Consider the following 144179-nt stretch of genomic DNA (forward strand, 5'->3'; position numbering starts at 1 on the left):
AATGAAATCATAGAATGGAGCAATCCAACTAGGAGGTGAATTGCTCTGTTCTTTGAGTTCATTTTGCAATAGTCACTCAAATAATAACATGAAAAGTAAATGTGTGTTGACTACTCTTAAACAACAAGATTATGTACCACAACACTTATCTACTATCTAGAATACAAAATTGTTTAAGTACAAATTCTTTAGTGTCCTCAATTTTTTGAGCACTAACCATCAAACAATATTACTTATTGATGAAAAGCGATATACAAGTTTTAAATGCAAAATTAAATTATATCAACTTACTAATTTACCCAACAAATACTGATAAATGTTGAAATGATTATATATTATTAGACTTCATTACAATTGAGTATATTATTATGAAATTTAAAATTAATCTTCAATTAAAATTAAATCCTAAAGCTGAGGATTTCATAATAACTTACTGAATTGTAATGAAATCTTATATTTTATATTTTTCTAAAAATAAGTTTTTTCATCATTTCACTTCGCTAATTTTGTATATTTATATTGACCCACCAAAAATGTTTTTTTCTTCAAACCATCTTGAACCAATAACTAACAAAGTTTATAAAAAAAAGGTTTTTTTCTACCAATTTAATAAATCAGTAGAAAAAAATCTTTATTATAAACTTTGTTAGACTTTATAACAACTTTATAAACTATATAAACTTTACAACTATAAAAATTGTTGCGTATGTGTCATGATTGAGATACTTATGTCATTAATGTGCTCAGGTAATTAATCCTAATAAGCTGCCGAAGGTCTAAAAAAAAATAGTCTGAAACTTAATAAGACAGTCCTGCTGCTCCAGAAGGTGCCGCTGTGGAAACAAAACAACAACAAAAAAAAGCCCGTTGCTAGAAAAAAGTTCTAAAAAAATTTAATTTTTGACAATTAAAAGTTTTTTTTGATACATTTATTTTTTTACTATAAATATATGCTACAGCCGTTATTCAAAACGCCTTAATATGCTTATTACGTACTTCGAGAAAAACGCAATTAAAAAAAAAATTATCAGAAGAAACTCTTTGTAAAACGTTTTTTGAAATGAATAGTTTTTATGAACTTTTTCAAAACTATTTGAAAATATGTATTCAATAATGTTTGGTGACATCTAAACTAACTTATTTTATAAAAAAGTCAAAATTGATTTTTTTTTTTACTTTAAGGCCTTTTGAAAAACGGCTGCAGAATGGACGATACAACGAATATGTTGAAATGAGATAATTAGACGGAAATTTTAAAAGCTCTTAACAAAAACCACTAAACCAAAAAAATTAACAGTAATTGCAGTTCAGATTTGCCCCACTCTTGATATTTTCTGATTGCTAAAATTATGTCATCTGCTTCTTAGACCGTTAAACGGTCGACGAGGCTTTTTCGTAAATCGTTTAAGCCACAATTTTTTTGCTTATGTGACGTCACTTCGTGGCAAAATAACCAGAAAAATAATCTTGAAATAAGATTTTATTTAACTTTTTTCAAAAGATTATTAAAGATATATGGAATATATTTTTATGGGATATATTCTAATAAAGAAAAAAATTGTTCATTTATTACTATTGTAATAATTACAATATCTTATCCGTGAAATGATATATCTGTACTAGCTTTGTATATTTTTATGCATATTTGTATGCAACATAATTAAAATTAATCAAAAAATGTTAGATAAATGCAAAAAGAAACTTAACTCACAAAGGTTTACTTTGCCACAAATCGACGGCAATGCAAAAAATTTTTTGGTTTAACTTTTAGATTAGCGTTTAATATTATTTTTTAGTTTTTAATCATAACCATAAGAATGAATTTTTTTTTATGACTATGTTTTAGTGGTCTAAGAGATCGTCCGTAAATTTCGTAACGCGAATTTAAAATATATAGACAAAAGGCTAAAGATTAAAAGTTTTCCCTCGCGGAGTCTTTAATTAAACTAAGTATATAAACAAGCTTTTAAGTCCCGCGAAAACCGCCGCGCAAAAGTGTAAAATGATCTCCTCTTTAAAATTTTTAAATAAGTTTAGCGTTGCGTGATTTATGGACGATCCCTTAGATCTTCTTAGTTCCATTTGTATAACGTTACGTACAAACGTCTGTAAGTGTAAACGTCTTTAGCATATGTTGAGTTTGCAGGCTTTACGTGGAGTAATCGCGTAAAATATGTCTATAAAATGAGAAAACTTTTAAATTATGTTTTAAATTTTATAAATCTTTTTTGCTGTATTTTTATTTTTTCGCTATAAATATACAACCAAGAAAAAATTTCAAAATTTGTTACGCCTAGGGGAGGTCTTAAACCCTCAAAACAAAACTGATGTCAGCGCACTTAACCACTGAGCTATCAATGAAATGCATTTACCAGAAAAACAAACCTAGTTATAAGTGTTTTATAAGCTCTACGTATTCGGAAAAGGTGCACATGTTTAGTTTTTTGCTCTTTAGTGTTTTTTTCAGAATAAATTGTTTTACTAAAAAATATTGAAGTAAATTAGGAGTAGGTATATATATAATTGGTGTGGAATAAATATGTATAAAAATGGTAGGTTTGGTAAAGACCCGTATTTAACGGATCCGGAAAGCTAGGATATATAAGGAAAAAATATAGAAAAGTTTGGTTTGGAATAGACTTACAAAGACCTGTATTTTTACGGGTCCGATCTTAGCTAGTATATAATAAATATATTATATATATATATATATATATATATATATATATATATATATATATATATATATATATATATATATATATATATATATATATATATATATATATATATATATATATATACATAATGCGGTAGTGGTGTAGTGGTAAGAACGCTCGCTTTGTAAGCGAGAGGTTCGAAGTCCGACTCCCACCACGTCTCTGGAAGTACCGCGCTCAACTTAGTTTCTCCGAGCAGCGGCCTTGCTCGGCAAGGTTCGTGTTTCGGAGTTAAAGAGTTGAGAGAGGGTTGCACCACGAATTACAACTAAAAAATAAAAAACACAAAAAAATGAGTAGTCTCCTCGACTGTAGTGGCCCCCCTCGGGCCTTGGGGAGGTAAATAAAAAAAATAAAAATAAAAATAAAAATGTATATATATAAAAACACAAAGAGGATTGCTAAGAGAGGGAACAATTAAAGTAGTTTACCCCCAGCATCACTGGGTATGGGGCTTCATATATTCTTAAAAAAAACAGGATGTAAAAAGTTGATAAAAATTTAAAACTCTCTATTTCGCAAACATTATTGAAACTGTTAGTTTTATGTAAAACTATTTTACGAGTAAAAAACTTGATAGTTACGAATTTTTCGTGTAATAATTTTATTCGCGTTTTATACTTTGTTTACATTTAAAATAACAATACTAATCATCATATTATCATCAGCATGTAATATATAGATCGGTGTAGTTAAGACAATTTAAAAATATTATAGCGTCTGTATGATATTTTGTTGACTACGACATATTTCCGTTAAATGATCAGGCCTGTGAATTATGAAAAGACGAAAAAAACTAAAATGATAAATTTTGCGGAATCATAAAGTATAAATGTTTGTAGCGAAAAAGACCGAAGATTCTTTTTTTTTTTAATAAAATGTTCTGAAAATCACAATCGCTTGTCCAAAATTTGAATAAGAATTTAAATAAATACTTTTTTTTTAGGTATATAAATCTAAACTTTGATTGAAATTTACGAGATTACTAAGAGTCTTTGATTTTTAAAGCCTATTTACCCTAAAAGTTTTTATTCTTATCAGTGATTGGTATATATTTTTTCTGTTGTTTTTTTCTTTTAGTTTTGATATGTCGTTTTCTTGTCAATTATAAGTAAAAATTAATAAGCAAGAGGGGTGGAGGTGTGTGTCTGTGTGTGTTTGTGTGTGTGTGTGTCGAAATAAGCACGGGGCAGGTTGCAAAAACTCTCGAACTTATTAAGCGCACTCTCCCGTGTATTAATAAAACCTAAGAGTACGTATGCGGAAAAAGTGCGTATGTTAATATTTTTTGCTCATAAAGCAATTTTTTTAATGAATTGTTCTTTTACCGTTGACTAAAAAATATTGAAGTATATAAGGAATAACTATAGAAATGATCGGTGTCGAATAGATAAGTAAAGAAATTTGGTCGATTTGGTGAAGACCCGCATTTTACGGATCCGGACAGCTAGGATATATATATATATATATGTATGTATATGTATATGTATATATATATATATATATATATATATATATATATATATATATATATATATATATATATATATATATATATATATATATTTAAAAATCAATCCTTATCTATTATGATCAATAATCTACAATTAAGAAACTTATAGTAATAAATTGTTGTGAAGTTATAAAGTTAAATATGTATTCGCTTTAATAAAATGAACATACTGAACAACATACCTGTGGTTAAAATAATAGAAACTGAAACTGTAGATACAAAGAAAAAAACATTTATTTTATTACAAAAACTGGAAAAAAAATTCAAGAAGTTGTATCTGTCAAATTTCAAGAAAGTTATAACTGTTAGCAAAAGTTATATCAATATATTAAGTTATAAAACCAGCGACGTTTTTGATTATTGGAAAACAGAGTTAAATTTCCAACAAAGTTTTAGGGTGGAATGCAAGAAGCGAACTTGAGTCAAGTTCGACTAAACTTTACATTGTAACCAATAGCTGCAGAGTATTTTTTTAGGGGAAAATCCATACTCTGCCATATTCGCTTCTTGCATTCCACCCTTAGATCACTGAATACAATGACGTTTTTCGTTAAATTTCCAGTGAACTTCCAGCGAAGTCGTAAAATTTGCGGAAAACCCAGCGAACTCGGTGAATTTCCAGTGATCTTTTACATTTTCAGCGAACTTTCACTGGAAGTTCGCAGGGTTTTTTTGTAAGGTTTATAAGGTATCCTTGGCTATTTATAAGGTATCCTTGGCTATTTAGTTTTACAATTTGCATCAATGATTGAATGGTGAGAAACTTATTTAGATTTTATGTTTTAACAAAATGATTTGTTGTTGTTAAGAAATATGTTTTAAATTATTTTTTTTGATGAAGTAACTAAAGTAGTACATATTATACATGCTTTTTTTAAATATTGTTTCAATCCACCTCCTCAAGGCCATGAAAATAACTACAGTCAAGAATGCTACTTTTAGTTCTCAACATTCTCTCAACTCTCTCAACTCTCTCAACTCTCAACCTTCTCTCAACTCTATAACTCCGAAACACAAATCTTGACAAACAAGATCGCTGCGCCAAGAAACAAGTTGATTGGTAGCATTTGCATTTGCATTACTTAACTTAAATATTTTAAATTTTCATTATAATTGGTAACAACCTTTATCATTTTATTTGTTTGATTTTCAGTATACTGTAATGTAGTTTTTTAACTACGTTAGTAATAAATAAATTAATACATTCTTTGAGAATTTTATACAAATTTTTTTGTTTGTTCTATGCATATATTCATCGTTTTCTCTATTACTATAAACAGAGATTGGTTGCAGAAAAAGTTTAACAGTATAGTAGATTGAGTTAACATCCATACCATTTCAGCTAGCAAAATGCATTGGGCCAACGTCGGAACCGTTGTTCCGCTATCACACTTAGTTAGCCTAACATGGTTTACAAGCTGGAATCTCTGCAACACGTTTCAATGATTTTTTTTTGCTAGCAACATAATTAGATTTTTTTAAATATCTTATCATATTTTAAACATATTGGGTTTAATGAGTTGAAACAGCTTGAACGCCTTTAAACCTCATTAACCCAATTTGTTTAATGCATTTTTTTTTTTTTTAAATAATATAAAGTTATGAATCCAGAAGCTGTTCTAAAATATCTAATTTTAATTTTTGTACACGTGTCAAAGAATCGCAAAAATAACTTAAATAAGGTCGATTGTACATCTCTTAGCGTTGCGGTTTTCATGAATCCGTGTATATCGTCAAGGATGCTTTTTATATACATTTGTAGCGTATTATTAAGTATATTAACGTATTTATAGTGTTTATCGCTTTTATAAGCTAATAACTATATTAAAAAATAATAAAGTTTTTCTGGTAAAATCTAAAGAACACCTTTACTAATATGAATCACCTTTTTATGTTGAACAGCAAAAAAGTTTTTGGCACTACAATAAAGTTCCTCTGTTTTCGGTTACTTAGACACAATGGCTGTCTATTTTAAATAAATTGGGTCTCGATTTTAAAAAAACCCGAAGCCTGGATTTGCTCGCTGTAAAAAGGTTTCGACGATTTGTAAATATCTTAAAAGTTGGTAGTGTGATGAAGTTAGTGGTTTGATGTACCTTTGATGTAGTTGATATTTGATATTTACTTTATTTGACATATTTATATTTCATTAAATTTATGTCAACGAAAACTTTTTTTTAAAACAAGAAGTCTTTCTTTATGTTATTAATCAAAGACTTTATTTTCAGAGTCTCTTTTTAAAATGTCTTTAAAGGCCTACAAATTGCGGAGCCCGTGGCTATCGATCTCCTTTGCCCCCTAACCTTAACCCTTCACTGCATCCCACAATGCTTTGCTGCTAAGATTGTACAGTACAATCTCTCTATTTTGAATCTCCTTAATTCGAAAAACTCCATAATTTAACTTTCTATGATTCGAATCTCCATAACTCAAAAACCTCCACAATTCGAATAGATTTTTCAGACCCATCAGTAAAATTCTCTCTGTAAATCAAACTTCTTATTTTCTGACCTGTAAAATGTTCGTTAAACCGTCGAATTCTCTTTTAAAATTTCAAATGTTTTGAGTTTTTGAAAAACAAATAGTATGAATTGTTTTCATCTGTTTAAAAAAGATCTTGGCATCAAAAAGACTGGATAAAGAAAACAACTTAAAGCGGAAATACGAAGCTCTACTGGAATTGGAGAAAGGAAAAAAACATACAAAAAGGTTTTTATAAGTTTTTGATATTCCACCAAACACTCTTTCAACCTGGAAAAAGAAACAAGATAAAATCTTTGACGCTTTTTGTCAAGGATATTTGGCGAAATGGGTGAATGTTGATTCGAATTACCAAGTAAACACAGCTGGTTAAAGGATTCGAACGAATGAGAGCTGATAATGTCCCAATTGGTGGCTTGCTGGTAAAATAAAAAACTTTATATCTTATTATAGATTATTGTTCTGCCCATCCAAACAATCCTGCCATCCTAACGTGCAGAAACTTGATCGAGTGGAGCTTATCTTACTTCCACCGAATACAACTTCGAGTTTTCTATTTTAACTGTTATGTTTATGCTAACAAAAGCATGGAATTCCATTACAGACCAGACCTTTATAAATTGTTTCAAGAAATCAAGAGTATTATTATATGCAGTAGAAAAGCATATAAATGTTTATAACAATCATTTCTGTGGCTTAGATGTAGAGGAGGCTTTAATAGAAAACTTAAATGATGATCTTGAATTGTTAAAAGCAAAATTTAACCTCACGGTCGACGAGTTAGTAAACATAGATGTGTTAGACATAGATGCCATCAAATCATCAGATGAGGATATCATTGCAGAAATTTCTGGACATAATGCTATTGAAACTGAAGAGGAATCCAATGATGAGCGCGTTGATGTTTCTGACGATTCTACAAACCAAGTTTGAACGAAGCAATGCATGCTATCACTGTGCTTGAAAATTACAGTCTTTTTCCTAATTTTAGAGATAATTTGACAAAGGCCCTTAAAGATATAAATTGTTTCATTGACATGCATTTACAAATTCTTAAAAGACAATCTACTATTACTGACTTTTTTTTGAAAATGTAAAAACACAGAGTATAATAATAATAATAATAATAATAATAATAATAATAATAATAATAATAATAATAATAATAATAATAATAATAATAATAATAATAACAATAATAATAATAACAATAATAATAATAGTAGTAATAATAATAATTTATCAATGCTGAAACAGATGATGTATCCCTGAAGAACCTATCATTAGGTTATTGCAGCCGTTACTATAAACATAACCATACAAACAAAGCCGTTTCTTGAATAGGACAACCACAAAACACCAAACAAGCATTTAATTTTTAACGTCGCTGGCTACAACACCATTGTGAATGTAAACGTTAGTAAACATATCTGGTCGATAAAATAGCCTTAAATGAGTTTAATGATATTGCATTAGTATCTTCGGTTTTTAAGCTATTCCACATTTTCCCAGCTTTGTTTGCAAAAAAATTAAATCTTGCTGGACAATTTTTTGTCAGTTCAATATTCAGTTTATGCCCTTGCCTACGTGTATGAATCCCAGGTTTATCAATAACTGGAAACATAAAATTTGAATATTGAATTTTCTCATACCCATGAACAGTTTTATACATTTGAATTAAGTCACCACGCTGTCGTCTTAAATCCAAACTGGTTAAAGTCTAATATTTAAGGCGTTCTTCGTTCGATAAATCTTGGGATTTTGTTACTTTGCGTTGAATTCTTTCCAGCCTTTCTATACCTCCTATCAGATAGGGACACCATATTACACTTGTATATTCTAAATGTGGTTGTATATATAATTTATAAAATTTTTTTATCACTTGTACGTTTGTTATGCTAAATGTTCTTTTTATCATCATCAATTATGGCATTTGCTTTATTACATGCGTTTAACACTTGCGGTTTCCATTTCAAATCCGATCTTATTGTGATTCCTAAATCTCTTTCTTCGCTTGACAATTTTAGGACTAGTTGTGTGCCATCTACTTTATTTATACTATAATGATACATTAAATTCTGTGGTACTGAGTCGAAGGTCTTAGCGAAATCTAAAAAGAATAAAATCCACAGACGAATTTTGCGATAAATAATATGCAATCAAGACCATAGTTTCTACTAAATTGGTGATACATGATTTGTATATTGCATTTAGGCCTTAGAATTCCTATTTGTTTGTTTGTTTGATTTCTATTCGTTACTTTGACGAGAATATTTGAAAAAAAATCAACTTTCTATAATTCGAAAATCTCTCTAATTCGACCTTATATTTTTCCTAATAAAATTCGAATTAGAGTGATTGTACTGTATTTATTTATTGGTAGTTAATGAAAAAGCGCACATGGGATATGCGTGAATTTTTTCCATTTGTAACCCATGTGGGGATTATTATTTTGTCCCATGTGGGTTTCATATGGTAAATCCCACATGGATTACATATGGTAAATCCCATATGGGATACGCGTGGGTTTTTACCATATGTAACCCATATGGGGATTATTATTTTATCTCATGTGGGTTTCATATGTTAAATCCCACATGGGTTTTATATGGTAAATCCTACATGGGATATAGGTGGAAAATACAACATGTTATAGATCTGAAATGCCACATATATTTTAATCCAAATGGTATAAAAGTAGACAATACCAGATAAATGAAAGTCCGAATGCTTCTATGATAATTTTTAAAAATCCTTTAATTTAAAAATTACTTAAATAGTAAATTTAAATTATTCATTGAAGCTTTCAGAGAGGCTTAACTTAATCTGGTATTTACTACTTTATCCCATTTTGGATTCAAAATGTGTAGCATTTTTGATCTTTTATTTGTGATGTTTTCCACCTATAACCTATGTGGGATTTACCACAAACCATTATAACGAAATTTTATAAAGTTAAAAAACGTGTTGCAAAATGAATTTATTTAAAAATAAATGCTATTAATAAATACATTCAAAATAAATATTGAAAATATTATTTTTTCTTTTGAGATTTACGATTGAATTAAGTAAATTGCTTCGGCTTGCATAATACCAAGGTTTTTAGTATCTTCTAACTTTCTTCAAACATTTTCATAAAAAAATATATATACATAAATATAAATATAGATATATGTGTATATATATATATATATATATATATATATATATATATACATATATATATATATATATATATATATATATATATATATATATATATATATATATATATATATATATATATATATATATATGTATATATATATATATATATACATATATATATATATATATATATATATATATATATATATATATATAGAGAGAGAGAGAGAGAGAGAGAGAGAGAGAGAGCGAGCGAGCGAGAGAGACAGAGAGAGAGAGAGCAATTTTAATAAGGAATCTTATTAGTCTTGCATATTTAATTATTACCCAGGTTGAAGTCATTAATTACTATAACTTGGCCTTTATTTCACAAATAATTATTTCCTAATTTATTACTTACAATGACTAACATATTATGGGTAATTGAACCCATATTATGGGTAATGAGCTTGAACCCATAAAGATAATCCTGAGAAAAAGTGATCAATTAGGATAAGTCGTTAAACAAAAGAACAAAAAATAAAAACAAAAATGTAAAAACCTACTTTACAATGATGTAGACATTAGGTGCAATAGACACTGGATGCAAAAGTATATTTACTTTTTGGCCACACATAATATAATATTCTGAAACTAACAAAAAAACATCTAAATTTCTATTAGTAAATTTTTTCTTTGATCAATTTTGAGCATTGTCATTAGTTCTTTTGCAATTCGCACGTCCACCTCTGTCTCTTTAATTTATAAAATAGGTGGTCAAAGCTTGCTCAATAGATAGGTTCTCAGCATAACAATTTTCTTACACTTTCTAAAGAGAAATATGACAAATTGATTATTTTTTTTACTTAAATCATAGAGTCATCTGTGCATAATGATATCAGATTATGACCCCGTTTATTGAATGCCATCCCCCTTTATCAAACTCGGTCAATTTTTTGCCACCTCCCATTGAAAATAATGTCAGTTTTTGTTATCATATTATGATGGTATATATCAATTTTTAATGTAATATTAGAAATGCATATACTATCAACTTTTTTCTGGTTTAATTATAAATTTATTCTCAATTGAAGTAAAAAAATAAATAGATTGTTCTTTCAGATAAGCAAGCTTATTTATGAACTCAAATTGTTTTTTCGATGATCCTATGCAGTTTTAAGCAGCAAAAGCCAAAAATTATATATATATATATATATATATATATATATATATATATATATATATATATATATATATATATATATATATATATATATATATAGTTTTTACTTTATTTACGACACCTTTTGATATACAACAAAACCTTACAAAGCTTGCAATAATTCAGTTTTGATTCAATCAGAGTTATTGAAACGTAATTAATTTAACATCAATAGAAAAGTAAAGCTGTCGTCATTTAAAATGTAAAAGGTGTTGTCAAAATATATTAAAAATAAAATTAAGTTACTAATAAAATCATGTTCAACAATGACAAACATTCTTACTGTAGTAAGAATTAGTACTAATTAACAAATTTGAATAAATGAACAAATAAATATAGAATAGTGTAAAAACAATGAATAAAAATAAAAACTTTAACTTGAACTTTAACTAAATCTTGAATTTGAATTAATTGGTACTAATTTGTTCAAGCATAACCTTAAAAAATAAGTTTATATAATAAATTATATGTATAACTAGTTATACAGGAGTTATATATATAACAGGGTGTTAGCTAGCCCAATGGTGCTGCGTATAACGTGGAATTCCCAATGGGCTTAAAATTCCCAAAAGTCAATGACTTTTTTTTTTAGAGTGTTTTTTTGAGTTATTTAGGACCTTTTCTAGAAAATTCCCAACGTTTTCTAGAACAACAACGATAAAAATTCCCAATACGGCAAAAACGCGGTATAAAATTTATTTCTGCCTAACGCCCTGTATAACTATATGCATTTTAAATCATCTTTTTTTATATATTACATATTTCATTTATATATTACTTTAGATCATATTACTTTGAAAACTGGACCCAGAGGCTTTATACTCAATAACACTGTGGTACTCCAGATTAAAAATTGAAAAGTTCCTGTAAATATCCTGTTTTTGTTCCTCAATGTAGTTCGTAAGTCCCTTAAGTCTTAAGGACCTTATTATATCTAAAGTTAAAAGTTTTAGAGCCTAAAATAGTTACAGAAACCCATCTACCCCCTATTTTTTTCTTTTTAATAAAGAAAATTGGGAATTCTTAGAATTTCAAACTTGCATTTCTTTGCATGCATGCATGCATGCTTGGTTTTTGACTACATTTGAACTTGCATCAGTTAAGTGTTTGCAGATAATATACTCAAGAACTATATAGTTCTTGAGTATATTATAGTATAATAGTTATTTGAATATATATTCAAATAACTATTATTATCCTAATAATATGTCTATTTGTATATTCAAATAACTACTATTATCCTAATAATGTCTATTTGCACAAATTTTAATTTTATTTCTATAAAGAAAGATAAACATTGTTCGTGGTACTTACATACTTGCTTGCCATTCTCTAAAATTATTACTGTATTTACTTGCCATTCTCTAAAATAATTACTGTAATTACTGTATTTAATAATATTATTATTAATATTATTGTTATTATTATTTATTATTATTACTTATTATTTTTATCATTATTATTATGCTATAATTTGTACCATCATAGGTCTTTCACGTCATCAGTTTATAACTGTTTGTAAATGTAACGCACGATTGTAAATATATACAGTTATTATTAAAGTGAAAATATATTGATTTGATTTGATTGATTTGTAAAATATATTTACACAATATAAATGTAGCCTCGCCGCAATGCAATGTCGATTTTAAAATTTATCGTGTTTTTAGTTTTCAGCTTTCAAATAAATTCCCATGTAAATCCCACAAAAAACCCACATGGGATTTCCCATGTAAGTATATACCATATGGTTCCCACATGTAACCCGTGTGGTAATCCCACATGGGTTTAAAGTGACAAATTTCCATACGGATACCACATGGGAAAATCCGTCCCACGTAAATACCATCAATCCCACACGGAACTCACGTGGAACCCATGTGGGACGCGGTTTTATTTTTCACTAGGTTAAATTGTTTTGTTTTTTATTCAAATTCAAAGAACTGTTATAATAAATATTTGTGATTAAAAATGCTGACCACTTTTTTTAACTGTTAAAACTAGGTTTAAATTAATCTTAAAGAAAAATATTTTGATTATTTGTTTAGTGTTATTCTTTGCATGTTATAATTACTTAAATTGATAATAAAATATATATATATATATTTTTAAAAAGATTTGGTCATGCAGATTTTTTTACAAAACGGATTAACTGCTAAAATTCTGGTAATTGGCAAATTTACAAATTTTACTACCAGAAATTTTTAAAAGACACCTCACATTTTTTACGTTTGGCGGGCGTCATTTTGGTTGGCAATTAAAATGCGTTGGCCTGAAGTCGTGCCAACGTTTGCTTACTATCTGGGATGTAAATATTGGTGCAACCTAAAAACTAATTTAGTTTTTGGAAAAAAGATACCTTTTTTACAAAATCTAAGTTAGTTGACAAAGATTTGGTTGTCATAGATATTTTCTGCTATTATTATAATTTTTCTTATTAATATAAATGTTATTATTGATGTTATTATAACTATTATTTTAAGTTGAGTTATTTTTATTGAAAATTAAACAACATCAAAACATTCAGGGTATTGTCCATATAAACTTATAAAAATGTTAAAATTGCAAAGTATTTCTATTAAAATAATGGAGAAATGCATATTTTAATTAAAGCCTTTAAGATCCTATGTTTTTAATCCTATGCATTTGTTAATCTCTCCTTTTTTAAATCGTTATATATAAGAAAAATTGATTCATAGAGATCTTTTCATGCCGTGCTTCCTTTTCTTACTCTTTTTATAAATAGATTTAAACTTTTCAAAGACTTAACAACTAAAAGCCTTGGTTAACGAATATTTCCTTATGAGACATATACAAAAGGATTATTTTTAACAAGATAACCAAGCTAAGATAACCAAGAACATTTTCTAAAAGTTTATAACTTGTTAATAGTTAAGAAAGATTGCTAAAAGGTCAAAACTTCAAACTGTTTGTAGCAAATATTTGCGAATAATTATTCATATTCTTACATACAAAACCAGAATTAAACTATCAAAGGTAATTTAAAATTATTTTTTTTTGTTACTATGCGCGTTTTTAATATTTTCGTGATTAATTTTTTTGAATTTTTTATTTAAAACAGTCAATTTGTTTTATTGGAAAACTGACTATAAAATCTACTGCAAGTTACTGCAGAAAAACTATAGTTTTATACGCCTTAAGGTCATTTTACGTCGAAACTTACTTTAAAAATTAGGTTAAACATATACAACGCTAAATACAACGCCAACCTTGTGAAACATGCCCTGCGTCAATAAATAAACATTCATATACCAAAGATGTTTCTTCTTTGACTAGGTGCCGCGTATGACTTAATTCTATAAATGACGCAACATTGTGCCAATGTATACAATATACGCGATGCCAACGTAAGCTTTCGACGTGTACAACATACGCAATGCCAATGTTAGCTTAATGGACAGCCAGACGTATTTGACTTAATAGTTTTTATTTAGTATTTTTATATTTCAATGGTCGTCAGTATTTTAATTACTAATTAAAATGGTAGGGGATAGAAAGACCTAATACAAAGATTAGAAAAATGTCTTCATATTCTGGTCTATCTTTCAGATTCAGATTTGAAGTTTAAATTTGGCGTTAGTAATAAAAATGTCACCACTGCAGATGGAAGTTTGAATATTGCAATTTGCATTTAGTTTTTTATATTTTGAAGTTTGAAAAGACACTCAGAAGTTTAATCAGCAGCATAAAACTAAAGTAAGATAATTTTAAATAAGAGATTATCGACATAACGTAGGTGTGATATTTTTATAAAATGATTTAATGCTGTTAATTACGGCTAAAAATTATTTTAGTAACATATTCCACAACTCACCTACGAAAGTTTAAAAAAAGAATCTATGCTATGAATTTTTTGGTTTGTACTTGCCAGATTACAAAAGTCTTTATTAAAAAATAATTACATTAAACATACTTAATGAGTATACTTAATCCATGACTGCGTGGGTATTTAGCATGTGCAACATAATTTGTACGTGCATTTAAATGAGCATGCGCTGATGCACAATACGAGTATAACTTAAGCTTAGTGTTGCAAATGATATTATGATAAATATTTAAATATGATTATAAATAATGTGTACATTTAAAGCAATACGAAGTTCTTCTTACGCATAGAACAAACTCGTAAAAAAAAAGCCGATAATTTTAAACATATCCGATTGGTTGTTAGTGGCAAACCGAACAACTTTTTATTTATTCATATTTAATTTATGCAAACAAAGAATTCGTAAATAATGGCAAAATATTTTTAACAAAAAAGTGTCTGTTATAACAGTTTTGCAGGATATTTATCAATATAACAATAAATTAAAAGTAACTTATTTTACTTTTAAATTATTGTTGTAAAAATAAAAAAAAACCAAATGTCAATTAAAGTTTATTACTGATATAAAAACAAAACGAGTTTGAAAATAAAAGTAATTTGTTTATAAAGTTTACCCCCTCCGTTTTTTTATTGTCTACGCATTCTGAATGGAATAAAATATTTTTTCAAGATGGCCGAATAAGTCCGAATAAGTATTTCAAAAAATGATACTAAATACTGAAAACAGTTTTATAAAGGGGGCTAAAAATTATAATTATTTATGCAAAAACGACTTTTTGTAGAAAAATTAACACTACCATAGTTTATTTGAATCTAACGTGACATTATTGTTAAACATACTCATTTAGGTGTGGTATTGAAAACTTCTATTTTCATAAAAAAATGGTTTTTTATGAATAATTTTCCCAAATAATGTCTGATTAGAAATGTCAAGTTACATTCATTGAAAACAAACACCAATACGTGCTTTTATGAAAAAATCAAATCCATAGACTTATCTGTAGTCAAGCTCCGAGGTACTTTAAGTTGAAAATGACATCTTTTCTAAATAAAACTACGCTTGACGATTTGTTATAATTTGTTATAATGATTAGATATAGTCGCATAACCAGATTATAATAGTGGTTAAAATAATCTTTCCATACATACCAAATATGTCATACTTTTTGATCAAAAAACTTACATTTTTTCAATTACATATCGTAATTGAAAAAACTTATATTTTTGTTTGGAAAAACGTGAACCATGCCTTAGTCGCATTGAGAAGTTTAATCCAAAATTTTTTAGAAAGCATAAATTTCAAATTTGTTTAAAATTGTTTTTAATCTTTTTAAAGTTACTTTTTTCTATATTAGTACTTGTATAAGGATTACACAAAGGAATCTTTATATACGCTTAGAAAAAAAAGTAAAAAATTGCAATTTGCGAAAATAAATACAACTTGCGAAAATAAATACAACTTGCGAAAATAAATACAATAAATACAATAAAATAAATACAACTTGCGAAAATAAATACAACTAAATTTGTAAAAACGAAACATCAATTTTATAAAGATATTCAAGCACACAAGGGTTGTTAAAAATTTACCAATTATGAAGTAACAAACTAAATAAGCAATAAACTAATTAAGATGCCAATTAGTAAAGCATTACTCCATCAAATAACCAAAACTTTTGATTGAATCGTTTACTTTTATTTGAGTCTAAATTTTTTCACTTATTGCGCTCTCATCAGTGGAAACTTTTTAAAGATAAAGGAATATTTATTGGCTTCACTATATACACCGTATATCTTGCCACAAGGGAGTGCCGCAACATCGACTGAGGGGTTGGTATGAGGCAGTAATTTTTTATTTCATTATTTCAATAGTGAAAAAAAAGATTGATGCCCCATGCCAAACCCTCAGTCAATTTAGCGCCACTCCCTGTAAGGTTGTCGATGTATATACTGAACCAAATCAATAAATATTCCTATATGTTTACATATTCTTCGCGGACAAGATCATAGAAATAAAATAAGCAAAAAATTAAAGTTACTTTATGCCGCTTAACTGCAGGATAACAAATCTAAACACATATGTTCACCGAATAATTCAATTTGCAACGATAGTAGACTGGAAACAATATTAAACCTAAAATTTGGGTCCTTGTGTCCCATATAAGGTTTCAATAACAAAAAAAAATTTTTTTTCATAATATCTTAAACTAGATTAAAATTAATCGACCGATTTAAAATTCATACAAAAATCTCTTCTCGTTGAAAAGTTGTTAATGCTTATAGTTTTTTATTCCCCAATTAACTCCAAAAAATAACTTTAAAAGATCACAACTTTTAAACGGCATATTGTTTTGAAATAATATTTAAAATTTGTCGATAAATTTTGATTCTAATAAATATGAAAAGAAAAAAAAGCTCAAAAACGTTTTAAGAGCGTTTCGTTTGGGGCGTGTTCTTAGAGTTTTAATATGATTGGGTCTGATCACTCGGACACAAATAAAAAGAAGATTTTAGTTTTTGTTGTTGTGGTTTTTAGTGATATTTAACATAACTAAGGTAATAATAACTGTTTCATATTTTACTAATTTTTTACAATAAATAAGATTTTTGGAAAAGAAAGTATGACGAGAGTTATATGTAACAATAGCTTTAGCAATCTTTTCGAATAATTTTTGTGACGTTTGAATACTTTATAACCGTTTTTCCAGAACTGTCTAAAATTGAACAGATTCAGAGGCTCGTTTGCTCCAATAGCCTAGACCTTTGTTTGGATAATCACTTGACATCATTTTAAAAAATTTTACTGTATGCTTTACTATAGCGTGTACTTTAAGTGATACTTTTAATCCAAGTTTACAGTAGGCTTCTTGATAATCTTTTATTTTTATTTCGTAGTCGGGTTCTAAATTCATTGCTAAACAAATAATTTTAACTTCTCTCGAGCATTTAAATGCCTGTAATATGAAAAAAAGATGATTATCATTATCTAGTGAAAAAGACTTGATCAAATTGTTCTGGCAAATCGATAAGTGGTTGGTCAACACAGTTATGATGGGGTACAACAGACAACTATGATTTTTGTAATTTTATTTCTGCAAGCGTTTTTGTAATTATTAGCTGATGATCTAATCATTCCAAGCGTTCTATGTTCACCTTGAAGTTTAAAATTTTGAAAACCATCTTTGCTAGCTGTACACTGAGGGCAAGAATGAGTTAAGACTGTAGTTTCAATTCCAAAACAAATATTGGCCAACTTCATATCGAAAGCACAAAAATATTTAATACTGTTTAAATTAATAAAATTGATTATTATTTTCAAGATTCTTGCAAATTTTCTACAAGTGCAATAATAATGAGTTTGTTAACCCCACCAACATTGTATTTTTCTGTACGTATGTCTTCGTCATAACTAAATTTTTTTACCTTTTCTTTAGATATCTCGCAACGATCTAAGATATTTCAAAAAATTTTCAAAAATCCAGCTCCTCCATCAATACCAACTTTAAAAATGTACTCACTTAAAATATATTTTTTTAACAATATTTTCCACCAGTCCTAGAATATCTTTGCAATAAGCCATCACCTCTTCACTCTCATTAAATTTAACAGATCTTACGTGAAAGTATTCATTTAAACTGGCGTTATCTTCAATCAGTTTGTTTCTTGCATTTTTTTCAAGTGATTTGCGACCTTTCCAACTTCTAAAAATACTTAAAACTCTAGCCCCTTGTGTGTTACTGAAACCACATCCATTTTTTAATTTGTTTACTTCACTTGTATGTATCGGTGAATCAGTAAACAAAGCTTTATAAGAAGTTTTTGATCTTTGTATACTTATTGAAGTTCTGCATGTCGTAACCTTAATTAAATTGCCTTGCTTTTCAAACTTTTGTTTAAGTGTTTTGGAACATTGCAATTCGGCACCTCTATAGTCTAAATAAAAATCTAGAGTATGAAATTTTTTATTACTTTGGATTTATTATTATAATTTAGTTTTAATAGGAACTTAATAATATAATTAATATTTTTTTACCTTCATCTAGTTGATTTATTAGGTTTTCCCTTCTCTTTGTAATGCAACAGGTGCGAGCTAATACTGGTCCAATAACATTTAAACATGTTTTACAAACTTTAACTGGTTCAGGAGAGAGTAAAACTTTTATGTTGAGTTTTGATCTTCCTTTATTTTTCTATATTTAATCCACGTATTAAATTACTCCTAGCAATAAGGCATATATCACATTGGCAAAACTGTTGGTTTCTAGTAAGAATAGTTTCTTTGATCTTAGAGAAATCAAACGGTTTACATAAAACTATATTGGTGTTACCTTTTTCCATTTTTACTAAACTAGTTCAATAACTTCCATAAATTCCATTTGGAAAAAGGTTGTCATTTAAATTAATATGTCAATGAAACATTTTTTAATTCTCAATAAACACTTCCTTCTTGTATTTTACTTAAATTTTTTCCTTTTTTAAAGCAAATTAAACAAACTTTACTCCTACTTTGACTGTGACTTAGCATTAAATACGGCATTTCAAAGGTGAAATAATTACTAATATTTAAACTTTCAAAGCACAACTAACGATATTACAAACGCAACACGTAAAAAAACATTGGTTACAATAATGCATAAAAATCAAAACTCGTTAAAACTAAAAGTGGTTTTTAATTAGCCAATTTCAAATATTTTAGCAATAAAGAATGATTTTGAGGGTTATTTAAATTGAAGTGATACTAGTTAAAACAGTTGTTCGTAAAAGTAAAAGATGTAACATTTTATAAACACGCTTTGCTATAACATACAGAAGAAAGAAATGTTACCTACAGCTCTCGTACAACTATATATATAAATAATTATATATTTATATAATACAACTATATATATAAATAATTAAAAAGTATATATGTATATATAATTTATTGTGAAATGTTAGTTTGTAAAATATGAAACAGTTATTATTAACTTGTTATCTTAAATATCACTAAAAACCACAGCAACAAAAACTAAAATCTTCTTTTTATTTGTGTCCGAGTGATCGGACCCAATCATATTGTGATCGGACCTAATCATATTGTGATTGTTTCCAGTCTCCGATCGTTGCAATTTTTTTTAAAAGATTCTTATTTTGCATTAGTATGACTATTACAAAATTTTATGAAAGCACCATTTCTGGAAGTTATCTATCTTAAACACTAAAAATTCTGGACCAGCTTGTTTAACCCTCTTTTATTTTTTTAAATATTGACAGAATATTTTCAAAATCTAGGCCAAAATAGAGCAAGGTACCTTACTCTATTATATCTATTACGAAACCACCGTAGCTAGCTACGGTGGTTTCGAAAATTTTTTTTTCGTGCGAAATATTTCCACTAGGGTGTGGATACAGAAAGTCAACAATAAAACCATGGCTATTTCCAGTATTAAAATCAACAATGCTGTATTTATATCAGAACTAATGCAGAATTTACAAATTTCTTTGTTATAATGATTATACATATTTTTGCATCAATGTTAATATTATTTTCATTTTTTTTGACAAGAAAATCAATTAGATGTACACTTTTTGTTTAAATATATAAATGCGAAAGCTTTCTTTTTCTTTTAGCCTCCTTTCCAAGTTTTTATCGAATCTTTAGTTCTTCCTATTTTTTTAAAATAACACCAGCTGGCAAACATTAAAGGTTTCAAGAATCTGATGAGAATAAACCCTAATATTATTGTTTTGTTGTACTTTCATACACAATTTTTTCTGAAGTTTCTTTGCATTTTGTCCGCATTTCGATCCCAGTGAGCTTTGCGAAAAGTTTATTAGATCTATTTTAAGAACCGCAACGGTACCCTATTGTTTTAGACTTTTATAAAATGATGTCAAACAGCAATTATAGAAACTTCGGTTGTTGCTATTTTTTTTTTTTTGAAACTTTTTTTTTGTAATTTTGTTTTTAAAGCAGTAGAAAACATCAAGTAACGTTGTTGTTCATGATTTTACTTATCTAACACCCACACCATCCCCTGCAAATTGTTTAAAACACGTCGCTTAAACTAGTGATGTTCATACTTAAATGCGTATGTATTTATCGTTAGCAAAAGATAACGACTTTAATTATCAATTTACATTAATAAAAATTTACGTAAAACTTAGTGTTCATTCAAATGAGTGTTAATCGACTCCCATGTTCGTCATTGAAATTTGAAAGAATCGCGCTAGCTTATTTCGGTGTTTGAAATAAGTAACTTTTAGACATAATTCACACTTCAAACTTGGTATGTTCTTGTCTATAGAAAATAAGGATGACTTTATGAAAAATGCAGTTATTAAAAACACACGTAAATATATCCCCTCAACCCCAAAATTAAAGGCAGCGAGTTATTAAGTTTAAATTAAACTTAAATGATTACCGTTGGTAAATCTATTATGGAAAAATTTTGGAAGTTGGCCAATTTTGATATTTATCATGATGGTAAGTTTTGAAAGAAGTATAACATATAGACATTAAAACCTTTAATTTTTTGGAGTGATATATTTAAATTGTCTGGCGTAAGCGCATTTATTTACACACACACACACACACACACACACACACACACACACACACACACACACACACACACACACACACACACACACACACACACACACACACACACTCACACACACACACACACACACACACACACACAAAACAGAAACATGCTTTAAGAACAATGAATTTTAAAAATAAAAACAAACTTGCGAAACTACATTTTGAAAGTAAGAATATTTATTCAATATATGAGCTAAACATATTTAAAATTTTATGTCTTATGTACTAAAGCAAATTTCAACAATGTCCTTTAATTTTTTTAAAATATACTTTGCGCACAACAGGCACCTTATTGAACCTTTATGCAAAACTAAGAAGGAACAATTTAAAATTACATATTATGGTCCTCATATTTGGAATAAAATTTTAGCAAAGATAATATCATAACACGTGTAGAAAATACAAATTGCTTTCAAAAATTAATTAAAAAGAATATTTTAGATTATACAAATCTAAATAAAAAATTATTAATTATTTCTTTTAAATTACATTTTGTATTTTTACTTTAATTACAACTCTGAGAGTTTTTTTGTTCTTAATATTATTTATTTAGATTTTTTAACCATTTTTTAACTTTTTTAAAGTTTGTTTTTAACACCATTGTCAAAAACTTAATAATGTAAAAACATGAATGCTACACAGCGGTTCTTGATGACCAGACCTTGTGGTCTTCTGCAAGTTTCCCGCGTTTTTTTAACTATAACACTGTTATTTTATAAAAATTTGTCATATTTAACTTTTATACGTTAAATTTATTTTTCATCAGGAAGAATTCTTCCTGATGAACCTACTGATGGAGAAACGCTGCGTAGAAGAAAGAAAAAAATTAGATAAGTGTTTTTACTAATTTATTATTGCTCTGTTCTTTAAGAACATTGAGCACTCTGTTTGTAGATTGCACTAATATAATTTATGTATATATATATATATATATATATATATATATATATATATATATATATATATATATATATATATATATATATATATATATATATATATATATATATAACAAGAGTAACTTTAAAGTCATTATCTTTAATAGATAATATTATGACAACAGACATTTTTAATGGATCTCTTAAAAAAGGGTTAATTAAAAAAGATGTTTCAGATCATTTTCCTATCTTCTTTTCAATAAATACTGATATTGAACAATTACAAATAAAAAAACAAGTTATCCTAAAACGCTGTTTCAGTGAAGAAAAATATTGCATCATTTAATGAACAACTCTCATTTCTACATTGGAAACATATAAATTTTTCATCGGAAGCAAATGTGGTTTGTAACTCATTCTTTAGAACATTCTATGAAGTTTATGATTTGTTAAGTTAAGTCAAAAAAAAAACTTAAAAAAAAAATACTATTCAAACTTATTAGAGAAGTTTAAGAATAATGCTAAACGCACATGGCAAATTTTAAATGAAATTACTGGCAATCAAAAAATTAAAACATGCAACTTACCAAAATTTATTAAAAACAATGATGATTTCTTATATAATCCTAAAGATATAGAAAATCAAATGAATAATTTTTTTGTAACAATTGGTCCAAATTTAGAAAAAAATATTCCAATTATAACTAACACAATTAATGATCTTAATCTTCCGATAATTTCTATACTTAATAACTTTGAACTTTCAATTAAAGAGTTTGAATGTGCTTACAAAATGCTAAAAATCAATAAATCGATAGGCCCAGATCAAACAAATGGCAACATAATAATCGGTTCTTATGAGATTATGAAAACTATACTTTTTCAGGTCTTTAGTTGTTCAATAAAACAAGGTATATTTCCTGACCAACTAAAGATAGCCAAAGTTACACGAATATTTAAAGGGGGATTTACCTAATATTAGTAATTATTGTCCAATATCTGTACTTTCCGGTTTTTCAAAGATTTTTGAAAGGATCCTCTACAAAAAAATTTATAATCATCTTTCTATAAATAAAATACTAAATACAACCCAATAAGGATTTAAAAAAAATAACTCCACTGAACACGCAGTGCTTCATCTGACTAGAAATATTGCAGATTCGTTTGAAAAATCACAATTTACTCTTGCAGTGTTCATAGATCTATCAAAAGCCTTCGATACGATAAATCATGAGATTCTTATCAAAAAACTAGAACATTATGGAATCTGTGGTAATTTTCTAAAATTACTTAAAAGCTATTTAAGCAATCGTAGACAGTATGTGCAAATTGATGTATCCTCTACAACAAATTTACTAAATATAACATGTGGTGTCCCCCAAGGGTCTATACTAGGACCACTTCTTTTTCTCATTTATATCAATGATCTTTATAATGCCTCAAATTTAAAATCAGTAATGTTTGCTGATGACACAAACTTTTTTTTGTCTAGCAATAATATCATAACACTATTTAATGACATGAGCATAGAGCTAATTAAAATTTCAAAATGGTTTAAGTCTAATAAGTTATCAATTAACATAGAAAAAACTAAATGGACTCTACTTCATCCAAAATCCAAAAAACATCTTTTGCCAAATGATATGCCTCAAATATATATAGATAATATTCAAATAAAACAATCAAAAGTTATACTTTTTCTTGGTGTTTTTATTGATGAAAACCTTACGTGGAAAAATCATATTGAAACCTTGCGCAACAAAGTTTCAAAAAATATTGGAGTACTATATAAAGCGAGAAGTTTTGTAAATAGACACGCATTAATTCAACTTTATTACTCACTTATTCAATGCCATCTAAATTATTCAAATATCGCATGGGGCAGTGGTAAAAAAAGTCAATTAGATCCTCTTTATCGGCAACAGAAGCATCTAGCACGACTAATAAATTTTAAAGATCGTTTTACTCATGCAAAACCACTTTTATTCAAAATGAGTATTCCTAATATATACCAACTAAATGTTTTTAACACTCTTTGCTTTATATTTAAATGTAAGATAAAATTAGCTCCAATACCTTTTCAAAATTTATATGCAATAAAGCCCAAAAACAAATATGATCTAAGAAATGACAATTTTATTTATCAACATTATTCGCATACAAATTTTGGAAGGTCTCTTATATCTTATCGCGGAGCTTATCTGTGGAACCAAATAGTTTTAAAAAATTTTGATTTTTCCCAAAGTTGGAATTTTTCTTTTTTCAAAAACAAACTGAAAAAAGTTATTTTCTCAATAGAAAATATTTTCGAGTTCTTCTGATCTCGTTTCTCTTTTATAAGTGTTTCTAAATGTAATTTAAAATGTTTTTTTTTATTTTTTATTGTTTTTTTAATTGGTATTTTATTTGTATGACGGTTTTCATAAAAACGGTACTTACTAATTTAAAATGTTTGATTTTATTTTTTTATTGCTTTGTTAAACGGTGTTTTATAATTGAGGTTATTTTATTTGTATGAAGGTTTTCTGAAACGGTATTTACTTTTTATTTTATATTTTTTTGAAATAATTGGTTTATAATTTTTTTATTGTTAAACGGTTCTCGGTGACAGGATCTTATGATCCTCTTCGAGTTTCCGTGTTCTTCATATATTATGTACCAACGACACTTTTACCAGAGAATATTGTTAAATGAACAAAAAAAAAAAATATATATATATATATATATATATATATTATTTTCCGAATATTGTCCGATACGAAGAATCCTAGTTTCCATGATTTCTCTGCCATGAAACAAAACATTAGGAAAAGTAACAGGTATCAAAGGTTTAAATGGTAATAGGCAATCGTAATAGGATACTATCTATATTGTTAAATGTATAGGTCTTGAGTCTCTTGCGTAGACTTGCGAACTTATCCAAATTGATTTTATGGCATGTGTTTATGCATTTTAGAATAAATTTCATGCGCTTAAATAATTCCAAGTTCACTCTTGTTATCTCAGACGATTTCGCACATTCCTGAAAAACTTACGAGCAGAGCTTCTAACATTTGTTTTACCAGTATGCTGTTTGAATACATCAAATAAAAGACTCGATTCACAACTCACATATAAGCTTATCCTGGTTTCCTTTTTTCTTTATTTCATTCCCTTTTGCTTACCATGTTTTGATTTCTAAACAATATGAAATGTGATGAGCACATTCAAAAGTTCTGATCCATGCGTGAAGAGATGATATTTTAAAGAAAAAATATTTTTTTTACTTCTTTTATATCATACATTTATATATCATACATTTTAGCAGTAAAAATCTTGTATTTCGGTAAACAACCCTAATATATATTCATTTATTTATTTCTATAAACAAAAAAATATATAAAATTATTTTTAAACAATCACATTCATAGTTGTATAATTAAAATCAGTATTATTCTACGATCTTCCATTTATAATTATTTCATGTTTCTTTAGTTAAAATTTTTCTTACATATTATTTTTCTTAGATACAATTTTTTAGATATTATTTAGCTTTTTCAGTATAATTAATTTGTTTGTTAAATTTATTCGTTATAAATTTGACAATAAAAAATAAATAAAAATAAAAAGTTACCAAAAAAACAACAACATACTGCTATAGAATACTGTTGTTCAATATTTGACTGATAAAATGTAGTAGTTATAGCAAATTTGTCAAAGCGTACAAAACAATGATTATCGTTGATTTTGAAGGAACTGTCCAAGATAGAATGGTTTTTGATATCTTTATATAGCAACAGATTTTACTTATGCTCTAACATTTTGTCTAGCGTTTTTTCACAGTAAGTTACATAGCTACATAGAGTTACATAGCAACATTGAGTTACATAGTAACAGTAAGTTATATAGCCACAGAAAATTAAAATATCTATTTACCGGTATCTATAGTTCAAGCACCAAAATATTCTTGCGTGTTTTTATGTGATTATACCCTTTTTTTAATATATAAAAATCTTAATAAGCAAAATTTTCAAAGGATTTTTAATACTTTCTCAATTTTATTCAATTAAAACACAATTCAAAGTGGGCCAGAATACCCTAAAAGTTTGCGAAAATCAGTAACCTCTAAATATAGTCATATATGATAAATAATAATACATCAAAACATCAATTTTTGGAGTCAAGGAATTCATTTCTGACGTCAAAATTGAGTTTTGATCATTCAGACTGATGTGTTCTATAACATTTGTCTATGATTTTTATGGGCAATTACGTGATTTTCGCGTTTGTTTATTAATTTTATTATATTATTTAAATAATTTTATTAATGTATCATTATCAAATCGAATGTATTCCGAAATAGATTATACATTTCATGGAATATTTACATATAGTACAAGTACTAATTTTAAGTAAACGCCATAATAAGAAACTAAAACACCAAACTAAAAAAGCAAAAAAAACAAAAAAAAATACAAAAAAAAAAAGTACAAAAAAAAAACGTAAAACAGTACAATACTTAAACGAAAAACTTATGGAATAATAATTAAGCAAGAAGTTTGATAATTTAGGACAAAATTCAAATTTTATACATCTATCTAGAATAAAAGACTAGTCAATTATCAAATATATAATTACCCATAATTACTAAATCTCTGATTTTGTAACGCATTAGCGATTAATTATAATAATAAAAATAAATAATTATCACGCACTTTAAATAATAATAACTTAAAGCGCGTAAAAATTGTTTATTCTATTATTATAATTAACCGCTAATGCGTTACAAATCAGGAAAGCAGTGACCTGGGTTACTAATTAATTATCATCAATTAGTTTAGTTTAAGTCTAAACTAATTAATTAATTGATTAATTAATCAAAGAGTTTACGTCGTCATCCGGTGAAACATTTTGTATCAGTTTTAACACAATTTTAATAATTACTATATTTGTAACTAAATTTTTTTTTTTAGATTATTCACGTCCCCAAGGCCCGAGGGGGGGGGCCACTACAGTCAAGGAGGCTACTCATTTTTTTGTGTTTTTTATTTTTTAGTTGTTATTCGTGGTGCAACCCTCACTCAACTCTTTAACTCCGAAACACGAACCTTGCCGAGCAAGGGCGCTGCGCGGAGAAACGTTGAGCGCGGTACTTCCAGGGACGTGGTGGGAGTCGAACTCCGAATCTCTCGCTTACAAAGCGAGCGCTCTTACCACTACAGCACTACCGCATTAATAATTATTACCGCATTAATACCACTACACCACTACCGCATTAACAAAATAAGTAAACAATTACCTATTTAGTTACAAATATATAAAAATTATATATTTGTATAATTTAGAATATAAGTATTCTTAATTCTAAATAAATTAATTTTTAGACAGTTTTTATATTGATTTCAAAAAAAAAAAAAATTTATATAAATGGTTTCTAAAAACAGATGCCACAGGCGTTAATGAGTTTAGTATTTATTAAGTTCGCATATATATATATATATATATATATATATATATATATATATATATATATATATATATATATATATATATATATATATATATACATATACATATATATATATATATATATATATATATATATATATATATATATATATATATATATATATATATATATATATATATATATATAAACATATATATACATAAAAACTAAAAAGTCTCAAAGAGCACAAGATGCTGGGCTCTTTCAACAGAGCATTTGCATCTACAGGCAAAATAGCTTTTTTTAAACTGGTTGTTTCACGGTATTGAGCAAAAAAAGGGTCTTAATGACAAAAAAACACTTCCAAATTGTTTTTTTTTTCACATTTTCTAGTAAAGCACTCCCTGTACTTTTCCATACATCATGCCAAGAGGCAAGCTAAAAAGTTCTACGACTAGATGTCCATGAATTAGAACTTTATGTAAAGCCTGTGACATAGGATACCATGCATATAAATGTGTATACAACTCTGCAGTATCAAAACAATATTTTAAAAGTTTTTTAGATTTAATATCAAATCCAAATGAATTGCTGAAAATATTGCATACAGTCTTCTGATAAGAACTGGACTAATACCCATTATTTCGGAAAATTTTTTAGCTTGCTGAAATACAGAACGTGCAGTGTTCCCATCAATTGATAAACCAGCACTTCCATGGCGTGGCTGGTCTACTACAAGACCCATCTCATTTTGGAATGCAACTTGTATTTCCTTTTTTCTGGTTGCAACTTTAGCTTTATCATCTACACCTCTTACTTTCTATTTCTGAATTGGAATCTTGCATGCAATTTGTCGTAAACATTCAAACAACCTAATTCAGGTATGAAGTGTTGAGATGCCATTCTGCAGATTCTCATTTTTCACTTTTTTTTTTTCAAACTATTGGTAGATCATTCATGAATTTTGATGAGATGTCACAAGCACTGCAACATTAAGTGGTAGTTGTAGCAGAGGAAATGATGATCTGCACTTTTACATCAACCATAGTGATATCTATAATATGATATACATTTACATTCTGTCCAGCAGTTATTACTTTAGAAACTGGGAGTGAGTTGATATCATTTTTAATTGACTCAAATTCTGCTAAGACCACTTCCTTTGTTTCATTCATGTATTTAAACCGAACAGGTCTGCAATAGATAGATGATGAAGGTTTGTGATTCTTCCAAAAAAGCTGCCACTTGGCATCTTTAAAAAAGTAAAATGGCACAATTTAATAAATAAAGATACTTCATTTGCTAAATTCCTGCCAGCCTTATATGTACCTGCCTGCTTATACACTGACTAACCAGTTGCACCATCAAACACTACTTTTAATTTTAGTGTAAGTTTTTTACATATTTTAAGTGACACTGAATCAGCAGTCAGCACTTCCATCTGAGATTCACAAAGCCGTTGTGCATCAATTTATACGTGTATATACATATACAAAATATGTAGCATAAGCTTTTCTTACCTTATAAAATAGAATAAATGTAAAAATATCATTGCAATATTATAAAAATAATGAATAACTTTAACATTATCTAGCTAACGGAACTTTTATTTTGCGGTTAGTTATTACTATTTAATTGTAATGTAATATCATAAATAATATTATTTTTGTATATTAGATACTTAGCTGATATTTAAAAAAAAGTAGTTTAGACTTCTTAAGCTTTATATTTTAAGTTTAAAAAATGCCGGCTTCTGACCCACTGTGCGCTGTTTTGATGTTTAAGATAACTTTAAGCTTTTAAAAACTCTCTTCATTTTGTTTGTTATATCTTTATATATCAACAAAAGAACTTTAAAAATATTTAATTCAAATTTTAAAAAAATGGAACAAATTTAAAAAAATTAATATACAAGCGACAGGATTTAAACACTCACGTTGTACTTCGGAAGTGCAGCAAGCTAACCACTTTGGCCACTTAGACACACTAAACTGTCAATTTTTAACACTATTTAAAGAAAAAAGACGGAATATAGTTTTATAAAACGGCAAGTAAATGCTTTAAATCAAAATTATGGAGATTTTGCCGCAATGCAATTTGTAAATAATAGTAAAACTTTATAAAAGTAAAAATATCTATAAAACTTCAAAAATGTTACTTTTAATTTAAAAAAATTGAAAGAGACTTAAAAAAAAAGTGCAACAGCAACCGTTTTGAACCATGGCATTTTACTTCACAAAGCTGCGTATTTTTCTATGAAAGTTTTAAAACTACTAACAAAACGCTTTTTAAAACGGCAAATAAATGCTATGAATCAAAATTAGGGAATGTTGTCGTAATTCAATTGTAATGTTGTCGTAATTTAATTTTAAAGTAAAAGTAAAACTGTAAAACTTGACATATGTTTTAACATTAGTTAAAGATTTGCATAAACTTTTGTTTACATTTTCTGATACAAAAAGCATTGCAATTTTTTCATGCCACTGTCTCGGGTGTAATGGCTGCCGTGATTTCCGTGTTAAAGGGCCGGGTGAATAAAAATGAGCAATTGCTTTTACTCAGTAATTGGTCAGCTTTACGCAAATAAAAACTTAGCCAAAATTGATGAAGCTACGTTAGCTTACGTAACGAGCTTACGTAACGAACTTACGTAAAGTTGACCGATTACTGAGTAAAAGCAATTGCTCGTTTTTATTCACCCCGCGTAAACACTCACGAATGGGTAACGGCAGTGAATTTCCTGGTAAAATATTATAGGATGTGTTATTTATTTTATAGGGATCGTCCATAAATTGCGCAACGCAAAATATATTTAAGAAATAGGAGATATTAAGCTCTTTTACTCGGCGATTTTCATTAAACTTAATGGGCTCTTTTGATTTTGTGTTTAAATTAAGATTCTGCGAGGGAAAACTGTTGATTTTTTTTGTTTATTTTGAAAGTTTGCTTTACGTATTTTATAGACGCCTAGGCGTAATGTACAAGATATTTTATTCAAATTTCTAATAAAGTTCTCCATATTTTATATCAAAAAGTATCAACAATGTCATTTTTATGAACTCTGAAACATGTTTTTTACAATGTCTAATGCAAATTGACCACACGATTTGCATTGCATTTGACTTTTGTTCCGCTGCTGGATAACTTAATGGTCAGAACCAACCCAGAGTCTTTTAAAACATTTTTCCAAGTTCTGCAACTGAATTATTTTTCTTGATAATTTTTCACTAGATATTTTCAGTTGTTTTTTGTCTCCATTCCTTTCTCACTCCATAAATTAAGACTCGTGTTGTTGTTTAACTCAATTAGTTCCCAAGTATGTTTAATTTCAAATAGTTCCCAACAGTCGGTCTTATACCAACCCAGAGAGTTTCTTGTAGATGAACAATGTTTGACTCCTTACATATGTCTCTGTATTTCTTTATGTTAATTTCATGACTAGGTGACATAACACGAATAATAGAAGTCGATAAGTGACTATACCGCTTAGGCATGGTCACTTGTTGGTATGTTAGGCATTAGTCATTTTAATTTAAAATGCAGTCAGTTGTAAAGAAGACTTTTAGCTGCATCGCAAGTTGTAGTCTACCCCATTGACGTGATGAATCTGCAAAATCCCACTTGATTCCTGTTGTTTCGCTATTAACCTCCTGTATTTTTACTTTTCTACTTCAAGGAAGTGGGCACTACTGGCTGGCTTAGACTTTGTTCATGTATGGACTCCTGCAGCCATATGAACCACCACTTTCATGACGTAGTCAAATCAACTGAGTAATGCATGGAGTACTTGTACAGAACTTAAAATAAATTCAGCTATTGGACTGGCTGTTTGCCCATGATGAGCATCATAATCCTTTAACCTTCTTGTTAAAGAACCATCTTCTTAAACTTGAATCCAAAAATATTTGCTCCATGATTTTAATGTCTATTTATAATAAATCCCTGTTCAAATGTACATACATTTTCACATTGTTTCTTAGAAAAATCACAAAGATCACAGTAGGCAGCTCTAAAGGCCTGATATGTATTTAAAGCTTTTTTGTCCAAACTGTCAGCAACCATGTTCACTTTGGTATTCAAATATCGTCCATTAAAAATAATGAAAAATCTGAGTTTAGAAATTTTTGTTCCCATATTAAGTTATTTCCATCAGCATTAGAGTTTAAAAGTTGCAGAGGGCAAAACATTGCAATTATTATATTATTGGCATTTATATTGTCTAGCTGGTTATACATTTTATGTTCTCCACTGCCATCATCACTAAATTTGATTTCAAAAACTAGATTTTTTACTTCAGATGGGTTATGGATATTTTCAAGTCTAAGAATTTGGGATACTGTGACTTTGGTAGACTCTGTAAAGGTAGAGTAAACTCCAATATATGGTTCAGGAATGGTTTTTAGAGGAGTGCTAGAGTTTTTGAAGTCATGAACTTCTTTCCAGCTTAGGTAAACAACCATATTGTTAGCTCTTAGCATGTTCTTCAGCTTTCTGTTTGCTAATCGACCCAGCAGTGAATCACAGCAGATTGCAACAGCTGTCACAATTGTTATTTGAGTAGTTCTGACACAGCTAGAGAATGAACATCTAGATAATAAGAGATCACAAACCTCATGAACATCTAGATAATAAGAAACCACAAAAAAAATTAAAATGCGGTCTCATAAAATATTAATGTTTGCAGCAAAAAAATCCAACCGAGGATTCCTTTTTTTTTTAAAGAAATTTTTCTTAGAATCACAACCGCTTGTCCAAATTTGAATAAGATTTTAAATAAATACGTTTTTTTAGGTAAAGAGAACATCATAGTTTAATAATCTGTTCTGATCGTTTATTGGTAATTTTTCTTTATTATAAGCTCTTTCTTGGTTGGAGTTCCAGTTTTTTTTGTGAAAATTAATAGAAATATTGTATTTTGACAATTATATATAGTAAACATACGTCAGAACCGATTAGAACTAGGATCTATAGTGGGCACTTTTTCAAAAGATTTTGATTAAGTTCATGTTAACGCCGATGAGCGAAATTGATCTAACGACTCCAAAATGGTGTTTTTTAGATTCACTATTAGAGTTAGTAAATAAGTTTGAAAATTATATATAAAAAATAAAAGTTCGTTAAAGTTAAAAAAAAAACATGAAGCGAAAAAAATTATAATATCTGAAGTTCGTGTTTTTATACGCCCTCCTTCCGTAAGACAGCGATTTTCAAATTATAGTCGATTTTTTGAGAAATATAGTCGGCTACTCGGGTATTTGACACAATTGATTCGGGTGATTTTTAGTTTACAGGATTTTTTTAATTTTATTTTTAGTACTTTTTAAGGATTTGCCTCCTCCCCCTCATTTTATTCCTAGAATATCAATTAATTAATGCAGACATTTTTATATTTATTAAAAAAAGTATTTACTTAACGTTTTTACCCTTTACAAGGTAAAATACATTGAGTCCATTAATTACGTCAACAATTTTTTGGCAATTTTTACCTTCCTCTCCCTTGTCAACAAATTGTCAAACTTTCAGAGACCCCGCTATAAAATTACGTCAACAATTAATTTACCCCCCCCCCCTCACCTTTCCTTTCTTATGAAAAATAAAAAAAATATGAAAAAAAAAATAAACATTTTTAAACAGTAGTAATAACAGTAGTTTAAAACTTCAAGAAAAAGTGTTTAAAAGTAAAATGTTTAAAAAAAAAACTTAATTCAACTTTTTACTTATAAACATTTTTTAAGTATATACAGCCATTTAAAATTAAAAAGGCTTGCTCTAAACAAAAAGTGAATAGGAGTAAAAGTGATTTCTATATGCAACACTATTGATTTAAACTTTTTTCAGTGCATGATAGAAAGTAAAAAAAAATTAAATTCACTCAACTTATCGAAGAACTGCAAGTCGATATTATGTTAATAATAAAAAAAAAATCGTTCCATTTGGAATTTAAAAGAACGAAGAGAAACATTAAAACGTTGGTGGAGGAGAGTATTCCTCGATGTTTTACGATATATGATATATGATAAAGAAATCGTAACAATTGAAATTTTTGATAAGATCTTTAAGATCTTCTTTTACAAAACAAGATTATATTTTTAAGTTGTTATATTACATATATATATTTATATATATATATATATATATATATATATATATATATATATATATATATATATATGTATATATATATATATATATATATATATATATATATATATATATATATATATATATATATATATATATATATATATATATATATATGTATATATATATATTGTTTTTGCATAGATAACGTTAGCATTTAGGTAATTTGGGATAACGTTAGCAACCAACGTGCCCATCAATAGGCCTACTTCTAGATAATGTTAAATATTTATCATAATATTTTTATATTAATTTATGTACAGTGCAGAGTTACAAAACGTGAATGTGCCAATCCTCTTTACTTTAACTTTAGGCCTAATCCAATTCCACATTGAAAGCAAACTAATTCTAATAGAGTCTAGCATAATAAAATAATGCGTTTGATAATTTGTATAAACAAGAGGTTAGCAATCTTTTAAGCGGAAGACCCATAGTTTTTAATTTATAAAAATTTTCCAGTTTTTAAAAAGTTTGATCTTGTTTTCAATATTATAATAGTATTTATGCATGGAGCTGAAGAGTCGCATTATAAAATTGAAGTTTTAGCATCAAATATTTATACCTGGGTCAACAACCTGCTTGCAAGCAGCAGGTTGCCGATTCAGGTATAAATATTTAAATAATATAATGTTGATTATGTACTTACATAAATCTTTATTTGTTTTTACATCAGACTAACAAACACAAACTTTGGAAAAGTAATAGTGTTTGGAGTAGAGTTTCCAATACCGGTCAAAGAATCAATACCGGTATTATAAAAATATAATACAGGAATACCGGTAGTAAGCCCGGTATTAAATATTTTAAATTTTAAAAGCAAAGTAAATAAACTTAACAATCACGAAAACTTGAAAAGAATGCAAATTTATTGATTTATTTGGTAGAACCTTTATCTTTTATTCCATGAAAGTAACCTCTTAAAAAACAAAGAGCATCCAGAGTTTTATCGTCCATTCTGCACCGAAACTTGTTTAAAATAATATTGGCAATTGATTCAATGCTAGTTGGTCGAATTGTTAAAAGAAGATCATAAACCTGTTGGAGATATTTTCCTCACACACCTTCATTTTCGAAGAGACTCATTTCCTTTTTTTAGACACTTGATTATATCGCAAGCGCGTTGTGGTTGTTGCCTGACAACCTTAAAATTTATTTGTTTACAAAGGGCCTGTACATGTCTTTTTTCATTGATTTCTCCAAAATTTTCCTTCGTCAGTCTCAACTTCGCTAACCTCAAAGTGAAGAATTTCCCGAGCTCGTTCTTCAACTGCAGTGCTTTGATTCCAAAGTCCCTTTTGGTTTACAACTCCCAGTGAATTGAGATTACTCGCTTTTGATGCACGTGAAAAGTTAAAACTTAATAAGTTTGAGTTTCTAATACCATCTTCTAGATCTTTATGCAGATAAGAAATTAAATTGGACAACTACGTTCTTCTTGCAATTATACGATGGTTTAAAGCACTCATAAGTTTTATGCTCAATGATGACTTAATTTCACATAGCCTGTCAAACATAAATGTCAATTCTGCATCCGCAGAAATTAAGTTAGCATCCTTGCAACAAAGTGACTTAACAGCTAATTTTACCTTCAAAAGTACTGAGATAGTAGCTGAAACTGTTTCAAAATTAGTTTCTGTAAAGTTTATATCAAGTTTTAAATTTATATCTGTTTTTTGAATGCATGACTTTAATTTTTAAAAACGTTCGAGCATTGCTAATAGGCTATTCTATCTGGTTTTGGAATCTGCAATTAAGAAATATTCTTTACGAAATTCGAGCCTTTACATAACTCTGTAGTACCTCATTTTTTAATGGTGAGCGTTTGAATATTTGCACAATTTTTCTTACTTTTGTATAAGGGGACCAATTTGACTATGTATTGTTTCTGTATCTTGTTCTTGTATATCGTAATCCATCACTAATTCTTCCTCGTATGTATTTGAAATATTTTCAAAGGCACCATAGTTTTCGTGCTCTTCGGCATCTGAAAAGGTTCTTTCTTATCTGAAAAGGTTTCTTTTTTATATAGAACATCTACAACTGCAAGTTGAACTGCATGGGCCAAACACAACTGTTGAGCAACCGGTATTAATTTGCCTACTTTTTGCATAACTGCTGCACCATCATTTGTTAAACAAACAATATTCTTTTCTGATGACAAACCATACTGATTCAATTTTTCACTTAAAAGTAGGACACATTTTTCTGCAGGTAAACCTCCATTGATTCGGAGTAGTCTCAAATTCCAAAACTTTGACTCCGAGCGAAAATTCACGTTTATGTATTGCCAATCCCTTAAGGAAGTCCACTCATCAAAAGTAATACTAAAACCTTTTCGATTTAATTTATATTCTAATAATTCTTTAATTACTAACTGTCGAATAGTTTTGCTATAACTAGTAAAATTTTTTTCTATAGTCGTGGCGATTTTGGAAGTTTATCACTTAAATTTAATGCTTTTAATGATTTTCGAAGATCACCGGGTGTTATAAATATTCTGAATGGAAGCTCATTAAGTGCTGTCATTCTGGATAAGATTGCTGCCAGCGAGTCTTCCGTAGCTTTTTTATAATATTTAGAGGATGCGTATCAGATATTGAACTAGATTCACCAAGAAGTTCAATAGCATCTCGTTTTCGTAATATTACATCATGCTTTGTTTTTAAATGTGTATGAAGGCCGCTTGTTTAGCCACCTGCTTATTTTATAATTTTTGCGCACTTCTTGCACTTTGCACTATGTCCTTTTTCATGTTTGAGAAAGAAAAAACTAAACAAAGTATTTATCTCCGCCTTTTGAATGCTAAATAAACTTTTTAATTTCACTCTCCATTGGCTAAATTAGAATATTATCTCAATTTGTAAATATGTGTCACATATTTTATCCTCACAATGTTTATACCAGTCACATAATGTGACTGATATAAACATTGTGAGGATATTATCTCAATTTGTAAATATGTTTCACATATTTTATCCTCACAATGTTTATATCAGTCACATAATGTGACTGATATAAACATTGTGAGGATAAAATATGTGACACATATTTACAAATTATGTCAGTCACATTATGTGACTGATATAAACATTGTGAGGATAAAATATGTGACACATATTTACAAATTGAGATAATATCCTCACAATGTTTATATCAGTCACATTATGTGACTGGTATAAACATTGTGAGGATAAAATATGTAACACATATTTACAAATTGAGATAATATTCTAATTTAGCCAATGGAGAGTGAAATTAAAAAGTTTATTTAGCATAATCTCAAATATGAAAAAGGGCATAGTACGCAAACAATAAAAATGACCAATAATGTACTATTAAGAGCAAAATTAATAGAAATTTTTTTACTGTTAATTTTGGCAACAAATTTAAGCCAAAATTTAATATTACTTTTAGATAGTACCAAATATTAGTACGTATAACAGCCACAACAGTATCCCACTTTTTATCTGTGAAAAAAAACCTAAAAAAAAATTATTTTTTTGTAAGAGTAAATTTTTTCAATATTGTTAAAATTAAAAAAAATAATAATAATAATTTTATAAAAATTTATATTTTTTTCCATAGTAAATGCTATGAGCCAACTTACCCCGTGAAAATTTTGTCAACTTTTCCCGAAAGCCTTTTTTTTTGAATAAACAGTCTATAGATCCTGAAAAACGACAACTTTAAAAAAATCTGACTGGATATAGTAAACCAATTGTGACTGGAACTCTTACAATAATTTTTTTTTTTATACGACCAACTATTTTTTTTGTAAAGTAAAATGGAAGCGATGTTCCAAAAGTTACGTTTTTGTCCAAAAAACACAAATTTTCTTTTATTTAAAATCTCCCATGCGCATGCGCGAATCCTGACAATTCTTCAGTGAATGATAAAATGATCAAATAGTAAGGTTCTGTGCAATTTTTGTCACTTTCTAATGAAAGGCTCTGAAGATAAACGCAGTTCGTCAACTTACCCCTACGGCCAATTAGCCCCGGTCTCCCCCAGAAAGATTTTGTAATTTGTTAAAATGTGAACTCGTTTTTTACTTTTAGATTCTCGCCGTATAACAAAGAATGTAAAATCAAGAACTCGAGAACTAAAGAATGTTTAAAACATTACTTATGATTGTTTCAAAAAAGAATAAAAACAACAACCCGTAATTGTAAACCTTCTGGGAATTTAAATGATTTTAAAAATGAGTCTAGTTATAATGAGAAGAGTTTCTTCAAAGAGTTGTCAATGAATCAGAGTTTGACAACTTTACTTTTATATATTTAGGTTTTTACTCAAACAATAAGTTTAAAAACATGATAGAATAAAAAATATTTTAAAAATAAGCAACAAATGTTTACGAATTTTCGTATATTTATAAACTGAAATACAACAATGCGATACGTCTCAAAAATAGTTGCATTTTAATATCTACTTAAATGTTGTAATACTTTAATTAAAACTTTCGTTATAAATCAATTTAAAAAAGTACATGAAGTATATAAATATTGCTGAAAATAGTAGATAAAAAAATACCGAAATACCGGTATTTAAGCCTTAAGACCGATATTCGAAACTAGACAAAGTTGACCGAAATCCCGGTTTTCGGTATTCCGGTATACCGGTATTGAATTCCCTAGTTACGACTAAACATCTCGCGTGTGCTCATTTAGTTCTGTATGTGTTAGATATTTTTAAAACGCAACACGGTTTAAAAAAAGTAGAATACAGAAAGTGTCCTTAAAATACCGAAGGTTGGGTGAGTATTTAAGACAAGGCTACAAACGATGCCTAATTTTCTTTTTTTTTAAGTTTAGTCTAGTTAATTTTAGTGGTCAATAATTTAAGATATTTGCAACTATCCGTAATAAATTTATATACTTTTGGAAAATCATAAATGTTCTCTATGTTTAAATTACCAAAAAAGATGTGCTGCATCAGGCACCTCTACACTAACAGTCTGACGATACTTGGGCACATCTGCGACACAAGTACCATACTATAACAATATAATAGAATACTGGAAACATATGTGGAGAGAGTTTATTTCCATTTATCATTTAAAAATTCTCTTTTAACTAATTTAAATGTTCATCTATTCGATTTTTTAAAATATTGACGGAAGTCGTGTCAATTACTATTTGCGGCAGAGTATTCCACTGCAACACAACACGGTTCGAGAAGAACTTCTCTCTTGGCATGCAATTGAGTACTCTTTGCTGCGCAAGTCTTTGATTATGACTAAATTATTATACTTTGACGACAAAGATCGATTGAATAATATATGAAAGTTTATTTCATCAAATCTACACATGAACTTAAACATCAGAATTAAATCACCTCTTATTCTTGTTTCTTCAAGTGTCGGAAGACCTAACATGACTCTTTGCCGCTCGGCAGTGCAATGCCTAGTTTCAAGAATGGTTTTTGTATCACGGTTTTAAACTTTTTTAGCGCTTCTGTGTCTGCCCGTTCGTAAGGTGACTACGCTTGGATAGCGTGCTCTAGGTGACGACGAACATACGTGATGTACACTTCTTTCCACAGTGAAAAACTAAGGCTGTAAGTAGTTTTTTTCAGCCTCTCTAAGGAGCGGTTGGCGTTCAACGCAGCTGCTGAAACTTGAGCATTACGTTTAAGATCATTTGAAAATAAGTACTCCAAGATCTCTGAGCAACTTAGATTGCAAGGGCAGGCCTTCTGATCCTGGTATGTAATAGTCTCGTTTTGATACCTTTTTTTCTCGGCCAATATGCATGACAAGTAACTATGTAACTAAATTTATTTAAAAAAGTAACGTGTTGACGTTAACTTTTCTTGACCTTCCCCCTCCCCCTTGTCAAAAATTTTCTGATCCCCTCCCCCTATTTTGTTGACGTAATTAATTGAAAAAACTTTGAAAAAACCCTTGAAAAAACTAAATGTCTCCCCTTGAAACAACTAAATGTCTCCCCTTGAAACAACTAAATGTCTCCCCTTGAAAAAAGTAAATGTCGCGACATTTATTGGTCACATATGTTTATGAATTTAAATGAATAGTTAACATTTTTTCACCGCAAACCGTGTTAAAAAAATATTTATCAAAAAGCTTATTAAAAACATCAATTTTAAAGAGTCGTTCAAAATAAGAAAAAGTTATGGGACCAAAACTTATTATCCTATATATCTATTTGAAAGGATCTTATATTAGCTATCGAGTTCACAAATGTATATCCATCAGATTAAAATACTTGGGAAAAGTACCTATTTTTTCTTCTGAATGAAACAGTTTCTGGTAAAAATTTACGGTTTATATATTTTATATTCATAGTCTTGTTCTTTTTATGATAGAGTTTTAATCATAATAAGATAACTTGTTTACAAACTATGTGTGCAAGTTAGTTTATTATATTTATTTTATTGTTTTAAACGCAAAAATAAGCGCTAAATTGAAACTTTGTTGAGTTAAATAAAGTTTTTACTACAATTTACTAAAAAAAGGCAATTCTAAAACAATTACGCTCCTCCTTTTTCAATAGATTCATTCTAGCAAATAATATGAACCAAGATATATGAACCAAGATATATGGTCTTTATGAATATAGCATAATTTTTTTATTAAAGCAGTGGTGCTATACACTGTGAACCACAGTGACCGCCAGGTTTGAAGTCTCCCCACATCCAATTTTTTTTTGTTATTAAGAAAAAAAACAGTAGTTAAATTAAGTAAGGGTATTGAGAACCTCCATAGAAATGATTAAAATAAAAAATTTTCACATTTTGACTTTTGATTAAAAGGGGAGGGGCAGTACATGGGTAGTATTATTGAAGTTCATGTATTTCACATAATGTTAGGAAAAAAAAAAATTTATCACATGCCTTAACCTAATTTTACTCTATACTTGTGTATACTTATATTATAAATGCATTAAAAAGTGTTTGAACATGCATTCTCCAACAGATAACATTGCAAAAAAGTTTAGGTAAAAAACAATAACAAAATATAATAAATGTATTTAATGTGAACAAAATTTGACAACACTTGACTTCAATCATTTAGCATAATCAGATTGGTTTAGTTGTCTCTTATACTTAGACCATGTTTTTTTATACTCATGATGAACAGATTCACCTGCTTGTTCTGAGTAAATTCCAAGTCCATTATCAGTATTGGTACTTTTTAGAAATGGTACAATATGGTTAGATGCAATATGAACTTTCCATGTTATATTTAAAGAAAAATTTCAAAGTAATGATTAATATATTCCATTAAACTAGCATAAGGTGTCTTAAATTCCATAACAGCAGGTTCCATATCATAAATAATTTTTTCTCTAAAGGTAGCTTGCTTTACTGCTTTAAACTTTCTTAGCAAAAACATCTAACTTATCTAAAAGTTGGTTGGCATTATTGCCATCAAACCCAATGCCATGGTAACATCTAAAAAGTATATAATTTAAGTTTAACCATTTTTCAAAGCCAAACATAGTTTTGATAAAAGATTTCCAAAAGTTGTAACTATTCCAGTTAATATATGCAACTCAGGTACTGGAACTAAGTTTTCTATAATTGTGTCCAGATCTTCTTCAAGATATAAAACTCTTGGATTAAATACATTTTTAAAATTAACCATCTTTGATTTTGGTTTTCCAGCTTCTGCATATTAACTGTATTGATAATCAAGAGAACCAAGAGTTCGTTTTACTCCACAATCCAAAAGACTCTCTCCTTCACACCACAAACAACTATATTTTCCAACATGGCTTGTAATGCCAAACATCGAGTTTGCACACTTTAAATTGAATGCAACAGAATACTTAGTATTTTGGAGATTAGGAGGATCAACTAATTTCCTAAGGTTTCCATTGTGTTCAGATATTCCTTCTACAATAGCAACACTAAAACAACACTTCACTCCAGCATCATCAAGGTCAGGTTGGTTGCTAGTTGTATCATGCGGATTAAAAACATTCATTGTGACTTTTAAAAAACCTTGACCAGAATCCACAGCAACTCTTATAGTTGTAGAAAGAGGGTCAATATTTCTTTCAGTGATTATAACATGTATAAATTCATCAGTATCCTTTATATAAACGATTGATTTATTTACTATATCACCAGCTTCAAAAAATTCTACTTCTTTACATAAAAAATATTCATTCATTTCAGCTTTTAAAGTTTCTAATTTTTTAAGTATATTTCCTTCAATACTGCTTTAAAACCCAAGATTCTTTCTAAATATAGAACACATTTTTTTGGTTTTACACTGGGATAGTTCTAAACATTAAAAGCTCCATAATTGTTCCAAAACACACTTGATTTAAACTTGCATGATTACTTTTTTTGTCTGTAGTCCCAGCTACAATACTCAATGGTTTCCCATGAGTAGCAATTGTAAATTTTTCACCTATAAAAATACTTTCATTTTGCATTTTAGTTTTTAGAATACTTGAAGCAACATGTTCTGCACTTGCTGATCCCAATGCATATGCTGCATTAACTAAATTTTTTACAGCTTGAACATTCCCAAGGTGAATAATTCCTGGCTTCACAATTCCACAACATATTCAACACTCCTTTTATTTTTATCTTTATTCAACTCAGAAGTAATAATTTTGTTATCTTTTGATATTTCTAAAAGATCTGAAGTTCTTTTGATAACTTGACAGTTTATCTAAACAAAAAATATTTCCTAATTCCGAATAGTTTACTTTTTATGGTTTAGAGCAAAACTGAATTTTAATGACCTTGTAAATTAAAAAAAGACTACTTAAATCCATTATTCTATTTATATAAACTAGTAATATAAATGGTATAACACATTATTCAGATTAAATAAGCTGCCTAAATAACTTTTCTTTCAAATTTATGGAGGTTCATTGAGACACAGTTCTTTCTTTTTACAAAATTAAGAAAAAACAAAACAAATTTAAGTAATTTAACACTTAGTCATAAATATAATTTTTAATTTAGTTTAATAACTACCTGAGAAATTTCATTTAGCCACTTGTTAAGGTATTTTGTATCATTTTTTGCTAAACAATAAAGGTTTTTATAACAATTGCTACAAATAACTTTAGGATGATTAACTAAACTCTGATCATAGCTATTCCAAATAAAAGTTTTTTTTTTCTTCAATACCTTTGGTTATTTTATGAAGCTTTGATAACTTTTTACCAAAGGTTTTAAAACAAACAGCACATATATTGCTGACTTTCATTTAATCACACTTTAACTCGTTGTGCACCAGAGAGTGTTTAAAAACAAAAACTGCTGACAAATTAAAGTTATTTTGTTGAAAATGGCAGATAATTTATATAACTAAAAAGTATTAACTTTACTTTTTGATTTTCATGCATTTTTCAACTCAACTGGAGGTTTCAAGTAATCAATTATCTATTATACTATATGTATCTAAGTATATATAAAATAAAATCTGCTGTGGGGAGATTTAAAATTTTGTTGATGATCACACAGTTTTACTTTACTTATACTATGGTATGAATATAACTTTTAACACACTAATATAACTTTCACAGTGTATACTATATCATAAGTTTGTTAACAAGTATTTGGCTGCAATGTTTTCATAACAATTTTTAGGTGTGAGCTTTTTCAAGAAACAGATTTTATGAGTTTATCAGTTCTTTTTTTAATTTAAAAAAAAAAAAAAAAAACTTTTGTCTGATATTGAATTAAAACTGCATTGATAAATAGAAAGTATAATTTTATCTAGTGTTTTTATTTAAAATTTTTGTTGCTTGTTTTTTTTTTTTGTTTGTTTTTATTTAATAACACAATAAAAATATTGATGGTATAAAAAGATAAAATAAATTGAGTCTCATTCTTCAATTTATATCAAATATAACTTAACATTATCAATAAAATGGCAAGAGTACAAATTTTTTTTTAGAAATTACAAGTGTAATATATTATCTTCTTCAAGAAAGAGGTTTAAAGATCTTATGTAAAATTCTTTGAACATATTTGTCATACACTCATTTAATATTATAACTAAATATTAGTTTTACATTGTGTGTAAAAGTTTTATAAATTTGCTTATATGTTTTTCAAAAGTCTTTTTAAAAAGCTTTAACAACATTTAGATTTTTTTGTTCTCATTTTAGTTTATGAGTTTGAGTTAAGTAAAAAAAGTTTTTATTGTGCATCAAAAATTATCAATAAGTTACCACCACCACCACCATCATCATCATCATCATCATCATCATCATCATCATCATCATCATCATCATCATCATCATCATCATCATCATCATCATCATCATCATAATCATCATCATCATAATCATCATCATCATCATCATCATCATCATCATCATCATCATCATCATCATCATCATCATCATCATCATCATCATCATCATCATAATCATCATCATCATCATCATCATCATCATCATCATCATCATCATCATCATCATCATCATCATCATCATCATCATTATGATCATCATCATCATCATCATCAGAGCCAATTCTACAGAGGGTGTATGTGGGTGTGGGGTTGTTTAGATGGCTTTAGAGTCATTCCATATGAAATCATCCAAAGAATAAAATTTATCACTCATACATCTCAGAATAGCTTTATTTTTACATCATTTGCAGTCCATATTAAATAAATGATAACTGCAAAAATTATAGCTGAAAATATACCTGGGTTGTTAAAAATATACCAGTTATTATGACTTTACAAAAAGAGTACATTAAATTAACATCCAAAATCTGCCCATTAGTTACTTGTTTCTTAACAAATTACAGTTTTAACAGTTCCACCAATAAAATACTTAACAAATGATACATCTTATACATTTATTAAAAAAATACTTTACAAATGATTACGAAAGATATAATTAAATATCTCATAGATATTCTTTGATATATTTAATTATATCTTCTTAAATCTTATAAACAAACTGTGTCACAATTAAAAGATTTTTGTTTAAAAAACCTTTTTTCTTGAAATTAAATTACAATCGTAAAAAGTGAACAATTATTTTTGCTCCCGTAATAACTTTGACTTCATCCTTGGCAACAAATTGATAATTTTCAGCAAAGTTTCCTAAAATTAAACGATTTATATTTTCTTTACAGTTAATCAAGAACCTACTTTGTGTTTTTGCTATAAATGAATGAATGGCAAATCATTAAACGCATCTAGTGAAATCATTAAACGCATCTAGTGACAATGATTGTAACAGTAGTATCGTATGATCAGTACTGTGCAATTTTTTAAATACTGCATTTTTTTTTAGCTCATGGTCTATAAACTCATGCACTAAATAACTTTTTAATACTTGAATACCAGGGCATAGCTTATCAGTACAGCATACATTCCACGTTTTCAAGAAAACAAATTAATAAACTCAAAAAATCTTTTATTTCACCTAATTCCATCAATTAGAAATTTTGTATTTTGTTGATGATGTATACATATACATGATGCGTACCTGATGCATTAGTTGTAATGCACCACTTATCCCTATAACATTTTAAATTTACATTATGTCTCAATCGGTTACAATTGGTAACAAGGGTACATTTTCTAATTTTTAAATATTAAGTAATAAACTGTAGTAAATGTTTGTTCATCATTGCCATATTGCTAAATACTATCTTTTATTTTATTTTTATTGTAAAATAGCTTCGTCTCAATTGGTTACTTTGTCACACAAAAAAAGTCTCAATACGCAACATTACGTCTCAAATGTTTTTTTTTTAATTTATAGATTGTAACCAATTGAGACATAACGTAGCGTAACTAAATCTAGATTTGAGATGTAACTAAAATACGTCTCAAACATAGATTTTTTTAACGTTACGTTTTCGTCTTAATTTGCTACACTTTAAAAAAAAAAAAAAACACGATGTAGTGTAAAAAAAATTTATATTTGTGACATATTTTAACTACGTTTTAATTCTTAAATGTTTTACTTTACATTACGTCTCGATTGGTTATACTTTTAAAGGTAATAGGTACCTTAAGTTGCTTAAGTACCGTAAGTTATTTTAACTTTTAAAGATACTTTTTTTTATGTTTTTCATTACGTTACTTTTAAATCTTTAAAAGTTGTATTTCCCTTTAGAAAGTATTTTTAAAAACTAACCCACAAGTGTGGGTTAATTTTTTTTTTTAATTTTCTAATTACAATACTTTTGGAAAGTGTGTTATTGCGTTTTCAAAAATCAAATACATAAGTAATCAAATACTTAAATAATATTGTTAATAAAACAACTTTGTTAAATATTGTAACTCATGAGTTACGATATTTAATAATGCATTTGTCAAGATATTTTTAACTAAAATTTTTTTGGAAAAAACTGCAAATTATCATCATTTATTTTACTAATTTGTCAAGAAAAAAAAAGTTTCAAATCACAATATTAGTTCTCAATTATTTTATTTACACTTTTATTTAAACTTTTAAAAAGTGTAAACTAAAGCTTAACTTAACTTTAAAAAAATCTATATTTACTATGAATTTTACTACATCTCAGATTTTGTTATGTTTTTTTTGGTGAATTCAAATAATAGTAATAATAAAATAATAGTAATAATAAAAAGTAACTTTAAAAATAGTTGTAATAATTATAAGCAAGTGATTGATAGAATCATTAATGTCTGAAAAGAGTTATACAAATCACTAATAATGTCCCAAGAGAATTATTTGTGTTACAAAAAAAGAAGAAGTTAACCAGATAAGAAAACCAGATTTTTAAACTCTAAACTGCTTTTTACAAGTGTTGGAATGAATAGAAAATTATATATTTATTGAAAAAAGTTTTATGAGGACAAAATATTTGGTATTCAACTTCGTTTAAGTTTTCTTTCTTTTCTGTATTCACCAAAAATACATTTTCTACACTAAAAACCAATAATATTAAGAGCACCTTGTATACTATTACTTCTCTTGTTAGTCCAACTTTTCTTATTAGCCCATTTTTTACAAACTGTACAAACAATAGAGTTAGCTCAAAATAAATCCTAGAGCATATATAGTAAAAATGAAGTAAAGATTAGGATGCAAATTTGTTTACCCTAACTAATACTAAAAATGTATTTGATTTATTTACACCACAACAAAAAAAAACATCTTTTCTTAAAATTTTGTTGATGATCACACAGTTTTACTTTACTTATACTATGGTATGAATATAACTTTTAACACACTAATATAACTTTCAATATAAAAGTGAAAGTTTGTAGATGTTATTAATTATAATTATTATAGTTATTAGTTAAATTTGATCAAATGTCATCTGGGATCACTTATTTTTATACTTTGCACATTCTGTCAAGCTAAGATCAGTGTGCTTTAAAAACGCAACATTAACATAATGTGTTGTTTTTTCATTTCTGTATCTTTCCATCCAACTTCATGATATTCTCATTTATTTATAAATTTTATAAAAAAAAATTATTTATAAAAAACGGTTGTTTTATTGATTGCTCCAACAAAAAGATATATCTATAGATATTGATTGCTCTAAGAAGATATATATAAGCAATTCCTCAAGAGTGGCAGTCATAACATTTGACACTCTTTAAGCTTTTTAAAATGAACCAAAAATGGAAATGACTTGAATCTTTCCTGAAATGTGAAATATTATCGTATAATTTAGTATGTAAAAGTTACAGCATTAAAGTCTTAAACTTTTTTCAAAAATTAACTCTAGGTAGTGTGATAGTTGTAACGCTTACAACTATCACACTACGCAGGGTTGCAAAAAAACCGGTTTTTTTGAAAAAAACCAAAAACCATAGGTTTTTTTAAAAAAACCAAAAAAACCATGGTTTTTTTGGTTTAAATTAGGTTTTTATTAAAAAATGCCGTATTTAGTTACCCTTTTAAATTAAAAAAAAGCATAACGCATTTTATGTGAGTAAACTATATTCTTTATCAATATTAATGTTATATTTCATCAAAATTATTCAATACATCATTATTTAATGTTCTATATATAAATACAAGCTTTGCTGCTTTTTCTACCCCCAATTGGTTTCTTAACTTAGAATGAACAAGGCCAAAAGTTGAAAAAATTCTTTTGATTCCAGCACTAGAAGCTGGTGCATTTAATAAACCTTCAATATCCACTATGTTACAATCCACAATTTTAAGAGATTTCCACCATTCTATTGGTGATACATTTTTTAAAACAGATTCACTATACAAATAGCTTTTATCGAATGGAGCAGATTTGGCTTTTAATTTGAATATTATTGGTAACAAGTTCTTGAACTCTTTATCTGCGAAATTCATGGCAGCTTCATTTTCATTTTCAGAAAGATTAGATCCAAAATATCTAGGATCTAGTGTGTTTGCCAGTAAATGAGCATCACTGACAGTCTGATGGTATCTAGATTCAATTTTTTTTTTTTTTCGTTTGATAAAAATGATAAACTGTTCATCAAATCTTTAAAAATTTCAACACTGTCACTTATTTTTGCTTGATCACTTTGCAACGTATCTAGAGCTACTGCAATTGGTTTTAATATTTTTAATAAATCCTCTGCGTTTCGCTTTATCTGTATATCACTTACTTTTTTGCCAATCATAGGATCCAATTCTTTATTTTTTTCAAACATTGTGAAAATGATGCTCCAGTTGTTGACATATTTTTCAAGTGAATCACATACAGAATTCCAGCGAGTTTCAGTAGGAAGTGGCAATTTTGTTCCTCAGCTTAATTTATAAATTGCTCCAGCTTGATGATTATTTCTTATATATTTTATTATTTGTGTAACATGCTTGCTCACATTTTCAATGTTAAGATCATTTGCTAAAAGATTCAGCATATGAGCAGCACACCCATAAGTTATGATATCTTTTTCAGATGACAGTTCTTGTCTCATTGATTTCATATTAGCTGCATTGTCAGTCACAAAGCTTTTTACTGTGCATCCAAATTTACGTCTTACAGAATTTATTGCTTCTTTTGCTAATTGTGTAAGATATTCACCAGTATGTGAATGACCAGAAGTGTTGATTGTTTCTACTAAAATGTTAATTTTATCTGTAATTACAGAGATACAAACTATTGGTTCATTATGTACATTACTCCAGCCATCTAAAGACATGGCTACAATTTTCCCATTCAATACATTACATTTTTCAATTTCTTCTGTGTAAACCCTATCTAATATTTCTCCTCCAATTTGAGTTCTATTAGGTAGAGTGTATCCTGGATGAAGCATATTGATAAATTTTTTAAATTCTTTGTGTTCAACTGTTCTGAAGCTAGAGTTTGTACTGTATATAAATCTACCAAGTTGCAGATCAAATAAATCTTTCTCTTTGAGGCTTGTTCGTGTGAAAAACTTATCAATTTTCAAATATTTATCAGCTGATGTTGAATTGGGCTGGAACCTTTTCATTTGTTGTTGTGATATTGATGGTGAGTTACCTTTAAAATGAAATTTTAAGTTTATTGAATTATTCTAAATATATATGTTTACAATTTAGGGAAAGTATAAAATTTAAAATAACAATGCACTCATTTAATTACCTTCAAGAAGTTGTTGATCTTCAATTGAATCCATAATTTCATGGGGTTGTGATTGCTTGCATATTTTTATATGTTCATGCATCCTTTGAATTTGACCTTCCATTTCTTTTCTACACGCATTACAAACTGCTCTACACCCCTTTCTTTCTAGAACAGTCACTCGTGTATATTTTAACCAAATCATATCACATTTGCGCCCAGTTTTTTGAGACATTTTTGTGGTATCAATAAATTATGTTATAACTACTTATACTTTTGCTAAACATATAAATCTATATATATATATATATATATATATATATATATATATATATATATATATATATATATATATATATATATATATATATATATATATTGTTAAGAAAACTTCCTGATGAAATAAGTTCATCAGGAAGCAATGCTTCTTGATGAACCTATTGAAGGAGAAACTGCCTGTAGAAGAAAACAGATAAATAAGTGTTATTACTAATTTATTACTGCTTTGTTCTATAATGACACTGAGGACTCTATTCTATGAAAAAACAAAAACAAAACTCATGGATTCAAAAAAAATCATTTATATTGAAGATTAGTTTTATTTGTGAACATAACCCTCTTTTAGTTTCCTGTTGTAAGTTCAAATCATTTTTTAAAAAAACATTAATTTGGTTTAAACCAACATTTTTTTAATTGGTTTAAACCATGGTTTAAACCAATGGTTTAAACCATTTGGTTAAAACCATGCAACCCTGACACTACGTAATTAATCACGTGTTATAATCTTTTATTTAATTAGATAGAAGAAAAATAAATTAATTTATTTAATTATTGCACTTTTTTATCTAATAATCAAAAACCTTTTAATACAGGTTATAATTTTAGTCTGATGATCAACTGTTAATTTAACAAATTTTTTTTGACTTAACACCTATTATTCTACCCAAAGAAAAATTTTCAGTTTCATTTTGAAACTAAGTTTATTCTAGTAAAACTAATTTCAATTTATAAAAATAATCATGTTTTTATTTAACTAAAAGTTGCATAGTGTTGGTCTTATTTTTGCTTATTGGTTTTTATTCTTGTGTTTAATGTTTTAAATTTAAAAAAACTTTTTAAACTTTTAAAAAAAAATGAATAAAATTTTTTCGATTCCAATTGTTTTTTTTTTAAATTCTCACCTTGCATACTTATTTCATTTTTTATAGCTGCATATTTCTTCTACTATTTAATAACTGGACAAATTAGGTAGCATTTAAATTTGAAAAATAATTTGATTTTTAGCTAACTCAATGTCCGAAGAAAGTCAGATTTATATTACTACAGTCAGTGTTGCAGAAGTGGTGAAGCGAAAAAAACCAAGCAAGCATTATGTAAATATTTTATAATTTAGTAAATAAGTTTAGTAAATATCATTATAATGGTGTCTAAATTATATATAGTGGTGTCTATTATATATTTTTAATTAGGTTTATGTCATTAATGTTCTTTGGTCTGATGGGAAACAACAAGTCATTTGTAGACCTTATTGCAAGTTTTTTGATCTTCAGGTATGTATTAAATGTTAACTCTGTCAAACCATTTAGGAAAAGCTAAATTTCCTTGTGCTATTGTTTTTCAAAATGTTTCCTATGCTAAAACTTTTTTTTAGCTTTACACCTTTTTTTGGTCTAACATATTGGTGTAGATATGTTAGACCAAAAAGATATGTAGAAAGCGTGTACACGAAATAAATGTGAAAGAATAAGCATGTCATTTTTTTTTAGTGGTTGTATTAAAATCTTTTTAATTGTTTTGTATTTTGTTTTCAACATGTTGAGGTTTCAAAAAAATATGTTAGTTTTTGGATTTAACTTGAAATTAGTTTTAAAAATGACAAAAGAAGAAGGCGTAAGAGAAAAAATTATGCACAAATATTTACAAAATCCTAATAGTAGCTACAATTTGATAACAAACTCGTTGCAAATACATCCATTAACCATACACCGTTAGTTGTGTTATTCGATGTTTTTCTCAAACAAAATCGATGAAATGCAAATCTGATGGTGGAATGAAGGAAAGTTTTTATGATATAAAACTAGTTAAAAAACTGGTTAACAGTTTTAAGAATAACCCAAGCCTTTCACTAAGGAAACACGCAAAAATATACGGATTTTCTCATAGTTTTTTCAAAAGTTGGAAACAAACATTGTTTTCATTCTTTCAAAGCACAAAAAGTGCCCAACCGTTCTGAAACTCAACAAAAAAGTGCAAGAATTCGCGGCAGAAAGTTGTATGACAATTTTAGTTCTAAAAATTTCTGTATTATTGAAGGCGATGAAACTTATATCAAGTACGATCATCAACAAATTCCTGGTGCTGTTTATTATATTGACAAATATAGAGGAAAAGCAGATAAGAAATTTAAATACACAAAACATGACAAGTTCGCTAAGAAAGCTTTGATTTGGCAAGCTTTTTGCAGTTGTGGCAAAAAATCAGCACCTTATATTTCTCAGTCCACACTTTCTGGTCAAGTATATGTTAAAGAATGTTTACAAAAACGCTGTTTACATCTAATTAAATCACACAATAACAGATTCTGGCCTGATATAGCTTCAATTCATTATTGTAAACTAGCTATGGAACGGTATAAAAAGAATAATGTGAAATTTGTGCCTAAAACAGAAAATCCTCCAAACTGCCCAGAATTGAGAGTTATTGAAAAGTACTGGGCTATTACTAAAAGAAAAATGAAAAAAACAAAAAAGCTTTGCAGAAACATTAAAGATATTTAAATATTATTTAAAAAACCATCAAATAGTTTTGATTCTTTTTCTGCGCGCAAGTTTATGGGTACCACTGAAGCAAAAACTCCAAATTTTATTAGATTCCCACAGGAATAATTAATTTTTCTTTTTAATGTTTGATCTTCTTATATTGTTGTATTAAAAATTATTACTTGGTTCGAAATAAAAATTGAGGAGTACTTTTTTTTAGTTGTTTTTCTACTTTCACATTTATTTTGTGTACACGCTTTAAACTAATGTTTGTAACTTGAATTTGATTTCTTAACTCTATTCTTATATCTGTGCTTTTGCCTCTCTTTTAATTGTCCTCTATCTCCTTGTTTGTCCATATATGGAAATTAAGTAGATAGACATGACCTATTTTTGTCTTACAGCATTGCAAGGTTCAATTTAGTATTTAAGCATCATTATTTCTCTATATCAATTATTTATAGTCAGTCTTGTAACTACTAACAAATAATTAAAATAAATTTTAAATTTTAGGATTAGCAATCAAAATTCAAATCTTTGAATTTTGATTGCTAATCCTAAGTTGCTTTTATTAGCACCACTTTACTCTGTTATCATTACTATTATTATCACCATGATCGGTTGAAATTTGGACGATTTTAAATTGAGTTTTCTCAAAAACCAATCAATTGTTATGATTTTTTTTTATAATGATGCTTACATAATTATGTTTCTTGTGTGTGAATGTAGTTTTGTTTACTCTTAGTTTGTTTTTGCATTTTCAGAGTCTGAAAATCAAAAAAAATTTTCAAATATAACATAGAAAATCCATCGCTCTCATATTCCATGACTTAAAAAGCATGTAAAGTTTCAAAAACAACTGTTGGAATTATTATAAAATGTTATAATTAAAAAAAACTGTAAAATAAATTTAAAAAAATAGATTTATTTCCAAAAAGAAGGCAAAATCAATAGTTGACTAAATTCATCAAAATCCGACACAGTCACAACAAGATTTAGCTATGAAGTTTAAATGCAATAAAGCTTTCGTTCAAAGAGTTTTCAAAAAAGAAAATCTGAAAGTAAATTACAAGAAAAAAATACCAAAAAGGTCGCTTGATGGAGAAGTCAAGGCATTTGGATGAGCTAAAAATTTGCTTAAATTTATTACAAAAAAAAATTTATGCATTTTAGAAGACGATGAAACTTACTGTAAAAAAGGTCACTAGATGCTTCCAGGTAATGAATACTATTATCAGTCGAGACGTTATAAAGCTTCTGACAAATTTAAGTACATTTAAGTAAGAAAATCACTTTCAAGTTCCTTGTATGGCAGACTACTTTCAGTTGAGGTTTTAAAAACTCTCCTTTTGTAACAAATCAAGCTTTGACACCAGATCTATATGTCAGTAAATGCTTAAAAAAATGACTTCTCTCTCTAATTAAAAAGCAAAAATAATTAAATTTATTTTGGCCAGATCTGGCATCAATCCACAATTCCAAAACAGAAATTCAGTGGTATAAGAAAAATAGAGCCAATTTTGTTCCTAAGGATGTTAATCCACCAAACTGTCCTCAGCAGCGAGTTTTACTTAAAATGTCCTTAGCTGCGAGTTTTACTCAATGCTTATTGGACAATTGTGAAGAGAATTTTTAGGAAAAGAGACAAATGTGAAAATAGTGTTAAAAATTTTCCAGATTTATGGACAAATGCTACAAAAAAAGTGGCGCAAAATAAAATTGTGGAGATGATGGGGGGGGGGGGGATACTTTACAAAAAGTAAAATTACTTGCACATTGTAAAGTTTAGACTAAATTTATTTTTATTGAAGTAAAAATTATGTAAGCATCATTATAAAAAGAAAATCATTACAATTGGTTAAGTTGTGAGAAAACTCAATTTAAAATTGTTCAAATTTCAACCGATCATAGTGATATATTGTTATTATTATTGTTATTCTTTAACTTTTTTCATGAAAGATAAATAAATAACTTTTTTCATGCTTTTTGATGTTTTTTCAGATAAAGTTAATAATGTTTTTATATATTTTTCAATTGTGCACTCCATAGTTTCAGTTGGTACTTATGCTCTAAACCTTTGCTTTTTATTATCTCTCACCAGCTGAAATATATATTTATCTCTTATCTTAAAACTTTTTTTGTTTAATGTTCTATTAACATTTTCTAATTTATTTTGTTAAAATTTAGGCTTGTTTATCTGAAGCCTTTCCAGTAGAATCTGGAGAAGTTCATCCATCTCAAAGAATAATACCACTTTTGCCGGGTATGTTTTAAGTGTTTCTTATAGAGTTGAATGAGAATTGTAACATTATTTGAATATATTTAGTTTTATTAACTAGTTATTTCTAGGAAAAAATTAGATTATTAATAAATATCCTATAATAATTATAAAAAAGTTATCGTAAAAATAGAATATATTTTTTCAGCTAAATAGTCTCAAAGAAACAACTTTTGTCTTTTTATCAATGAAGTCTTATTATTGGTTTGAAGAATCATGAAAAATCTAATTGTTATATTCAAAAAAAATACTGGAACTTCTTTTTTTAAAGTGTTCTCAATTTTTATGAAACATGGTTTTTATATACAATCCATTATCAATATGATTTTATTGGTTATTAATTTATTAATAAAATTAAATTTATTTAATTGTTATTCGAAAATTTGAAATTGTAGTTGTGTAGAAGTACTAAGATAGATTATGATGAGCTTTAACTGTCTGAGTTGATTTAAAATGCACAAGTCACTAAATGTCTCAAGCCTCAAGCTTTTCATCAATGAATATATGCATTATCAGCAAACAAAACCACTATCACACTTTGAATAGATAAAAAGATATTAGGATTGAAAAAGAATGTTGTTCATTAAGAGTAACTTTTTTTAAAAAAGTTAGCAATTTTGAAAATTTCTTCCATACAGACCCTCCCCTAATATTACTTGTAGAGAAATTAAGCAATCAAATCTTATTTTTTTTTTACTAAAGACTTAATTATGCTATTTTTATTGAAATCTCTTACATAATTTTTGTAAGTTAAATTATATTTAATTCTGGTAGTTTTTAGAAATACAGGTGCCAAAGATTTGTATTTTATAGAGATTTAAACATTTTTTAAATATAATTATTTAATAAATAATAAAATTGTATTTTATAAAAAAGCTGAAATTTTCAGTTGATTTTTAGTTACATTCAAGTTCTGAACACTAAAATTAGCATAAATACTAAAAATAAATAAAGAGGTGTGTGTGTGTGTGTGTGTGTGTGTGTGTGTGTGTGTGTGTGTGTGAGTGAGTGTGTTTATTTGTGTGAGTGTGTGTGTGTGTGTGTGAGGAGTTTTTTAATGTAGTCAAAGTCATTTAGCTACATTAAAATCTGTGTCTTTAATTTCATTATTTGTTGAAGGTATATTGGTTTCTAGCAAGTAATATGTTAGCAATATACCTTCAATAAATAATGAAATTGCTTTGGAAATATTTTCCAGAGTCTAATAATTAAAGACACGGAGCCTCTGTTTTAGTGTAGCTTTAAATAAAAAGTTTTTCTAATTGTGTGCACATATTACCATAATTCAACTTCATTAAAAACAAAGCAATTTATAGAAAGGTTGCAAGTAGTATAAAATAAGTAAAATTTATCTTTACTACGCTTTTTTATATCAATATGATAAGAAGTCAGCAATAATTATTAATTTTAAAGTTTATTTTAGGAAAAATTTTGTTTGGAAGAAGTGAAGTGAAAAATGTTGCAAACAAAAGGAAAGATCTACTAACAGAATACCTTCAAGTAAGATTTGTAGCAATAAAATTTGTGTGATCTTGAGACTGTAATAACAATAATTTGTGTAGAAAATTTTTTTTTTTTTAGTTGAAATAAAATTAATAGCTTTTGAATTTAGCTGAAAGTTAAATGAAATTTTGCAATTTTAACTGAATTTAACTTAGAGCCAAATTTCTATTTTGAATTCAGCACTGAAATCAAAGCCAAAGTCTTTGCCTTTCAGTAAACTCTGTAATCCGAATTTTTAACGAATATTCGCCGGTCCTTACTTGACTTACTTATCTCATTTCAAGTGCTAAACCAAAGTTAAAAGGATTTTAAAACTATTTTAACTATTTTAAAAATTTTAAGCGCGCACAGCTAATTTATTAGTTTATACTAAACAAATTTATTTTGTGTTAAAAAAATAATTTGAAGTTTATTCATACTTGTAATTAGTGAATGTATTATAATAAAAAATTAGATTATTTATTGTTATAGGTAAATCATGCTAAATTATCATCAGCAAAACAAAATTTTTTGTTTTAAGGCTGTCATTGTTTATATGTCTATTAAAATAATGATAAGTTGTGTTGTCTACTGATTAATGTTTTAACAATTTTTGTTGTCTACTATTTTTAGGATCTTGTTTCTTTACCAGAGAAGATCTCACGTAGTAGCTTTGTGATTGATTTCTTTGAGGTTACTGCTGATGATATAAAAAGTTTGACAAAGTAATTAATTTTTTAAAGTGTTTTACAAATTTTTTTATTTATTTATTTACTTGTTTTAAGTAAAAAATGATTAACATATTAGCCTAATGTGCATTTGACGTCATAAAATTATCTTTATTTTCTTTATTTTTCAAAGACATTTTTAAATTACTGCAATAGTGATAACTACTGCAAAACGAGTTGAAAGTTGTTTAACTTGTTTTTAATTATTACTATTAGGAAATGTTTATTTTCTTTACTTTTTTTTCATATTGAATAATTAAATTTAATATTTAGAACTAAATAAAAACTTCTATTATGGGTGTAACTCTTTTTTTTCTTTTGAATTATTTTTATACAATATTTCAAGGGAGTATAGATACATTATCAAGTATAATATATATATATATATATATATATATATATATATATATATATATATATATATATATATATATATATATATATATATATATATATATATATATATATATATATATATATAAAACTGTTAAAAACAAAAGAAAAACAAAAACAAATCATCGCAATAGTTTCTTTTGATTTAAATATCGAAACATAGGTTTCCAAAAGGAAGTCTTGAAGTAACCTACGTCTTCCTGATTCAGACCGCTGTCTGAATCAGGATGATGGAGGTATATATTTTTGTATAAATCATTTATTAAAAAATAATTGCTGCACTCAACTTGCGTTATAAAAAAAGTTTAATTTACGTTTTGTGCAAATTTTTGATACAGCCTCGGAACACGTTTATTTAAAATTTAATTTTGAGTAAAAAAAAGTTGTTTAGGAAAGAAAACCGAAAAAATAATTGGCCATAAAATCATCTCATTATTTATGGCGATTTCTGGCTGCTCCTTTAATGTCAAGCTCAAAGGTTCGTCTTCGCACATTATGGTATTTTCGTCATCATCTGTTTGTGTAGGGAATGCTGTAGTTTCAGTTTGTACGGATGAGAGCCGCTGGATAAGATGCACAATTAAATTTACCAAAGCAGTTTTAGTTAGCCGATCAAATATGATATCTGAACCAAAATTATTTTGGGCTTAATCTCCTTTATGAAGATATTGTATGAGATAAGATAAATTTTTGCGTCTTTCTTTTATTCTTTTAATTAAGGAAGTCTTCATATTGTTACTTAATGGTCCTGCGCCTAAATTTTGCAGCATAAATGCCAGGGTAGCATCAGCTGATACTAGCGTCTCTCCGACATAAAGCCTCTACAGCCAATTTCACTGGTAACAACATAGAAACTGTTGATAATATTAATTCTAATTCAGATTTCGTAAAAATAATACTTGAGTTTAAGTCAATCAGGGCTTTTTGATTAGAATTTTTTAGTTTATAAAAAAACGCTCTAGCATAAAAAGTAAGCTGTTCCATCTGTTCTTATTATCTAATATTAATGACAGGTTATTACCCTGTTCAGTTTTTACATAAACTTGAAGGGTTTCATTTTTTGTTGGTGATCGTCTGAACAGCTTTACAACTTTTCTAACTTTGCTTATCAATGGAACCAAATTATTTCATTTCAGTTCATTTGAATTTGGTGAGCTCTGAAAAGTCTTTAGTCCGTCTAAATGGTCTTCATTATATTCATCGGAAATCTCACCAGCACTATCTTTATCAGATTCAAAATAATTATTTGTCCATTCCACAACTGTTATTTTATACAAGACGTCAATCACAGCCAAATGGATTCCATGGGTTAGACAAAGTTGTTGGTCGCTGGACATTATTCGGCCTACTTTCTTCATACCTGAAGCACCATCTGTGGTACTTCAGGTATGAAGTTGAAGTTCAGATAATTCTACATACAATATCGCGATTAATTTTTAAGTTGTGTTCTTTCAGTATGTTTTCAATTAACTTAACACACATTTCTGCTGGGAAATGTCCATTAACTCTTGTTAAACCCAAATTCCAAAATCTATTTCGAGAATGAACATTAATGTTCAAATAGCGTCTATTTTTTACCGAAGTTCACTTGTCAAACATAAGACTAATTTGATTTCTTTGACGTTGAAGTTCAGATAATTCTTCTATTATTAAATTTCGAATTTTAGTAGCATATTTCATAACTATTTGGCGAATGGATTCAGATGATTTTGGCACATCAAAACCTCGAGCTACCAGCGATTTTCTTAGCTCATTAGATGTTATAAAAACTCTGAATCGCAAGCCATCGGTGGCTGTCATTTTAGCTAAAACATTTGGCAGTGTATCTTCATCTTCGTTTTTTGTTTAAAAAGTTGTAATTTTATCTCTTGGCCTAACAAGTTGCAAATCAGGCATAGTCGAAACACCAGCAGTAGATGGCGAAGTTGAAACTTCAACTTGATAACATTTCAGTAAATTTATTTGGTGAGAAGTCCTTAAATGTGTATGGAGTCCACTAGTCGAGCCACCACAGGTCCTCATTTCTCTAGCACATTTTTTACATTTTGCTGCAGCTCAAGACTTTTCGCGCAAAAAGTAATTCCACACAGAGTTTTTGTCCTGAAGTCCTTTTTTAAAATCTTCAAATACTTTTGGTTTATCAGCCATAGCAGCACGTTTTTGAATACTATAATTTGCAAAATATGAAAAATAATATTGAAATACAAAATAAATAAATATTAAAAATTTATAAAAATGAAGATAAAGGTATGAACTTATATGAATTTAATATAATTATATGAATTACATATTGAATTATATGAACTTTTCATATAATTGTATTTTATTTCGTTAAATGTGTTATACTTTAAACTGACTGCGAATCATAAACAAAAATAATATAAACTACACATATATATACACATCATTTCGCAATCACAAATCCCAAGCAGTAATAAAAAGCGTGCTACAAAGCTTATACAAGCCTATAAGTCATTACTTCCAAAATCGTTTTCTATTTTGAGAAGTCGTTATTTTAAGCACGTGCAAACTAGTGATTACGAAATATCAAATATCAGACGAGATTTAAAACATGAAAAAAAATATAACATCTCTATATTATATCTGTAATAGAGATGTTATATTTATTTATTCTTTTTAAATATTTATTCTTTTTAAATTTATTCTTTGTCTTTATTTGTTGTTGTTATATTTGCAAATATATATAAAACAAGTAAAATGAAGCACAACACAACAAAGTTACAAAAAACAAAGTGAAAATTTTTTTTGTTATCCATTTTTATAATCAATGTTTTTTTCTGTGGTATTTTCATGCTTATAACTCTCTAAAAGTGTCTGTGTCAAAACACACACGAAGTCTAATGGAACAGTTTCTGTGCGATGAAAAAAATAATTGAAATACCGGTATATACCGGTATTGAAAACTCGGTATCGGTAATAGAAAAATGGCCGGGAAAACCGGGATACCGTTTTTCGGTATACCGGTATTGGGTGCCCTAATTGATATATCAAATAATATGGCTATCTATAAAGCTGTAATATGTAGTCATTGATTAGCCACAAATTTGTTGTTTTGTTGTAGCTAGCTGTGATGCTTAGATTTGAAGCTAACTACAAAACTACAATGTGTAATAAAACTGCCATGTTATAAGTTTATATATATATTATAGATCAAAATGATAATAAAAAGTGATAATAAATATATTATCATAAATATAATAGATCGAATACTAAAAATTGAATTTTTTAAGAGAAAAAATTTTCCTAACATAAAAGCTCAAAAATCGCTATAGAACTGATTTTTCTTTGGCTAGTCGCTCATTTCCCACCAGGGTTAACTTGACTAGCCTCAAATTTGTTGTTTTGTTGTAGCTAGCTGTGATGCTTAGATATGAAGCTAACTACAAAGCTACAATATGTAATAGAATTGCCATGTTACAAGTTTATATATATATATATATATTAGATTGAAATAATAATAAAAAATGATAATAAATATATTATTATAAATATATCAGATCGAATACTAAAAATTAAATATTTTAAGGAAAAAAATTTTCCTCACATAAAAGCTCAAAAATTGCTATAGAGCTGATTATTCTTTAGCTAGTCGCTCATTTCCCACCAGGGTTAACTTTAAGGGAAGAATTAGTCACTAAGAATTAATAGTTAAATTAAATTTATAAAGATCTTTGAAAAAGAAAGTATATTTAGCCCTTTAAAAAATAAAACCTGATCTTTTTTTTTATTATTCAAAAAGCATTTAAAAAGACTTGGCTACTAATGCATCCTATTTAAAATAAATTCTAAAGTAATAAATGTAGAGCATCCAAATACTCTATCTTTCTATGACTCAGTTTTTAAATAGTGAAATTTTAAAATACTAGATTGTTCAAATATATTCTATAAAAAAAAAGAAAGAAATATACTAAAAATTTTATAAACTTAAGTTTATTTTAAGATTTCAAAATAAAGCATTTTATGCAACAAACAAACAAAATAGTAAACAAAATAAATGAGTTTTTAAATATATAGTTATTATAAATTAGTTGTTTAATTTATATTTTAGAATTTATATTTTAGGAAAGGTATAGAATTAAATGTGTTAAAATTCAATCTTGTTCTTTTATTCAATCCAGCTACAAAAAACACATGTTCTGTGGATGTTGTTGGTTTGATTGTCAGAAGCGTGTAAAAAAGAATATTCAATGAAACAGTTATTTTTGTTTGAATAAATCCAATTGTTGAAATTCCATTTAAACTAGGTTTAATTTATTGATAGTATCAGGTGATTTATTTGTTATTGACAATATTGCCTTATGCAGTTCTTGTTGTAAATTTAATTTCACAATATCTGATTCTTCAGTTGAGTTAGAATTATTCATGTTTAGTTCTTCTCCACTAAACATTTATGGATTGATCCTTTCCAATGTTCCATAAGCCTAAGTAACAGCATTTTTGATGAATATTTTAAATTTTCATTTGAACATTATCCATAAAAAATTACTAATACCATTAAGGTCTCATTTATTTTGTTGTTCATTGTTTTTTTTTAAACTGAAACTGTAGTTTTTCGCCCAAATTGGATTTCATATTCTCTAGCTTATCAAGTATGATTTTATGCATGTCTTTAACTGTTATAAGGCTTGCATCCAGGGACGCGGAGTCCCAAAAGGACTCCGGCTTTATATCTCTACTTTTTCCAAGTCTGTAGTGTCCAGAGGCTCTAAACATGTTTGTTGACTTATGATCTGCTATAAGAAAAAAATTCATGAGATTTAATGACTTGAAACTTATTGTTTTTAAGCCCGGAGTCCTGGATATCTGGAGTCCTTGCCGCCATTATACCTAAGGACTCCAGGTTCAAAAAATGATTGTTCCTCTAATCTAAAAGTCTTAATTTTTTTCCTATAAGTAGTTCATAAACTTATTTATATTTTTAGAGCTCCTGGTTACCAAAAACTAGGATAAAATAATCTTTTTGTGACTTTCAAATCTGGAGTCCTTTTTGGGACTCCGCATCCCTGCTTGCATCATTCTTGCTTAGTTCCTTGACAACTACTTTAAAAGGCTTCAAAAAATTTAACAGTTTAGCAAGCATCTTTCAAAGAGAATTTGTCTTTATTTAAATCAAGTAATGATTATTAACACAATGCACAACTTTTAAAAATCTCTTCAACATCACAAATATCGAGTTCCAACATGATTTTATATCTAGTTTTAGTTTCAGTTATTTTCTAAAACTTGGAGAAATATTTAGTACTTTGTTCTCATTTTCCTTGCTATAAGATTTATTTTTGGTATACCCTCATTAGGTAATGGTTCTTCAATGAGATCAACATTAGCATAATCATTAAAGTAGTAATTTTTAGCATCATGTTTTTTGTAAAAACAATCAATTAAGGCTAAATGTAAGCCATAATTACAGCAGAGCTGGCTTATTGCACGTAAATTTTTTACATTCTTTTTCATTACTTCTGCGACATCTTGGGTTAAAGCAAAAATGTCCTTTTGGAGATTCAAATTAAACTCTGCCAATTTTCTTTGCACTAATCAATTAATCATTTCAACATTACATTGGCCTTTAATTTCAGTCAATTTAAGGACATAACTAGCAAGTGTATTTGCAGAGTAGCTAGTAATCTTTAAAAACTTTGCAACCTGGAAAAGTCCGGGAAATTAATAGGTCCTGTAAAAGTTATGGAAAAACACCCCTTTTAGCAATAATTCCTGGAAATCCTGGAACTTTTTTCAAAAATAGTACAATATATTGTTATCATGATTTTATCTTTTATAGTGATATTGGGTCATTCCTTGCCAACTGGACCAAGGTCCATATTTCATTATTTAAATTTAATTAAGTTAAAAAAATAATAGCAATATTAATTTAAAATAAAGCAAACAATAATAATTTAAAAAAGTGCTCTAAAGATTAAGAAAGTTTAGCAAATGAAATAAGTTTTCCATATTGAAATAATTTAAATTATAAAAAATATAATTTGTTGCTACTATATTTATAAATTACCAACCAAATCAATTAAAAATTAAAAAAATAATATTTTTTAGTCAAAAATAACTGAACTGTAAGAATGTTTATTTGCAATTGTAAGGATGTTTGTTAATCTATTTAAAAGCACAAGTTCTTAGTTAAATGCATTGCCATTACAACATCAAGGTATTAAACAAAGAAAAATTTCTAGATGTACTTTATTTACAACATAAAAGCTATATGAAGTAACTCACAGTATCATGCAGAACTTTATTTCAAGTGGGTCAAGTAAACTTTGCTTTCTTTTTTATTTATTAAAATATTTGTTGATATAACAAATAAAAAACTAAATAAAACTTTAAAACATTGTTTGAAATTTATAAGAACTTTATCTATTGTCTTAAGTTTCAAACAATAATCTTGACTAAATTTTTAAATAAAGTCTTGATCAAGCTTAAAAGTTCTTTCGGCACAATCATTTACTGTAATTCTTTTTTCTTTTCTTTTTTCTATCCTAAAATACATTGCTTAGTCATAACAAAAATCAAGATTTACAGAACTGTCAAAAAGCATTAGTTAATTGCTACATTTAAAGCATCCAAGTTCGATAACCAATTATATTCAACTAACTTTTACTTTTAACTTTTTTTTTTAGCTTATAGTTAAAAATGACAAGATCTGGTGATTGGGAGCAAGTGATGATGGAAGTATCTGTTGAAAAAAAAAGAGAGTGACACCAAAAACATATTAAATTATGTCAAAATGGAAAAAGAATCTTTAAAAGAGATTTTGTCAAAAGTAGTCACAGTAGATGGCTGATAACATCTTTATGTAAATCAAAAGTCATGATTGGTTATGTTCAATTGAAAGGGATATTATAAAATGCCTAAAAGTCCAATAATCATAACTAATTACATCAACTTTTTTAAAATCAAAAATACAGAGTTTCGTAGTAAATTCAAAAAATTTAAAAGTTAAAATTACAGTGGAAATGTGTTAATATAAGATATTTAAATGCTCATGTTATTAAGCCAGAATCAAATCAGGGTGGCCAGCCAATAGCTAATTCAAAATTCCAGGATATTTCCAAAACGTTTTAAGGAAAAATTTGAGTTTTTCGAGGATATATTGATCTTTTCTTGACCAGAAAAAAACAAAATATGTTGAATTAAAAAATATATAAAAATGAAAAATAACTAAATAATTAGTAGATGTTAATAACACTGATAGCAACATTAAACAAATTTTTTTTTTTGCATTACAGAAACACATAACTATCAAATTCAGTATAAATCTCCGCAAAATTAATAATAGGGTCATTCCATGCCAAATGGACCAAAATTTTAGGATTTCAACATGGACCCTCTCAGTTTTTGATGAAACTTAGTGGGTTTTTTAATATCCACGAGAAAGGCAATTCCTGAAAATTTCAGCATAAAATTTTCTATGGTTCATAAGATATGGTCATTTGAAATTTCTGATTTTTCCAAAAATAAAGACTTCGGTAGCAAAAACATGATTTGTTCATACTTTGAAGCTCTATATTTTATAAACAAAATTTCAGGAAACCTTTTAGTTTTTTTATTGTATACAACTCTAGACTTACTTTAAAAAAACTTTGACATTGAATTCTTGAATATCACATTTTTTCCATAATGGCTACCTAAAAAACCAAAAAAATTGTTTGCAAGTATAAAAAGTTGATTTTTGATGAGTCAATATACAAAACCTGCAGTTTAAGAAGTGAAAAGAAATATTTTTTTAGTTTCTATATATGGTAGGCTTCTAAATTTTTAGAAATTTACTGATAAGATACATTTAAGTAAAAAATTATAGAGCTCTAAAAATGGCTGTGGCTAAAACTTAGGAAAATGTGTCTCCATTTCAAACCACCGGTAAAGATACCAACACACTAAAAGAGTTTACTATATCACTTTCAATCAGTGGCAAAAAACATGATATAGTTTTAGTGTGTTGGTATCTGGGCAGTTATGGCAACTGTGCAGCATGCAGTCTCGATTTGTTAAGTCACATACAACTAATGTGAAGAGGTCTTTATAGTCTGAAATATCTGGTATTTGTAATGCTAAAAGTTTTGCATTTTGGTGGTACTCACAAACAAATACTTAATGGAGACCTGAAGCACCTCCAATAGGAATACACCACATTGGTCTAAGTTTTTTTAGCAAAAATCATTTAAAAGATTCAATGTTTACATTGATTGTTTATTATATAATTATATTATTTATTACATAATCAACATTGCATTTTGTTGACAAGTCAAATAACTCTTATAACTTGGTATAAGTTGTAATCTTATAACTTTGTATAAGTTGTAAATTTAAATTTAAAAATGATAATCAAATAAGTCAAATTAATGTGGAAGGGCGGAATCGTGAATATATTGAAAAATATTATAAAATTTGTAGTCATGATATTAAATATTATGTAAATTAGACTAAAAGTCTTTCATTTCAGTTTTACCTAATTGGCTCCTAATAAGTTTTATATAAAAACATTAAAAACTAAATTTCAGTTTTTGTATGTGTATGTTTAGTGGTGTGTTTGGGCATAAAGGCACTTCATACATCAGACATAAAACCAGACACACCATGTAAGGAGAAGTGTTCATTTACAATTTTTTTCTAAGTTCTGGGAAAAAATGTGAATGTTAAAAAGTAAATAATCGGGGAAGGGGGGGTATTATATCTTGTAATACAAAGTATTTATTCATAAATACTTTGTATTACAAGATATAATACAAACTAAAGTACAACAATAACTTTATTTTTATTGTTTTTAATGAATTTTGGGTGATTGTCATTGTTCTGATTTTGTAACTTCTCCAGGATTACCCACTATTTTTTTTTCTGAAATCACTGTAAAAAAAATCTTTTTAAAACCAGTGTTGATCCTAGGTTACCGGTGGTTTGAAATGGAGACACATTTTCCTAAGTTTTAGCCACAGCCATTTTTAGAGCTCTATAATTTTTTACTTAAATGTATCTTATCAGTAAATTTCTAAAAATTTAGAAGCCTACCATATATAGAAACTAAAAAAATATTTCTTTTCACTTCTTAAACTGCAGGTTTTGTATATTGACTCATCAAAAATCAACTTTTTATACTTGCAAACAATTTTTTTGGTTTTTTAGGTAGCCATTATGGAAAAAATGTGATATTCAAGAATTCAATGTCAAAGTTTTTTTAAAGTAAGTCTAGAGTTGTATACAATAAAAAAACTAAAAGGTTTCCTGAAATTTTGTTTATAAAATATAGAGCTTCAAAGTATGAACAAATCATGTTTTTGCTACCGAAGTCTTTATTTTTGGAAAAATCAGAAATTTCAAATGACCATATCTTATGAACCATAGAAAATTTTATGCTGAAATTTTCAGGAATTGCCTTTCTCGTGGATATTAAAAAACCCACTAAGTTTCATCAAAAACTGAGAGGGTCCATGTTGAAATCCTAAAATTTTGGTCCATTTGGCATGGAATGACCCTATTATTAATTTTGCGGAGATTTATACTGAATTTGATAGTTATGTGTTTCTGTAATGCAAAAAAAAAAATTTGTTTAATGTTGCTATCAGTGTTATTAACATCTACTAATTATTTAGTTATTTTTCATTTTTATATATTTTTTAATTCAACATATTTTGTTTTTTTCTGGTCAAGAAAAGATCAATATATCCTCGAAAAACTCAAATTTTTCCTTAAAACGTTTTGGAAATATCCTGGAATTTTGAATTAGCTATTGGCTGGCCACCCTGATTTGATTCTGGCTTAATAACATGAGCATTTAAATATCTTATATTAACACATTTCCACTGTAATTTTAACTTTTAAATTTTTTGAATTTACTACGAAACTCTGTATTTTTGATTTTAAAAAAGTTGATGTAATTAGTTATGATTATTGGACTTTTAGGCATTTTATAATATCCCTTTCAATTGAACATAACCAATCATGACTTTTGATTTACATAAAGATGTTATCAGCCATCTACTGTGACTACTTTTGACAAAATCTCTTTTAAAGATTCTTTTTCCATTTTGACATAATTTAATATGTTTTTGGTGTCACTCTCTTTTTTTTTCAACAGATACTTCCATCATCACTTGCTCCCAATCACCAGATCTTGTCATTTTTAACTATAAGCTAAAAAAAAAAGTTAAAAGTAAAAGTTAGTTGAATATAATTGGTTATCGAACTTGGATGCTTTAAATGTAGCAATTAACTAATGCTTTTTGACAGTTCTGTAAATCTTGATTTTTGTTATGACTAAGCAATGTATTTTAGGATAGAAAAAAGAAAAGAAAAAAGAATTACAGTAAATGATTGTGCCGAAAGAACTTTTAAGCTTGATCAAGACTTTATTTAAAAATTTAGTCAAGATTATTGTTTGAAACTTAAGACAATAGATAAAGTTCTTATAAATTTCAAACAATGTTTTAAAGTTTTATTTAGTTTTTTATTTGTTATATCAACAAATATTTTAATAAATAAAAAAGAAAGCAAAGTTTACTTGACCCACTTGAAATAAAGTTCTGCATGATACTGTGAGTTACTTCATATAGCTTTTATGTTGTAAATAAAGTACATCTAGAAATTTTTCTTTGTTTAATACCTTGATGTTGTAATGGCAATGCATTTAACTAAGAACTTGTGCTTTTAAATAGATTAACAAACATCCTTACAATTGCAAATAAACATTCTTACAGTTCAGTTATTTTTGACTAAAAAATATTATTTTTTTAATTTTTAATTGATTTGGTTGGTAATTTATAAATATAGTAGCAACAAATTATATTTTTTATAATTTAAATTATTTCAATATGGAAAACTTATTTCATTTGCTAAACTTTCTTAATCTTTAGAGCACTTTTTTAAATTATTATTGTTTGCTTTATTTTAAATTAATATTGCTATTATTTTTTTAACTTAATTAAATTTAAATTGTGAAATATGCTTGAACTTGTTCTACTTTGTTAAAAAAATGATGAAAAATTTTTATTTTGTTTTAATAGCATTTTCTTTGAACAGTTCTTTGAACAGTTTTAACTAGTGATTAGCTATCAAGTTTTCTTTATAATTTTATAACTTTTATTTCTTTGCAGAAAGGCAACTATAAAAAAAAAAGAAAAGACAGCAAATAATATATCTGATCCATTTCGCCTCGAACAATACATTGTTGTAGAAGCATTTAAGAAATCAGAGCGAAATCAGGTATAAGTTGCTCCATTTATTTTCAAACATAAATATTTAGAAAGTTTTCGTTTTTAAAATTCAGTGTAATAAATAAACAAAAAATATAATTAAATCAAACAAGTTATTTTTTAAAAATATTTATAAATTTTAAATTTGCTTTTTATTTATTCAGTTATCAATTAATAACATTTACAATTTTATTAAAACAGTAAAATAAATCTTAGCAAAGAATTTGTTTGAAAATGCAGATCTTAATTATTGATGGAGAGGCTTATAAAGACCCTTCTTCTCTCATAATATTTGCAACTAATGCTGCAATTGCAAAAATAAATTGTACTAAGTTAAAAATTTTTGAGCGATGATATGTGTACTAAGTCTTTGTGAAGAAAAATCTTTTTCTGACTTAATGCCTATGAGCTTGCTGTTGTCTGAATACATCTTTATGTGGCTTGAAATTAAATCAGGTGAAACATAAAAAGTAGCTGTCCTAAAACCAAATCTTGAGGTACTCTGTTAAAACTTTTTTTCTTCAATTGGACAGTGTATTATCAATTTTAACTCGTTTTTTTCTCTTGGTCAACCAATTTTTTATCCAATTATGTAATTAACCATATATGCCATATACCTTCTGTTTATATAAAAAATCTTTTGTGTGGTATCTTATGTTAAATGCTTTTGAAAAGTCTGTATAATTAACAATTTTTAGATTGGATTGGCGATAGGTGAAGTGGTAGATGTTATTGAGAAGCATGAGAATGGTTGGTGGTTTGTCAGTCTTGAAGACGAGCAGGGATGGGTACCAGGCTCTTATTTAGAACCAGTTAGTGGTAGTAAAGATTTAATGATAGAATCAGTTTATGGCAAGGGTAAGCGTTGTTATACTTTTAAAATAAATAAAAAAATATTTAAAAATAAATAAAAAATACAAATTTATTTAAATACAATTTAGGATTAAAATAAAATTGGATTAAATTTTAAAATTGATGTATTATCTGAATTTGAAATTCATATTAAAAACACTGATATTTATTCTTCGATAGAAAAAATCAGAGATCATGAAAACTTTCAAAAAATCTCCCACTAATAATGGTTCTGTTTTACAAACGCATGGAAAGGAAATATTATTAGTTTCAGATTTTAAAACCAGGTGAAACAGTCTCCTTGATATGCTCAAGCAATTTTACAAGGTCGGTGATTGTGCTCAAAAATTTCTTTAGGAAAATGGAATAAGATATATATTTTTATATTTTTAGCAAATAATAAATTTTTATATAATAATAAATAATTATTTTTTACAATAAAACAACTAACTTTCCTGTAATTCAAGCTATTTCATCCTATAAAAGAGGATTATAAATTAGCAATTATCATTTGTATTGTACCAAATAAGCAAAAGTTTATACTTTACAAAAAGGTGGCAGGATGGCATATCACCCAATCCTGCCTCACTTTATATACTTAAAAGCAGTACTCGCTTCACTCCTTTTAAATATATAGTAACGACTATTGTTTTACAAAAAAACAGCAGATTAACAAAATACAGCACAGTAAAAAACAAAATACTATAAATGCTATGCAATAGAAGCATTTGTATTCAAGTTCTCTTGTGTAAACAGGATATTAAAATGTGCTTATAAATAATGAATTTGTAAGAATTAAATCTTAAAAAATTCACAACTTTCTCCTCATTTTAAATCTAATGACCATTCAGTGCAACCCATTCTGCACAATCAATCTCGAACGTATCTCCATCTATTCCCAAAAATATATCAACCCAATTATGAATATAAACTTTTATTATTGTATCACAATCCCTAACTGTTTAGCCTCCCCCCTACCATTAGGTAGGTAAGAGTAGGTTTTACCAATTTTCTTAAAAAGTAAGTATATAATAAGCATAACATTTACTCAACATTTTAAGCAATTAATTTTTTTTTTTTAAATTCATTGCATTAAAAAGTGATTGCATTGGGAAATCATTGCAAAACAAATTTGTTTAAATATGGTAAAGTTTCATTTTGTGTTATTCTTTTTATTATCTTGATATAATTTTTTAAGTAGATCTCTTGTAAAAAATTTTTTTTTAATTCAAGATGTTGGTATTTATGCCAAACATAAATTATTTAAAAAACATCAGATGTTTATGAAAGCTTTTTATTGCATGTATTGCAATATGCGTGTTTTGCATTTGTTTGCTTACATAGAACAATAGAAATACGCAATTATTAGTAAGTATTAAACCGAACAAAATGAAAAACTGAACAGATGCAATGGAAATTTTGTGTTTTTGTTTTATTCAAATAACTCGGAGATAAGCTACATAAGAACTTAGAGCTACATAAACACTTTCATAATAAAAAATGATTTTTATTTTTATAGTTTTAAAGGATGATTTTTTTTAAAAACAATATTTTATGCACCCATTAGTAAAATTGATTGTTTAAAAAAAATTTATGTGGTGCTGTGTTTATATATGTGTACATAATAATAACGAATATATATATATATATATATATATATATATATATATATATATATATATATATATATATATAATATTTTATATTTTAAATTAGAGGAAAAGTTTATTTGCACAAAGCCATATAAAGCATTACAACCTGATGAACTATCATTGGCTTTGGGAGATGTTGTATTTGTTTTGGGAAAGTGTTCAGATGGCTGGTGGAATGTTAGGTGAACTTTTTTTAATGTTTTATTAATCCAATAGTTATTATCTAGTCCCAACCTTCCTGATTTAGGACAGGTCAGAATTCAGGACAAGCATAATATAATCAATACATAATAATAAATCTTTATTATTATTTTCCTTATTATTATTATTTTGATTTTTTTTTTGAATTTTTTTTTAAAAATGGTTAATGATAAAGCTTGATGCCATAAATACAAAAAATTTGAGACACTATTATACCAAAAAAAAAGTTGTGATAAGTAATAAAAGGAATTTTTGAAACTTAACAAATTGTTGTACTGTTCAGAAATCTGTGTCTGTTTTCAAATATAAATGTCTCATGTTTTGCACTACTGAACAATTTTGTCATTGATCCCCCATTACTTATCCCTGAACAAAATATTAAAAATTATTGTAAAACAAAGCTAATTTTTATAAAATTTATATTTATTTAAAAAAAATTTTATTATTTTAATAAAATTTGTTTTAAATAAATATAAATTATTTTGTGCAAACAAACACAAACTAGTAACAGAAAGTTATGGCTGAGTAGTATTTGAAATGAACATAGAATGTAAAGATTTCGACTGTATTGATTTCAGCTTTTTGGAATTTAAAAATAAGCATTTGGAATCAAACTGTATGACAATGTATAAAAAAGCTTATGATGTTACTATCTATCTTATGTCAAAAATCATGAAAAGTTAATTCAGGGCTAATTTTCTTTAATACTGTATTTCATAGGTATTTAACAAAATAATATCTTTATTTCAGTATTATAACTAAATAGCATTTATAATAGGAATGCTTTAGGTCAGCTATCATCAATTCAGATGTTATTATTGGTGTGTAAGTAAACAGTTCACTTCCTAACATTTTTTTGAATTTATTTTTCTTAACTTTTTTTAAATTTTTTAGTCTGCACCTCAATATTCTCATAAAGTAGTCATTATGCTAAATGAAATCGTAAATTTTTTGTATGATTCGATTGTATTGCTAGATTGTCTCATCTTTCTTGAGCAACTTTCTTTTTGAAAATATTTATAAATTAAATAGTTAAATATGTAAATGAATTAACAACTATGTATTGTTTTCTATAAAATTAAAAATAAAGTAATATAAAATAAGGATAAATATTTAAAAAGTTATATTATTAATTCTTGCAGGTTAAAAAGTGATGTTGAAAAAAATTATGATGGTTTTGTACCGGCTGTTCACCTTGAGAAAGTTCCAAAAGAAGCAGAAAATGGCATCATGAGGCGTTCTAAAACTGTTTTATCTCGAGGTAAAATAAGTTTGCACCCTTCACCCTATTACCCATAGAATATCAAGTAGTATTAAAAAAATTTAACATTTTTCATCATACCTATAGGTGTTGTTGCTCCACCAAGAAGAACTTCTCTTAAGGTATTCAATATTTTAGTAAAAGTTTGTTATTTTTAATTTTTTCTTTCCACAATGAAGTGCTAAATTTAAATCTGTAAAGTGCTATAAAAGAGTTAAAGAATTGTATATAGCACAAGATTTATAAATACAGAAAGCTGTAAACTAATGCTAGTTTATCAAATTGTTTAGTAGATTTCTATTACTTTTATCACTTCTAAAATTTAAAATCTAGGTCTTTTTATAATTATAAGTCTGCTTTAAAATGCAGTCTTGTGTTATGTGTTTACAGGGATGAACTCAGATGCATTTTGGTACTGCTGGAGCAGTATGTCATTTACTAAATTTTTATAAATAAAATTTTATAATAATATCTATTAATATTAAATGCATTACATACCATTTTTGATTCCTTTTTATTTTAAGCCAGTTATTTCTTCAGTAATATTTAGAAAAACTTTAATTTCTTTTGCACTTTTTTCAGAAATATACAAAAGTAATTCCATGTCAATTGACCTAGGCCACGTCACCAGACAGCTCAGATTTTGCTGATTTTTATACAGTTAAGAGTACTTAGTAAAATAAGGATTCATTGAAAATTTTAACTTCTTTCTTCCAAGAAGATCCTGAAATATGAACATTTTACTGGATATCAGTTAGGCCCCTATAGTCCTCTCAGAATCGCGAGGTTCATTTAGAGATTTCAAGTCACATAACTTTAAAAATATTTGATCTTTTTACTTAAACATTTTAACTGGCTGTTTTCAGGGGTGACAAATCTAATATGTATATATATATATATATATATATATATATATATATATATATATATATATATATATATATATATATATATATGAAACATTTAAGGGAAAACATTGTATTGATGTCAATTTAGCATCTGAATAAAATGCATCAATGCTTGTGCCACTTTTTTGGCATTGGATTTTTAAGGGTTTCCTTTCTTACAAATTTATTAGGAGCTAAGACAAAATTTTAAAATCAGATTAGCAAGTTTTTGATTAGAAATGTTTTTATGGTTTGATAAAACAAGGTTACTCCATACTTTATCATGAATCAATTTTTGGCATTTTAAAATTGAAAGGATATTTTTATACCTGTGTTTTACTTACATAAGATTTTTTCCACCTTGAAGTTAGACACCTAGTTTACTGAAACTAGGTGTCTAACTTCAATGATTACAATTTTTTCTGATCACAGAGATAATAATTTTTTCTGATCACAGAGATAATAATTGACTTCAAGAGTTACTTTGAAATTAGTTTAAAAGAAAAACAATTGCATTAAAGAACAATAATTTTTTGCAAGAAAAGATACCTAATGAACAGGAACACACTGAAATATCAGAGGTAGTCCAATTTAGCATCAACATTTTCTTTTGGCCCTTGCTTGTTATGAATATCCTTAATGAGCACAAAAAGATTTAACTTTTTTATCAATAGACTTACAATTTATCAATAGCTATACAAGTGAAACTTTTTTTTTGTTTGTTTGTTTGTTAATTCACCTCCCCAAGGCCTAGAAGGCCACTACAGACGAGGAGGCTACTTAATTGTGGTTATAACCCTCTCTCAACTCTATAACTCCGAAACACAAACCTTGACGAACAAGGCCGCTGCGCGGAGAAACAAGTTGAGCGCGGTACTACCAGGGACGTGGTGGGGATCGAACTCGGAACCTCTCGCTTATGAAGCGAGCGCTCTACCACTACACCACTACCGCATTTAACTTGGATTTACTGTAGCCCTAATTGATTTTACCTTGTTGCTAGTTTGCTGAGTTACTAAAATGCAGAATGGAAACACTATATAATCAATAAAACTCAAGTAAAAGTAAAAAGTACTGCTAAACCAAAATACTTAGGTAAAGATAAAAAACTACAGTATGTTTAAAGTATTTTTTAGTTACAAAGTAAATGTAGTTTGCGTGTTGCAAAAGTGAATACATCCAACATACAAGAAATAAGTTTTTAAATCATCTTAGAATAAAACATGCATTTAATCCGTCAATTAATCATGTTTATTGCAACAGATGGACATGTTTACAGTGACAGTACAAGGTTTTTTGCAGCAGTTATGTCATGTAGAACTTTGTTTCACAATGCAGGATATCTATTGCTTGAGCAAATCTGTTTTATAACAGAGACATACTCTGCAATAAATGCTACTTCAACTGATTAAAAATGTGGCAAATCTAGCTTGTTGCACATACCAAAACTCATGTAGAAGTAAATTAAGTAAATTATCATGATAAAATTTGAACTATTGAATGATAGGAACTAAATGTATTATTTTTGTGATGAATGTAAGCAATGAACTTTTTTTTGTTATTTTATACAGTATTAAAGGAGGAGGGAAAAATTTAAAAAGGTCCTTTATTAAATTGCTGCAAGTTTGGGTAAATAAATTTTTTGTTTCTTTCTGCTTTCATATATATCTATCAATAAAAAAATGTTAAAGTTACCATGTAGTCTAGTGGAATCATGTAGTCTTAAACATGTGGAAATTCCAATTATCTTAAACATGTAAACGAGGAGCTTTTTCTTTCAAAAAATGTAAACTTACAGAGAAAAAACATTAACGAGTACACAAAAATGCTCCTGTTAATTTTTTCCCCCATAAGTTTATGCTTTTTCATAAACTTGTCCCAGTATTTTAAACTATATATATATATATATATATATATATATATATATATATATATATATATATATATATATATATATATATATATATATATATATATATATATATATATATATATTAAAACAATTTCAAGATGTATTCTACAAAATAGACTGCTCAATGTTCTTAAAAAAACAGAGCAATTATAAAGTAGTAGAAAATCACTTAACAAAAATTGTTTTCATTTTACACTGCGCTTTATCAATAAAGATTCATCAGAAATGAATGATCAAATTAATAAAACTTCAATTTATACCAAAAATTAAATTTCAGGAAATCACAAATGTCTTAACTACTGTAAATTTTCACACATTTGTAGAATATGCTGACACTATTATAAAAAAGAATTCTTTAAAATTGATTACTTTTGCTTTTTTAAAAAAATATTTTTTTATAAATAGGTGTTTAATGTAATTATTATTTGAGCTCACTTATTTTTATAGTTTTTTAAGAGAAACTTATTTTCGTGCCTGCATTTAGAAATCAATTCTGATTTTTTGTTTAATAAACATTCTTGGTTTGCATGTGTAATAATTTCAAATTTTTCTTTTAGGCGTTGTATGCATTTTTTGGAAATATTGTTATATGCAGGTGCCGTTTTAAGGATGGACCAATTCAGTGTAAAATCATCAATATTTTTATCTTTTAATTCCCATATATATTTTTACGGCATGGTGTCTTTTGAATACTTTTTATTTTTAAAGGGTTGCTTATGATTGGCAAAATGTTTTTTCCATTCACCCTTTGTTATGCCAATATATTGTGTATCAAGTACATTCTTAGAGGAAACAACACATTAATATTGCATTTTTGGATAAACAATTTCCACTCAATGGACAATTGTTTTTTCGGTTACAATTACAATTTTCTGTAGTTTTTTCATTTAGGATTTCTTTTTAGTTTGACAAAGCATTATTGTAACCTTTTATAATTCTTTTCATATTTTTTGTGCAACTATAGCTAACTTTAATTGTATTTTGAATAAAAATTTTATGTAGTTTATTAGAGGGCAGGAAATGCTTATCGACTAATTTTAAAAACACTTTTCCTATATTAGTGGAAACATTTTTGCTATATGGGGGGTTGAACCAAAGTTCATTTCTAGTTCTATTTCGCTTTTTTGTATTCTTTTTTTCAAGGTCAATTTTTAGTTCAAAATTTTTAAAACCACTTTTTTTAAGGGCATCTTCAAATATTTGTTTAGAAGAATTGAATACATTTTCATTAGAGGAGTTTTGGTTTAGCCTGTAATTAATTGAAATTGGGATTTGTTTTAGAATTTGGGGTTTGTTTTAGAATTTGGGGTGGATGATTTGAGTTAATATTAATATACAATAATTCAGAGAATTATTGTATATTAATATTAACTCAAATCATCCACCACAAATTCTAAAACAAACCCCAAATTCTAAAACAAATCGTCACATTTAACATAGAGGTTAAATGTGACGTCAAGAAAGTTCACAATTTCTATTTGAAAGCCAATATTTTTAAAAATTTTAAACATTTCTGATGAGTCTTTATTGATGAAACACTGTGTAAAAGGAAAAAAAAATTTGTTAAGTAATTTTCTATTACTTTATATATATATATATATATATATATATATATATATATATATATATATATATATATATATATATGTATATATATATATATATATATATAGATTATATTTTATTTTGTTTTTTAATTCAGAAAAAGAATCCACCTGTTGAAAATGATAAAGTTGATGGATCAAATAATAAAAGAAGAGTTTCAAAAGACGAAGGGAAAAAAAAAGCTAGACTTATAAAGTTTACAAAACCTGTCAAACAACCAAGAAGAGTATCTGATGCTTCTTCATTAGCAATACATTTTGCAACTTTAAATGTCTTAACTGATGTTGTACCCTCAAATGCCAAAGAAACTCAAATGCAGCTCCCATTATCTCCAGCAGCAGAAATTCAAATTCAAAATTCTCTACAACCCTTAACCCCCAATCCACAACCTACACCAAATGTTGATGAGTCAATGGAAGACCAAAAACCGCTTTCATTTTCACCAGCAGAAATCTATATATCAGTAGGAAATTATAATGATACAGACGAAGGTATACTAAGTCTTAAAAAGGGGCAACAAGTGCATGTTTTAGAAAAAGATGATGGAGGTTGGTGGTATGCTAAAGCTGATAATATATCCGGTTGGGTACCATCTAATTTTTTAAAATTAGTTAAATCGGCTTGAAAAAAACAATTATTTTAAGGAATGTTTTTTTTTATTGTAAATATCCATTTAAATTAACTTTTTTTGTATGTAGTTAATGTTTCAAGTTAATATTATTTAATATGTAAATGAATATACTGATTGTATAGAAGAAATTTGGAAACAATTCAAACAATAGAAAATATGTGTGTTTTTGTAGGTTTTTTTGAGGTCTTTTATAGCAAACAATAAGAAAAATAGATTTATTTTATTTTAATTGTATTTTTGTTACTTGCTCTTTGCTTTTTACAAGCATTTATTATTTATTTCTTATTACATGTTTTTAATTTCATATTTCTTTTTTACATATATTTAATTAATTTTTTTAGACTAAGCAGTATCATATTAATTTATGTAGAAAGGGATGTTTTTGCAAATTAAAATTGGGCACCTTGACCTTAATTGAGCAATAGGGCTTAATACACAAACACTAACCATCAATTAAAATTTATCAACTAAATCCACTGTCAATGTTGTTCTTGTTTTAATACAACATCATCAGTGACATTTTTGCAGTAAATGTTTGGTGGTTTTAAAAAGTTTAGGGTAGGAAAGTATTTAAATATGGTCAAGATTTCAATAAAAAAATTTCTTGTTTTATTTTAAATTAAAATACACAAAAATTATAATTTTATACAGTTATTTAATAGTTTTTAATGGATATTCAATATTATACCATATATATATATATATATATATATATATATATATATATATATATATATATATATATATATATATATATATATATATATATATATATATATATATATATATATAAAATATATATCTATATATATATATAAACAAATATATATACATATATATATATATATATAAATATATATATATATATATATATGTATATATATATGTATATATATATATATATATATATATAGATATATATTTTATTTGCCGACCCCTAATTCAAAGGGCTATATATATATATATATATATATATATATATATATATATATATATATATATATATATATATATATATATATATATATATAAAACATTGTTTTTTTTTTTAACATGATTGTTTTGTTTTTTAAACAACGGTATTTTAAGATATTTTTTATTTCTAATTTTTTAAATCAAATTTCTAAATTATTTAAGAATTTCTTAAGAAAATGTTGTTTTAGCTACAAAATATAATAAATAAAACAAAATTAAAATAATATATATTAAATAACTTTTGAATAAAAATTCATGTTTCAATGAAACAAAACTTTATTTCAAATAATTGTTTTACAGTGCCTGTATTTTAACAGAGATTATAGAAAATGTAAAAAAAAGTTCAAACACCTCTTCTTTAATCACTGCAAATGTGATATGTTGACATAATTGTTAATACTTTAAAATTATTTTTCAGGGCTTTGAAGCAGCTCCGGAGCTGGAGCTAAAATATTTCCTGCCCTGGCTCTGGAGCCAGCTCCAACCTTTTGATATTTTGAAATATTAAATTTCCCTAAAGTTATTATTTTATATAATGAGATTTTATTTTAAAGATTTTAAACAATTACGCTAAATATTAAAAATTTTTATAATTTTTAAATAATGCATTTTTTCATATGGTTTATAAAAAAAGTATAAAGAAAATCTCCCCGATTAGAGCATACTTTATGTACGATCCTTTATGTACGATCCTTTATGTACATACTTTATGGACAATCCTTAATGAAAAAATTCTTTATCTATGTGTTAAGTCACATGATTTGTATAATGTTTTTAACTATTTGAAACATTTTGAAAATAGATTTAAATATGTGAGTTCCAAATAAAATTAGGAAAAGATTTTGAAGGTTTTTTTTTAATATTATTGATATTATTTATGTTTATACTATCTTTTTTATTATTTCTCTTATCTTTAAAATTTGTCATTAACTCTATTTTCATAGTTTTTTATAAAAATAGCTTCAACTTTGAACGATCCTGAGAGGTTTCTAGATAAGTATTTTTCAATAGATAAAACTACAAAACTGGTTACATGTAAGATTACAGAAAAGATAAATGATAAAGTAATTTCATGCACCATGCAAATAAAAAAATCGAAAGTTTACAATATGAAACGGCATTTGGAAAAATCACATCTATCAGAATATAAAATTGTTGAATCTGAAATGAGCCTTATGGCCAAAAGAAAATCTTTAAAATCATTTTATCACATTCACAAGATTTCAGTACTAAAAAAACCAAACAGATTACTTAAGATTCTTTTTTATCACTAGTAGTTGAACAATAAATCAAGTTAGTGCTAAAACTTTTAAAATTGGAATTATTAAAATGGTTGTGAATAACGGAGTTTTGTTGAAAACATTTGCAGATAAAGGATTTCATTTGGTTACAAGCCAATTATGTAAAACTTTTGGATTCAGTACTGGACACAATTATGTATGCAATTTGATTAATGAATTTGCTGAAAAAAAGAAAGCTTAAATAAAGGAAATATTGTTACAGAAATTTATTTATGTGAAAATAGATGCAGCCATTCGACACCAAAATAACAATTTAGAAATAAATATTCAATATTGTTATGCAAAAAAAAAAATTTTAAACTTTGGCACTGATAGATACACAAGGACAGCACAACCCTGTTGCTAACAAAAAATGGTGGAAGATACTCTATATAGATTTGGTATCAGCAATGATCAAATATTATGTGCAAGTGTAGACAATACAGCCAATATGATTAGAGCAATCACAATTTTAACAAATATTTAGGTGATGAAAATTTTTGAGATAAAGTTTTGCATGATTAAGAACAAGTGGAATTTTTGCAACATGATAAAAATGAAGGAGAAAGTGAAGGAGTTCGGAAGAAAATCAACCCAGAATAGTGTCAACAATTGTCTACTGACATTAAGCTGATGCGCTGTGTTATTCACACTTTGCAGCTAGCTAATCGTATGATTTAAAAAAAAACATACATTGCCCAACTTTTGGCAAAAGTCCGTTATGTTGTAAAGAAACTAAGAAACTCACATACAATGTTTTTAGCAAAGAATCAATGCAAGGTTGTTTCAATTGGATAATGAAATATGCTCGGGTTCTACATTCCAGATAGTTGAAAGATTATTACTTTTGCGTCCATTGTGAGCAATTTGCTGCAGTTGATCAGATATTCTTTCTACACCCTGAAATATGGGATAAATCAAGTCATCTTTGTGATCTTTTAAAAAAGCCACATGATGTGACAGTTAAACTTCAAGAAATCGACATTACTCCAGGAGAGTTCCTAAAGGAATGGTTGAAATGGAAATTTGCAGAAGACATTTCAAAATCTATGCACAATCAAATAGAAAAACCTTTTGATATTGATATATTTCTAGCTGCAGTTTATGTTGATTCTAGATAAACAATACTATTGGAAGAAAACCAGATAATACGAGCAAAACAAGGTTTAAAAACAATAGCAGAAAAAATTTATAAAAAAGATGCCAAGAATATGATAGAAAGTCGGAAATAAGATATACTGCTGTGCTATCTACAGTACTTCTTTTAGATTTAAGTGAATTTAAATCCAATGGAGAAGAGAATGAGTTTGAAAAGGAACTTGATAAAAAAGAAAAAGGAGAAGTGTGACCATAATTAATCTTGGTCACACTTCTCCATTTCTTTTTTTCATTTTTTTGAAATTAAAACTTTTATAAAAAGAAATTTTTTTTAATTTTTTTGATAAAAATATTTTTGGTACAAATTTTTTGGACAACTGTAGGATAATGGAAGAAATGGGACATTCAAAAGTCAGCTTTTTTTGAATTCAGCTTTTGAGGGAATTGAAGAATACCCAAAAAGAATACAAAAAGCATGCAGAGTTGTCACTTGTATATCTATCTCAAAAGCAAGTGTAGAGAGGCTTCTGCTTTTAAGTTTGTATCGAGCGATCTGTGTTCTTCACTCAAACCTGATATTTGATATTTATTTTTAAGGATGAATCAAGATTTTGATTAACAAAATATTATTAGTACTTAAGTTACTGTCATAAAACATTTTTAAAAGTTTTTTTTTTTTGCGGAGTCGCCCCGGAGCTGGACCTGGAGCCAAAAATTCTAACGGAGCTGGAGCCAATTTTTAGACCCTGGTTCCAAAGCCCTGTTATTTTTATTGATAATACAAATTAATATCATTAGCTAGTAGATTTAGCGGCACCTGTTGCATCCATTTTTAGCAACTATTTACATATATAAATTTTATTTATTTTGAGAAGTGAAGTGAAGCCAGGGAAGCCAATAAAATATATATTTTGCATATTTTGTAAATATTAAATTTAGGGATACCCGTGGTAATGTTTTTAGTAACCATTTACATGTATACATTTTATTTATTTTAAAGTCATAGTATAATAACTCTTTAAAAAATAATTTATTTAGTTTTAAAATTAATTATATTTATTCGAAATCAAACAAATATACGATTTATAATATATTTGTATTTAAAAAAATTATTATTTAGTGAAGTTTTTTTGATTTTTTAAAAATCATTTATAAATTGGCATTAAAATCTTTCATTGCATTATGATGTTTAAACTAGTTGATTAAATGTGTGTGAAATCACGCATGAAAATAACTTATTTTTATTATTATAATAAAAGTTATAAATTACAGTGTTATGGAATAAGAGAATCAGTGACCTAGTTTCATATATATCAGACAATTTTCATTCATTGTTATTATTATTTATTAACAATTATTTATAATTGTTATTTGAAGCTCATTATAAAGAAAAAAATGTAAATAAAATAAAACATTCAAAATATCTTTAGTAAAATGAAAGCATTCATACTTTTGTTGAGTGCTATTAATGCAGTTGCTTGTTACAAAACTGTTGTTCTTATTCATGGTGTCCTCAGTGATGCATCCCACATGGTTGATATGAAAGGTATAATTGAAAAGCACCATCCTGGTACAAATATAATTTTATTAAAACTATATCCTGAAATTGAAAGCTTTGTTCCTCTTCCAAGACAATTACGATTTTGGAGTGAAAAATTAAAACCAATTATGCTGAACAATCCTGATGGAATTCATCTGATTTGCCATTCACAAGGTGTTTATTACTGCAATAATTATAATAATAATTATATATATATATATATATATATATATATATATATATATATATATATATATATATATATATACATATATATATATATATATATATATATATATATACATATATATATATATATATATATATATATATATATATATATATATATATATATATATATATATATATATATATATATATATGTATATATATATATATATATGTATATATATATATATATATATATATATTAGGGCGGTGGTAAAAACAACTTATTTTAAAAATGTCAGCTGACAACCCCTAAATGTGTTTTATATAATAAAATAATACTGGATTTAAAAAATTTTTAAATAAAAAATATTTTTACGGGTGCCACAAGGCCCTTATACATCAAACAGGTTCCTAATATTATAAAAAAAAAAGTTTTTCAAAAGTATATCATGTTGGGGCTCAAATGAAGCAAAATTATGTAAAAATTTCAAAAATAATCATTGTTTTATAAAAAGCAGAGATAAAAAAATTATAATTAAAAAAATCTTGTTAAATTCCCCTTTTTTGGTTTTAAATTAAAAAATGTCATTTTCTATTTACTAAAATCTAAAATAATAATATATTTATAAAATGATTCATATTTTTGAAATTTTTATATATTTTTGCATCATTTGAGACCCAACATGACATACTTTTGAAAAACTTTTTTTTTATAATATTAGGAACCTGTTTGATGTATAAGGGCCTTGTGGCACCTGTAAAAATATTTTTTATTCAAAAATTTTTTAAATCCAGTATTATTTTATTATATAAAACACATTTAGGGGTTGTCAGCTGACATTTTTAAAATAAGTTGTTTTTAGCACCACCCTAATATATATATATATATACATACATACATATATATATATATATATATATATATATATATATATATATATATATATATATGGGGTAAAGTAGTCTAATAACGCCGGTCACTTATAACACCTATTGTCAGGACTCCTTAGAACAATCATTTCTGTGTTAATGAATTGCATTTTTTGTGAGTTGTCATCCATTTTGTTGTCATTTTGAGTCATTCACATTTATTCTATACAGTGTAGAGAGCGTGATTTTGGACCAATATTTTTTTATCCTTGATCAAGTAAGCAATAACTATTTATTTATAACTATTTTATAAGTATCAACTTTATTTATATTTAATCAAATTAATCATATTTATATTTAATCATTTTTTTATGGTATTTTTGTTTGCTTATATATGTAATACAGTATTCAATTATTGGAAGTAAGCAATGGTCACAATGTAAATTAAAAAAAACTCAAAGATTTTTTTAAAATGAAGCAAGTTACAAAAAAGAAGAAAGAGTGACATTTTGTAATGATTAAACAATTAGATTATAATTATTTTATTCAAAAGTTAAATAAATATTATATTTTAATAATGATTTATTTTTTATTTACACCTTTAACTTGATCTGGGTTATTGAAATATTGAAAAAGTTGTGTGTGACTTTATAGGAAGCATATGAGGCTTAAATGGCCATTAGTACCTTTTTTCAAAAAATGATATTACCTTGAAATTATTTTAGTTGAGAGAAATTTGTGATGTTTCTAGAGCTAAAACAATCATACTACTAATCAAAAAAAGATTTTTTCAAAAATGTTGTACACAATAATAATAACCAAAAATAAAACCGTTGCATTATTAGACTTCTCTACCTAATTTAATTACTTATATATATATATATATATATATATATATATATATATATATATATATATATATATATATATATATATATATATATATATATATATATATATATATAGTAATTAAATTGTATAGCATATGGGTTTTTTTATTTGATTTAATGCTAAAAATATATATATATATATTTTAAGTTTCAGGGAGTTTTCTAAATGTTTTAAATAAATACAGTGTAAATTTTAGGGGGTCTCATATGCCTTGGTATAATTGAGCAATTTAAAGATCATAATGTTCATACATTAATTACTCTTAGTTCTCCACTCTCTGGACAATTTGGAGGTTGTTAACAAATTATTTGTTTGTAAAGTATTATTTTAAATAAGGTTGCATTTTTTGTTTGAAATAATTGCATGATAAAAGGTTTATTTTTATTTTTTAATTATTTAACATTATTTAGTACCGGCTGAAATGGTACAATTTATACCCTGGTTGAATGGTACACGTGAGTCTTTATCTAAGTAAGTTTTATTGAAGGTATTAAGTTACACTGAATTTGCTTTGAAATGAATTCAATATTTATTTGTTTTGTTTTTTCCTATGGGATTTGCAAACTAGTTACACAGGGTGTTTTTGTGTTTAGATATATGTATACAGTAATTGCACAAGATACTTTTGCTATTAGTAATTATTGGAAAGGTAAATTGATGTTAAACAATTATACTTTATGAACTTTTGTAAATTAAAGTTTTGATAACAAGTTCAGATAAATATGAAGTATTGATTAAATATAGGTCACAAGAGTTTGGGTTGTATATATATATATGTATATATATACACATATATATATATATATACATATATATATATATATATATATATATATATATATATATATATATATATATATATATATATATATATATATATGTATACATATATATATATATATATATATATATATATATATATATATATATATATATATATATATATATATATGTATATATGTGTGTGTATATAAATATATATATATATATATATATATATATATATATATATATATATATATATATGTATATATATAAATAAAAATCATAATTTTAAAGATGAAATTGTGTGGCGAAAGTTTAGACCATATACTTAAAAATTGAGAATAGGAATTTATACTCCAGCAGGATATAATTGAGAATGGGAATTTATACTCCAGCAGGATAACAATCCAAAACCTACCGCTAAGAAAACAAAGGTATACTTTGACATAAATAACATCAATGTTTTGGAATGGCCATCTCAAAGTCTGGACTTAAATCCAATCGAAAAATTGTGGTACATTTTGGATAGAAATATTGGCAACTGAGCATTTAGACGCAAAGACAACTTAAAAGAAGCTATAATGAGGGCATGGGCTAATATAACAATAGAAGAGACCTAAAATTTGATCTAGATGAGGCCATCAAGGCTAAAGGAGGCCCCACTTGACTAATTTCTATGGAATTTGATCAATTTGACATTATTTTTGAACTGTACGATTATTTTTTTTGCAGTCAATTTTATGCATCATTAGATCAATTATGTAAAATTCAATAGGTTTGAAAAGCAATTAATTCACCAATACACAAATAAATTCCTAAAATAATACTTGATAAGATATCTAAAAAAACTTTTAAATATTTTAATGGAAAACTCAATTTTTTTTAATGCAATCTTTAAAATTATGATTTTTTTAAGTGTACTGTTTTTTTTTTTTGCTTACTGTATATATATATATATATATATATATATATATATATATATATATATATATATATATATATATATATACATATATATATATATATATATATATATATATATATATATATATATATATATATATATATATATATATATATATATATATATATATATGGCTTTTGCAAAAGTATTTTTTTTTCATAAACACATACTTTTTTTTTCTCTATTACTAAAATTAAAAGCAGCTTGCATGGCTCACCATGTTTGTTATAGGGGAGCTTTTCTCCACTCTCGCACTCATTTACTGCCACTGAGGCCTGTATATATTTATGTGTTTGTGTGTCTTGCTTGCTTTTTCAGATAGATTTGTTTGTTGTTATGTTTGACATAAATAATACTTACAATTGATTTCCTAATATATACATATATATCTTAGTGGAGTTATTTTGGTACTGTCCTAGCATAGTTGAGTTATTTTGGTACTGTGCATAATTTGCACTCCATAATTTTTAAAATGCTAATTTTAGTCCAGATGTTGTTTTTTTATTTCAAATATTTTGAAATAAAAAGTTTTTAAAAATTTTAAAAAGTAAATTAATGCTCTCTTTTAGCCAATAATTTAAGTAAAAACAGCAGTGTATTTATTTTTAGATCCTAGAGAAGAATATCTACATTTTTATGAATCATATGCTAGCTATCTGCCTCTTGTTGAAAATAATCCTCGCTGTAAGAAAGTTATTCATGAAGGTTAAAAATTTTGTGAAATGAAGTTTATAATTTTGTTTTGATGAACATTGTTTTAACTCCTTGTTCATTTTATTACTTTACATTTAAAAGTCCATAATTTAGGTACAAGAAGATTGCTAGAAAAAAATTGTTTTTTGTTGCAGTTAATGTTTTTACTTTATAATAATAATTATCAAATTATTTAAACAAGAGAACCTGTATAGACAACTTTTTTGTTTATATGCATGCTTGTAAAAATTATGTTCACACACACAGTAGTGTAAAAGATATTAAAATCAATTCCAAATTTTTTTGATTTGCTCAGTTAAGTTTTTTAACTTTTAATTTAGATAATGCTAAAAGGGTTTTTATTTTTCTATTATTATTATTTACTTTCAGAAAGTAAAATAAAAATAAGGTTTTAACGACGTTGTCAAATCTTATGCTTTATCACTTTTTAACAAATTTCACGTAAATTGTTAACTAACTTTATGAAAATTTGCAGGCAATTTTAAAATGACTATTATAACATATAATTATAATTGCTTTTCAAGTTTTTATGACTACGAGACAGTATATTTTATAAACCATGCTTATGACAATTTATTTTCTATTGTTTTACCTGAATTTGTTGAATTGTTAATTTTATTCTCTTAGATAAATAGCATAGTAAGTAATAGCCACTGATCCAAGTCCAAAAGAAAGAATGAATATTTTAAAGCCCTGCTAAAATCTAGTTCATTCTGCTAAAAAGCAGTTCATTCTGTCACAAAAAATTTTGATGAGGGTCTGATGTTGTCTGTAAAACTCTCAAACTCTGCTTGGATCTTAAATAACAGCTTGTACAAAATGAGTTTTTTTTTAAAGTAATGATAAAAATATAAATGCAGAAAAAGCATCTTCAAAGGTTCAAAAGAGCAACATAATATCATTATTTATACTAGCTCTGTAAGGTGTCATTTCATCCAGTTACTGACGAAGGAAAATCTTGCTGATGAATAATAAACAAAATAATTTTATAAATAATAATAATAAAGAGTTATCAGTATGCAAAGGATGATCAAAATTGTCTGTTAGTTTAAGTAAATTAAATTTGTCTGTACTATTTTATTTTTTATATTCATTTATATTGTTATATTTATATTTATTTTTGTGCTACAAAAAAATTGACTCAACTTTAACAGATTTAAATTAAAAATTAACCTAAGCAAAAAAAAATTCTGAAAATGAATTATTAAAAATGATATCAAAAGAACAAGGTAACTGTGAAAGAATTTTTTACAGGTTTTCTTAGAAAATCCACATAAAATTTTTACAATTATCCTTGGTATTAACACAGTTCGGTATTAACAATATTCAACAATATTCCTAATGATAAAATTTTTCAGGCTAGATTTCAGACAAATAAATGGTCACAAATTTTTTACTTAAATGTGGAGTGACAGGGCCTATTCTAGGAAAAAAATGTGGGTGGCGGTGCCCCCTTTCCTGAAAAATTTAGCAAAACAAACACAATATTTTCCATAAAACATTAAAAAAAAAAGGACCTCGAATTTTAATTTGAACGGCACCCAAAATTAAAATTTGACTGTATTAAAATTTCTCAAATTTTAATACGGTTGACGCTGTTGAAAACGGTCTAGTATAGCCCCTGAGTGAGTAGCGAAATAAAAATCTTTACATAATGTACAAATAAAAACCCTGTAACAGTTTTACAGAATTTTTTACAAATTGTTTTACATGCTTTCACTTGTGTTGGATACATTAACTTGAGTAACTTTTATTATGTACACTAAACTTGTTTAACATTTTGTGCACGGTGTTAAAACATGTGCTTAAGGAATTTCATTTTTCCCCAAAATGAGTTGAAAACAAATGAATGCCTTAGGTTTAAATGAGCAAAAATGATTGAGATAAATTAAGACATTACAAGACCTTTATTTTTACTAAATATAGTTTATATAGGTTAGCTTATTTTAAGCGTATAAAACTAAAGTTAATAATACAATATAATAACAAAAATAATTCTATTTAAGAAAAGATTTATAGTGCAATGAAGTCATTCTATTCTACCAGTGCTTCTTTTTGCAATGAACTTCCCATAACGATTAGAAAATCAAAAGATTTCATATCTTATAAAAAACTTTTAACTGACTATTTTATTTAATATTTTAAATAAACTTGTATTTTTTTTATAATATTTTTGAAAGGAAAAAGATTGATAGCAGATGTATTTATTTTATCTGAAGTTTCTGTATCCTGTATAAATATTTAAATAATTTTAGCATATGAACATGGTATATATAAGTATATATATTCCTTTTATTGATTTTGTTGTTTACGTTTCCTTTATTTACTTTGTATTGAAACAATGTACAAGTTTAGATTTCTGAATATTTTGATTAAAAAGTGTTAATAAAAATTAAGTTTTCCTTTTTTTAATATTATCTGAATTTATTACATTTGTAAATAATGGTTTTATGCAATTTCCATTCAAACTTTTGTAACAACAGTGCGCTGTTTTTAAAAAATATTTCATTTGTCAATTTAAAAATATCTTTAAATTTATTAGTTTAATTGTGACGTTAAACGCTTAAGGCGTAATGCTTTAAAATGAGGCCAGGAGGCATTAAGTCAAAATTTCATATACTTGCTTGAAAAGAAATTTAAAATATGTCAAAATATAGCTAAATGAAATAATGGTATATTATGGTGTGGTCCATGATGTCATGGTGTTGGGCAGCTTTATATTGTTGAAGGCAAAATGAATCAGCACAAGTACTTAAATGAATCAGTATTTTTAAAAAGGGCAGATTTGCTCAAAACTTCTTGAGCAAATTCACCCCTTTAAAAAACACTGATTTAAATGTTCTAAATCCTTCGTTGTTAGGCATTTTTAATCACTTTTGTAAATGGAGAATTATTTTTAACATCACAATGCTCTATCTAATGCAGAAAACCTAAATAAATTAAAAATTTCTTTGACTTGTCAATTTTAAAATAAAGATATAAATTAAAAGTTATATAACGTTAAGTAACTTGAATGTGTTTAATTTGAAACAAGAAAAAAGAAATAAATTTATTTGGTATAGTATTATTTGATATTATTATGGTATTTTTTTAATATGGTTTTATTATGGTGTTAATTTTGGTATGATATTATTTAAAATAATTAAACAGCATATCGGTGCAATGCCATAACGGTTTATGTTTTATCTGACTAAATGGTTCAATTACACGAAGATAAAGGTTTTGTAGTGAAACAACAAAAAAACTATCATACTTTTTTAAACAAAATAAACAAAATTCATAATGACAGTCTTTCTTCTGTCATAACCAATAAAAAATACTAAATGTATTATTTTAAAAAAAAATGCAAGTATCAGTTTTTGGTTCACTGATGATCAATAAAAATAAGATATATAAGATAAAAGTAAATTTTTTTAACAGAAAAATATTTAAAATATTTAAAATATAGTTTTCATTGAATGATCATTTTTGAATTCTAATAAATTAGAAGATTAGAAATCAATAAAACGATTGGTTGTTACAATTAAAAATGATTAGGTTCGAAGAATGAGACTTATAACCATTAAAATGTTACAAAAAACATCAAGATTTATTCATGTGCAAATTATTTAATTTAAAGTGTTTGTTTTTTTGAGATTCATCATAAGGACACAGTTTAGAACAAAAAGCGCTATATTTTTTTAAACAAAAAGCACATCTTTTGTAAGCTAATATTTAAGTGTCGCTCTACTGAGGTATTCTTTTTTTTAGAAGCCATTGAACGAAAAAGAAATTTTTTGAAACTAGAAAATCTTGTCTTAATTGGTGGACCTCAAGATGAAGTTATCAAACCCTGGCAATCTAGGTTGTAAAAGTAAATTTTATTTTTAATTTTTTTTAATAGGTAAAGTTTATTACATATCTGAGAATCCATTCAGATTTCAGCGTTACTACTTTTAAAATCAAAATACAATGACTAAAGGTATTTTAGGTTTCTTAATTTAATTGTTAATTGTATACTTTTAAATTTATGTTTTAATAAACACGTTGCCGTAAATTAGTTAGTATATAACGTTGGATTCGCAAAACTGTTATCGGTAATGATGTGTAGAATTCATCTGAAATTGATTGCATATTCAACAGCTTTAGAATTATTGTATTAAAAGTTGACAATTTTATCATATCTAAAAATAACTATTTTTTATCTTTAGTTTGTTTGGTTTTTTTGATAGTGATCTAAAAGTGGTTGACATGACTAATCAAACTGTAAGAACTTATTGTTACTAAGAAATGATTTAAAACGATTGATTAAATTTTTTAAACTGTTTTGAATATATTGTCATTTTATTGTGATTATTGTGAATAAATGTTGTTAATTCATTTCTAACAATGCGTAATGCATCGGGCCAGTCTTTTTTTTTTCTTTAATTTTTTAGTTAATATTTTTTTATGAAATCTTTTCGAATATCATGGTATTATTTTATAAAAGTTTATTTTATAAATATTTATAAAATTATTCTTAAATAATAATATCATGGAACTCTAAGACTTCCGAGTCCCTTCCTAATCTCAGTGTGCTTCGTGGGAATTTTTTGGGAATAGGACTGTTTTTTAAAACATGACTTTTCTAATATAAAAATTAAAACATTTAAAATCAATTCAAACTTTTGTGTGTGAAAGCAAACACTTGGTTTTGTGACAATGGCTTAAAATAATATAATGGCTTAAAAGGTTTTCTTAAACGAAAATTCCTATTAAGTGCTTGTTAAATGTTTTAAATTTTTTTTACTTTTAAAACAAGAAGAGTCAAAATTGTATTTTGGTATGCTAACATGACTTTTTTAGTGATGTGATTTGAAGTGAAATAATCAAAAATACATTGACGTATTTACATACTGTAAATTAGATTTTTTTTAGATGTTTATTGAAGATTGGTTTGGTCTTCGTACATTGTATGAAAGAGGAAAAGTTTTTTTATTTACCATACCAAACGTACGTCATGAGGAGTGGCATGGTGACGAGAATGTTTTCGAAATTGCAATGAAAAAATTTTTAGTTTAAGCAGAACAACTTTTTTAGGGAGAAAAAAAAGTTTTATTTCTTGTATTTAGTTATCGATTTTTATACAAATAGTTTTTTTTTCTTTCATTATATAATTTTTTTTTCATTATATCGTTTCAATGTTTCATTCAATAATAATCTCTTTTTTACCATATAAAACATAAAATCATTATCTAACTACATAACTACATTTATAATTTTTTTTATTAAAAAAAAAAAAATGTACGCAAAAACTTACGAGTCCTTTTTTCATTGGTATAATAAAATTTTAATTTTTTTTTTTAGCTATTAATTTTAATTACTTTAAAATTTGTAAATTATAAATATTATATCAAACTATTGTATATTTTATAGATAATATTTTTATAAAAATTTAATATATGAATTTTTTTATATTATTTCAGACAATGATTATCATTAAAGAGCATATGTATTATTGTTATTATTATTTTTTATTTTTTTTTTACTTCTGTAAATTTGTATATGGTTATGTAAATACGTTATATTCTACGCTTTTTTGTGAGTGTTGATGTAATTTTTAAGATTAAAAAATCATCTTGTATTTTATGCAATTTTTTTTTTTTTTTTTTTTTTTTTTTTTATAAAAAAGGATAGTTAAGTAAAAACTGCTTAAATTAAAAAAACACATTTTCTTAAATCTATTTGAATATTCTAAGCATAAAGGGTTTGTAACATTTTTTAAAAGAAATACCTAAACCTATTTAAATATGAATTTAGGGGTCATCCATAAACGACGTCACTTCAAGTTAAGTAACTAGTGGCAAGAAGTATGAGAATGTTGGCTCCCGTGCGCAAAAAGTAATATAGCACCTTATTTTTAATAAAATCTCCGCGGAAGAGAGCTTCTGGTTAGTAATTAAATTCTGATTGACGTCCTTTATGGGCGACCCCTTATCGCAACGAAAAAAAAGTTTCTAGAAAGTTTTTATAATCTTAATGATTCCGGTGTTTTGTAACTCAAGACCTCAAGCGCAATATTTAACCGCGTTTAGATTTAAAATTACTGAAATGCCACAATTAAAAACTGAAAAATGTAACGATATGTGTGTGAAAACACATTTATTTGCATCGGTTTTTGGTGACAAGACGTTTTAGTCTTTTACGCGTCTCCGTATTCATTTTATATCTTAAAGAAAAATATTTTAACTTAAGTTGTAAGTTTTTTATTTGTAAATATTTTGTTTATTTATTGTAAAACTTTACATGTAAAAAGGTCGTAATTTTTTTCTCTTTTATTCTCAAGCATTATTTTGGTTGTAAAGTTGATATTCATATTAAACTTGAACACTTTATGTAGGTTGTATTATTTGCTTATCTGCGTTGTTTAAACAGAAAACGTACCTCTTTATTGTTTGGTGTATTGATAGATTAAAAGTCCAAGAGCAGCAACGTTGGGTCAACGCCGGCATAGCGTCAAAACTGTTGCGCCTAATTGGTCACAAATCAAGGTAAACATATAGAAGCGGTGCAAAGTTTTTTAATACCGCGTGCGCCAAAAAAAGGCGGCTGTTAAATTAGGATAGGTTTGCTTAGATCCGGGATAAAGTACCAATTAGACATCTTTGAAAGAAAAATTATTAAAACAAAAATGTAAAAATGAAGTCAAGAAACAAACAAATTCTTATTGTTGGAATTCCATCCAATCAAGTTTCGAAACTCTGGGTGTACATAGAACAACAGTTTTTCGTGTTCAAGCTCGTTTTCAGATTTGTGGACATTAGAAAGAAAAAAGAAGTCAGGCTTATTAGAAACCTCATGAGATTAATGAGGAAGATGTCCAAGAAAATGAACATGGGAAATACAATAATGAAAACACACTTAAAAGCTGATGTTGCAGCTAGGTCATTGGCTTGAACTGCTACACCATTACTCACTGCACCTAACATAAAAAAAAGGTTGAACAGATGCAAGCATGCTCTTGCTTTTCTTAAAAAAGATTTTACTACTTTTAGACTAAAAAAAAACTCACTGCACTTAACATTAAAAAAGGTAGAGTTTAGTCAGAGGAGATGCTGATTTCCTTCCTGACTTTTACCGTCACAAGCTTTAGACAAAACATCATGGTCAGGTAATGGTTTTGCTATTATTTCTCAGACGGGCAAAAAATGCCTTTGGTTTTTGTAAAATTTTTTTGTTAAATGCAAGACTTTTTGTAATGTTTGGTGCTCCAAGTTTCAAAATTTAAGACTAATTTTATCTACTATTTCGTTCACAGTAAGTTAGCTGGGGCAAATAATGATAAGCTCTCTGAGTTGATGGATATGGTAAAGATGGTCGTGTGTTTTTAAGACTTTTAAAATTATACCAAAAATCCAATCACAGGGTAGGAAACTATTGTCTTTTGGTCATTGGCGGAAGTTAAAATTCGTTTATAAAAAGATTCAATAAAAAAAGCTGCTCATATTTAAATCAGGATTTTTTTGACAGAGAAGCAACGTTGTCCTAATATTTAAATTAGCATTGAGGTAATATTTTTGTTCCTGAATAATGTCGTTCCGTGAGTTGAAATGATTTTTTGTGGTTACTTACAATGTCATGAACATTCTGAGGAAGACAATGAGTATACCTTTGTCTCTTATAATTTCAATGGTTTTCTAATAACCTTAGGGTTTTCAAATAACCTTATTAACCTTTTTCTCCGTAATTTTTTTTCACTAATATTTAGAACAGATAAAAATGCATTGCAACATACCTATACATGTACATTACATGGTAGGAGAAGCTGTTTGGCTGCTTTGGTTGCTTGACATTCTTTTGGTGGGTCAGGGTAACAACATCAGTTTTTGCCATGTCTAATAACATCTGCCCAACAGTATCTGTAAATATAATGAGATATAATAACATCTGTTCAACAACTTCTGAAATTTCATTGATGTCTAATAACATCTGTCAAACAGAGTCTGAAATTTCATTTGTGCCTAACAACATCTGTGCAAAAATTAAATGAATATTACTGATGTAGTTACATCTTTTAAATTATGAAAGTGTAATAACATCTGTGCAACTACATCTGTAGATTTTAAGATGAAGTTATTTTTAAGATGAATTAACTAATAATGCATTATTTTAACCAGATATAGTTACATATAGGATTTTTTTCAAAAGTATTTGCATCTGGAAAAAAATATTAACTAATAATGCATTATTTTAACCAGAATTTATTACACATAGAAATTTTTCCAGATGTAACAAAATTTGGAAAAAAAATTAACTATAAATGCATTATTTTAACCAGATGAAGTTACATATAAGATGTAATTAATTTTTTTAGATGTAATTACACCTGGAAAAAAGTATTAACTGATAATGCATTATTTAAACCAGATGTAGTTACATATAGAAATTTTTTCAGATGTAACTACATCTGAAGAAAATTCTTCTAGATGTTACTGGAGTTGGAGAAAAATTACCAGGTGTAGTTACATCTTTCTAAAAATGTTGTTAGGGGTTGTTGAATTTTCAGATGATATTGGATAGATGTTTTTAGAGTAAAAGAAAAATACAGATGATCTTGGAAAAAAGTGTACAGATGATCTTGAACTACTTCACTGATGTTGTTGGACAGATGTAGTAATCTTTTACCCTTTTGGTGAGTCATTCGTCTTTAAACTTTAGTGACGTCTATTAGCGCTTGATTATGCAGATCTTGCTCATCTTTGCTTTTTATATCATAAAAGTTTAAAAAAATATCCACACAGTTGGCTTCTTCAAAACATTTCAAAGATTATTTTTTGCACCCAATAAATATCTAGAATTTAATGTTGGCTTGAAAACTAAAAACTAGAGTTTTTATTAGAAACTAGAACATTATATAAAACAACAAAATATATTCAAAACCACATTATTAGGCCGTACGCAGGTTTATCGGTTTCTTTCCTCCCGTTGTTCAAAGTTGGGGTCTATGTTATATGGATGTAAACTTGCGTGTTAACATTTAGTGAAACGAAAACATAAATATTTACAATATGAAACACCATATTTTGCTTACAATAAGTATTTTTCTGTTCTTACTTCTCGTTCACGCATGTTGTGTTCAAGATTTATCGATAGAATTATGATTTTTTAATTTTACGTGTAAATTGTTAAATGAATTTTTCAATACCGCTTTATAAAAAGCAAAAGTCTAATGGCATTATGCAAAATATTGCATTAAAAAAACCGGAAATTATTGTTTAAAATAACATAAACAAATGGCGGACTCTTAAACTTGTTTAATTCATTTTAATGATGTTGTTAATAAAGATGGCCTTGCCAAATTTACTCGAACTTTTTTTGAAAGGTTTATAGAATTTCGACAAGCCTAGAGAGATTTAAATGGTCGCCATAACGAAGCATCTGTTAAAAGTTATTCTTATTTTAGCAAAGTAGATATAGTACAGCTTCAACAACAACATGTAGATGAAGTACATGAACAAGAACAACTTCTAGTTAATTTAGATTCAGTTCAGAACAGTTTTTAGTATAACCGTTCTTGTTACCAGAAATTTACAAATAAAATTACTTAAAGGAATTAAATGAATTTGAAAAAAATTTAAAAAAGCGAAGACGAGCATCAAAAATGTTCACAACAGGACAATTCTTTGCTTTAGTAGAGACTAATAAACTTTTTGATTTAGTAAGAAAAATTAAAAGATAGTTATCAGTTGAAAAAAAGAAACAATTAAAGTAATTATCTAATTTATTATCAAAAGTATGTATCATCTGTAATAAAGAACAACTAAAGTACTATGATTAGGTACGAATATCGCGTTTTGCGGAGCCGAAAAAAGTATACTTTTTGACAAATTTTCATAAAACTGGCAGCCATTTTTAAAAAATATTTTTTTATTATTTGATTAAAAAACAAACTATTTTTAAGGCTTTACCTTGGATGTTAAAATGTAAATGTTATACAATTTTTTATTTATTTGTCACTTGATATTTAAAAATATTTAAAAAAATTTTATAGTTGATAAAATATGTTTCATAATATTTATTTGTAGGTATAAATATATATATAAAACAGTATGAAAAAATGTTTACAAATATCTTAACTTGCAACGTGCGACTGCCTGCACATAAGTATTGTCCTTGTTTAACCGAGAAATGCATTCAGATCATTTTATGAAGTAAGTTTATGTTTATTCTACATTGTTGTGTTATTAGGATATTTAAACACAATAATTATTACTTTTTATTTTATTTGGCTCAGGTAAGCAGGGTTTGTGAGAAGAAAAAAATGCTTGAAAGTTTTTGAAGTTTCAAGTTTTATCTTTTTATTATAAGATCTTCATAATTTTATATATTAATTATTATTTTTACTTTTATATTTTTGTTTTGTTTTCTGTTTTATTTCGTATTCATGAATTTCAAAGTTATGTTCTTTAAATTTTAAAATTGTCTTGATTTTATTCTGCATTTATTTTGTATACTTGTATTGTAACTTTATTAAATATTTTTATGAAGGATAAATTTTTTACTTGGTTACATATTGTTAACTTATTATTAAGTTATTATTAAGTTGATTAACAAGTTTATTATTGATTACAACAGTTTTATTATTGAAAGACCCCCAGGAATGTAAAGACTGGTCCCGGTGGGAAATCGGCTAGCGAATGGCTAGCGATATTCGTAACGATTAAGACAGCGATTTGGCCACGAGGATCGATAGCTTTTTAAGCTTGCGGATCGCTAGCTACAAGTCGTTACGATAAAGATAGCGATTTGGCCACGAGGATCGCTTGCTACAAAAAATTGCGACTAGCTAGCGACAAGTCGTTACGATAAAGACAGCGATTTAGCCACGAGGATCGCTACCTTTTTAAGCTAGCGGATCGCTAGCTACAAGTCGTTACGATAAAGATAGCGATTTGGCCACGAGGATCGCTTGCTACAAAAAATTGCGACTAGCTAGCGACAAGTCGTTACGATAAAGACAGCGATTTAGCCACGAGGATCGCTACCTTTTTAAGCTAGCGGATCGCTAGCTACAAGTCGTTACGATAGAGATAGCGATTTGGCCACGAGGATCGCTTGCTACAAAAAATTGCGACTAGCTAGCGACAAGTCGTTACGATAAAGACAGCGATTTAGCCACGAGGATCGCTACCTTTTTAAGCTAGCGGATCGCTAGCTACAAGTCGTTACGATAAAGATAGCGATTTGGCCACGAGGATCGCTTGCTACAAAAAATTGCGACTAGCTAGCGACAAGTCGTTACGATAAAGACAGCGATTTGGCCACGAGGATCGCTAGCTTGATAAGCTAGCGAATTGCTAGCTAAATAAGCTAGCGACCCGCTAGCTAATTAAGGTAGAGAATAGCTAGTGAAAACTCGTAACAATAACTACACTTCTAGGCTAGAAAATATCATTATAAAATGTTAAAAGAAAATGTATGAATTATTTTTAAAAAATAAAAAAAGCCATTAACAACTAAATGATTTTGCTTAAATTAAATTAATAATATTAAAAGTTATTTAAAAATATATATGAAGAATAAAATAACTAAAAAAAAAAAAAGATGAATAAATAATAAAACAAATTAAAAAAATAATTTAACTGGAATCACTACACGAGTCAGTGTTTAATTTTCGAATTTTTCTAACAGGACTGTTTAAATCATTTGTTAAAGAAGAATTTCTCTTTCTTGTTGCAAAATATCGATCTTTAGATTTTTTCAAGTGTTTCGCAATTAAGGTAGTCATACTGGATTCAGTGGCAGTTGGAAATAAACAGTAAGCTGCATCAAAAATCAAACTTTCGACTGGTCCTATAAACCTACGCTTTTTATCTGCACCAGTTCGATTGATGCTGCAACATAGCTTGTCTGTTATGCAAGTTTTTAAACCATTTTTTAAAAAGTCACTTACATTTTTCCCACCAATTTGCTTCATCTTTCTGCAAATGATATCTTTATCATTAGAGTGAATTATTTTTTTTTCTAGTGAATCAAACTCTTCAACTGAATTTGCTGGTAAATAATCTATATTTATATTTTCGTTATTACCATGGTTAGTGTCTAAAAGTGAACGTATGGTACGCATTTCGGTTTCCAACCCACAAACTTTTCTGTACATGGCATTCACTATAAATTGAATGCCTTCAACAGTATTGGGTTCAACGTTTGCTTTCAGAATAAAGTTATTTATTTGGTCTATCCCATTTTTTTGTGATGGCAAAGAAAAGGAAGAAGATGAATGCAATAGTGGTTGAATTTGTGAAACAGACTGCAACTCTGATGGAGTCACTGTCTGTGTAACTGGCGAGTCATCTACTTGATCCATTGAGGCAGAGACAGACAGAAGGTTCTAAAACAAGATTAACAATGATTATAAATACTCTTAAATGATATAAAAACTCTATCACTATATTCTAATTATTTTATACTGATTCTTTCATTTAAAAATGGTAACTAAAAAAACAACAAACAAACCATTCAAATGAAACCAAATAAAAATTCTTATTTTCACAAATGGGATAAAAAATTGTTAAAAATGTATACTGAATTGGAATTGGGGAGCTTTGGTGGCTCCCACAACGGCCATGATGGTAAAGACGGTTCTTCAGAAAGGCTTTTTCTTTTCTCTTTCCGTTTTGTAGATTTATAGGAGTTCTCTTGTTTTTTTGATGTATTAAATTTAATTTCTACTTCTGATTCTGCAGTGAGAATATGCTACAAAACAAATAACTTTTTTAGTATTTGTACAATCATAGTTTTATATGTACAATAAACGTATACAAAAATCTATATTATCAAGAAAGCCCACCAGAAATCAAAATAAATTTAGATCATAAAAATTAAAGTACCTAAATTAAATATTCAACACATTTTCTGCAATACTTAGTATATTGATTACAATATAAATAATTTATTAAATTGATTTAAAAACACTCACATTCAATGGTGGAATGCTCTGCCTTTTGGTTTGACCCACACAATCAATAAGTCTAAGGAGTCCGTTTTTAGGAGTAAAATTTTTGTTTACTACAAGTTTTTGAAGTTTTTGAATAAGCAATTTCGTATCAATTCCAACTGAAACATATAAAATAAATAAAAAATACAATTTTGTAAGATTAATTTACTTTTAAAAAATGTTACTACTGAAACACTTTTTATTTTTTAATTCCAACAGGGTATAAAATACTTATCTGTAATATGCATGCCGCATTTATACCATCCTTACGCATTGCCTTTATTTGAAGGTCATCTTCCATTAATGTTTGACCACGAGATCTCCAATCATCCATAGACCAATTTTTTAGTTTCTCTGACATTATTATGTCACAGTTTTTTAATTCCAGAACTTCACTGTCACAATACAAATATACAATATAATTCATCTGAAATAAAACATTTGCAAAATGTAACATAAAAATTATACATTTATTATTTAGAAAATACACAGTTAAAATAGTATAAAGACTTCAAATGAATTGATATATTTTTAAATCAACACAAAATTTTTTAAAAAATTAAAAAAAAACTAATCAAGTTCTGTAAATAAATTAAAATTATAACCCATAGCAACTTTAAAACTTTAGTTTAATTTGCAGACCAATGGGATAATTAGAAAGTAGTTTTCCCTACAAATAATCATGATACATTTTCGAATGGGTCTAACAATATAAGCATGTGTGCGACTTTTCTGATAATATCCAATTCTAAGGACTTTTGATGAGTACGGAAATGTATAAAGTGGCTTCACATAAGATAAAAGAATTCCAGATATATGTAAACAGTCAAGACTTGTACTAGTGCATAAAACAATGGAACCATCATCAATAACAAAAGCACAATCCGGCAGATCAGTAGAAATCTTTACAGTGTTCAAGTGATTATTAGTTACTGATCGAAGATCATTTAAGCAAACAATTGCGTGTTGAAAAATGTTTCTACCTGTTTTAATTCGTCTTTTTAATAAACCCAACATATTTTCGAATTGAAATGCAGAAAATGAGTCCAAAGGTCCATATTTTACTACAAAAAAAGCTAGATGAATTAACACATGCACATTATAGACCATAGATCTTTTGCTAAATAATATAGGCATAAATTCAACAAATTTTTTAACACACTCAGATGCAATAACATGATAAGCAACATATTCATCAGAAGCCAAAACATACATGCTGAAGTGCAACATAATAAAATGGTCATAATACCGATCTGGCAATTTATCATGTAAGAGAAATGGTCCAAGATATAAAACAAACTGTCGAAATTCAGAGGCTTTCCAGTTTTTAAAATTAACCAAAGAACTAAGCTTTCTGTGGAATTCTGATGGTAAATACTTCCTTATATCATCGATTTCAGCGGATAATTTACTCAGTAAATGTTGTGAAAGTCTACAAGATAAATGCAGAAAAGGTACTTTAGTGAAATAATATGTGCATAACTTTTTCACCACACCTTGGAGTACCAGATGCATATATTCTGGAGGACATGACGATTGCAGTCCACTTAATTGAGGAATATTCAAAAGAGGTGAAGGGCCATGCTGATTATTTTCTGATATACTTTTGTAACTTTCATCAGAACGTGGTGTACAATTCTGATCTGTAAAAATAATACGATTGTAACAATACTCACCTTTGATATTACAGTACCCACATCCGTAGTATGCATTGTGATTAAAAATATTTTGAGCAAATGAACGTGCAGGGGTATCGCAGATAAAATCAATATCAGAAATAACCATTTGTTGTCCTTTCAAATCAAAAGGAACACTTAAAATTTGCAATTCATCAACCAGTTGTTTAAGATAAAAATTCAAATTTGGTTTTTCTACACCACAGTGCAATGCTACAGGAAGTGCACCAATATGATTATAATCCCTAAATGACATTAGAATTGGCCAAAATGATAATTTAGAAGATTTAAAAACAGGCAAACCATCTAAATTAAAAAACAGTCGTAATTTTACTATGCCACTGTTTCCATCTTTATTTTTTAAACTTAATTGTAAATTACGATGGTCCATGCAATACAATAAATTATCTTTGACGCCAATATATGACATCAAATTTTTTTTTCCAATTCTTTTTACCCAATTTTTAGACTGGTTGTAGGTTATTGACTTAGCTTTAAGTGTAGTAACAGATAATGGCAAAGTTTTATCATAATTGATGTTTAATAACTTTAAAAGAGCTTCCATAGCATTTCTAGTCAGATTATATCTTAAATAAAAGTCCAAAAGCTTTTGATTTATGTCGTAGATTTTTGATGTCATGCTAATGTCATTGTCCTTATCAGATGACTCATCTGAACTAATTACGTCGCTAGACTCAAATGAAATATCATTATTACAACTTGCATCACATTCATAATCATCAATTATTTTATTTTCAACTGCTTCAATGTTAGCATCTTCAATTAAAGATGCTCTAGCATTTTCAAAACTTTTTCGACGAGCTGTTCTTAACGACCTGATGAACTAAAAATGTAATTTTTATATTTGATAATGCTTTACATATATGTAAAGCAATATCAAAAGAATAGACTACACACCCACATATATATATATATATGTATATATATATATATATATATATATATATATATATATATGTATATATATATATATATAAAATACATGTATTTTATATATATATTATATATATTATTATTACATATATTATAATATATGTTATATAAAAATAATAAAAGTTAGTTAAAAGTAATATAAAGCAATATAATATAGGTAAAGTATTATCAAAAAAATAAACTAAACTTATATGGTTGACTCGTATTTTATGTACGTAAACAAAAAAGTAAAAAGCGAAACTTTTTCATTGCGTAATAAAAAGTAATTAAGACGTTCTTTTGTTTTTGGAATATTTTTAAACAAAAGAGTTTGCATAGTTTTTAACTTAGAAGTACTCAAAGAAATGGATTTTAAACATATTTTAACAATTGTTGCATAATTATGCATTAATTGTGCCTTTTCTTTTTAATACGCAAAGTTGCGCTTTTAACTTTATTAGTTTACGTACATAAAATACGATTTAACCAACTTATATATATATATATATATATATATATATATATATATATATATATATATATATATATATATATATATATATATATATATTTATATATATATATATATTTATATTTATATATATTTTATATATTATATTATATATATTATATATTATATTATATATATTATATTTATATATATATATATTTATATTTATATATATATACATTTATATATATATATATATATATATATATATATATATATATATATATATATATATATTTAACCAACTTATATATATATATATATATATATAAATTTAGTACTTATATGATATTTATGATATTATATATATATAAAAAAGATCTTATTTATATATATATATATCTCATAAATTGTATATATATATATATATATATATATATACACAACATCATAAATATCCTATGAGATATAGAGTAAAATGGGTTAAAACTGAATAGCAAGGGAAACACTTACGGAATGGTAATTAATTTTCGTTAAAAATGAAAGCGTTTTGAAAAAAAATGGCGAATATTAAGGTTTTAAATGGGATTTTTTACAACTTTGACTTCGAATTAGAGCACTTTCCGTTGATTTTCAGGTCTATGTTTTTATATTTTTCTGAATCAGCATAAAATTCTCGGTTAGCAGACGATCCCATGGCTCAAAAGGAGGTGAATAATTTCGTTTGCCGTAGAGTTTTTCCCATTGCTCAAAAGTAGATAGGCTTTTTCGGAAACCGTTGAGTTTATACATAAAAGTAAACAAAAATTGACACGTTGTTAAAGTAAATATTGGTATGGATCTATATTCAGTTCTTTATGACGACAATTTAAGCCTGAACATTTCTGAAGAAAGCTCTGAGGAAAGTGGAATTCTACGAGGTTATTTATTTCGTATGGATTAATTTGTTAAAAGTTGCGTCAATATTTGTAATTTGTGATTTAAATGCGTCACAATACAATAATTTGTGAGGAATTCAAATACCTCAATTCAACGATTATAATACATCGCAGCAAATTTATTCAATCATAATTAACTAAAATAAAAATATCGAAGTTTGAAAAGAAAAATTTGACAACAACTCTAGATTAAAATTAAATTTTTACTTTAGAAATTGTTGAAGAGGATGGGAGACAATTTGTAGTGAATTATTCTAATAAAAATTTTGGTAACACAGGTTAGCTGATTGCCAAGTATTCTTACTTTTTGAATTTTTGCAGGATTTTCTAATAAATTTTTTGCATTAAGTTGCTAACCCAATATTTCTTAAATCAGGGTGGCCACTGCTCTTCTAAAATCCTCTAAAGTCCTTTTTTTTCAAAATCATCTAAAATCCTTTATTATCCTCTAAAAAGTTAAAAACGTGATAAAATCTCCTCTTTAACCCCTTTTTTTTGTTTTTTCATTTCTTAATGGTTGCATAATATTCAAAATTCATGGTCTGCAAAACTGGTTAATGTCTGAAATGAGGATTGGGCTGTAAAAAATCTTTAAAAACTTTTAGCAAATCAATGTCATCTAACATAAAAAATGACGTTGTCGACCCCTGTCAGGGTTTGGACATTTTGTGAGGATTTTTTTTATAGGTTTAATGTCCAGTTATGTGGAAACATGGACGTTAAACCTATAAATAAAATCCTCTAAAATTCTCTATTTCTATTCAAAATTTTGTAGTTTTGCAAAAAAAATTCTCTAAATTAAATGCAAAATCTCCCACTAAAATCCTGTAATATCTTCTTTTTCTTATAAAATTTTTATGTGGCCACCCTTGTAGATACAATTACAGCGAATAATAGTGTACTTTGGGAAAATTCCTTATTCAGGAATGCCTTATATTGTTGTTTCTAATGAAGTTTTAGATTGTCACCATGGGTTTGACAGAAATGTTTCAAAAAAATATGATTAGAAAAAATAAAAAAAGATATGATGTGACTAAAAATTTGCTTATAATGGTGCTGTTTATGATGACACTCTATTGAATGACATTGTGTGCCTTATTGATTAATCTTAGTGGTGGTCCTATTTCCATGTCTATCACTCTTTCATCTTTGTCCATTATTTAAAAGTCTAGTTTGTTTGTTTTCTATCCTTAGTTTGAAACTTTGGTTCGGACATGCACTGGTGGAGAAAATATTAAAAATAAATTTTGTTTAATTTTATTTAGTAAATCACTTGGGTCTGACTTGGGTCTGAATTATTACCTCCCCCCTAGTAAATCATTAAAGTTGCTTATGAATTATACTCTGCCCCTTGTAAATCATTCAATATGAGATGTATGTTAATGGTGTTGAATGACAATGATAGAATTGATATAACTGTTATTATTATGTAGCTATATATCTTTTGTACTGCAATTGAAATTTCTTGAGCTTTTGATATATAAGTTGTAGGATTATTTCTTTAATTTAGGAACATTGGAAAAAGGCTACTGTCAATCTTACTTTAATTAGTATATTTATTGTCCAAAATATAGTAATTTTAATTTAAGGATATAGTAATGTTAATTTATATATTTTGTCAAGTTTAAACTTCAACTTTTTTATTTTTGCTAATTCTATTGTTTTATTTTATAAACTGGTATTATATATTATGTATTTTTATTAAAAGGATTATATTTTATTCAAATATAAAAATGTTTTCGTATTATATTCTTTTTTCCCTTTTAGTTTTAGTTCCTACTTGAGGTTCTGCCCTTTTTCATTATTTTAAATTAATTGCTCTACTGTTGAAATATGGTTTAAATTTAGTAAATTTCATGATTTAAAATTTACTTTATAGATTATTTGCCAACAGTTTAGGTTGTAAAGTTCTATTTAACATAAGGCAAGAATAACTTTGTTCTCTGGTAATACCACTGAACGTTTTTTGCGGTTATCAATATGTTAGTTTTTGTTTAATTTTATTTTTGTGTAACTGTATTTGTCATGGATTTTCATGGCTTGTAATGATATTGTTCATAAATGTGTTTGCCATGGCAGCAATATTTTTATTTTTTGTGATATAAAATTAAAAAAATATATGATTTTAAAATTGTTTTTTGTCTAATAATAATAATAATAATTCATTTATTTCATACAACAAGTACAATACAAGGTCACTAGTAAAACAAAACAAAAAAAAAGTCAATTAACAATTCATACGCAGTTCATATTCATATGTAATTCATACGCAGTTAACTTATTACTGGCGCAGGTGACAAGCTAATTTTTAAAACTATGTCTGCAGTTAAGCAGTAAAGTATCGAGAGTAGGCAGGCCTAGCTCCATAAACATATTTTTAGCACTTGAGTACTTGTCATAGCCAAAAAATATTTTAGCACATTTCTTGTAACAAGATTATAGATTTACACTATAGTTAAGCCAAAGAGCATCGTAAACGAAAATGATTTGAATGTAATATACATCCTAAACCTACAGGTACATTTTGTAATTTATTGTGCCAAATTAATGTAACTACTTTAGATTACTTGCAAAGTTGCTAAGCATTTCTTAATAGCACAATCACTAAAGACCAGTTTTGTAAATTGGATACTACTATAGCTTATTTAAAAATTTAGGTAAGCTATTAGCTAAATAAATTTAAAAATATCTTTGTAGAAGTTAAAGTTTTTCCGGTTACGGAAATTTAAAAAAATATATATTCTTTTTGTACTTATAGAGAATTTTTATGTTCACCATTTTTGAATGGTTCTGTTAGTGAATGAAGTGTACAAAATTTTGTTTACAGACTTGCTTTTCCTTGCAGGGGCTATGTTCATCAAGGTTTGTAATGTTTCGTATTCTTATTTAAAGGAAAGAAAGTTGCTTTAATATTTGTTTTTGATGAATGAATTTCTTGAAAAAAATTATATCTACTCTTCCGATGTATCAAATTTGTTACAGGTCTTAAGCGTTCATATTATACAAACTAATTTTAGACTAAAAGAATCGGTCAGTACTGTATAAATAAATTAAAACCAAAAAAAAAAAAATTAAACATAAAAAACAAATAATTTCATGAAACCATTTAAAGTAAATTAAATGTAAAATGACTAATATTTCCATTAAAGCATGTTAGTTAAATTTAATTATATATAAGCTAAATATAAAACGAACAGCTGCACCACACTATATAAACATAATTTAAGTATAAACAAAAGCTAAAAGGAATAATTTCAATAAATTGTTTAAAATAAAAATAAATATAAACTAAAAAACAAAACAAGTACCATCACTAGAATAAAATAAACTTAATATAAAATGGATATTTATAGTATACCATTTTTATTTTAAATAGTAAAAGAATAGGTACAATAAAATATATTAATTTGCATATAAACTGAATATAAAATTAGTATCTTAAATAGCCCATGTAAACATAAATATAAAACGAAGAACCGCATTAAAACATATTGACTAAATGAAAATTAAACATAACACAAACAACTTTCTCTAACCATGTCAATAATACAATATTTAACCAGATCATGAACCACATCAGATCACAGTATCCATACCATCCGTGAGCCATCCATGATACGCATGTTTAATATGGCTATGATTCAAAAATCAAAGTCTTTACGAACATGCAGATTAATACAAACTAAGACATTAAATGACATATAAGACTTTTAGAACACTACAAACGCAAAACACAATAGTTTACACAAACTTACAGAACACTCAAACAAAACTTACTTAATTCTAACTTAAACGATACTTGCTTAACTCTCACTTAATCACTGAATAATACTCTCCTCTTAAACACCACCTCTCAATACTGGACACCTGTCCAAATATTATAGTTTATCTAGCACTCCCTTGCCCTTACACAACACATTTCTTCCTGCTCTTAAGACTATTACAGTCTGATGATTCCATATAAGTGGTGGAGCTTTAATAGCTTTCACTGCGAAACAATAGCAGAATGAACTTGCTTTCTTGATGTTAGCACTAGCCACATTCAATACCTAAAAATCTCTTCTGCTTGATCAAAAAGTTCTTAGAGATCCACACTTTGCAAGATATTTTGATGAAATGTCACACTAAGAGCATGGGTGTACACTAATATACTTGTAGACCACAAATGATATTTGATGGCTTCATATCACAGGAAAAAGCAAAGAGAAGTTCTTCAAGGTTTAGCAGATCAAAAACTTGCTTGATATTGCTATAGTTTTCCTGGAGATCTGCAGAAATGGCAATCAGTAACTGATGCTTAACACCAGAATCTATGGCCAGAGATTGGGTGAGAAGTCGTTTTGATAGCAAAGATTGTGAAGATGAATCTTTTTCCATGATTACAAAGCTTACTTTTAGAAAACCACCACCACCATCCACTCCCAGTTTCATAATGTAGTTATTGCAGAGGGTTCTAGTTTCAAGAACTTGCTGACAAGTGAACTTTCAAGTCTTTTCAGTGACAAATGAACTTTCAAGTCTTTTCAGTGAATGACAAGTTTATCCACCTGATTTGTGTCCTTGTTATTGCAACTTTTATCCAAGTTTTGGTAAAATGACTTTCAAGTTTTTTGCTCAACTGATTAAACATAGAGAGCAAGTTCATCCGACTCAATCCATCCAAGTCAATCCGACTTGGAACAACTTGATTTAGTGATAAAACCAGCTTTTTCGCGCCAGAGTTGGACAGCTCTGTGTTGTGTTACAAATAAACCTGACCTTTTGCTCTCAGTTCTGGTTCTTCTTTAAAAAGCCTTCTTGCTCTTGTCGGTGAATGTTGGAAATAGTTCAGAGATTTTACATTATTATAGACTTAAAATATGAAGCTAAAACTTTAAATATCTAATACAATGCTAACTGGTAGAACTGGAATAGGGTGGCCACCTATTCCCTTAGGTCTACAAAGACAAACTGTTCCATAGGTAAAGTTTCTTTAATGGCAATGACTGGTGCTGCAGCTCTTTTATCTACCACAGTGTCCTTTAACACAACTTACTAAATTCTTCACTTTATTCATTGCATCATATTCGGTGGAAAGAATTTATGAAAGAAAATGTTAACACTTTTTTACAACTTTGTTGGTTCTTATTTTCGATAATCAATGTCATTAATTATAATTTAATCTACCAGGTTAACTGACTTCTCACCCTCAATTAATTATTTTCAGAAGGTCCTTTCTTTTTTTGATTAAACATTGCAAACTGTAAATATCATTTTGGTTTACATATAAAAATGTTTGTACATTTATGCATTGCGAATTTTGATATATATACCAGCTCAATTATTTTAATTCTACTTTATTTACAAAAAATGGTTTATCTAGTGGTAATTTCATCAGTTGACCGCCAATTAGGTAAAGTAGATAAAAAAATAAATAATAAAAAAATAAGCAGTAAAAAAAATAATTAAAAAAAATATTATTATATATATATATGTATATATATATATATATATATATATATATATATATATATATATATATATATATATATATATATATATATATATATATATATATATATATATATATATATATATATATATATATATATATATATATTACATAAATACATACTACAAAGTTAAAAAATTTATTCAAATTTAATATTTAATAAGCATATCATAACATAAGAGAATATTAAAATTTACTTGTTTATAGATTAGGATTCATTTTGTTCTACAGCTAGAGCAAGACCACATGTTATTATTGCTCAAAATAGATTCTGGAACACTTTCGCGCTTTCTGTTATGTAACATTAAGCAAGTTTTGCATTATATCATGTGTCTAATATAATGATATTCAATTTATTTATTATATATATATATATATATATATATATATATATATATATATATATATATCATATTACATAATAGGTCTACATAAAGTTACTGATGATATCACACTGCATAAGCTAAAGCAAAAGGTTTAGGCAGGTATCATTATATAAATGATATTTATGTAGGAAAATATGTATAACAACTTATTAACTTGATAACTAAATAACTAAATAACTTGATAACTAAATAACTTGATACGGTGCTGTCAAAACCATCCTGGAAGAACAGAAGATTTTCAATATAAACTCCTTTGAATGGCATCCACGACTTGCAAAATTTGAAAGTGGAAAAGATCTCATTACATTTTCCTTCAAGCACAAGAGAACACTTCTAAATTGCTTTTGGTCAAACCAAATATTTTCAACAGGGTTTTTGTTGTTTGATAAAATAAATTTAACAAAAGCCAGCGAAAACAAACCACAATCAACCATATCCTTCTTGCTGCTGCACTGGTAAAATATTTACTTTGATCATAGATTCATCATAATTTTAAAGAGAACATATTCGGCTCTGTTTATCTATTAATAAATTTCCTTGAAAGTTACTGTCAAGTACATATATTTCTCCATATTTACAACCGTATGTGCTGAGAGCATGCCAATGGTAATGCCCATTATAAATGATTTGAACAAATGATTGTGAACATAGTGCCTTGAAAAAAAATTTTGTTCCAAAATTTGATCTTCAAGCCCATTTTATGATAAATGATTATGAAATTGGATTTACAAGCCCATTTTATGATAAACATTTTTTTATTAAGTTTTGGAAATAATGTATAACACTATCTGATAACATTTGATTAAGATATCTTCGACATCCTCAGTTGAAAGTAGTGGAAAGATTGGTAGTGCACATTTAGTGTTGTTTAAAAAGGGTTTATTTCAAATGTTGTAGAACTTGTTGTTAGTAGAAATGTAGAAATGTTATTAGTAGAAATCTTGCATCCCCTGTAATTGGATCATCTGTAATAATACATTCTTGTATTGGTGCTTCAGAAGCAATGCAATCAATTTTGATGTTAGATACTGAGCTTAATAAATCATTATTCTTACCTACTCGAGGTGAAGGCTTTTTTTTAACAATAAGCATATCAACTGTTATATAATAATTTTTGGTTAACGGGTGATGCGAAAGTTATCGGACAAATCCTAATTTCATTATTTGAGCATAATAATTAGTTTTTGTGGTTTTATGCGTAGGCATAAATGTTCTATAAAATATAAACTTTATTATTTGAAACACAATTATTTAAAATGAGGTTAAATGCAGCTGAACGAGAATCTTTTCGAAAGCGACTAAAAATGTTTTTTTTTAACGAATTAACAAGACTTGTCAACAATCAAAAAGGGGTCAGCCAGAGAAAAATAGGTATTAAATTTAGTGTAAATCAATCGACAATTAGTCGTCATTTAAAAAAAATGAATATTAAATATAGAAAACGTGAAAATACTCCAAAATACACTATAGAACAACAAATAAAGGCAAAGAAAAGAAGCAGGAAACTAGTTAACCAACTCTATAACACAAAATCGCTTCTAGTCATCGATGACGAAAAATACTTTTGTTTTGCAGGGGACAACATGCCTGCAAATTCTGGGTACTACACAAACAACAAAAAGACATGCCCAGAAAGTGTTCGTTTTATAGGAAAAGAGAAATTTCCAAAAAAATTATTAATCTGGATAGCCATATCTGACCGTGGTATGTCTGAGCCATTGTTTCGCACTTCCAAGGCTGTAGCGATCAATTCATCAATCTATATTAATGTTTAGAAAAATGACTTCTTCCATTTATTCACAAGTATCATGGAGACTTTAACTATTTATTTTGGCCAGATTTAGCAAGTTCTCATTATTCTAAAGATTCTCTAAATTAGATGGACCAATATGTCTATTACGTTGATAAAGAATCCAATCCCCCAAATGTGCCTCAAGCACGACCAATTGAAAATTTTTGGGGACATTTGGCACAGAAGGTTTACGAGGGAGATCGGCAAGCTTCAACAGAGCAAGTTTTGATTGATCGCATTAAACTAAAACTACAAGAAATTGATTTAAACTTTTTACAGTCGCATATGAAAGGCGTCAGAGTAAAATTGAGATCAAAGGCAGATGGTGGTGTTTTTTCATATAAAAAATCATATATTTTTATTAAAAGATAAATGCTTTATTTAAAAAAAAAAAAATAGTAGTTTGTTTTTTTATTTATAAATAAGTTATTGACGTTTTATTTTATCCGATAACTTCCGCATCACCCGTTACATAAACATGAGCACTTTCTGTTCTAACTAGTGAGCATTTATCATTTCCTCTTGCATGATATAAATTTTCTAAAACATTTGACAGCGTTTTTTTAGTAAAAAAAAAGAATTGCTGCCATGGCAAACACATTTATGAACAATATCATTACAAGCCATGAAAATCCATGACAAATACAGTTACACAAAAATAAAGTTAAACAAAAACTAACATATTGATAATCACAAAAAAACGTTTAGTGGTATTACCAGAGAACAAAGTTATTCTTACCTTATATTAAATAGAATTTTACAACCTAAACTGTTGGCAAATGATCAATAAAGTAAATTTTAAATCATGAAAATTTACTAAATTTAAACCATATTTCAACAGTAGAGCAATTAATTTAAAATAATGAAGAAGGGCAGAACCTCAAGTACGAACTAAAAAAAAAAGGGAAAAAAGAATATAATACGAAGACATTTTTAAATTCGAATAAAATATAATCCTTTTAATAAAAATATATAATATATAATACCAGTTTATAAAATAAAACAATAGAATTAGCAAAAATAAAAAAGTTGAAGTTTAAACTTGACAAAATATATAAATTAACATTACTATATCCTTAAATTAAAATTACTATATTTTGGACAATAAATATACTAATTAAAGTAAGATTGACAGTAGCCTTTTTCCAATGTTCCTAAATTAAAGAAATAATCCTACAACTTATATATCAAAAGCTCAAGAAATTTCAATTGCAGTACAAAAGATATATAGCTACATAATAATAACAGTTATATCAATTCTATCATTGTCATTCAACACCATTAACATACATCTCATATTGAATGATTTACAAGGGGCAGAGTATAATTCATAAGCAACTTTAATGATTTACTAGGGGGGAGGTAATAATTCAGACCCAAGTCAGACCCAAGTGATTTACTAAATAAAATTAAACAAAATTTATTTTTAATATTTTCTCCACCAGTGCATGTCCGAACCAAAGTTTCAAACTAAGGATAGAAAACAAACAAACTAGACTTTTAAATAATGGACAAAGATGAAAGAGTGATAGACATGGAAATAGGACCACCACTAAGATTAATCAATAAGGCACACAATGTCATTCAATAGAGTGTCATCATAAACAGCACCATTATAAGCAAATTTTTAGTCACATCATATCTTTTTTTATTTTTTCTAATCATATTTTTTTGAAACATTTCTGTCAAACCCATGGTGACAATCTAAAACTTCATTAGAAACAACAATATAAGGCATTCCTGAATAAGGAATTTTCCCAAAGTACACTATTATTCGCTGTAATTGTATCTACAAGGGTGGCCACATAAAAATTTTATAAGAAAAAGAAGATATTACAGGATTTTAGTGGGAGATTTTGCATTTAATTTAGAGAATTTTTTTTGCAAAACTACAAAATTTTGAATAGAAATAGAGAATTTTAGAGGATTTTATTTATAGGTTTAACGTCCATGTTTCCACATAACTGGACATTAAACCTATAAAAAAAATCCTCACAAAATGTCCAAACCCTGACAGGGGTCGACAACGTCATTTTTTATGTTAGATGACATTGATTTGCTAAAAGTTTTTAAAGATTTTTTACAGCCCAATCCTCATTTCAGACATTAACCAGTTTTGCAGACCATGAATTTTGAATATTATGCAACCATTAAGAAATGAAAAAACAAAAAAAAGGGGTTAAAGAGGAGATTTTATCACGTTTTTAACTTTTTAGAGGATAATAAAGGATTTTAGATGATTTTGAAAAAAAAGGACTTTAGAGGATTTTAGAAGAGCAGTGGCCACCCTGATTTAAGAAATATTGGGTTAGCAACTTAATGCAAAAAATTTATTAGAAAATCCTGCAAAAATTCAAAAAGTAAGAATACTTGGCAATCAGCTAACCTGTGTTACCAAAATTTTTATTAGAATAATTCACTACAAATTGTCTCCCATCCTCTTCAACAATTTCTAAAGTAAAAATTTAATTTTAATCTAGAGTTGTTGTCAAATTTTTCTTTTCAAACTTCGATATTTTTATTTTAGTTAATTATGATTGAATAAATTTGCTGCGATGTATTATAATCGTTGAATTGAGGTATTTGAATTCCTCACAAATTATTGTATTGTGACGCATTTAAATCACAAATTACAAATATTGACGCAACTTTTAACAAATTAATCCATACGAAATAAATAACCTCGTAGAATTCCACTTTCCTCAGAGCTTTCTTCAGAAATGTTCAGGCTTAAATTGTCGTCATAAAGAACTGAATATAGATCCATACCAATATTTACTTTAACAACGTGTCAATTTTTGTTTACTTTTATGTATAAACTCAACGGTTTCCGAAAAAGCCTATCTACTTTTGAGCAATGGGAAAAACTCTACGGCAAACGAAATTATTCACCTCCTTTTGAGCCATGGGATCGTCTGCTAACAAAAAAAAAAAAAGGGGGGGGGGGGGGGGAAACTGCAGTAGCGCCACACTTATGAAAATCTTTTAACTTTGATTACATTAGATTTTAAACAAAAATATTTAAAAATTATTTTAGTTCTTTATTATAAAGAATTTTGTGCTGTTTCTAATGACATAATATAAACAAAAATCAATTGTCAATAGTAAACTGACTGCGCTTATCTATCTTACCAACATCTTTTTCCACAAGTCTGGAACAGTGCGCCGAAACTACAACTGTATTAAAACATTTCGACTTAAAGGCCGGGTGAATAAAAATGAGCAATTTTTATCAAGTTTTTATTAAATTAAAATTGACCAATTACTAAGTATACTGCTTACCTTTACGTAAACAAAAATATAACGAAAGCTCCAAAAGTTTTTACTCACGTAAAACTGACCAATTACCGATTAAAAGCAATTTGTGTAGCTGGCTACAAGATAGCCACAAATCAATAGCTAGTTGATAGCTACATATCGCAGTTACTAAATTTAGTATTCTGCATTACGGAACACCATGGTGTTGCGTATATGTCACAGCTTATTTCCAGGGACTTTATTACGATATCTCAAATACTAGATATCGTGTCTATATTAACTATAGGTAATATATAGATATCGTGTCTATATTAACTATAGGTTAATATAGGAGCGATATGTAGTTTTTGAGATATATCTCGATATCGTAATAAAGTCGCTGAACAAAAGCTACGATATTTAGTTATCAACTAGCAATCTATTTCTGGCTATCTAGTAGCCAGCTAGACAAACGCGATATGTAGCTAGCGTCATATCTTAATACAATCGCTTTCTTAAAAACTGCGATATGAAGCTATCAACTAGCTATCGATTTGCGGCTATCATGTAGCTAGCTACACAAATACGATATGTAGCTAGCGATAAATCGTTATTAAATCGATAGCTTAAAAGCTGCGATACGTAACAATCGAATAACTATTGATTTATCGCTATCTAGTAACCAGCTACACCAATACGATATGTAGCTAGCGTCTTTTCGTAATAAAATCGCTTTCTTAAAAACTGCGATATGAAGCTATCAACTAGCTATCGAGTTGTGGATATCATGTAGCTAGCTACAAAGCTACGATATGTAACTAGCGATAAATCGTTATTAAATCGATAGCTTAAAAGCTGCGATACGTAACAATCGAATAACTGTTGATTTGTCGCTATCTAGTAACCAGCTACACCAATACGATATGTAGCTAGCGTCTTTTCTTAATAAAATCGCTTTCTTAAAAACTGCGATATGAAGCTATCAACTAGCTATCGAGTTGTGGATATCATGTAGCTAGCTACAAAGCTACGATATGTAACTAGCGATAAATCGTTATTAAATCGATAGCTTAAAAGCTGCGATACGTAACAATCGAATAACTATTGATTTATAGCTATCTAGTAACCAGCTACACCAATACGATATGTAGCTAGCGTCTTTTCGTAATAAAATCGCTTTCTTAAAAACTGCGATATGTAGCTAGCGACATATCGTTACAAAATCGACATGTTTAAAGTTCAATTATTTTCATAATTATAATAGATCCAACACTAAAAATCGAATTTTTGAAGATGTTAAAGACATTACGAAAGAATAAAATAAGAAAAGAAAAATCGCTAGAAAATCGCTATAAAGCTAGCTAGTCGCTCGCTAGTCGTTAGCTCACTTCCCACCGGGGTACTACTGTGATTAAAATGTATAAGCAGCTACAAAAAGGTGTTTTAGGAATTATAATTAGTATATTCAAACGGCTATTTGAATATGTTACATTATATAAGTAATGAAATGAAGTGTCTCCAAATTTTTTATTTTTACAGATTTAAATGTTTCATTTTAATAATTTTTCATACAAATGTTGGTGTATATCTTGAAAAACTGTGTTTCTCTCATTTATATTCATAATATCCATCTATATGTTGAGTGTTCAAAGACAAAAACAATTTGCAGTTTGTTTTTCAAAGTTGGTAAACATCTGATACAAGGTATCAGACATACTTTGTATGAGGTTATAGTAATCTGAATCAAATTTTTTAGATTCATTTTGTTTCTGAAAATCCTTTAGCATTTTGATTATATCTCAATTTCAGAAATTATATTTGTTCAAATTAATTAATATATTTTTTTAGACTTGGATTTTATTTATATCATTTCAAGATATTTTCATATAACCTTCAAAAAAAAAGATAAGATATTCAAAATATGAAGATAATTTATTTCTATTAGTTTTTATAAATATTACCGGTTACAAAAATATTAATAAGATGACACCTTTCTTGTTATGCTTTTTTTTTTTTTTTTTTAATAAATTAAGGTGTAGATATATATAGTAGTTCTATTGGTTTAAGGTCAAGTTATTATATTGGTTTAAAAATAAGTTATTCTATTGGTTTAAGATTAAGTTAAGGTTAGATTTTTAATCCACAATATATCTAAAGCTAAGCTGTTCAAATTACAGCTAAGCTATGCAAATTACAGTGTGTGTAGATTGATGAAATAGAATTTACAAATTGAATGAAAATAGAACATGTATGATAAATTGATAGGGCAGTAGTAATTTTTCATTTTTGTTTTTGAGGTATTGGCAGGCTGTACTTGACGACTTACTTTCCTGCAACGAAATCAAAAAAGCCTTCTACTACAAACCAATTTAAAATTATTTTTATAGCAGCATTTTCTTAGAAATATTTTATTTACTAATTAGATTACTTATATTTCATAATTTCTTTAAATTATTTTTGGAGAATTTCTTTAAATTTTGTTTTGTTTAATTTTGGTGTTTTACAAAATTTTAAGTTAAAAAATTATTTTACAAATAAAATTTTTTAGTTTTTTTATAATAATTTTTATTCAGAAGTACAATAATTGGAGCGCCCAATTTTTGTAATATTTTTTCTGTAAATATCAATTTGATATTATGTTATCAATGTGTAAGTATAATCTCAAGATATAGTTTAAAAAATGGTAGGATGAGGTACATAAATATACGTTTTGTTTTCTTATAAATAAAATTCTAGTTTAGCGCAAAATGTCTTTACCGATAGAAACCACTGGCAAAAAACTTTTGATATTGATTGGTCTCTTAAAATTATTGTTATTTTTACATGGTTTCCACTTACTATGACTGTAAGTATGAAAACACGCGTAAGCGGGCAATCGGGAGATTTTTGAACAAAAATTAACGCCGCAAAAATTCTGTGCCACGTTTTTTGAACTTTTCTTTAATTAGCGCAAGAGAAACGTTTTTTTGTAGCATTTCTTTTTTAGAATGTTTATCAACTTCGATTATTTTTGAAAAATAGAAAAGTGGAGCTTGTTTTTAATGTGGTATTTATGTATAGTTGATACATTTTGATTTGATTTTTGTTGATTTATTTTATTGATGTTAAAAATTTAGATTTTTTTCAAAACTATCAATATAATTTTTTATACACATTGGCACCTTTCAAATTTCAGAAAAAAATATTTAATTGCTGATACCATAAAAAGTGTCGCAGTTTTGGTACCTAAAATTCCTTTTTCCAAATTCTGTATTGGGGGAGGGGGCGGTTATAAATTGAGAATCTCGTGTGACTATTTTAGAACTAACACATTATTATTGACTAAACTCCTAATTATCATATTAATGGTATTGTAAATTTTAATACTACTATTATTGTATTTAATATTATAAAACATTGTTATTATTAAATATAATAAATATCTATTATTAGTAATAATGTGTTAGTAATTATTTAATAATCGTTATTAATAATAATATATTTAAATGTATTTAATAGTAAATTATTATTTAAAACTAAGTTTGATTTAAAATTGTTTCGACAATAATTTTTAGTTCTAAATTTTTTAAATTTTATTGATATTGAACGGTTAGTTTTGGATATCATTACATATTACATTAAGGTATGAATTAGGGATGGATCTTTAATTTGACTTACGCGAGTAAGTTAATTTTTATCAAAAAGTAAATTACATAAATAATTTTAAATGTTTAATGTAAATTAACATTTCCATATAAGTAATTAATTTTTTTAAACGACGTTTACTTTATAATATAAGTTTTTTTACTTTCTAAAGTAATAGAAGATTACATCAAAACGTAATTTACTGTTACATTTAAATTTTATATGTAACAGTAAATTACTTTTTGATGTAATCTTCTATTACTTTTATATTATGTAACGTAATTTTCAAAAGTAATTCAATTTCAAATGTAAAAGTTACATACGACTTACTTTTAAAATTTAAAAGTAAGTTGTATGTAACTTTTACATTTGAAATTTTATTACTTTTGAAAATTACGTTACATAATATAAAAGTTCCTCAAATTGTAATTTACTTTTACCTATAAAAGTAACTAATTAAAAAAAAATTATATGCAAAAAAAACTTGCATATGAAAGTAAATTACATAAATATATGCTACCAAATGTAAACAGGGCCGCCGAGAGAAGGGGGGGCCAAAGGGACAGTTTGTCCTGGGCGGCAGATGCCGATGGGGCTCCAGATACCGAAGTAAAATAAAAATAGTTTTTTAAATTTTAAAATGCCATACTTGAAATGTATATAACTCGCGTTATATCATTGTTTTTAATTCCTCGAAAAAATTTTAAAATGCGAACCCATCATTGATTTCGCACTCTATACGCTATTAAATTCAAAATGTCCCTTGAGATTTTCGCATTCATCAGACTAAAGTAAAAAAAACGTAAACGTTCCCAGCGGGCACACGGCGTTGGAATAACGTTGAAATAACGTTGATCAACGTCGATCAACGTTATTCCAACGTCGTGTGCCCGCTGGGTTGGCAATTAGCAAAACAAACTGTGAATACAATTTAGAAATAATTCTATTCAGAATTTAGAAAGTAATAGTAAATATTTTTTAACTCTTTACGATCAACTTATTTATGGTAATTCATGTTAAAGATTTATATTTAACTATTGAAATATTGTTTTATGACAATTTATTTAATTATTGAAATATTGATTTTAGCTTTTTGAGATTGAGTTTATAATTTTTTGATGAGCTTGCGTAGTTGACTACGCTATTATTTTATTGATGCGTACGGTTATTTGCAGTAACTGTTAATAATGAATTGTAAAAAACTTTCTGGTGCCCAAAATAGGGCATTGGCTTCCAAAAGGACAAAAGAATGTGAAGAAAATAAACAAACGCTCCAAGAATTACGTTGGTTTTACAAAGCTACTAATCAAAATACTGATTTGAAGGTGACTTAGTAGAAATATATAGGTCTATATATATATATATATATATATATATATATATATATATATATATATATATATATATATATATATATATATATATATATATATATATATATATATATATATATATATATTATTTTTGAAGCAATTTACGAATAATCATTTTTCAAGTCGGCCAAATTAAATAAATCAGAACAAGCAATAGAATTATCGTATTATGATAATGATGATTGCGTTGAGGATATCGTTGATCTACATTCTCTTGGTTCAGTGGAAAATGAAACAGACGACAGTTTTAATGATGAATTAAAACCCGAAGAAAATAAAGGTTTTTACACAAACAATAATTCAAAATAGTTAAATAATTAATTAAATATTAAGTTTTAATAATTTTTTTTTAATTCAGGCGTTAAAAATGACCCAGCACTCTGGCCATCGATTCTTGAGCAAAAAGAAAATGAAGAAATAATCAAAAAAGGTCTGTCAACTTTACCTGATGATTTCCCACGAGATGCTTCTAATAACAGGGCCTTCCCAAAAGAAGTTCTTTTCATTGCATTGCCGAATGGAGAAAAAATTCAAAGAGATTATTTGATATGGAGCCCATCGTCTAACTCTCTTCTTTGTTTCCCGTTTTCTTTATTTGGATGTGAAAATTCCGGATCCAATGGAGATCGATCTCTTTTTCTTCGCTGGAATGGAGGAATAAGAAATCACTGGAGAAAATTGAGTGATCGTATCAAAAGTCATCATAGCAACCCAGTTCATCAAATTCATTATCTCAATTGGAAGACTTTGCACTCAGCTCTTGTCAATCAGCACGGAATTGACTCAGAGTTCCAAAAGGCACTAGGAAAGAAAGTAGCCAGATGGCGTGAAATACTTCGTTGTATTTTAGATGCAACTTTATTTTTAGCATCTCAAAACTTATCATTTAGAGGTAAATATTCTAGGCCAGAACTCTAAATAATTATTATAAGTTCTTTATTATTACAGAACTTCTATGATATACATTTAACTAACGTAGAAATTATTGTTTTAGGTCAATATTCGTCGATGGAGAAGAGCGAGAAAGAGAACTTTTTAAGTTGCCTTGAACTTATGATCTCGTCACAACGAAACATTAAAGAATCATCTTGAAACAGTTGCTCGTCATCAAAATAAGGGAACCAGAATGCAAGCTCACTATCTCTCCTGGCAATTACAAAACGAATTCATCAGTGAATGTGCTACATTAGTTCAAGAAGCAGATGTGAAAGAAGTAAAAGATGCCGTATATTTTACGATAGTTACCGATAGGACCCCAAATGTATCTCACACCGAAGAAATCACGTTTATTCTTCGATTTATGCGATTCATCTCGGGTAAGATGATTTGGGAAGTTTAAGAACAATTTCTCTGCGTTGAAGATATGGAGAAAAAGAAAGGTGCAGATATTGCTTATTTAATTTGCAATGTTTTAGCGAAAGTGAACCTCGATTAACAAAAATTGAGAGGCCAAGGATACGAAAATTGTTCTAATATGGCTGGAATCTATAATGGAGCCCAAGCTCATATACTGGAAAAAAATCCGTTCCCTTTATACATCCCTTGCGGTGCGCGTAGTTTAAATTTAGCTGGAGCTCATGCTGCTGAGTCTTGCTGAGATCAAAACGTTTTTGGCAATATCCAAGCTCTTTTCGTGTTCTTTAGTTGCAGCCCAGCAAGATGGAAAATTCTTCTTGAAGAAACGGCTTTATCACTTCAGAAGCTCTCAGATACTAGATGGTCAGCCCACATTGCAGCTGTAAAACCTTTAGTGAAAAAACCACGAGAAATCATTGCTGTTTTGGATAGAACAGTTAATCAATTTGACCTAACTGCGGACATGCTATATCAAGTGAAATCGTTGGGAAAATATTTTAAATCATTTGAATCAGTAGTTCTCCTGACCATTTGGTATAAGACACTGCAAAATATTGATGGTGTTAGTCGATGTCTCCAGTCGGAGTCAATCACCATTTAAGAAGTCATCCTCATTCAACAACTTCTAGATGACCTAGGTCGCATTCGTTCGTCGTGGAATTGCATTTTGACTGAAGCAAAGCTAGTGGCTGGAAACCTAAGCTTTGATACAGAATTTAAAGTGAAACGCACAAGAAGAGTGAAAAAATTCCTCGAGGAACCATCAAATACAGCCCACTACCTCGACGATACAGAAAAGAATTTTGAAGTAAGTATTTTCAACGTGGCATTGGACCCCATAATTCTACAAATTCAATCAAGGTTTAATATGGTGAAAAAGGTCTCTTCTCAGTTTTCCTTTATCTGGCTTCAGTCTGAAGACCCTTCTTCACAAGATGACAGAGCTCGTCAACTTGTGAAATTCTATTCAAATGTCGTTAAAGAAGATGATCTTGTTGAGCAAATTTGTCATCTTCCTTGTTCAATAGAGGCAACTCTCTCAATCTTTTAAATCAAATATATTCCAAAGGCTTACAACCAATTTTCCTGTCGACATGCATACTTTTGCGCATCTTTCACACAATGCCAATATCCGTTGCAGAGGGTGAAAGATCTTTAAGTAAACTTAAGATTTTAAAAAACCACTTCAGAGCCACCGACTTTTAAATCTTATGATATTGTCTATTGAAAATGATCTCGCGAAATCATTGTGGAACACGCTGTGAATTTATCAATAATAAATAGTAGACCTTTTTCCTTTGTAGATTTTATCAAAAATGTTACATCTTGCAATACGTCTAAAGAAAAATTGACCCCAGAGAAAAAAAAAGTTAAAGAGTAAGCTATCATTTATATCTTCTCATTTAGCTTCCAAAGTACATCGAAACAAGATAGCAATACTGAAAGCTAACTTGAATAGAATCCCACATAAATTAAAAGTTTTAAGACAAAGTGTGCGAAGAAAAGAAGATATTACAAAGACTTTAAGAACAGAAAGAAACTTAGAGACTTAAAAAAGAATTTAAAAACGTATCATTACAGTAGGATTATTCGCAATCTTAAATGTGCAAAAAAAGAAATAAAAAATAAAGATGGAAAAAAGTAAAATATAATTGCTTATTTGTAAAATAATTTGATCCCTATGAATAAGAAAATAAAGAGAAAAAATAAAGAAGAAAATTAAATTTCTTCTTTATTTTTTCTTAATCTGTAATGGATAAGCATTTTCAATTTCTTTGACAGAAATTGAAAATGCTTATCCATTACAGGTTATGTTAACAATTTACAGCATGTTATCGCGTAATGTCTCAATAAGAAACATTCCGTTTTTGTTAGAGAAAATTAGACAATATTTAGGTGTAGTTATCACTGACATTCCCCATCGTAGTACTGTTGAGAATATGGCGCGTGAGCTTGGAAGTATAAACTGAACCACAAGCTGCAGAATGGGCTATCAGTAATAGTTATCTAACTCTTGGGTTTGATGCAATAACGCAAGAAGGTATTCTTATCAACAGCGTCCTTTTAACGTCCATAGATAAATATCTTGTTATTGCTCTGGAGCAATTACCTGGAGGGACAGCTGATGATTATGAAAATCATATTTGTAAAGCAGTAGATCTTTTAGCTTTTATTTATTCAAATTTTCACTTACACAATTTCAATAAATGTTGTCGCTTAATTATTACAAATATTTCAAACACAATGTCAAGTAGAGTTGCAGTTAACCATCTCACCATAAGCAAAGTTTGTGCAACAAGGGGTAAAACTTTGAATGAGTTGAATTGCCATTTGCACCCTCTTGACACAATTGCTACTGAATGTCGCTCAGCATTGTAGTCTTTAGAGACAGAAAAATGTGAACTATTTGGCAATGATTGTATAGCAGTCAGAATTGTTTTAGATATGAATAAGATAAGGTTTAACATTCTCCTGAAACAACATCAGCAGAGGTTGGTGATGTTGTTTCAGGAGAATTAATATTTTCTGAATGTTAATATGTGTTATTTGTTGATACTATTTTCATAATTTTTATGTTTAATAATGCCAAATAGATGCCGCAGGTGTTGTGACTTGCAAAAAGGTATCGTAAGTGATGAATAAAATTTTTGATAGACGGCTCTGGCTAACCTTCACGTGGTGTCTATAATTAAAAATTATTATTATATAGTTTCATTATTGGAACTTTTATTTTTAATCATTTACTAAAATCCTCTGTGTAATTAAAAATTATTTCTTTTTAAGGAGATTTCATTACTTCTTTATTTTAAAACAGTCATAGTATTCCATCGATAGCAATTGTAAAATATTACTTTATAAGGTTGTGTTGTATTATCTTATAATGTTGTCATGTATAATATTATTTTGGTAACGTAAATTTATTACAATTTTTGATTTCAAATATTTTTTTAAAATTTGGTTAGGAGGGGGTAAACACCCTTTCCCAAAAGGAAATGAACACACACAGATGAATTAGTAATTTTTATCATGTTTTTAATAATAATTTTTTCACATTTTATAACGTTATAAATAATTATAAAAGTGCATCATTCTTTTATTTTAGTTTAAAGAAATATGTATTTTTGGATTGTTAAGATGGCGGAGCAGCCCAATCTGGTTATACCAAGCGACATGAGGTATCATAGTTCTATTCATAGTTTTCCGCCTTTGACCTAAACCAAAAATTTTTGGTTTAGGTCAAAGGCGGAGGGGAAAGACTATACGCCCCTCTCTATATGTCAACCTATGTACCACTGGTACCAGTGGTACATTGTAGTACAAAAAATTTAATTGCTTTTACTGTGCGCTAGAGTTACTAAAACAAAAATTAAGTAAAACTATGATACCTCATGTCGCTTTCTATAAACAGAGTGGGAGTTGCTCCGCCATTTTAACTATCCAAAAATACATATTTTTAAAAACTAAAATCAAAATTTTATTTTTATATTCATGTTTTTATCTTTATATTCACTTTTTTTTATCAAAAGCAATTAAATTTTTTTTAGGGATAAAGTCAAAGGCGGAGGGGAGGACCATAGGCCCTTTCCTATATGTTTCCTATATGTTAACCTATGTACCTCTGGTGTATGTTGCAATCAAGTAGAACATACTAGGGTGTATTAAACCATAATCACCACATCCACCCTAACTATAAGATACACTCCTAATGTTTCCGTGGGGTGTAAAATGAAATCATAACAATTTTTGTTAAAAAATACTACTACTTTATTTAACTGTTTATTTTACAACACTTTTATGAATGAAGTTTGCATTTATTGGATGGTAAAGAAGGTGGTTTATTTCCACCTTAAACTCTCTGGAAACCCCTGTTGACTAGTGATCAACGTAAACACATGGTCCTTTCATACACTTATCTTTTGATACCAAGATATAGTTTTTAGATTAATATTGACAAAGTTATAATAATTTTACTGAAGGAAAATTAAATTTTGATCACAGTTTTTTCAACAAATCCATGTATAGAAAAATCTGTACTGAAAGCGTCATAACTTTTGGTAGATATGTTGGATTTTGATAATTTTTTCACCTTTAAAATACTTTATTGAAGCCCTTTCTATTGATACATAACAATCTAGTTATAATCAATTTAAAATTAATAATAAAAAATTAATAATCAATTTAAAATTTTCATGTCACGTGCTTACTATGATTTGGTAATACTTTTATTGTTCTTTCATTAACATTTTCAAAGAAACCTATTTTTTTTTTAATTGTTTTGTTAAAAGCGTAAATCTTTATATTATTTATGTAAAGTTTGTTTTGAATTATTAAAAAATATGTTATATATTTTGTTTAATTTTATATTTTGTTTATATATGTTTCCAAATATATGGTAATCCTAAAGTTAACACAACTATTAACTTAAAGTGCCAGGAAGTTTAGACTTGCAGCTGAGCATAAAAATGATGCAAATATTTTATTACAAATAGGTAGTAATCAGCAATGTTCTCCTAGTGGATGTTCTGCTATTGAAGTATGTTATTATGCGCCTTGCTACAAAACATATGTAAGGTAAATGCAAAATCATAATGTTAGAAAATCCTTAACCTCAAAAGCTCTTTTTTATAAAGAATCATACAATTTGTTTTGCAAAAAAGTAATTGAGGGTCGCTTGTTCAAAGAAAGTGAAATAATTACTATGTCACGTTTATACCAGATATTTTTTCAATATGTTAAAGATAATGAGGGTATAGATACAACTTTTTTTAGAAAATTCAGACTAAAGAAACGTCTATTTAAAAAATATCCTGATCTTTTATTCCATCATCGTGACATGAGGAATAAAAGTGACATTGTTTTACATTGCAATTTTTCTGCAGGAAAAGTTGAAGAAAATTTGATTTCAGGTGATGATACATTAAGATCTGAATCAGGTATGTAAAATGAAAGTGAAACGTAAGAATTATTCAATAAACCATTCAATTACGAAAATCATTTGTTGTATATGTATAAAAGTGCTGTAAGTTTACATAATGAAATCAGAAATGCTGATTCATTTAAGTATGAGTAGCCCTGTTGGTGGCCACTCATACTCAAATACTGGCCAAATGACTTTAATTTACAAAATTGCAAGAAAATTGTTCCAATTAATTTGTTTAATTATTTATGTTGGATATTAGGATTTTCCGATTCAATACCTGATCATAACGCATATATTTTATTACCAAAGGAGAAAGAATAATGTGTTTTGAATATTTCAAAGGATATAATCTATGTTGCTTCAAGAGGTCGAAAGCAGACAGCAAAATCTTTAGCTCTTGGAATTGCCACTCGTCAAATCTCAGGTTCTAAAGAAATAAATGACATTTTAAAAAGCTTTGGACTTTCTGCATCATATGATACAGTAGTCAGACATGACACTGCATTAGCAACTTTAAATTCAGCAACAGATTATGTTGTCCCTGCAGAAGTGTTTTCGCGTGTCGCTACAACATTAGTTTATGATAATCAAGATTATGGAGAAGAAAGAATGGAAAAGGTCAAACTCATGTAGCAGCTGGTATATCTATACAAAAAGTTTCTTTAATACTTTAATTGCTTTAGGCAATAAACCTAAAATTGGCCGAGTTGAGCGTTCATTAAAATGAAAAATAAATAATCTACCTATTTTTAATTTGGGAAATCTCTATCTTAAAAAAAGGGGCGTTTTCAAATAATAATATCTCAGAATCGTTTTATCAATCTTATTTAATAACTGCTTGAAAAATTGATTTTGTAACAAATAGACAATATTGGACAGGGTTTAATACAAAAATCACACATAACATGCTAACCCTATCTAAGATAACTTATATTCCTGTTATTGATAATCCAATAACTAAACTTAGCACAATAAATGAATTTTACGCCAAGGCATTGTTATTGCAGATAAACTAAACCGTTAGTATATAACAATTTGATGAAGGTGTTTATTTAAAGATACAGTAAGTTAGATGGAAGAGTGAAGAATACAAAAATAGAATTATTTTTCGACTTAGAGAGTTTCACACTATTTTGTCATACTGAAGCATAATTGGCAAAAAATTCAAAGATTCAAGATAAGAAGTAAGTTAATTAATTACTATATTTAGTTTTGGGTGATACAAAATATTAATCTGTGTTTCAAATTCGTTAAATATCTGTTAAATCTCCTACCGTAATTTCTTTATAAATATAATATAAGTTGTAATTAAGTTTAATAAATGTAAAGTATCATTTATTTTTTTGATTTTAGCAAATCCTGGTGTTATCCGATATTGTGTCAAGTGGATTAATTAATGAAGTGATTTCAGGTCGAAATTACAACAGATGCGTACGTGCTTACAATATTTTGTTTGAAGTTTTAGAGTACATTTGGTTTTCAAGTTTTCTAGATTGTTGTTCCTCAATTGACCATGATCAAGATATAAATATTTTTGCATGCATGGCTAAATCTTTTCCATCTGAAAAAGGTTAGCCATGCTAATTTTTTAAATAATCAAAATTTTTTTAGTTATGTAAAAAGCCAGCAGTATAGTCAACTTTATCAAAAGTATAAGGATTGGATATTAAGTTGGAAGACAAAAAGTGCCACTTTTTCATTCTGGTCATAAAAATGATTCAAATTATTCCGATATTTATAAGGGCAACACGTATAAACGATTGTCCGCTATTAAAACTGATGCAAAGTAATGAAATATTTTTAGAAGCTTTAAGCGATATGGGTAATGATCCGTTTGCTAACGAATAAACACGTAATACGTTGCACTAATTTGTCTGCCATACATATGGAGAACGGAGTGCATGATGTAAACATAGCATACGATGTAAACGATGCTCGTTATCAGCTCTTTACGAAAGGAAAGTACCGAGAAGAATTTATGCCTCCCAATAATGATGCACTCAATAACCACATTAATCAGAATAATTATGAGACTTTTATACGGAAAAGATGCTTGATACAGTTGAATAATGTTATGAGTCCAGTCGGTAATGGCTGGCAAATTACTAACGGTCTGATGAGCATTTTATGATTTAAAAACCCACCTGCGTCTGATGCGAATCTTGATAATATTGGTTGTGGCTGTAAAGGTGGATATAAAACAAACTAATGTTCTTCCCATAAAGGAAGTTTGAAATTTTTAGATTTTTGCAAATTTGTTAAGTGGGAAAATGAGAAGGAGAATTCAGAAGACGAAAACACTGATTTGGAGATATGTGATTTTGAAAGCGAAAGTGAAAACGACCACAATGCAAATCTTTTTGAAGATTTTAAATTTTATGACTAATCCTGACATTTTTATCATAAAAACTTGTCATGCAAAAAAAAAAAAGTTAAGTCAATGTTTTTGACATCGTCTTAAGATTTTTTTTTTCTAACTGATTTAAGCAGGTTGGAGGGAAGGATAGGAGGGGGGGGGGGGGGGGGGGGTCAGATGATATAGCTTTGTCTCTTCAAGTTACCTAACATGTACATATGTGCGCAGGTACGTGATTCAAAATAAAAACTTTTATTGTTTATCTATAAAATTTTTGTATGTGCAACATACCGCCCCCCTTACTTTAGCCCTCGCGTATCCCAATAAATATTTAGTCATGTCATGAAGTTACAGATGTAAACATTTGTTTTTTACAATAAACTAGTTATGTTTTAGCTTTTAGAGATGTTAAAAGATTGACACTAAGTATGTGCAGCGAAACTTAGTTTCTAGCAGCATTTTGAGATACTTGCGTATGCCCTATATCTTAAATAGGTTTTTGATTTGTTAGTGTTGCCACCTATACCATGCTCTCAAGACCTATGTTCTACATAATTTACTAAATATAAAATAATAAAACTAAATTTTTCTCCTGAATTAAACATACAATGATCAGTTAAATCTTGTCATACCACTCTAGGGGTCTAGGGCTACATAGTATGTACATAATATGCCCTACAGAGTATGCCCTAGACATTTTTTTTTTTAAATATATTTTTCCGTTAAAGAATACTTAAAATTAAAAAGTGCATAAATAAAAGGTTTAGATGATTGAGGCAAAAAGAAGACACAGTTGCCTTATTACTAAGTGTTAGTTCGATAATTTAGTTCTTCTTTAACATTTAGTTTGTTTTTTACTCTCATTTAGTGATCAATTAATAAAAGTTTAAAAAGTGTAGATTATAATATGCAAAATTGTTTTTTTAATTGTTAGTTGTTAATATTCAAAAATATTAAAATTCCTTCCCCTTTACTGCCAAACTGGTTGGAAAAAGAATTTACCAAAATAAATTGCTTAAACTTTACCTACAAGTCAGGGTACTTATTTGGAACTTCATTCCCCTAGTAATTAATATATGATCGTTCCATTAAACGAGCTTGTTTATACAGGGATTACTTTCTTTCCTTCTACTCGGACTGGGAATAAGATGATTTTCTTAGCCGGAACTAGATTTGCCGGAATCATTAATAAAATTTTACACCGCAACCGGAATTATACTTATATTATTTTCTGCCTTAATAACTACAAAAAAACAACACTCAAATTCACAAATTTGGGCCGGAATTCTGGCAGGAAATGAGTTCATGTACATCCCTAAAAAAACAGTTTAGAAAATATTTTGTCGCAAAGTACCCACACAAAGTACATAAGAGTTTAAATAAAAAATTCAGCAATGCTTGGTAACAATATTTATTTTGAAAAAATTCTTTAGATTTTTCTCAGTGAACTCTGAAGATTAATAATTTTATTTATATGTTGTTCATAAAAATGGTACAGTAAACTCCCGCGTGTTTGAACTGACACATTCGAATTTCCCGTTTATTCGAAGGCATTTTTATTCCCCGTGAATTTCCTTTAACAATCTCATGCATAGGCCCCTCTCTTAATTAAACTTGCATTTATTTAAAATTTTGAAGCGGTTTTTATTTGAAGTGATTTTTGCTCCCCTTGAAAAACACCCTGTCAGTTAATTGAAATTTTTGTTCGGGTCAAGATACCATTGCATTGGATTTCGAAATACAACTTTAACAAAATTTAACACCGTAAATCGTTCCATTCTAATTTAAAAAATGGAACATTACGGAATAAAAGATATAAACTTACACTGATTTGAAAATTACTTATCAAACAGGAAGCAATATTTACAATGGGATAATATAGAAACAACCAAAAACGCAGTAACTTGTGGACTGGGTTCTACATTAGAACCTTTACTTTTCTTACTATACATTTTCTTACATACTTTCTAAATTAGTAATAAGAAAACATAAAAACTGAGACTAAGATGAGCAAAATTGAACTAGAACTACCCCCCGCAGCAATTTTAAGCCAAATTAGGTAATTTTTCAGAATTTTCCATTTTTTCAATTTTTTATTGCAATTAAAGATTTGTAGTATTCTTTCTCTTTATTTCATTTGTATTTTATTAATCATTATTAATCATTATTTGTAGTTTATTAAGATGTTATTTTAAAGGAATTGAACAGGTGAATTTATTACATAATATTAACATATATAAAGCAAAAATAATTCTAAATAGTGTTATAATGCGCCTTGGTGTTATATATTGGCATACTTTTTTTGATTGCAGGGGGACACATATCATACCATCTCTTTTTATTTCGCCGCAAACCAAGACAGAAATAGCTGTCACCATCTTTACAATTCGCGTATCTTTACAATCCTCCAATTCGCGTGTGGCACGATAACTTTTCTAAAAGATTACTTAGTTCAATGTGATTTTCTTTTGCTTCTTTCAGTTCCTCATCAGAGAGCTGCATTGTTATTGGTGGCTCTGTCCGCTGTGTATTACTCCAATCAATCAACTCCCATATACTTTTTGCGACAAAATTGAGAGTACAAACTTTGAATTTCCGCTCTTTTGTTTCATAAGCATTCATACTTTTTTCTTCTCTAGCTCTCTGTATAAGCCTAATATTTGTTTGAACAACTCTGTCTTCTACCTTATGTAATACATCTGACAAATAGTGTGATTTGACTATTGTGCTGCATAGATGTTTACTGCCATGAAAAATAAAAGACTCCTTCTTGATGATGAACCACATAAGGACATAAACGCGCATTATTTATGTTGCTATAGTTACTAAATTTGATGAAAGATTGGTGGTTGAAATATATAATCTGAGGATCCTATTGGCAGCGATGAGCCATCTAGAATGAGACAGTTTTCCTGGGTTGCGGTTTTCCAGATTGACAGAACAAGTGTTACTTAGTACAGTTTGGAAGATGTCAAAAAGAGGCCATTGTAAAGGCTGTTAAAGTTCTAACTCAATCAATCTAATTACACCACCCTAGGTTCCAGTGTTTACATTAGTTCCATCACAGCCAAGCACTTGTAAATCATCCAAAATGATGTTGTGTTCTTTAAAATACTTTAGAACTTATGATTGTAATGCTTTAGCTGTTTCGCTAAGAGGAGTGCAGTGTCCCAAAAAGCTCCCTCCAGGTTACTGAATCAAGGATATGTGCTCTTCCACCGCTATGGTTTTCTTATTATTAAAAAAGTTAAGGGTCTGGTCTTTTTTTGTCACCAAAATACAACGCTTTTACTTTGACGCCACTAACTTTCAAGTTATTTCTAGCTTTCATGCGCTCACGTCTTATCTTACTCCGGTGAATAACATATTTTTTAGTCATCATGTGAAATAATGCCAATATCTTCAAGTAAAGCTGGTGCCAAAGCTGCAGCAGATCTATCTGAGAGTCCAAGGCGGTTGAAGACTTATAAAAAAGGAGGTAGAGACATTCGCATTTGCTTTGAAGATGATAATGATGATGACGATGGAGTGTTTTTATCAACAGCAGGCCCTTTTAAAGTACTGGGTGTGGAAGAAATAATAAAATCTAGTGGCACTGCACAGTGGGCCAGTAGGTGGACGAAATGGGAAAAATTTTAGTTGTCTAATCTTGAAAACCTATTTAATTTTAGTATCTACATATATTAGGAGAAATCTATTGATAATTTATTTATATTAAATTCCTTTAGTTACCAGGACTCTAAGCATTTGAATATTGAGATAAAATAAAAAAAATAAAAAATTATAAATAAGTAATTAACGGTGACATCAACGTTGTGTTATATTTCAATTACATCTACGTTTTTGAAACAAAAAATTAGTACATGTTATTCTAGAGTATTTAGAGATAAGAAAAACCAATGTGTGAAATAAATTTGTCATAGCATGTTATCTCAGTTATACTTTGAAAATCACAGATTAAAAAAAAAAATTTCTTAAGAAACTTATTTTTTGCCGCACAATAACTAATAATTACCACAATTTGCCATGTGTTGTCTTATATTTATTTGAGCTATATGATGCTTCAATCAAGTTTTAATTGATTGCTCGTCCCCTTAAATCCCCGTTCAGATTTTATGTATGTTTTAACTTGGTTGCTATGGTACTAAATTTTGCATAGCAACAACTCATTTTTGCATTAACGTTGTTTTAACAGTATTTTACTTGCGCTAAATACACAATATTGGGGGTATGTATTAAAATGAGATTCAGAATTCTTATGAGGTTAACTTTTTTTGGTTACTATGGATACCTTACTTTGCATAACATAGCAACAACATATTTTCGGTAGTTGTTAGTAATTTAATTACTAACACTGACAGTAATTTAATTACTTTTAATTTTAATTACTAACACTTGTAGTAACTTAATTACTAACAAGTATTAGTAGTCCAGGCGGCATATATATTATAACATTTTACTTTTAAATACAAAATACTTGTTACAATAATTATTTAGATATGGTTTTGTTAAACTTAGACATTCATAATTTTCTCCAAAAAAACAATCTTAGTATTTCAAAACAAAATATTACTGAAGATATATTAAAATTTATTCAGCCAAAATTTGCTGATTTTAAAGACGTTGATTTTAGACATGCTATTCAACGATTTGTTTACTTGTATAAAAAAAAGTGGAAATCTGCAAACTATACTGTGAAAAATTTTGAAAAGAAGTTTGTGAACTGGCTTAATGAATATTTAATTGTCAGAAAAAAAGACAATGAACCAACTGCAAGTAGACGTGGTCGAAAACCAGTTGCATTTGATAATAGTTCTAATAAAACTAAAAAACGGCGTGTATCTTGTTTAATTGAATCTCATTCATCCAATGAATTATTTTTTGCTGCTAATAAAAAATTTAGAGATGAATCTGTTGTTATTGCTGCCAAGAATGTTTTAAATATATCAAATACAGATAAAGCAACTAAATATTCAGCAGACGAAGCACTGGCTTTAATAATTGATGCAAGTCTGACAAAAGCTTCCTATCAATTGATTAGAAGCGGAGCCTTGGAGAAAGAATATAACATCTACCCCGCTTACAATGATGTCAGAGATGCAAAATTGAAATGTTATCCTGCAAACATAACAGTGGAGGACTATTCAGCTTCAGTTCCTTTAAAAGATTTAATGACTCATACTTTGCAAAGAATCTGTGCAGTTCAGGAACCTGTGCTAAGGCACTTGATATTGAACGACAAAGCAATAAAAACAATGACACTAACGTGTAAGGCTGGTTTTGATGGTGCTACTGGCCAAAGCATTTATAAACAAGTTTTATCAGAACCCGACATTAACAGAGATTTAAAGCGTGAAGAATCATTATTTATTACTTGTCTTGTCCCATTGGATTTGACTGGATTTAACAACAGCAACGAAAAGGTGCCTATTTGGAGAAATCAAAAGTCGTCCTCCACAGCCTATTGTAGACCCATAAGATTTGCATACAAAATGGAATCCAAGGAATCTGTGATTGAAGAAGATCAGTACATTAAAAGTGAGATAGAAAGCTTGGGTATGATTTTATTAGAGGTTTGCGGATCTTCTATTGAAGTGAATTGTATTATTGAACTTACAATGATTTATGGGAAGGTTCAAACAATATTATCTGAAAAAAATAACTCATACCAATGCTGTTCAGTGTGTGGTGTCTCTCCAAAAAATATGAATAGTCTTGATATCCTTAATATAGATTATACTAACAGAGAGTTCAAATATGGTCTTTCCAGTCTTCATGCATGGATTCGATTTTTTGAGATGTTATTGCACATTGCATATAAAAAAGAAACAAGAAAGTGGCAAGCAAGATCTAAAGAACACAAAGAAAAGGCATCTGTAGCTAAACAAAAGATTCAGACTGATTTTATGAACAAAATGGGACTTGTTGTTGATTTCCCTAAAAGTGGTGGTTCTGGAACAAGTAATGATGGCAATACCTCAAGGCGTGCTTTTGCAGCATATGAACAAACAGCTGAAATTCTGGGTATTGACCAAAACCTTATATTCAGATTTTACATTATCTTGGTAACGCTCTCTTCAGGATATGAAATAGACTGCTTAAAGTTCAAGGATTATTGTTTTGACACTTTTAGACTATATGTGTCCCTTTATCCATGGTATTACATGGCTCAATCAGTTCACAAAGTATTGATACATGGACATGACATAATTAAAAGCCTTACATTACCCATCGGATTTATGTCAGAGGAAGCTCAAGAGGCTAGAAATAAAGACTTTAAATCTGATCGCGAAAATTTCAGCCAAAAAACATCCAGAAAAGCAACAAATACTGATCTTATCAATAGACTCCTAGTTTCCAGTGATCCTGTTATTTCATCATTGCGTAAATCAACATCACACCAAACAAATCATAAAGCATTTCCTTCAGATGTTTTACAATTACTTAAACAATCTTCAAACGATATTATTGTTTTATAATTTTTTGATGTAATTTAAAATTGATAACGTTTTCTTGCACTATTTTTTGCTTTTATTATTCCTAAAACATTATTTACCTAAATACTCAATTGTTATTCAATATAGGTGGGTCAAAAATCCGATAAGATATTCAAATATCAATTTACCACTTTGTAACTAAGGAAAGTATCCGGTAACTAAGCAATATAAGTATCCATAACAACTAAATTTAAAAAATTATCACTTTTGTAAGAAGTGTGATCTCATATTGGTACTCATGCCAAATTTAGTGAATATAGCACTTATAAAATATCTGCAGATAACAAAAGTAGGTTGTTGCTAAGCAAAATAAAGGTATCCATAGCAACGAAATAAAAAAATATTACCTTCATAAAAAGCGCAGACATCATATTAGTACTCATACTAATTTTAGTGAATATAGCTCTAATATTAAATTAGTTATGAATTTTGTGCAGTAAAAGTGCATTCTGGCCCACTGTGCATTGCATCATTAAGGTTTGAGCTCAATTTGCTTTGTGTATTCTGCAGTTTTGCTGTAACTTTTTTGACAATTCATCCAATACCCACTTTACGTTGGATCCTTCAATCTTCAAGAAAAGTGTGCTCCATAGCTGGTAGCATATTAACTTTGTCACAGCAGTACTTTTTTTTTTAGATCTTTGCGTTGGCAAAAACATATATCAAACGGTTTGGCTAGTTTGTCCATATATAACTGAAAGTTAGTTTTTTTATTTTCTCTGTCAGCAATTGGAATTTTTTGCAGATTTTAGCTCTACTCAAAAAGGTTACTAACTCTCTTTGCTAATGATGTAAATGAGGACACAGTAGATATGCTGCATTTTCCCCAAATTTTTAAGACCTGCATTGCTGTTAAAGCTACTAATCTTTTTGTTTGTTTTTCTCTAAAGTTTCTGTAAAATTATGATATACATTTAATTTTAATATTATTTGAAAAAATGATTTGTAGTATAGGTTGCTTGCATTTTCTCGCAAATACATCATATGCCGCATCACAAAGTATTAAACTCTACATAGAAACATTACACAATGTTATGTTAACACAACTCATATTCGAATAATTAATATTTTTAGTAAATATATTATATAGTATAGCGACTTTAGTGTTTAATTATAAATAATATTACTATTTACAAACTAAATATTATTACTAACATTTAGAAATATGATTTGTATTGAAACTTCGAGTAAAGCATGTAATCTATTAAATTTTATGTTTAATATTAATTTTTTTCGATTGAAATATTTTTTTTTTTAAATTTTTTTAAAAAAAAAATTTGTTTAAAAAAAATTCAATAACTATTTTATTACAAAAGTGATTATTTTGGTTATAATACTAATAAATAATACAAACATATGTACCTTATATGTTTATGTATGCTATTTTGGTCATAATACTAATGGATATTACAAACATATATGCCTAATGTGTTCACTTCTACTTAAAAAAATTTTTTATTGTAAAATTTGCGCTACTAATATTAAGTAGTATTAGGGGGTAATTCTTGTCCAATTTTGCTCATTTTCGCCTCGTTTTTTTAGTTTTCTTATAACTAATATAAAAATCAGAGAGAAAAGTTGTATTTCTGAAAAATGTTATTTTCACTCCACCCTACTATACATAAATGATTTATCTTCAACATCAAACTTATTAAATTTTATTTTACTTGCAGATAACTCCAAACTTTTTATTCTCATAAATATATTGAATCGCTTTTTAAAGTAGTCAATCAAAAACAAAATAAAGTAAATAAAGGGTTTATATGCAACAAAATATTTATGAACGTTCAAAAAACGAAAATTTTTTTTTCCGCTAACCAAGCAAAACAAAAGTAATACCTCTTATTTTACCCAATTTCCAAATTAATAAAATTAACTTTGAAAGGCAAACATCCGTAAATTTTTTTGGAGTGAATTTTGATGAAAATCTATCATGGAAACAGCATATAAACTCCATAAAAAAAAATCTCAAAAAACATTGGCATGATCTGTAAAGCAAAAACATTTTTAAATTTTAGGTCTTTAAAAAATTTATCTTTTCTTTTATATTAAGTTATTTAACTTACGGCAACATTATATCACAACAATCGACAGTAAGTAAAGAAAACTGTTCAGCAGTTTTCGGAAAAATCGGAAAAGTATAGCAATGGATTAACCATGAGCGAGACTAGGATTTTTCAAACCGAGATCAGACCGAGACGAGAAGTTAGTACTTCTCGTGAGACCGAGAACGAGACGAGACGAGAAATTTAACAATTTTTGAAAACAAAATTATTAAAATCCAAGTAAAAAAAAAAAATGTAAACATGGTTTTGACAAATAGACACAAATGACATTTGTCAAATGTAAACAACTTTTTCAAATATTAATTCAGAATTTTTTTGCCAAACTTTTCCAACAAGACAATGTTTTCTCTGATTAAGATGATTTGTTCTACTTTTTCTGGGTGTAAGTTGTGTCTGGATGATCGGACGACATTTCCACCTGAGCTATAAACTCTCTCTGATTTAGTTGAACTTGCTGGAATAGCTAAAATTCGTCTAGCTAATGAAGAGAGTTCTGGCAATGTATTTGAATGCAATTTCCACCAATGAAGAATCGGAAAGTCTTTTTTGGCATCAGGGAGATATTCATACTGGCACATTTCGCTCAAAATAGGATTCAGTTCAGATGTTGGCTCTTGTGTTTCAAGTCTGAAGTTTAACTTGCGCTTCAGTTTTGAATTAGGGGACAAATCTGCTGAAAGGACTCTGGCAACAGGTTGGCACTCAACACTCAAAATCTAATTAAAAAATCTAATTAAAAATCTAATTAAAATCACAGTCAAAATATTAATTAATTAAAAAAACAAATTATTAAGCATTTTGTAAATTATAATAATTTTTAATTTGAAAAATAATATAATATTTAAGTCTCGTTCTACTTCTCGCGAGAATTTTCTATTTCTCGTTTCTCACAAGAAGTCCCATTTCTCACGAGAAACGAGAACGAGACGAGATCTCGCTCATGGTTACAATGGATATTACAAACATGTATACTTTATATATATTAAACATATACTAATATATATATACTATAATATCAGGCATATACTTTACATGTTATATTTTAACTCTGTTAAAATTAAAGCATTTCTATACTTTTCCGATTTAAGTCTTTTAACAAGAACTTTTTTTTTCTATTTATTACTTCAAAGTTACTTTCATCACTGAAAATTACTTGCTTTCACTTTTCAAAAGACCACCTAAATCTTGTGAGCCGATCTCTAGCCATCAACATAGGTTTTCTAACAGCTGCATAGATACCAATTTTTTTCCTTATTAAAATGTTTCTTACTGTATTTGACGAAATACATTTTTCACGGTTTTCGTTGAATACGTCAGTGAGTTCACGATAACTTAACATTGGATTGACTCTTACTTGACGAAATGTACGATTATTTTCGCGTTCAGTAGTTTTTTTTTTAACCTTTATGATCCTGCAAACCTGTTGTTTCAAATGTCTTTAGAGTATATCTGACACATTTTTGTCTTTAGAGTATATCTGACACATTTTTCTAAAAATTTTAATTTACTAGCTATTTCTCAATTACTGATCATTGAGCCATCCTTCATACTTATTATTTGCCACTTTGAGGCTTCGCTAATTGCTTTTCGACCCCTTCCTATTTGAATTTACTTTTAGGTTTTATCAAATTATTTAAAAAGGCTTTAAATGTAACTAAACTGGTCATCATAAGTAATTTGACCAACTTTCTATAGGAAATTGTCAAACGAACATATAAATTAATAAGATAATTATGAATAACTGTTGGGTTGACAAGAAAGTAGAGCGGAAGTCAATTAAAAAATTTGTACGCCTATTTTTTTCTAACAATCTTTTTCGGTATGTTTTTGTATTCCTTTGAAAAAGTAAATTATCTAAAAAAAGTAACTATATATAAACTTGTTATTGACATGTTAGTTGTTGAGAAATAATTTTCCTGTCGTTCAAAAAAAGAGTTAAATCTTTAGGAAATATGGATGGGATTTTACGATGTTTTGAGAAAGAAAATGTACTAAATTTTTTACTGCGTCTATTTTTTTTTTGAAAGCACTGTATATATATATATAACGTTATCAATTTAAAACACAAAATCAAACACATTAATTGCAGTGTAGTGAAAATTTCAACATGGCTTCTAGAGAAAAGACAGTGCTAACTAGAGTTCGGACTGTTGTAATTGTAATGAAAACAATAACAGAAACAATAACTATTGTTATTGTATTAACTTTTTTAGAAAGAATAATAATACTTGTGTTTTACAATTATTTTAATACTGTAATATAATAACAATAAATATTATATTGCAATTCATCTTCATAATACAATAACAATATCTGAAAAAACAAAGTATTGTAATGACACACTACAATAACAATAAATATTGTATTGTAATTCATCTTTATAATATAATAACAATATATTGTTATTGTAATAAAAAAAATTATTGTAATGTCAAAATTTAATAAATGTTTTAACAGTCCAGTCTTCGAGATATGTGACCTTGAAATAGGGTACAGCTAATATATAATTATTGGTTCTATTTCTATTTTATTTACTGAATATCACTTGTTCTCGTTGCAAACTTTATATAGCTCTATAAAATTGTAGTTGTTTTACTGCTGTACTTCTTTTACTGCTGGTGATAGACATAATCAATTACTACCATTTCTCCCACTTAGTTATTTGCTTTTACATTAGGCATCTATCCAATTGTTTCGAAACTTCCTTAACTAACACTTACTCTAATACAACTTTGTCTTTTGTTTCTCTGAGGCGTTTATGGCTGTAAATATTTTATAAAGTAACTAGACTTTTGGATTTAGTTGCAAAGTTATACAAGAATTTTGTTACATAAATCAAAAACAATATTTATTTGGTATTTTAAACCGCCTCATTTTTCATAACTGAGCCCCTAAAAAATTCACCGGTACGGTCTGATAGGTGATGAGTAATATGAAAATGTTGAAATTTTTTTTGCAAAACAAAAGTAGTTCGCATTTTTAGATAATCTAATCAATAATTACTCAGGTCAATGGTTCCCTGATTCCATAACGCTGTAATTGATCACTCATTAGCGGTTAATTATATTGAAGAAAAAAATTATTTTCATGCGCTTTATGTAGTTAATCAATTAGTTTAGACGTCAATATCCGGTGAAACATTTCAATATCAATTTAGACAAAATTATAAAAAAATCAAAAATTTTACTTGACTAAGTAAATAATTATTTAATTACAAACATATGATAAATTGTATATTTGTATGATTTTGAATGAATATCGTTAATGTTAATTCTAAATAAATTATGCTCCAAAAGCAAGGATGTCTGCTGGCATGGGATTGAAGACCACAGACAATGTTAGCTACTTTATGTCACTTGACAAGAAAATGGGAAATAGAATTAGCACCTGTCAGCTTCAAAAGGTTTTTGATATTCTCATAAGTCTTAGGCATTTTTTCTGATATAGCTATTATTAGCTGTTTCTTTACTCCAGAATCCTTTAATGAAGAGCTGCAAAGCCTAGGAGACTTCAAAACAGGACTTTTTGGTGCTGCAGCTATCTGAAGAACAACCAAGTTCATCTTTGGAAGTCACCTTCACCATCTAATCCAACCTTTACAATATGTTCTTCAGGGACAGCTCATGCTGATAAAACAAATTGCAATAGGTGACCAACATTTTTACAATACACAACATCTCTTAGAGTCTCATTGGTTGAACATTTTATTTTAGAAACAGTAAAATGACCCTTGAGCATCTGTCCGTGTTGTGCAAACTTCTTAGCAAAATTTGGCTCAATAAGTCTTTGAGGGGCAATAGAGTTGAGGGTTGAGACAAGCTGTGTCATCTTATTATTGGACAGTCCTGTATTAAGTTGCACAGTTGCAAGGCTTTCAACTTGAAGAGGATCTCTAAACAATCGAGTTGGAGTAGCTTTGCCTGAAATTTTAAGAGACTTAGTGCATAATCTAAAGCATGTGCATTTAATTAATTCCATTAATGCAAGGAGAAATCATCAAATAGGTAAACCTTGCACAAAATAATAAGTACTGTCTTATCTAAGAGTTTATTCTTTCTGAAATTAGAATTTAAGTTTGAGTTTTAATGAATATTGGCACATATAAGAAACTTACCAAGTTTTAATGGTAATTTAGAACCTCCACCTGATTAGCTGAGTCAAACCATTTGGAAATGCATCTTGAGTCCTTAACACTGAAGATGCCACAATTTCAGCAGTTTTTGTGTTTGCTTTTGTTAGGGCAATCAGGTTTGAACTTCTGGCTCCAGCAGTGCATTTATGAGGTAATCCTGGTCCAAGTAATGTTAAACATTTTGCACATCTTTTTTCAGTTTTAGTTGACTTTTCACAATTTGTATCAACTGCCAATGGAGATGGTGCTTTGCATTTTGTTTTGCCAATTTGACAAATGATGCAATCACAAGGCAGAGAGTTTCTTGTTTGTTGCTTCACAATGATTGAGTTAAAATCATAGAGCTTGGGAAATGGCTTTGTTGATGTTCCTTTGTCTATTTTTTGCAAGTGAAAACGACAGTTTGTACACATGTCATATGAAAGGCGATCATCTGCAAAGTTTAAGGGTATAAGGCTATGTTTTGTCAATCTGTTGATCAGGAAAGGTGTTAAGCAGCGATCACTCTTTGCATGCAGAGAATGCAAACAGAGTTACGACATTCAGTATGAGTTTTTGCAGAATTCGGCATTTTCAATAAATTTAAAAGTTTTTTATAAAATATTTATGTCTCCTAATGTGAAAACAAAATAAAAATGGTAAAAATTATCAAATGTTTAGGATTAACTGGAAATCAAAACAAAAGTAGAGTAGAGTAGAGTAGAGTAAAGATGTGGCAACTCTAATTTTGAGAAATGCATTAAATTAAAATTTTTAATTTTACATACTATTGTTTAGAAATTCCTGTAAAATAATAGTGTTATTTTTGTAATCAAAATAAAAAACTACATTTTTAAAGAATAAAAAGTAATGAATTATAGCCAAAGTTGAAATTTTGTCAAAAACCCATCTCTCAAATTTAGCCGGTATAGGAAAAAACTTAAAATGGAAATTTCTCTTATGGACGGAAATCGTTGATTTTAAAATCACTTGTTCTGATATCCCATGGGTATGTACTTTGATCCCTCCAAAGGATTTTTTCGGGTGTTTTCATTGATGATTCACCCCCAAATTATGGAACAGTGATAAATAAATGACAGCTAAAAACAAACGTCACGAACACCTTTGAATTTTCTTGTCCCAAATAATAATAAATGCGTGATAAAAGAATCTAAATACTTTAAAATACAATAGCTATTGCACTTTTAAATAGTAATACAATACACCACAATAGTTATTGTAATTGTTTTACATCACAGCAATACAATACACAGTGGCGGATTCAGCATTTTTTGATCTTTGAGATAGCTAACTTTCAGACATGGAGCTAACTCCAAACATTTATATGTTTATAGATATATCAAATAATGAGGGTTTGCAAAAAAATTGCGATGGTTGGAGGCTGGGAACAAAAAAGCCCCAAAATTTTTGCAGCACCTGCCCCAAACGTGAGGGCAATAAGTTGGTGAAATATTTTTTGTACTATTCTCAACTAGACTTATATTCATCGATAATTTCAAAAATTATGACTAAAAATTATATAAAAATTACGACCCCCTCAAATTGAGGGGGTTTTAAACTTTATATGATCATAATTTTTGAACGCTTAGAGATAATACTATGAAACTTAAAAATTATCGATGAATATAAATCTAATTAAGAAAAGTACAAATAATATTTTATCAACTTGTTGCTCTCACGTTTGAGGCAGATGTTGCAAAAATTTTGGGGCTTTTTTGTTCCCAGCCTCCAACCATCGCAATTTTTTGCAAACCCTCATTATTTGATATTATACAATGATATTGTATTGTTATTACAATACGTATTGTAATGTGTTATTGTATTTAATTTTTACAATTACAATTACAACACTCCGAACCCTAGTGCTAACAATCAAAGAAAAATGTTTTGTTCTTAAAGATTTGGAAAAGGTCAAAAATGAACTTTGTCAAAAAGATTAGCGCTTCTCAAAACACTTTAACTTACTGGATTAAGCATAAAGAAGACATCAGCAAATATGAGTCTGGTCAATTTGGAGCAAAAAGACTAAAGTTAAGTTTTCGAAAACATGATTCTGTTGATATATAAATATAATATAAATATATATAAATAATATGTAAATGGTTTATGAACGCATGTGAATGAAATGTACACATCATTAGGGAGAATATTTTAGGTTTTGCAAAAAAACTCAACACAACGGTTTTTAAGGCTTTAGAAGTCAAAAGCCTATTTTGTCAATACAAGTCCCAACATAAACTGGGCGGACATAGTCTTTACTGATTATGTAAGTAGTCTTGACGCGAAGTTTAATGATGAGGGTAGGTTCAATGATTAGGGTAGGTTTAATGGTGAGGGTAAGTTTAATTGTGATAATTCAATTGTTGTAAGGGTAGATTCACAACAATTGAATTATTTTTACCACACAACATAACCTCCGAAACTCAACCAATAACCAGAAGTCATTAGAGCATTCAAGGCTTTTTATCGTATGAATGTTTTGAGGCGTCAGATCAAATATATCGATGCTGGTAAAACGCCCCCAAAAATAAAACATGTATGAAGCTATGAGCATTAGAGTACAGTGAGATTTATATGTTTTTGAAAAAAATAAAATTCAAGCTTAAGAAAAGATGTATTCCTTAATTAAGTTTAGATGTATGTAAAATTTAATTTCAAGGTAGGTTTGTTATGGACCACTTTTTGATCAGAAAACGTCTTGATACCCAAATTTTCATATTTACACATTATTAAAATGAAAAAAACTTAAATTGTTATAAAATAAAAAAAATTCGTTTTTATGTAATGAACTCTCCTAATAAGCGCAGAGCCGAATTAATTTTAAAAGATATTTTCACTTGGCTCTCCGCTGTATAAAACTTTATACAAGATCGTAGTCTGTTACTATTTTATTCGTTATTAGTTATTTAATCGAGATATTTATAAATGTCGAAAGTTAAGACTAGATCATCCACCACTGCAATTTCAGATTTTATTGGACCTGGAAAAGATTTTATTCCTAGTGAGCTGCCTACAAACAGAGCAGTTATTCAAAAAGGAATTTTAATAAAAGAACAAAAAAGCATAACATGCAATCTACACCATAATAAATATTCTAACAAAGATCTTGCTAGCAATCTGATTCCGTTTGTTCTTGCTCAATGGAGAAAAGCAAATGTTAAGTTTCAACAGCCAGTTATTATTGATGAGAAATCGCTTTATTATAGAGTTAAAATCCTTTGGGAGAAAGTAGAAAACGTTGTATGGGGAAGAACTAAGGCAAAAGTAAAAGAAGAACTTCTATTGAAGTTAGATAAGCTAATGGACCTCATAACATGTCCTCATAAGATACTTCTGTGTGAACATGATCTGTCTGGGTGTTCTTCCCCCAAAAATTGTAAAAGTGAAGCACATATAATTTGCACCTGTATTTTTTCTAAAAAAATTCCAACTATGGAGCTCAGGTGGTTAT

The 144179-nt window shown here is 27.6% G+C and overlaps 4 protein-coding genes across 9 annotated transcripts; 2 read left to right on the top strand and 2 right to left on the bottom strand.

Annotated features, from left to right (window-relative positions):
* Positions 1 to 13849: 13849 nt before the first annotated feature.
* LOC100208234 (SH3 and PX domain-containing protein 2A) lies at positions 13850 to 77431 on the top strand. 5 transcript variants are annotated; one of them, XM_065792470.1, is made up of 12 exons: positions 13850 to 14059; positions 50710 to 50798; positions 50895 to 50975; positions 54372 to 54447; positions 55886 to 55962; positions 56578 to 56669; positions 68177 to 68285; positions 68974 to 69133; positions 70844 to 70961; positions 72123 to 72241; positions 72329 to 72363; positions 76743 to 77431. In XM_065792470.1, the coding sequence occupies exons 2-12, from the start codon at positions 50718 to 50720 to the stop codon at positions 77268 to 77270; spliced, it is 1476 nt and encodes a 491-aa protein (XP_065648542.1). In that variant the 5' UTR covers positions 13850 to 14059; positions 50710 to 50717; the 3' UTR covers positions 77271 to 77431. The 5 variants fall into 5 exon arrangements, with proteins under 5 accessions (XP_065648542.1, XP_065648541.1, XP_065648545.1 ...); XM_065792469.1 differs by lacking the exon at positions 13850 to 14059 and adding an exon at positions 21224 to 21375; XM_065792473.1 differs by lacking the exon at positions 13850 to 14059 and adding an exon at positions 24858 to 24909.
* A 4550-nt stretch (positions 77432 to 81981) lies between these two features.
* LOC105850867 (lysosomal thioesterase PPT2-B) lies at positions 81982 to 92156 on the top strand. 2 transcript variants are annotated; one of them, XM_065792474.1, is made up of 8 exons: positions 81984 to 82343; positions 84298 to 84393; positions 84512 to 84572; positions 84695 to 84750; positions 86440 to 86535; positions 90295 to 90388; positions 90735 to 90789; positions 91441 to 92156. In XM_065792474.1, exons 1-8 carry the CDS (start codon positions 82064 to 82066, stop codon positions 91582 to 91584), a joined length of 882 nt encoding a protein of 293 aa, XP_065648546.1. In that variant the 5' UTR covers positions 81984 to 82063; the 3' UTR covers positions 91585 to 92156. The 2 variants fall into 2 exon arrangements, with proteins under 2 accessions (XP_065648547.1, XP_065648546.1); XM_065792475.1 differs by lacking the exon at positions 84298 to 84393 and having other exon boundaries at positions 81982 to 82343.
* Positions 92157 to 98098: 5942 nt separating this feature from the next.
* On the bottom strand, positions 98099 to 99617 carry LOC136077978 (uncharacterized). Its single transcript, XM_065792476.1, has 3 exons — positions 99482 to 99617; positions 99088 to 99258; positions 98099 to 98893 (listed from the first exon to the last, which is right to left on the bottom strand). Exon 3 carries the CDS (start codon positions 98867 to 98869, stop codon positions 98141 to 98143), a length of 729 nt encoding a protein of 242 aa, XP_065648548.1. The 5' UTR covers positions 98870 to 98893; positions 99088 to 99258; positions 99482 to 99617; the 3' UTR covers positions 98099 to 98140.
* Positions 99587 to 107928, bottom strand: LOC136078508 (uncharacterized). The gene is made up of 3 exons (XM_065794280.1): positions 107650 to 107928; positions 100105 to 102019; positions 99587 to 99926 (listed from the first exon to the last, which is right to left on the bottom strand). Exons 1-2 carry the CDS (start codon positions 107926 to 107928, stop codon positions 100124 to 100126), a joined length of 2175 nt encoding a protein of 724 aa, XP_065650352.1. The 3' UTR covers positions 99587 to 99926; positions 100105 to 100123.
* Between the last annotated feature and the right edge of the window lie 36251 nt (positions 107929 to 144179).

This window comes from Hydra vulgaris, chromosome 03 (assembly GCF_038396675.1).
Source record: "Hydra vulgaris chromosome 03, alternate assembly HydraT2T_AEP".
Classification (NCBI taxonomy): domain Eukaryota; kingdom Metazoa; phylum Cnidaria; class Hydrozoa; order Anthoathecata; family Hydridae; genus Hydra; species Hydra vulgaris.

Excerpts from the sequence above, each read along its gene's own strand:
- LOC100208234 (XM_065792469.1), top strand. The coding sequence starts at position 21,306 with ATGATTACCGTTGGTAAATCTATTATGGAAAAATTTTGGAAGTTGGCC. Across the intron at positions 50,799-50,894 it reads AAAAACCAAGCAAGCATTAT|GTTTATGTCATTAATGTTCT; the intron begins GTAAATATTTTA and ends ATTTTTAATTAG. Across the intron at positions 72,242-72,328 it reads TAAAACTGTTTTATCTCGAG|GTGTTGTTGCTCCACCAAGA; the intron begins GTAAAATAAGTT and ends TCATACCTATAG.
- LOC105850867 (XM_065792474.1), top strand. The coding sequence starts at position 82,064 with ATGAAAGCATTCATACTTTTGTTGAGTGCTATTAATGCAGTTGCTTGT. Across the intron at positions 84,394-84,511 it reads ACTCTCTGGACAATTTGGAG|TACCGGCTGAAATGGTACAA; the intron begins GTTGTTAACAAA and ends AACATTATTTAG. Across the intron at positions 84,751-86,439 it reads TATTAGTAATTATTGGAAAG|ATCCTAGAGAAGAATATCTA; the intron begins GTAAATTGATGT and ends ATTTATTTTTAG.
- LOC136077978 (XM_065792476.1), bottom strand. The coding sequence starts at position 98,869 with ATGGATCAAGTAGATGACTCGCCAGTTACACAGACAGTGACTCCATCA.
- LOC136078508 (XM_065794280.1), bottom strand. The coding sequence starts at position 107,928 with ATGAAACTGGGAGTGGATGGTGGTGGTGGTTTTCTAAAAGTAAGCTTT. Across the intron at positions 102,020-107,649 it reads ATATCATTTGTGGTCTACAA|TTCATCAGGTCGTTAAGAAC; the intron begins GTATATTAGTGT and ends TTACATTTTTAG.